Source organism: Clupea harengus, chromosome 4 (genome assembly GCF_900700415.2).
Source record: "Clupea harengus chromosome 4, Ch_v2.0.2, whole genome shotgun sequence".
Taxonomy (NCBI): Eukaryota; Metazoa; Chordata; class Actinopteri; order Clupeiformes; family Clupeidae; genus Clupea; species Clupea harengus.
This window is the reverse complement of record NC_045155.1, coordinates 26750265-26894443: the sequence shown is the minus strand read 5'-3', so window position 1 is coordinate 26894443 and position 144179 is coordinate 26750265. Positions and strand designations below refer to the sequence as shown.

Sequence of the window (144179 nt, the reverse complement as noted above, 5' to 3'; positions counted from 1 at the left end):
AGGCATATTGAACTAATGTTTACAGTTCAACTCACAGTACAGTATAGGTTACATTGCGAATAGCACCAACAGCATCTACAGCATCAGTAACCGCCTAAGCAGTGCACTGGTTTCAGCCACTTTATCTATAACTGTGTCGTTGCTTATAGACATGAGGATTTCCTTCTCTGTGCACATTAACATGAAAGCCTCCAAGTTGTCCTGACTCAATGAGCTTCGTAGCCTATTCTTCACAAATGTTAAGGTTGAGAAGCTTCTCTCACATGCAACCTGTGTGCTGGACAAAGTCAACAGAAACTTATATGCTAACCCAATGACATGATAAGCATCTGTGAGGAGGTTGTACTGTGAGAGTATTAAATGGACATAAATGGCACAGTTTTTGCAGGAGGAACAGGTCCTGCTTTCAAGCTCCATCTCTGGTAATATTTTGCTTGCGAAAAGGTTGACAACGCTACAACGATATTAACCAACGCTACAACGTTAGCCTAATAGTTACGTTGCTAATCATTAGGCCTATGTCTCTCTTTACCAGTTGCCACTTGTGTTTGTCCTCTTGAAAATAAATCGGTAAGCTTGGCACATTTGGCAGCATCCTCCTCCAATGCCTTTCTTTTTTTCAACCTGGCTTTTTCAGCCCCTCTTCCTCCCATCAATCCACTCTGACGCGTATCGTTGGGGTAGGGCCGGCCCAGCTATCTGTAGTCTGAGAAAACTTTTTGGAAAAGACGGGCTATGGACCCAACCAACTCTATTTGGGAGGGGAGAACTCCCTCGCATGGTACAACCCATGCAGAGGCTGCGGTGTCAGAATGCGGAACGTGTGTAGGCTACTTTAAGAGAAGATGGACTAACGTGACAAATGTCAAAAAAAAAGATTTTCTCGACCGGCCCAGAAGTGAAGCGGCCCACCGGGAACTCTCCCGATTCTCCCGATTACCCACCCCGGGCCTGATAACCACCATGCAACAGCCAATCAGAGCAGGAAACATCAATATATGTTAAAGATACAAATGATACAGAACAACAGTAGAATAGCTAATTTGCAGTTCCATCAGTCCCTTATATGAGCATTTATATGCTCACACAAGAACCACCATGCAACAACAAATCAGGCCAGGAAAACATCAATATGCGGTTCCATCAACAGTGAATGGAAAAATGTGCCAAAGCAATCTAGAAACACTGTAGGGTGAACTGGTGACATTGATCACTTTGGATCCTATACAAGACACCATCACCACACAAGCTTTAGCAATAAATCGCTTATCCCCCCCAAACGGCAGGCTCGAAGCACCAAGTTATTTTCATGTTATTCCTACATGCATTTATTATCTGCCATTTTGCAAGTTTGACCATTACCAGGAAAACTGTGAGGAAGCATTACACAACCTGCACATACACCTGCATGAAAACCCAAAATAATAGTTTCCAAGGGGACGCTGTTCCTCAATGATGGCCATGCTCAATTGTTGAGACATCAGAAAATGTGAGGCAAACACATTTTGAACTGGAGCCAGGAACATTGTTTTCACATTTTGTAATCTAGTGTATTAGAAATAATGCGAATGGCAAATGTTCTCGTGCAAAACATGTCATGTGAAATATTAAGAAGATGGGGTGAGAACAAAGTGTGCTGGAACAAAGAAAGGGCATAATCAAATTCTTGCTGAAGTGCTCTCAGTCACGTTATACCACCCTACCCGTAGGCTGTTCTCTTTATCTCAGTAACTCTGTATAAACAGACATGGCCTATGAGAGAATTAATCTGACTCTCACAGACTGCTTGCCATGCTGTATGATTCTGATCCATCTGCAGAATTATAATTTTTTTTGTATCTACTTTTCTCTGATGCATGTTCACACCTGTGCTAATATATGTCATTTAGGTAACATGGAACCGTGGAAACATCAAATTGTTGAAACATGTTTATTGTTATATTTTTACTGTGTGGTTACTGTTACTTTAGGGACGCTGTTCCCTAAAGATGGTCATGCTCAATCATTGAGACATCAGAAAATGGGAGGTAAACTATTAGGAGAGCTAAGACTATTAGGAGAGCTAAGACTATAGTTAAAAAAAACATAGTTAAAACATATAGACACAAACCTACATTCACACGGACATTCAGTGTCTGCCTCGGTCCCCACACAGGCCTTCGTTAGGCTGAGAATGTTAAGCAGCACTCTGGCATGCTGGTTGGAATAGCAGCCCATTACCGCCGGTGCTCACACTAGTTAATTGGCATGGCGGCTTGGCTCTCAGGCAGCCATGAAAAACTTTAAATCCCAACACCCCTGAGCTTGACAGCACACAGAGGGCCGCTGAGGAACAGGCCTTCGCCCAGTTCCGTGGGCACGGATCGAGGCCGCGTCGGCCTGGGATGAGGGAGCTGAAGGGCAGACATGTTCTACATATGGAACCTGCATTAGGTTTGTTTACAGAGACGAGGGAGGACTGCCAGCCTGAGAGGACTAGAGGAAGGACAGAGTGGGATGGTGCTCCAGAGGAGGCGAGGAGCAGGAGTGGCTCATGTCCACTGCAACACTAGACATGCTCAGACACTGGACCTCCAGTAAACTAGGACACTAAACATGTCCACTGCAACTCTAGACATGCTGGGATAGCAGAGTGACTATAAACTAGGATGTTAGACATATAAACTACAACACTTAAAATGTCGGGTGTACTGCACTAGGAAAAGCTGAAACACCACTACATCAGCAAACTAGGACACAAGACATGTCCAATATAACATTAGAAATGAGAGTAACATGGTAACACCAGAGCATTAGGACAGCGGATATATACTCCAGATCACTGGAAAAGGCTGTTCTTCCCTAGATGCAGATGCATTTAGGTCAAACACCAAGCAGAGCTGACAAGACCAGCAGTAGTATTCCTCCATTCATTCTGAGTCTCCCTATCTCTCTATCTCTACGACCTTGGTGTCTATCGTTTTTATCTGACTGTTTCTTGACTTCTGTCTCCTCAGCCTGCCATCCTCTCTCTCTCTGCAGTACTCGAAGGTTTTAATGCCCTTCTAAACTTCTAAAACTCCTCGCCCCATTGCAAATACCAAAGTTCAATCATTTTGTAGAGCTTTTAAAAGTCATAGTGGATCTTGAGCTATTTCTCTCTCTCTCTCTCTCGAACAGAGCATATGAGTCACATTCCTGGGAATAATAGGTCCTCTTTGGGTGATGGCATTGAGAGGAGCAGACTCCTGTTAAGAGACCTCATGGAGGAGAGAGGCAAGGGGGCCCTGGTGAGAGACAGGTTCTCCCAGTTTAATGACACAGATGCTCCAACTTCTCTTTTTTGTACTTGAGAAAAAGACATGAGTAAGAAACCACCTGTATCAGCTTAGACTGCCTCATGGCAGGGTCACAACTGACGGGCGGGGGGGGTGGGGGTACTATTGGTTTTGTCATTTCCTTTTATGAAAACTTGTACCGAACAGACCCATGTGATGGAGAGACTGCTACAACTATGTGAGAGGAACGGGCTACAACTGCGGAGACCTCTGACTTTTTTGGAGTTCAGGCTGTCCAAGAACAATTGACATATCTTAGCAAACTGCTGTACAGTGATGCTTACAGTAGGCCCAGGATTAACGGTTCCTTAACAAGATCGTTTACGGTCACTAGGGGTATACGGCAGGACTGCCCCTGCTACTGGACCCTGCTTGTTTTTATTAAGGAGGCGTCTGAATGGTGTAGCTGTGTCTGGATAACCAGACGTGGCCCCGGTGAAACTGACTGCATATGCTGATGACGTGACAGTGTTTGCGAGCAAAGCGAATGATATTGTCGATTTAACATCCTGTTTAAGCAGCTTTCAAAAGGCAACACCTGCTCGGATAAATTGGGGCAAATGTACTTCTTTCCTGCTGGAGGACTGGCGCGATACGGAACCACCACAGCTTCCTCGGCAGTGTGTCTGGGCGAGGGATGCTTTAACGTTCTTGGGGTTTATTTTGGGACTGATCTGTACTTGCAAAATAACTGTGACGGTCTGGCGTATAAAGTCATTGGATCTTGCTGCAGCTTTCATACTGAGGGGAAATGTTTGGTGATTAACAGTCTTGCTTTCTCCATGCTCTGGCACAGGGTCACAGTTTTAGACCCCCCAAAAGATTTAATGGTCCGGATCCAGAAAGCGTTGGTCAAGATTGAGATTAAGATTGGTCAAGGCATAATCCATGTGGACTCAAAAGTCATGGCCATGAGATTACAGACACTTCAAAGACTGCTGTATTATTCAGATAATGTGCCCTGGATTCATTTTGGCCTGTCTATTCCAGAGGGGGTCTATACAAGCCATTTGTCTTAACGTTAAGGTCTTGGGGTGAGGGCCATTTCTGTACTATTTTTATGCATCTGTTTTTAAAACATGGGGAATGTTTAGAGTGTCAAGGTTGAACAATGAACATCATGGCATTGCTGAACCCATTCTATATAGCTCACTGTTAAAGGTCCAGTTGCTGTCTTCAAACTCAGTGGCAGATACATTCTTAAAGGCAGGGGTCACTAAATGATATGGTCTGATTGATCCAACTGCAGGGCAGTGGCGGCCTCCACAGGTCTCAAGTTTCAGATCAGGTTGGTCTGATGTCAGTTAGGCTTATTGAGGGGTCTTAGAGATTACATGCCTCAAACTTGAAGAGACTCAGTTGATCATGCGTTGATGGTGAAGTGCTTGGTGCAGTGCTTCAGGGGTTTCCAGGGCTACAGGTAACACCTCAAAGTATGGGGATGGAGGACTACACAGGGTGCTTGTTGTGGCATAGTGGGCACAGTGTTCCACACAAGGAAGAAGACGTTGCTCTCTGTTTGTGTAAGAATTTGCACACCTTTCACAGATGAAAGGTCGGCCAGACATCAAGTGGAGGGTCCATCTGTAGGTACCCAATGGGGTGTCTCCATCATGGGGGCTGTTTAAGAAGTCCCCCCACTACCCCAAAGATCAGGTGATCTTCCGTGGAGGTTGCTCCATTGATTAATCACCACAAATAAGTTTGCGGACAGATTTAACAACATGGTTTTACCCAGTTGCCCTTTTTTGTAGTGTTCCTGATAATGTTTTCACCTGTTTTGTGAATGTGCGAAGCTACCTCCACTGTAACAATTTACTTTAGGGAACAAATGTTAGCCATTAACACATAACTAATTGGTGTCTGTATTAGTGCCCAATAAGATCTGCATCAAGCATCATTGATCAGTTATTAGGCTTGTATTTGCCAGTTTCTTATACTCACTGAATATGTCATTTATTCTTGGTACATCCTTAATAACTTCTGTGTGTGTGTGTGTGTGAGAGTGAGAGAGAGAGAGACTCAGAGTCAAAGACACACACACACACACACACACACACACTCACTCTCATCCCAGCTTTGGCAATGTATTTAATTGAATTTGGAGACTCATGACTTGTGCATTAACCTTTGGGGACTGAAACAGGAAGGCCAGTGTGTCGGCCTCCCACGTACAGCATGTCCGTCTGATGAGGCACACAGTGTTCCGGCTTACAGGAGAGAGAGACAGAATGGAGAGGAGGGGAGAGGAGAGAGAAGAATATTAAGAGAGGAAGAGACGGGAGGAGAGAAGTGAAGAGCGGAGGACAGGACACGACAGGAGAAGAGAGGAGAGGAGAGGGAAGGACAAGAGAGGAGACAGATGGAGTCTCTGTTGACAGTACAGGCTGGTTCTTCCATGTAATGCAGACACAACAGATTGCATAGATATCCCACACCTCAGGGCCTCACTGCATAGATATCCCACACCTCACTGCATAGATATCCCACACCTCAGGGCCTCACTGCATAGATATCCCACACCTCACTGCATAGATATCCCACACCTCAGGGCCTCACTGCATAGATATCCCACACCTCACTGCATAGATATCCCACACCTCAGGGCCTCACTGCATAGATATCCCACACCTCAGGGCCTCACTGCATAGATATCCCACACCTCAGGGCCTCACTGCATAGATATCCCACACCTCAGGGCCTCACTGCATAGATATCCCACACCTCAGGGCCTCACTGCATAGATATCCCACACCTCACTGCATAGATATCCCACACCTCACTGCATAGATATCCCACACCTCAGGGCCTCACTGCATAGATATCCCACACCTCAGGGCCTCACTGGAGCCTTTAGTCCTGAACACTACATCTCGTTTCTGTCTTGTGTTCTTCATCTCTCAGTTGCTCTGCCTGTCTGTCTTCCATCCTCTTCATCTCATTGGCCTGACAGCACACAGCTCAAGCCTAGGTTTTAAGTGCATCCAATTGTGTTACTTCAACTGATCTTATCGTTTTTCTAGACAATCTCTCTCTCTCTCTCCTCCTGCATGTCTGATACCTCCCACAAGCTTACATTTCTTTTCCACTCCATTTCCTTTCCAAGGTCAATCAATCTTCCAATATGGACCAAAAAGAACAGACTCAGTATTCTCTGTGTCTTCCATCATGCTGCGTCGTCTGCTCTCTCATAGCCTCATCAATATGGCTCAATAATAACAAACTGTCCTCCTAATGAACTGCTCAGTCAAAGAGTGAAGCAGTCCCCTGTGGCCCTCCCAGTGCAACCTTGTGCGTGGAGCAAAAGCAAAGGTCCAACTAACATGTGGATATATGACAGAACTAACATGTGGATATGTGACAGAAGTAACTCCGTCTTGGCAGATTTTGAGGTCGTGAAGGGGTGTATAACAACTAGAATTGAATTGGCCTTCAACGGATTACCAATTTAAAGGAACCAAATTGAGATCTCCAGATTCTCTTTCTGGTGAAGATGTTTTTTTTAGAGTGGTGCTTTTTCTCTGTGGTCTGTGTATGTGTTTGTGTGCGTGTGTGCGTGTGTGTCTTGAGAGCATGTCTGAGGTGTGAGCTGATAGAGGGCATGTGGGTGAGCTGGTGTGTGTGTGAGCAGGGCAGGGGATGGAGCCTGGAGGGGGTCCTGAGGGAGAGAGGGCAGAGGAGGTGATATAGATAGATAGATAGATGGATACTTTATTAATCCCGAGGGAAATTTAGGTCATCCAGTAGCTTATACACATACACAAATACACTTATACACCTCACCGACATACATACATAAATCACATATACATACACATAGGGAGAACATAGTGTGTTTCCAGGTACAGGAAAGGGTCTGACCCTATTGTACAGAGTGCAATGATTTTGACAGTGTCGGTGTCCAGGAGGAAAGTGAAAAGTGAAAAGTGATCTTGTGCTGCTGGTGTGGAGAGTGCAAAAAAATATATATAATGTTCTTGTGCTTGTGAGGATGGGTAGTGCAAGATAGTGGTCTTGTGCTTGTGTGTGTGTGTGTGTTTGGAAAGTGCAAGGAGCAAAGTGATAGTGCAAAATATGTAGGTGGTAAAGTCTGTGCATGGGGCTGAGATGAGATGAGATGAGCAGGGGAGGGCAGACTGAGGTAGACTCATGCAGAGAAGTCCATCTCCCTCCCCCTCCCCTTCTGCGCGGCGTTGAAAAGCTGAATGGCCCTAGGGACAAAGGACTTCCTCAGCCTGTCCGATGAGCATGACAGTGACAGGAGTCTGCCACTGAATATGCTCTTCTGTCTATTGACAGTACTGTGTAGTGGGTGGTGGACATTGTCCAAGATAGTCAGCAACCTACTCAGGGTCCTTCTCTCCGCCACCGTTGTGAGGCAGTCCAGTTCGGTGCCCACAACAGCTCCCGCCCTCCTCACCAGTCTGTCCAGTCGCCCCGCATCCCTCTTCTTAATGCTGCCTCCCCAGCACACCACAGCATAAAAGAGGACACTGGCAACCACCGACTGGTAAAACATGCGCAGGAGTTTGTTGCAGACATTGAAGGACCTCAATCTCCTCAGGAAGTAGAGACGGCTCTGACCCTTCTTGTAGATTGCATCAATGTTGGCTGACCAGTCCAGTTTATTGTCCAGATGCACTCCTAGGTATTTGTAAGTGTTGACCACCTCCACACTGACCCCCTCGATGGAGACTGGTAGCAGAGGAGGCTGTGACCTCCTAAAGTCCACCACCATCTCCTTGGTCTTAGAGGTGTTCAGCTGCAGGTGGTTGTGTCTGCACCACTGCACAAAGTTGTCCACCAGGCTCCTGTACTCACCCTCCTGTCCATCCCTGATACATCCCACAACAGCAGAGTCATCAGAGAACTATGTGCTGTCAAGGACTGTGTGGAGGGGCCTCAGATAGCAGATGGAGTGTGTGTGTATGTGTGTGTGTTTGTGCGTCTGAATGTTAGTGTGTGTTTGCACATGTGTGAGCAAGAGAGAGAGCCAGTGTGTGTGTGTGTGTGTGTGTATGTGTGTGTAAATGCTTAGTGAAGGATTGCCATACTGATCCAGTTCTACATGACATAGGATATGAGGCTGGAATTAATGTGATTAAGTGCAGGAGGACAGACTGTCTCATGTCTGGAGACACACACACACACACACACAGAGACACTCACACACAGACATCCACCGCATCTGTCTCCTCCCCTCCTCCCCCCTCTCTCTTTCTGAACATCAGCACTTAACCCAGTAAAGAAGCCTTTTTGTGTCTTAAAGAGGCAAATTAAGTGGATTATGGGGGAGGTCTCCAAAAGCGAGGCGAAGACAAAGGCCTTGTTCTCTCCCCTCACGGCCATCGCCTCAACTTGAGCCGCCGCCGCCACCGCCGCGCCTCATGTCCTTCTCGTGACAGTGGCTGTGTGGATCTGGGCCAGGAGTCTGTGAAGTGGAGAGAGAAAGAGAGAGAGAGAGAGACAGAGAGAGAGGGAGAGAGAGAGAGAGAGAGAGAGAGGGAGAGAGACAGAGAGAGAGAGGGAGAGAGAGAGAGAGAGGGAGAGAGAGAGCGATAGAGACATAGTGCGAGAAAGAGAGAAATGGAAAGAGAGAAACGGCGAGATGTAGAGAGGTGTTTTGTGTTCAGTCAAAATGAGAGAGAGATCTGTATGCAGCCAGAGGAAGACAAACATGCTCACAGACGATAGGGAAGACACACACATATACAGAAACAAAACGCATGCGCGCACACAGACATACCGCACGCATACACACACACACACACACACACACACAGAGATAATCACACACACTCAGAGACAGCCACTCAAACAAACATGAGATAGCAGACAGCTTCAGATGCACTCCAGCTCAAACTCAAACACAAACACACAGAACAGAAAGAGACACAAACAAACATGATTACAGATAAGATGCCACAGGGTTTCAGATATACCACAGATAAAATTGGCACATGCATACACACACACACACACACACACACACACACACACACACACACACACACACACACACACACACACACACATCTTATGCTGTTGATTCACGTCCACATGCAGACAGACACACTTCATGACCTATTGTGTGGATACACTTTGACATGAGACACGTGCACACACACTCATACAGACACACACACACTTTGTGACTAGAGAGTGTGTGCCCTGGAGCTGTGTGTGGTATGTGCCAGTGGGCTCTGGGCTCTGTGTGAGTGGAGGCTGAAGACATGCAGGAGAGCTGTTTAAAGGGGCCATATTATGAAAATTCCACTTTTTTAGTGCTTCTATGCGTTAATTTGGGTATCTGGCATGTCTCCCAACACAAAAACACTGGAAAAAAACAACTCACGCGGCTTGTTGTTGTGTGGTGTTGTGTTGTGGTGTCAGAAACGATATGCTTGAGTGCGTCAAATGGGATCACCACCAACGTCTACGTAGATTTTGAAGCATGCCCATGTAGGGAGTCTGGCTACATGGCCTTGGACCGCCCCCCACCACCACTCGACCCACCCAGTTTAAAGACGGTTCAGTGACCTAGCGCCATTTTATTCTTGCAAGCCTTGGAAACACTTGGATAACCTAGCTAGCAGCATGAATCAACGTCGACAACCAAGATGCTCAGTGGTCGGTTGCACAGATCAGCACAAATGCCTTCATGTGACTCCAGCTTCAGAAAACACAAGATTGAAATGGATTGATTTCATATATGAAGGCAATCTTCCTGCAAGAGTTGGCAAATATCTGTTAGTGTGCGCTAACCACTTTGAATTGGACTGTTTTATCAACCTGGGTAAATATAACGCTGGACTCGCTGGAAGGTTGATATTGAAAGGGGGGCCGGTGCCATCTATCCGTCGCAGGACTGAAGACGAGGGAAATGTAAGTATTTTTGTTTTTAAATAATTCTGGTATTTGCTTTTAGACATTTTGTGTGGAGGTTAGTAACGTTAGCATGTTGTGTCGTGTGTGTGTGAGGGGATGAGGGGCTAGCATGTAGTGGTTGGGGAAAAGTAGTCGTTGTATCTGTAATTTCGCGAACAATTACTTTTATGCGCTGAGTGGGTATGTACATTAGTGTATGAGGCCTGGCCTCGGAGCCGACTGGTGTATATAGCATTCGCGAATGTTTCTCTGTTGCCTGTATGAACCCTAGGCTAGCATATTGGATGTATGATTACTTGTACATTATTGCGTTTGGATGTAATTCGTGTCAGAACGTTTGCATAGTGCCTCCCGCAAACAACACGATGCCTACGTCTAAACTAAAGAATACCTTTGATTTTTTTCAGAAGTTATTGCTTGAGCTTGACCCAAAAAGGCTTCTGAACAAAGTGCGAACACTAAAAAACAAATTACTGGCATGATTAGGTTACTACTTGCATTTCATGGTGTTGCACAAGCACAAAGCTTTTTTTTATGAGTGCAATTGATGTCTCTGGATGTGGTTGTGTTGTGTTCAGTGAAGTTGAGTGTGTCTTCCATACTTGGTTAATAAAACCAGTTGTTATTTAAATTGTGTGGCGTCATATTATTACACTATTGAAATGTGTAATGTAAATTTACGTTTAAAAAATCAGTGCATTGTTAGGTTTGAGAACAGGAAAAGATTAGTAGATAAAACCTATTTTTTAAGGATTCATTTACATTCAGAAAGCTGGGAAAATGTATGTAGAAAATCTTCGTAAGCTTTACGTAATATATTATAGTGAAGGACATTTGGAAAATTAGGTAAAATGTACCTTAAAAAAAATAGGGGGAAATTGTTACCACAATATTTTTGTGTAAATAGGGTCAGTTATTTTTTACAGTGCAGCCTCTCACCCAGGTCGAGCTGCTGCATCAGAATGCTCCCCATTCTAACTCGGATCGGCTCACTGAATCGTGGTAGTCCCACCGCCTAGTGGTCCTGAAGCTCTGCAAAAAAGTAAGTACAATACTACAGACTTGACCTCTCACACTTGGCTGGAGGCTCTTTCGTTTAATACCTTCACCTATACCCAGTCTTCTGACTGAACCAGTCCTTATGCGTCCACCTGTGTATATATAATCTCAAAGATTAGAAACAATTTATACACATATTTTTCCACACGTCTTCTTGACATGCTTCAGAAGTGTGTAGTACGATATCCAGAACTTGCATTACTTCACTCCATACTTCCCACAAATTCCTTACTGTTGTTCCTGAAACCATTCCTGAAATGCCAAAAAACTAAAATTTCACATATAACATAGGAGAAGAGCACCTCAACTGTACAAGCAATGCACATATCGTAACTCTTCCAGTTGAAACCCATAATCAGATCCACCTACGTTTGGCTGGAGTCGAGGGACGCGTGTTTCAGTTATTTTGACTTTTCTAGATCTGATTGTCTATTGTATGAGTATGGTGCAACCATAAAGGATACATTAAGGATTAATTAGCAATGTTGTTTGTGTAGTGGGTGAGCAACTTGGATTCATTTTCAGTTAGAATAAACTATTCGCACCGAAAGCGAACGTGGAAATATTGCACTAAAAAAAGAATCTTCATTATGCAAAACAAAATCCCGTGGATGCGAGTTTATGTTATCAGTTTCAAGTAGTAAAGGTATAGACTTACCTAATAGATTTCCAAGTTCTTTACTTCCGGCGACAGTCGGCAACGGCACCTCAGTTTAAATCCGTGGAAATGACGATGAGAAGATTGAAAAACTGAATGAAAAAGTTAAGGCTATTAAACTGAGGTTACTTTGGAATGACAGTCAGAATTGACTATTTACCCCAAAAGCGAACGTGAAGTATTGCAGGGGAAGAAATACAAAAATAATGGACGTCAGAGACAAAATTTATGGGACGTCAGAGAGCGCTCGCCCGCAAGAAGTCGAGTCTACAGTTGTGCAAAAGTCTACAGTGACAGTTGATCCAGTTCGTAGACTGCTGTGGACTCTAGACCAGTGGTTCTGAGAGCACCTCCCTTCCTAACTTGCACTTCTACTAGTACTTAACTTGCACTTACAACAGTTACATTACCTGGACTTTTTTCTAATTCTTATGTAAAATAGTATTTATTGTTACACTAGGTCTCTATTTCTCATAGCTTTACGGTTCCCTCTGCCTAGTATGTCGCTTTGGACAAAAGCGTCTGCTAAATGACTAAAAGTAAATGTTCTCAAAGTGGGGGGCACGGATAGGCCTACTCTCCCAGGGTCGCGCGGTGTCACAAAAAAAAAAACGTCGCCGACCTGTCACTGCTTAGTGAAAGCTCCCTCCGTGGCGAAATGCAAGGGGCTGGACTGACACAAACAAATCAAATACAGTTTCGTTTCTGATCCACCAATTAAAACGGAGCGTTATCATTTGAACGCGAGTTGCACCTAGCTTCCGTGTATAGAAGTAACTGCATGAATGAGCGCTCGACCTTACTGAGACGACACCCTGCAGAGTTCGTCCGATCTCTCTCGTTTCCTCGATCATTCATATATTAATTGCTTTATAAACAGCCTTTTTAAAGACTCACTACTTCCTTACTAATAGATAACCTTCCTGCACTTGCAGTAGGCCTAATCTAAGTAGTAATTTGCTCCACAGTATTTTTAAAACATGAACTCCCGTTCATTCTCGTGAGTTTCGGGATCCATGTATCTGCTCAGCAGACGAGCTGTCAATAGACACCTCTTTCGTCATTCTGGGTAGCAGTGATGCCGGAATACCCTCACTTCTGCGACATAGACTTTAAGATTATCCTCCCTTTCGCGTCGACATATTTGTGTGAGGAAGAATTATCAAGACTGAAAAAATGTCAAGGTATCACGTTTCGATTCATCAACATTCATATCAACAGACAGTGATTCAAATCCACAGGTTCACAGCATACTCACAGTGATGTTAGAAACAGCGTTTAAAAGCGGTCAGCAAAGTAAGTCTTCCCCCATAACCTTTCCATTCATTCACCAAACACTAGCGAGCAGGTGTGAAGGTGGTCAAGCAGGGGACTGATAAACACTGCGATGGTTTTGTTCTTTTATTCCTGAACTGGATTATACACAAATACAAGATAGTTGGCATATAGGATCGCACAGGCATACCGCTTCTGTCTCCCTCTCTATACAACACGTTAATCACCAGTGCACGATTCGTTTAAATAACAATGCACATATAACACACACATTTTGGTGTTAGAGCAACATACCTGGATTATACACAAATGCAAGATAGTTGGCGTACGTAGGATCTGCACAGGCAAAATAAAATGACATAAAATACAGACGTTTCAGTATGACAGGACTGTTAGCTAGCTAGCGGCACGTGGGGAATGAATGGAATGTTATTCTAGAACGTGTTCATAGAATGAGTAGCCTAATTAGCATTCCGAATCAGATAACATTTACATCTACAATTTCCCTATCAGAATATTAGGCTACACATCAGCATTCTATACAGAGATATTCACAATAAAAGTTAAAATAATCGATAGATTCAAATAGCTGTCAAATCAAACAATACATTTAATGTATTGTAGGGATCTCAGTCACTAAGAGTTTGAGTACTTCAATGACTTTATTAGCCGTTATAACACCGGCCGAACACGTTATTTACTGTGGCTGCTTCTCACTGAACCGCGAGCGCAAAGAGGCTCAACAACAAGTTACAAGTTCTCTTAACCAGGTGTCCCCGCCCCCCGGCTACTCTGCCAGCCACCCGCAGCGCATGGCAACCCGCACGAGCTGCAGCGGCTGACAGAGAGCAAGGACACAGGCACACAGGTAACACAATGAACATGGACATGAACATGAACATGAACATGAACACATTAACACATACAGGTCGCTACATTATGAAGAGTTCCTAGCAAACTTTACAGCTAATCAGTGCGTCTATTTCCAGAACCTCGTGGTTGGGTGACAAATATAATTAAACTTTCTGCCCATTGATAAAACTGTACCACAACCAACCCAATACATACTAACATATAAAATACAAGCAATACGTCGAAGTTCTCAACATTCATTACATTTACTAATATGAAAGTTTATAAATTGTGAGGGTCATTTTGTACAGTGGACCTACCGCAGACAGGCATACCGCTTCTGTCTGGGTATGGCAACACCACATGAATATAACCTGAGCAGACCTGCAGTACACTACATCTCCACAGATGGCTCTAAAACACCAACACTAACTAAATCTGCCCAATTGTAGTGAAACTCATATTACTGTTAAACTGAATTATTAACTGTTACACAGGTGATATTGTGATTCCTATGGCCACCAACACCATGTGACCCAATTACCGTAAGCAGCCACATAGGTGCCCAACACAGGTACAAAACGTCGTTTGGCAAACACGATGAAGAATTTTAAAAAGTCATGAAAAAGAAAACTATTTACAATATGTACAGGGCAATATATATATACCGCTCACTCCTCCAAGCTGTCAACAACAGAGGTGACTTGTTCTTAGCTGTCGTACACTTGGTTGTCCAGGCCTTTTGATGGGGACATCATTTTTACTCTTTTTTTTTATTTTTTATGTCCCTGGGTTGACTGGCCATAGATTGTACAGGCCAGGAGATTTTGGACCAGCGACAGTTTGGTTCCTACATCTGAGGGGTGTTTCATCAGTGCACGCTTGTAGTGCGTAGCTCTTGCCCAGAACAAAGGACTGCCAGTGCTGTGTGATGTGCTAGAGGTAGCAGGCATTATGGGTACAGTTGGAGGGACAGACGTAGATGGATCAGCAATGACAGGGGTTGACTGACTGGCAGGCATCGTGGGCCGTGTGGACGGGCCAGCTATCTCAGGGGTAGCTGTTAACAGGGAGGGCACAGGTCTGGTGATGGTAGAGGTGGCGGAGGGTCTTCTCACCGGCAGCGGAGGCAGTAGCACCGGTGGCAATGGTGGTTGAGGCTGAGACAGCAGCGTTGTGCTGTTGCCTGTTGTGCTGAGCACTGATGTCTTGTTGTGATGGTGTGTAGCGCTTGGTCATCTTCACCCTCTGTACCACAGCAATCATCAACAAGATCATCTCTCTCTGTGCGGCAGTAGAGGGTGTTGCCCCAGTGTGTCCTGTACAGCTGTGTGGCAGTAGAGGGTGTTGACCCAGTGTGTCCTGTACAGCTGTGTGGCTGTAGAGGGTGTTGCCCCAGTGTGTCCTGTACAGCTGTGTGGCAGTAGAGGGTGTTGCCCCAGTGTGTCCTGTACAGCTGTGCGGCAGTAGAGGGTGTTGCCCCAGTGTGTCCTGTACAGCTGTGTGGCAGTAGAGGGTGTTGCCCCAGTGTGTCCTGTACAGCTGTGTGGCAGTAGAGGGTGTTGACCCAGTGTGTCCTGTACAGCTGGTTGGCAGTAGAGGGTGTTGCCCCAGTGTGTCCTGTACAGCTGGATGAACTGCTGTGGCTGCTTGTCCTGCTCCTCCACTGCATTCCAGACTTTAAGGACCCTGTTCCTCTGCTCAGTTATGAGTGACATCATGCCCTCTGTCAGGCCATCTCCACAGAGCAGAAAATGTCCAGCTTCTGAAAGCCTGGAAGAGGGTTTGGACTGCAGGCATTCTCCTGTTGACAGGGGGAAAGCCATATGAATGCGGTAAGCTTAAATGTGTACATTTGTTTATGTTGTTTGTTTCGTTCAGCAATCATTGCACTGTATTTCATTCTAGCAGACACACAGCTACTCACAAAGGCCAGCGGGTGAACAGTGGAGGTCTCCTCACTGTTGAGCGTGATGTGGGGCAGGGCGGCATCCAGCACATCATCATGTGCCTCCGTGTCGCTCTGGTACTCATCGGTACTCACCTCATCGGGCTGAATCGGGCATACTTCCAGTCCGTTGCTTCCACGCTGACATTTGTAAAAGGTGCCCTTTTACAAATGTCAGCGTCAAATGTCAGCGTCCTGTCCACGTTGTTGATGTTTGTGGTACGGGCCACCCTATACATATGCATGACCCTATAGCCTAACCCTATACACGTGCATGACCTTATACCCTAACCCTATACATATGCATGTTTAGTGGATCCTGGAAGCTCTGATCAATATGTAAATACACACACACACGCAGTGTTTTATTTTCACTTTGTATGTGTTAAGGCCTAGGGTTGCCGAAACAATAAGGGAGGCAGAGGCAAGCAAATTGTAATCAAACAAAGATATGTATTATTTAATTTGTCCTCCAAATGGACAGCGGAACAGTCAATGGTGTGGTTCGAGAGCCAGCCATAGGTCACGGAAGCAGCTCCTATAAAGGCCACGGCTACACCTGCACAACGGTGTAGCCCCTCAGCTGATCAGGGGAGGCCCTGCCCACTAGCACACCTGAACCCAAGCACTGGGGAGCAGACAAATCAGAAGCATAACAGAAAAGGCCTAGTGGCCGTCACAGTATGCTACACTATCTGTTTCGATGTTGTATACAAACTTTTTTTGAATGAGGTCTATCATTCCAGGTGTTTTGAAGAGGCTCACTCCACTCTCGTCCAGCCCAGCGGGACCTTTCAGCTCTTCAATGGCCTGGTGAATGAGGCAGAATGTGAGCCGTGAGCCAGAGTGTGAGCCTCCGCACGTGCACTCAAAAAAGTGAACTCTGTGAGTTGCTGAATCAAATAAATGTACTTATATTCAATTTAAATAACATTTCTGTGTTTGGTTTTAAAATCTAGTCCACTTTAGTAAGTCTAACTTAAAATGAAAACTTGTTAAAGCAAAAGAAGCCAGCTAAGTTAATTCAACATAACACTGTTAAGTGAATGGCACAATCACCTCTAAAATCTAGTCCACTTTAGTCAGTCTAACTTAAAATGAAAACTTGTTAAAGCAAAAGAAGCCAGCTAAGTTAATTCAACATAACACTGTTGAGTGAATAACACAATCATCTCTATACAAGAATGTCCTAGATGGGTTTCTGTAGGTCTTACATTGCACATGCTCAGAAGCTGACTCCACCTTGAGTGTGATGCTGTGTTCAAATGAATGTGCTCGAGGTCAAGGTCTTACCCAGCTGGTATATTTTATTCTGTGATGTTGAAACATTAGTGCATGGTTTAAGAGTGATATTGCTAGTCCTACTGTATTTGTCTTGCGAAAATCAAGCATATATGAGCACATGTTAGCTAGCTAACGAGCTAGCCAATTAACAAAATGCCACCTGACAGATATACATTAAAATAGCGATTTAATTCTCGAATTTTAGTTTTGGGGATCTCAGCAAATGCAACAATACATTGCCATATAATACATTTCAATATTTGATAACTAAATGTAGATGATTTTCCTGACAGTCCTTGAAGATGCATGTAAAAGCTGGGGTCCTGGAGGAAGGATGGGAAAATGCAGAAGTCAAATTCACGCCGACCTCCGCCTGCGTGTGTGTGTGTTTCCAGTGTCACCACCTAATATATGCACGTGTGCGTCATTGTACAAAAATAAACTGACTGAAGTCAGAGTTGTTTATTTGTATTGTGATTTGAATTTACTTTTTTTTGTTGAAATTGTTGACATAACTAGGTTTAGTATTATAGCATTATTATCACAATGAAAACCATTTAGGTACTGCTTATTCAAGTCAGTTAAGTTGGAACTACAAGGAGTTGTTCAGTTGGTGTTAATCCAGTTGAGTTAGAATTACATAAGTGAGTTAGGTCAGTGTAATGAAGGTCTGTTTAGTTAGATGAACACTGTCTGATCAATAAAGGCTAACTTGACCAAATAATATATTGAAATTACTTAATACAGTCATGTTGGTTTCACGTAAGTTAGTTATTTCCCTCTGTAATAATAGTATTAAATTAGTTTGAACACAACTCAGTTATGTGGAAATCATTGACATAACAATATTAAGCACTTTGAACAACTTATTTTTTTGAGTGTGGTGTCTCAGCTGCTCCCTGGAAATGCCAAGGCACATCACATCCTCATCGGAGAGAGAGAGCCCAGCGTTGCCGTGTCTCTGGCTCTGACGGCCTTGATTAGCAGCTCCAGGTCTCCGCAGTTGTAGGCCAGCACTGCCCCAGCTAGCGCAGACTTGAACGCACATACTTGGAATGGGAGTCTGTGCGGATGGCTGCGTGAAACCGGTGGATCCAGTGGAAGATGTCCAGACGCACAACCATCCCATGTCCACCCAAGGCTGGAACAAAGTCTCCACTGCTGTTGGGCCCTGTGCGCGGCAACACCCGTGGTTCATGGACAGAATTTTCAGGACTGGCAAAAAAACAAAAGCCCAAATATTTGTTTTCCTTTTGACTGTTTAAATGTATTTTTATTTTTATTAAGCAAGTCTTTGATTTGTATTTGAAGATAGAGGTGTTTACAACATTACAGCTACTGACCTGATGAGAACAACGCGTTGTCCTGTGTCTTTCTTTTATCTCCACTCCTGTAGGAGTGCAATATTTACATTCATCCTGTTCCCACACACTGATCACCTCGAGGACACTTCAGGAAGTACATCAACTCTCCAACTGGGCGCCACAAACAGGTGCGACTCCGAGTTGTGGGGTTGGCAGAGCACCGCTGATATAGCCGGGAGGTTCTGGTGGGTAAAACGTATTCAGATCGTTTAGTCTTCTCATCGTCATTTACACGGACTTAAACTCATAGACTGTTTCGGACTGCCGCCAGACATTACGACCTAGCAAATCATCTATGAGGTAAGTCTATACCTTTACTAGAAAACTATTAAAACCGGTCTCTGGTTGGTTAAAACTTGACATCTGACCGGAATGATCATACATGTCATTTGTCACCTGGATTATATCGTTTTTAGTTTGATCTTTGAAACAGATTTGGTTTAGAAAGTCATTTCTTGATTTGGACCTAATTATCGTGGTGCTAAGTGATTAGTCTCACCCTTACTGTGAAATGTTTTGCTGAAAAATAAGACCAACACCACCCCCTTCTACCGTGGCAGGAATTATTGTGAGGTACGCGCGTTGAGAAGTAATTCAGCGGGTGACGATGGCGGCTGCGGCGTAGTGTATAAGTATTTAAACTTTAAGCTTTGTGCGAAAGTGGTTATTTTAAGGATGAAGTTAGCTGATGATTGAGGGAGCAGAGAACACAACACAGGTGTAAAAAAGTTAGACATCAGTTAGTCTAGGTGTGGCCGCTCCTGCATCTCACACGGAATTGCTCCATGTTTACAGATAAAAACACTACAAGGTATAATACCAGCACCACCTTCACTGTAGTGTAATACCATCGCCGGGTGCGCACGTTAGCTGCAGAAGCGTCAACTGTGGTTGCCAAATTATTATAAAAATGCAGCTGTGTGGTAAACAACACCTTCAGTTTAAAGTAACTTACCCTAGGCAGATTTGACACCGGATTCCCTGGTACCTTGGTTTAACTTGGCTCCACTCTGCGGAATCACACTTGCTCTGTTAGTGGTGAAAATGCCCTCTAAACGGATCCCACAACTGATCCCAGCTGTTCATTAGAGGAGTGGGAAGGTGGAGTCAGAGTGAGACACCGGGGCAGACATGGATGGTAAACTGATATTTAAAAGCAGAGGCCATTTAGAATGGAATCTGTCTTGCAAAAATCTCCTGGTTACTAGTGCAGCGCCTTCACTTCTATTATCTCTATAATACATGATGCCATGTTAACAGGCTTAATAGGTAAATTATCATCATGATTTATAGTCCAGGCAAAATAGCGTTTTACGACAGACTAATTGTAAAATATTTTTTTTCAGCATAGATCATTTCTATGAGGTGTCCAGAACAACATACTAAAAGTCCTAAGAAATCCTAGTTGAGGAAATATGTTTAATTCTCATCAATCTGAGATAATAATAATGCATGGCAAAAATACACCTCAAAAATGTAATTTTTTTCCTTTACTCCTATCAAAATGAAACTTTACACAATGAAAGTACCCATGAAAAGTATTTTTTTTTTCTTTTGAAATTAATTTGAATATGCACATGAGCTCCACACTTATTGAATATGTCCATAGGCAGAAACACCATTCATATGTATGACAAATACATCGGCCCAATCTTCATCCAATCATCCTACTGCCAATGGGAGATGGCAGTGCTGCTTTTAGACTGGCCTCTAACCTGAAAACTGCTGCTCTGATCATCCTGCTGACCATTTCTGGGGTCTCTCTTGCCTGTGGTAGAGCTGAATATCTTACAGGCCAGGAATGCTGCCCTATGTGTGGTCCTGGTAAGTAGCAGTAGTAACTGTGTCATAGTACATGACATGCTCCTTCATTAGAGCTTTCCTAATGTTGCATCAATGAGATAAACCCATGTTTGATTAACTTATTAACTACTTATTTACTCATTAAAGGTTATTATGTATTGGAACACTGCACTGATACCATCACTACGATATGTGATCGATGCCCATCATCTACCTACAGTGATGCACCCAATGAACTGGGGTCCTGTAAATCCTGCACAGTTTGTGTCTCGAGTAAGTCTGAGCAGTTTTTTGTGAATTCTATGTATATTATTTATGTAAATTCTATGCACTGTTGATTGCAATTTAAATGTTTTCAATCAACTTTATAATCAATGTATTTCCTAATATAGGTGCAGGTCTTAGAGTTAAAAGGGCGTGCAGCTCCACTTCAGACACACTCTGTGAGCCTCTGGAAGGTCACTACTGTACTGACCCAATCAAAGATGGATGCCGAGGAGCTGCGGAACACACAAAGTGCTCACCAGGGCAGTACGTCAACCAGACAGGTTAGACAATCCTCTGTAATAACCCTGTAGAGACAGAATGACAAAGTTAGAAGAGGAGGTGAATACACACACACACACACACACACACACACACACACACACACACACACACACACACACACACACACACACACACACACACACACACACACACTGATGCAGGAAACAAGAAAGGCAACATGTTACAGTAATATGTTAGCCACTGAAAGAGTTTAGAATCAGAATCATTATTCCTCAATCATTATTCTTTACTATTTTCTATCATGATTCCAGGGCAGAACATCAACCAGACATGTTTGTTTTTGATTATATTAAAAGAGTAATGCTTCAGGAGAGGTGTTTGACAGAAGAGTATCTCAATGACATTGGCCATTTAGACTGGATACCAAATAAGGGTCTGCAAGGCAGTTCTACAAAGTGTAGGTGCTCTGTGAGGGGAAAGATCAAGTGATTTTACTAACCAGTGTTGACCATCTTTACCAGGTCTGGTAGTCAGTAGTCACAGTTACTTATTGTGGCCAAATGTCACTTCATTTGTATGGAACAGGTCTATAAGCTGACATGCTAAATGGCTGACCGCAGGCTGTAGTCTTTTTATGCAATACATATCATTTTGTGCCACTGTTTGGTTATGAGCACAAAAAACATCAAATGGCAAGACCTTCATTTGGTTGCATATGACTGGCAGTATTGATGGAACCAAATATTGCTGTTCTCTGTTGTCAGACATGAACTGAGTGCTTGCATTATTTTCTACCATCTGACTCTGTAACCCATACCCCTGGATATGTACTCTGTCTTTGTCTCAGTTAGATCATTTAAGATCAATAACTTCTCTCTCACAGGTACAGCATCCACAGATACTGTGTGTGGTGACTGTGTAGGCGACACATACTCAGATGGATCATTCACATCCTGCAGACCACACACACGGTAAGTGTGCACTATTGTGTTTTGTTTTCTTTGACGTTGTGTCTTTTGTTTGTTAAAGACTTTGTGTGTTTGGTGTAGTCTCTGCCTTGTTAATTCACAGTGTAACTTGTGTCAGTAATATTACTGCATCTTGTTTACATGTAAATGTAATTTGTAAGCCAACCTATAGAGGCATTAAAATGTGAGGGGGAAATTATGTGATTGCATTTCAGCAGAGAATTCAACTTGTGACCGTAAAACTGTGTTTTTAAACTTTAAAGGTGTGAATCTCTGGGACTCTTCTTGTGGAGGCCAGGAACACACACAGCCGACGCCGACTGTGAAATCCGTCGTCATCACTTTGTATTATGGGTACCCCTGACTGCAGTTTGTATTTTAGTTTTGCTGCTTTTGCTGTCAAGATGGAGGCAGTGAACATAGATATTCTATAACAGGCCAGTGATATTCCAAAGCAAAACTACCAGGGCAAGTATATTTTATTTTATTGTTTTTTTAGTAATTCCACTTAGACTTGGACATTTTGTAGGTCAAATGTTCTGATGAAGTTTATTTTTATCACTGTTCATTACCCAGTCAGAGGTATGAAGAAAACTCATGCTAAAAGTTGCAACTGTGAATCCCTCCCCCACAAGAATGTTTACATCTTTTATATCTAGGTAAACCCCATACTGTTCCCCTTTCTAACACGCCCCACCTTACACCTTGAACCGTTCCCCTAGGTTTTTACTGTTTTATATTTTTATACTAACCTGTTGTGTTCTTACTGTAGTGGAATGTCAGGCCACCAGGGTGCGCTTGACCATTGAGTAATGACTGATGTACGAGGCTGGATATAGTTGATAAAGTTACATGTGGCTGATGGGATCCTCCTGAAGGGAGAACGAATCCTCATCCCAGCGCCGATGCGCAGAGAGATGCTCGAGAGAATACACCATGGCCATCAGGGCATGACAAAATGCTTTGCCAGAGCACAGCAATCCATGTGGTGGCCAGGGTTATCAAGAGACATCAGAGAGCTGGTGGAAAGATGCGAGGTATGCTGCCAATACTCTGCTTACCACACAGAGCCACTGATCACAACACCGTTACCAGCTAGACCATGGCAGAGGTTAGCTGCAGACATCTTTCAGTGGGGGAAAGGACACTACCTGGTAGTGATTGACTATTTCTCCAGGTACATTGAAGTAGCCAATCTGCCGACACTCACAACTACAAACACAGTGGAGAGACTGAAAGTTATCTTCGCCAGATTTGGCATCCCTGAGGTATTAATGACGGACAATGGGCCGCAGTTCGCCTCATCTGAGTTCTTAGCATTTGCCCAAGAATATGATTTTGAACATGTCACTAGTAGCCCCAAATACCCGCAGAGCAATGGGGAGGCGGAGAGAGCGGTCAAAACCGTGAAGCAGATACTGAGTAAGAATCAAGATCATCAGAAAGCTCTATTAGCCTACAGAACAACCCCATTAGCTCACAGAGTCTCTCCTGCAGAACTTCTGATGGGACGAAAATTGAAATCTACAGTTCCAGTCCCGCCACAAACTCTCAAGCTAAAGTGGCCAGATCTCCAAGTTTTCAGAAGAAAAGACACCAAGCTGAAAGAGAATCAAAAGGAAGCGTATGGAGCAAGACACAGAGCAAAAGATTTGCCGATACTTGAACCAGGCCAGAGGGTATGGATCAGGACGGCAAAGACCACTGGAACAGTCCAAGAACCGGCATCATCTCCAAGATCATACAATGTGAAGACGGAGCTCGGAACGCTGAGAAGAAACCGGGCTCAGCTGACTGTTCTTCCAGAACCTGGCCAGCCGCAGGAAGACCAGCCCGACTCTAATGTGACTGTGACCAGATACGGGAGAGTCTCCCGCCCACCTGAAAGACTGGACTGGTAACACGCACACAACATTGTAGCTTAGTAGGCCTGCTATGAAAAAGGGCAGAATAAACCCCTGTAGCAGAGTCGGAAGGTTTTGGTAGTCTACCCTTCCCTTCAAGTTTAGGAGAAGAAAAACACTAAAGAATGTTATACACATGTTGTTCATGTGTGATGGAAATGCACTGTGCTAAATGTTTGGTTTGTTCTGTGGCCAGGTTATTGAGAGTTAAATAAAGTGTTAACAGTAATATGGTTAATGACTAAAAGGGGGGGATGTAGTGGAATGTCAGGCCACTAGGGTGCGCTTCACCATTGAGTAATGACTGATGTACGAGGCTGGATATAGTTAGTAAAGTACGTGTGCTGCTGAAGAATACACGCCGTCGTTGATGTCTGGTCTAACAGAGCTAGTTCACATCATACCATTGTACACTTACAAGACCAAATTTTTATTTCAATGTCATGGTAACGCAGATAGCCACATTATCCTGCTGCTGTTGTTTTTCACAAGACACGTCTGCGCCCTCCTTAAAGCTTAACTTGGGGATGATTTGAAGCTTACGGCCAAAGACAACATGTTGCCTCTTCAGGAGACTTGAGATTCTCCTGTCAGTAATGATAAGTGTAGTAGAATCAGAGCTGATGACTGAACAGGTTCCACCTGCTGCTCTAAGCCAAGTGTGGACTTTTCCTTTTTATGAGCCTCTGCAGAGTTGTCTGCAGCATGACGCTTCACAGCCTTTTTCTCCCAATGGGTACGCAGAGGTAGCGCTGCCTCATACCCAGCATCAAGTAAGGATTCACCGATCAAGCTGTGGCCAAATAACTTCCAAAAGCACAATAGCCAGGTAACTAAAAACCGTGAGGTAATGAAGAGGCTAATCAGTGGGGTGTTGTACATGGGAGAGCAAGAAGTGGCATTTCGTGGGCATGATAAATCTGCTTGTAAATGCTAAATAGTCATAGATCGCTTTGCCTCACTGAAAGAAAGGATAATGGAAGTAAGTTGGGCAGGAGCTGTATATATGTACGGTATATATTTTTAATACCAGTCAAATCTAGAGATTGTTTCTTCGACTACCACGTTATGAGGAGATAGCCTAGTTCCTGAATGTTCAGTTTGTGTTGTACACAGGCTTACTTACAGTGTCTGACAAGGCAGTCCAATTATTTTTGATAACCTCAATCCTACCCAGCATGCATTGTGAGACATTTGTTACCTGGATTCTATCTTTCTTGGTTTGATCTTTGAAACTGATTTTTTCTGTTTTTATAGTAAGTGATTACTTGATTTAAGAGAATTAAATATATCATAATAGTATGACATTAAACACCTAATCATCTTGGTGCTAAGTGATTAGACACACTGACTGTGAAATGTATCACCGTAGCCTAAGAGTTGCACAGTACCCAAATCATAACAGGAACATGACATTTCTGGCTGACTAATGTTTTGGAAACCACATGATTATACCACGAACTGTTGAGGTTGCGCCTCCCTCTAAAATGTGCTTTGATGGAGAGGAAGTAAGATAACTCATGTATTGTGATCGTGAATAGGTTCCTTCTTGCCCTTTCTTGACAGGTATGAGGAGGATGTCATGGTTCACTGTGTCAAAGGCTGCTGACAAGTGTAGTAGAATCAGAGCTGATGACTGAACAGGTTCCACCTGCTGCTCTAGGCCAAGTGTGGACTTTTCCTTTTTATGAGCCACTGCAGAGTTGTCTGCAGCATGACGCTTCACAGCCTTTTTCTCCCAATGGGTACGCAGAGGTAGCGCTGCCTCATACCCAGCATCAAGGCCAAGTAAGGATTCACTGATAAGTGTCCAAAAGCACAATAGCCAGGTAACTAAAAACCATGAGATAATGAAGAGGCCAATCAGTGTGTTGTACATGGGAGAGCAAGAAGTGGCATTTCGTTGGCATGATGAATCTGCTCTTGGTCTGAACAGGGGTAATTTCATTAAGCTTGTAAATGCTAGATAGTCATTGATCGTTTTTTTCTCACTGAAAGAGAGGATAATGCTACTGTTGCACAAGTAAGTTGGGCAGGAGCTGTATATATGTATATATTTTTAATACCAGTCATCAAGAGATTGTTACTTCGACTACCGCGTTATGCGGAGATAGCCTAGTTCCCGATGTTCAGTTTGTGTTGTACACGAAAGAGAAACTTCTGTAACCGACTCATTTTTGGAAACCATGTGATGTTACCACATACTGTTGTGGTCGCGCCTCTCTCTTAAATGAACTGGTGGAAAGGAAGTAAGATGATTCATGTGTGATCGTGAGTAGGTTTACCTCTTGGAATGAGAGTTGTATTGCTGTGCCACTGATCCACCATAGCCCTCCAGATATCACCTTCCCCTCTCCCCAATTTAACCATTACTTTGAGCTCAGGCTTCATGAATACTTCAAAAAAAGTTCCCCCAGCTCCTTAACCACCATAGAAGCGTCCTCTCTGTCCAAATGCAAATTCAACTAAAGTTATTTATTTATCCATAGCACTCTCAAACTCGGTTTGTTTCTCACTGCCATTCACTGCCTCATAAGTGCTTGTCTGTGCCATTCCCCCACCTCCCCAAAGTTAGCTGAGTTTTGGGCCTTTGCAGATGCAGTCTCCAACATCTCTGTTTTTCTGTCACAGAGCCGGCCACATGTTCTCCCTCCACTAGGACTGGAATTCTTCTCATTTTAAACCCCTCCATCATCTTCTTAATCACCCCCCATACCTCCTCCACCTGTATACCGTCACGTATGTGTGTGCAAAGCTCTACTCCAGCACTCACCTCACTGCAGCCTTAAGGGTCCTTCTTGCCCTTTCTCTCTAATACTCAAGCACCTTTTCTGAGGCGAGGGTCCTCCGTGGCGCTCTAAATGCCCTATTGCGTGTTTAAATATCTTCAGTGCAGTCCGGCGGTGACCACCATGGCACTACCCTTTTCATATTTTTCACAGAAGCTGCTAACACTGATAGGGCTTTTACATTCACTTTTAGTCATGTACATCTCCTAGTATTTGAATATGTTCTAAATGTACTTCACATATCTGACTGAACTTGGCCCCGTCTGCCTTTTCCCAGCACCATCTCCCTGGTGACCATCTCCCTGGTGACCAACTCTCCTCTCCTTTTGTCGACTTGATGAAACTGTTCTCTCCCTGCTGTAGAGCCCCCCCACATCTCCCACTGACACCCTCCAGGTAATGAGCCAGACACGCATGTAAGGTCCAGCATGGTCAGTGTCCCTGTGCGCACATTCAATCTTTTACCACGTCCATCATTCAAACAGACTGATGACTGACTGTCCATAAACTCCTCCATCACCACACTATTTCAGTTAGTGGATCCACTGCCCCACAGGGTGTTATGTGCATTAAAGGTTGTCCCTCTACATACTCTAGTGAAAGATCCTTACATGGAATACAAATATTCATTACAACAATACTATCCCTATAGCCTCAATCATACACAGCATGCATTGTAAGACATTTGTTACCTGGATTATATCGTTCTTAGTTTGATTTTTGGAACTGATTTTCTTTGTTTTTATAGTACGTTATTACTTGATATGGAAAATGAAATTGGACAATATTGTGTTAAACACCTAATTATCGTGGTGCGAAATGAGTAGACACAGTTACTGTGAAACCTATCACCGTTAGATAAGTACAGCACCACGTTATTAATCTTAGCGATTCAAATTCGTCAATGGAATATCCTACTTCCACTCCGTGCTTAGTCATATGGGGCGGAGACCAAGTGTACACGAGTGTAGGTAGCGTGCACGTCCTGCGTTACACATATACAATTTGGATGTGTAGCGTGCGAATGCAGGTAGCAATAACTAATAGAATCTGGAGCACTGTTCATTGTCATTAGCTACGTTCTTCTCTTCTGGGAAAGTGTGTTGCTAACTAATTAACAATTGCTAATTGCTAGCTAATCTGACTTTAATAGCCTACTAAAATATGGTTTACCTTTTTCATTCAGTGAGAGATCGTTTAATCGTCGTATTGTCATTTCCACGGATTTAAACTCAGAGGCTGTTGCCGACTGCCGCCAGACGTGACAAACTAGCAAGTTGCCTATTGGGTAAGTTGTCTATTAGGTAAGGTATCCCACATTACATATCGTAACGTTGTTAATTATCGGCATGCGTGTGTTATCAGCAAACGTTCGCGTTCGCGCTATAGTCTTAAATTAAAGCATTTGTCAAAGTAAGGGTTGACCGATCAAGCAGTTGCCATAAGCGTCCAAAAGCACAATAGCCAGGTAACTAAAAACCGTGAGATAATGAAGAAGCTAATCAGTGGGGTGTTGTGCATGGGACAACAACAAGTTGCATTTCGTGGGCATGATGAATCTGCTCGTAGTCTGAACAGGGTTCATTTCAATGAGCTTGTAAATGCCAGATAGTCTCGCCGCACTGAAAGAGAGGAGGATGCTACTGTTGTAAAAGTAAGTTGAGCAGGAGCTGTATATATGTATAGGCCTATACCAATCATGAAGAGCTTGTTACTTCGACTTCTGCATTATGAGGAGATAGCATAGTTCCCAATGTTCAGTTTGTGTTGTACACAGGCCTACTTACAGTGTATTTTCTTTGTTTTTATAGTTAGTGATAGATACAATTGACAATATTATACTGAACACCTAATTATCGTGGTGCTAAGTGATTAGACACACTGTGACTGAAATGTATCACCGCAGACTTGTGTAGCAAGCTCTAACCAGCCCGTTACAATAATTATAACTAAAATGTCTTTATATGGTCAGATGAATACGTAGACGAGGCGTGGACTTTATCTGTCAGCATTTATTCTGTAACACAGATATAATGGGGCGGTCACACACGAGGCCAGGGTAAGATAATGCTGACTTCCAAGCAATGGCAATTAACAAATAAAATGCACATAACATTTACATTTAGTCATTTAGCAGACGCTTTTGTCCAAAGCGACGTACAAGGGAGAGAACAGTCAAGCTAAGAGCAATAAAAAGCATGGTGTAACAATAAATACTACTTTACATGAGAATTAGAAAAACAACGATCTAGAAAAAAGGAAAAAGAAGTGCAGGAATGTAACTGCTGAAGTGCAAGTTAAGCGCTAGTCAGGTGCCAGTTAGGAAGGGAGGTGCTCTCTGAAGAGTTGGGTCTTCAAAAGCTTCTTGAAGGTAGAGAGGGACGCCCCTGCTCTGGTAGTACTAGGCAGTTCGTTCCACCAACGTGGAACTACAAATGAAAATAGTCTGGATTGCCGTGCTTGCACAGAAAGGCAGTGCCAAACGACGCTCACTAGACGAGCGCAGCGTCCTGGGTGTAACATTTGCCCTTACAAGAGCATTTAGGTAGGTGGGAGCCGAACCAACAAGCACTCTGTAGGCAAGCATAAGTGACTTGAACTTAATGCGAGCAGCTACTGGCAGCCACATAAGCTACTATATGCTACACACTGTTCAATACAGCCAACTAAAACACACGGGCTACTAACACTAGTAGCAAGACACTTTTATCGTATAGTGTAATAAATGGAAGGAATACAAATACACATAGACTTATGAATAAAGTACATGACAGATAAGTAACATGCCTGTAACACAGATATAATGGGGCGGTCACACACGAGGCCAGGGTAAAATAATGCTGGCATCCTACGACGATATAATTAGCCAGTTAGCACCTACTTAAGGGCTAGATAAACATTCGAAAACTCAAGTATCTTATGACGCTAATTTGCCTATTGAACACAATGCAAATAGCGGGAGTAATGAAAGACAATCTTACATCACAAAAAATACACATGTCATTGAAAACTTTGCAAAATATACAATACTAATTCATTTCGTTCACGGAGGATTACAAAAACCCAGCTAACCCCTGTCACAGACTTCCAAGTAATGGAAAGTCTTAAGGTGTGCAACATCGATTATCGCCCCATCAAGGACAATACTGAACCTAGTAGTGGGACCCAACAAATATTTACATATATACAGCAGAGATTTGGGGAAGTTCATTAAAGGCACTAAACTTCATTTTTTACATTGTTACACTTGCACACTGCAGACTTGCACAATACCCCTTTTAAACAAGAGAGTGAAACTATGACAACTGAATTGTCTTTTGGAAACCACATGGTGCTGCTAGACCAGGGGTGTCAAACTCAAATACACAGAGGGCCAAAATTAAAAACTTCGTCCAAGTCGATGGCCGGACATATTCAATATCTATTGAAAAAAAAGATGTATTATATTTTAGTTTAACATAGGCCTATTGAATCTGGGACAAGCAGCCTAAAGCTTAAGCCTATTCATCATTGCCTATAAACACAGAGATCAAATTTAAATAAATAAATAAATAAACATCAGTGGCATTCATTTCTAATGACTCTCTTTTCTGCATATCGCAGGCGCTCCATCTGTGGTCAGTCCCACAAGTTTGTCCCAAGGCAGCCCCATTTCATTTACACATTTGGATAAATCTTCAAAGATATATTTCCCCGTAGTTGTGCCATGCATTAATTTAAGTCCCAAAAGTTCCTCTATAACGCTCAGAGTCAAGTCCACTCCACGGATGAAGATTGACAGCGGGGCAGTATCAGATGTGTTGCTGCTCTCATCTAGCAAGGGAGTATGCGATTAAATCTTTTCCCTTTCCCATCAGCTGTTGTAGTAGATCAGTGGCAAGGTCGAATACACAATCAGCAACAGTGTTTCTGCTCAGGCTCACATTTAAAAATGCTGGCCTTTTTATCAGGGCACCCGATGTCGCAAACTTTCATCATGCAGTACTTGACAAATTCTCCCTCGGCAAAGGCTCGGGCTGCTTTAGCGATCTCCGCTACTACAATAAAGCTTGCCTTCACAGCAGCTTCACTTTGTGATTTGGCTTTTACGAACAGTCACCACCTGCTGTGACACCAGCCTTCTTTTCAACTCCTCTACCTTGTGGAGCTTCTGTTTAATGTCCAGATGTTTGTACTTGTCTTGGTGTTTCGTTTCATAGTGCCGTCTTAAAGTATATTCTTCCATTACAGCCACATCGGCTCTGCACACAAGACAAACAGGTTTGCCCTTTACATCGGTAAACATATAATCTGCCTCCGACCTCTCTTGAAACCCCCTGTTTTCAAAGTCCACCTTTCGTTTGGCCATTTTTTGAGGGGAGAGAGACAGGCCGCAAGCTAAACTTTGACTTCAGGTGATGAGGCTGCAGACAGTGGGGCAAGGGCTCGCACTTGCGGGCCTAAATTGAGACGTAGGCTGCCAGTATTAGTGGTGCGTGCAACATACCGACACCGACGGCCACGGCAGGCCAGCTCAGATAGACATTATATATTATCTGGCGGGCCAAATAAAATTACATCGTGGCCCATTAAAATCAATGGAACTTTTTGCAAAAAAAAAGAGGAGCTGGCGGGCCGGATGGAAGCGCTTGGCGGGCCGGATGGCACATGGCCGGATAGCGGGCACATGTGTGCTAGATTGTTAAAACCCCAGTCGGGGTGTTCCCCTACGGTGCTCCTGAACGGAGAACTAATGTAGTTTAACACCACAGTCATCTTATCAATCACAGACTGGTTTGAGCAGCCATTAAATAAGACAATATCAGACTGCAGACAGTGGACAGTAAGGTAAAGATCATTAGTGCCCCATGCCCACCCTACTGGACTTTTACACCTAAAAAAACAGGAACGGGCAAAATAAATCACCATAGACGCCTCACACCCTGAACACAACCTCTTCCAACTTCTTCCCTTCTGGCAGCCCCTCTGTATGCCACAGCCATCAAACATAAGAACAGTGATATCTACTGAGACGTACCTATTCTCCTTATTCTAGTCTTATTATCTAATTATAATATAATATAATATATCTATTATCTTACCACTAATACTGGGGCGACAGTCCTTGAGCAAGACACTGAACCCCTAATTGCTCCTGATGTGCAGTGTGCCATCAGTGTAAATGTAAAATGTGTATACATTGTATGTCGCACATATGTAAGTCGCTTTGGATAAAAGCGTCTGCTAAATGACTAAATGTAAATTAATATACTAAATTGTGTGGCATACAAACTGTACAGTACCCCCTTGCATGTATATCAAACAAATGCATCTTGTGTAAGCATAGAAATGCTCATAAGGGGGACTGATGGAACCGAATATTGCTAATCTCCTGTTGGGTTAGACATGAACTAAGTGTTTACATCATTTTGTATCATCTGACTCTGTAATACATACCCCTGGATGTGTACTTTGTCTTTGTCTGTCCACCCTTCTTGCCATTACCTATAGGGGGTGGTCTGACTACATCCTCCGGCCGTGTTTAAGGTTAGCGTGCTCATTAGATTCTATCAATACTATCTATTTTGGTATTTTGGAGTACTACTGTTTTATTTGGATACATTGCCAAATGTTTTTTACTGTTTGTAACTTTTGTATTTTTATTAGGGCTGTCAATAGATTTAAAAAAATTAACTAATTAATGTCACATTTTGAAATTAATGAATCTAGATGAATCGCGAATAAAAGTTTGTTTTTCTTCTAAAGACTAAATCGTATAAATTAACGAGTAATCACTTCAGACAGCCTGTATTTTAGAAACTGTTGTTTAATTGTATTTTTTTTTAACACAAAACTACAGACAGTCACCGGCATCCCAAACTGCTAAAGCGTTGGTAACCTTTTCACGGACTGGTCTAGTTATTTTCCTAGAGAAGTTCTGGAGTGTGGGTTGGCAACCATCTAACCTGGGACTGCTTTCTGTCAGGTGCTTTGCATTAAGGTGCTAACTTAAAGACAAGCTGCTTCTGTCATAGCTAAATTCAGCTTGACAAATGCTACATACAACTTTAGTTTTGTCGATTGTTACATTTTATTTATATAGCGCCAAAACAATAAAACTGTCTCAAGGCGCTTTACAGAGACCAGGGCCTGACTGTGAAAGAGCATGGTTTCTTTTTCAGAGATTTTAGTAGGATTGTGCCACACTTTTCTTTTTTACTATTTTTAAAGTTGAACGTGAATAGCCAAATAAACGTTTTACATTCATTGTCCTGAGTATCTCTAATGATGTTTTTCTAAACAAAGTTTGGAAGGAGACCATAGGGGCGATTAGGGACAGTGGTGGTCAGTGTTTGCTAGTACTGTTTTTAGTGACCACTGTTTGTTTCTCACCATGTTCTATCCCCCAAGTGTGAATAGATAAACTGGTTGCGTTCAACCAGGCAAGAGCAGTTTAGTGAATTAACAGTCCTGATTCAGATTGAGGTCATTGAAGAGTGCGGTTAGGTGTATCAACAGTCCTGATTCAGATTGAAGTCATTGAAGAGTGCGGTTAGGTGTATCAACAGTCCTGATTCAGATTGAGGTCATTGATGAGAGCTGTTAGGTGTATCAACAGTCCTGATTCAGATTGAGGTAATTGATGAGTGCAGTTATGTGTAGCAGATTAGGGAGGTGAAAAGTACAGCACTGATGTTTCACTGCCCCTAAAACCTTTTCTGGCTGTGGTTATCAAATTAAAATCTGTATCTGGCTGTGTGCAAGTTGCGGTGCTAATGTACTGTGCTGAATATGGCAGCAAGCTGAAATGTTTGCTCCTCAGTCTGTAGTTTTAATTAAAAGGGGATAAAGTAATTTGACAGACCAGCCCTTCCTTTATTCAGTGTGTGGAACTCTCACCTCCAAGGAACAGGAAATAGAAGCAAAACATGTAATATCACAGTTAGGCCTACATCAAAAACCATGTGTAACAAGATATTTTAAATGTCAGAAATATTTGATATTTCCACATGGCTCTGTAAGACGGGGTTGACTCAGGTTGACTAAGGGTTTTCATTTGACCAGCCGGAGGCGCCAACACACCAGATAAACCTTCCTTTCCTCACTGTATCCAACTTCCAAACATACATTTACAACCTCAGGTAGGCCCTCTTAACGTCGCTTTCTCCGCCCCCTAACTATCGCAACCCCAGTTAGGGTGAGACTGGAAACAGGCTGCCAAGGTATGGATGGATTCCCCAAAAGCCGTGGAACAGAGTCATCGTCAGTAGCCTACATTGGGTGCAGGTGACAAACCCCTCCACTAGTCCTCTCTGTGTGATCCCCATCAGTGTAAACCCCTCCACTCGTCCTCTCTGTGTGATCCCCATCAGTGTAAACCCCTAAACACATTATCATACACATTAATATAAAATTACATCATTACACATTATTATACGAACATATTATCAAAATGATATACATATCAAATCGGTTCAGTTTAAAGCGAACAAAGACCCTCGAGCTTGTCACCACATGTCAGCGTTTAGTTTTGTGTTTCACTATGTGAGCGTTTCATTCTGTCCTCTAAGTGAGACAGACATCAGGCCCAGTCTTGTCTGAGAAATAAACATTGACAAAACTCTACTTGCTTTCGATAAGGAATACAAAATAATTAAGATTATGGCTGGATTGAGACTGGAGAACCCCGGTGTGTATCATATAGATGGTGGAGCCCAGGAAGCTCACATACAGATTTAAACCCTGTACAGGAAATCATAAAAGTTTCTGCTAAATTAATAAATGTTAGTATTTACATACATCAAGCACTTAGATACAGATCATATCTACACAGTTGATTGTGGATGGTTGCTTTGTGACTGTTTATATAAGCATAGTACAAAGTACAGAAAGATTGGGGAAATTCTGGTACTGGGCCCGTGTAAGGAAAAAAACACTAACAAAAAAATATTATTCTGAGACATCAAACAGGTATCACATGTTCAGTTTACAGCAATCCATTCAATGGACCAAAAGCTGTAAGTGGTCACCCGCTTCCTCAAGGGAGTCTTTTCTGTTGTGCTTTCTGACAATGAGTGTTGTTAGTAGGTAACCCCAATGAAGAGAGAGATACAGCTACAAAGTGAATGATGTTTATTTGATGAATTCTCATCTGCCAAGAGCTAATTGTTAAACTATAAAGTGCTAAAAATAGAAAGTGCTGAAGTGCTGCAGATATTTTCAGAGTAAACATTTTAGGAACGGTTCCCCAGATTTTATTGACAATATATAGATACAAAAATAGTACGAGTTTTACATTTTAGATCAATAAAAAAAAACGTATACCTAACAGAAGCCAAACATACCCCCACCCCACCCCATGGCGACCCCCAAATTGACCTAATTCAGCAGAGGTCCAGCCAATTGGTGACATCCCCTGGAGTTCTGTTAAATCCATCATCAAGAAATGGAAAGAAAATGGCGCATGTGTAAATCTGGTTAGAGCAGGCTGTCCTCACAAACTGAGTGACCATGCAAAGAGGAGAGTAGTGAGAGAGGCCACCACGACACCTATGCCTACTCTGAAGGAGTTACAAGCTTCAACAGCTGAGATGGGAGAGACTGCATACAATAACTGTTGCCCGGGTTCTTCACCAATCAAAGCTTTATGGAAGAGAGCCCCTGTTGAAGAAAACTCATATCAAATATCGATTAGAGTTCGCCAAAAGGCATGTGGGAGACTCCATGGTCAAGTGGAAGAAAGTTCTGTGGAGCTTTTGGCCATCAGACAAGACGCTATGTTTGGTGCACACCAAACACTGCACATCACCACAAACGCACCATCCCCACTGTGATGCATGGTGGTGGCAGCATCATGCTGTGGGGATGCTTCTCGGCAGCCGGCCCTGGAAGGCTTGTAAAGATAAAGGGTCAAATGAATGTAGCAAAATATAGGGAAATCCTGGAGGACAATCTAATTCTGTCTGCAAGAGAACTACGGCTTGGGAGAAGATTTATTTTCCAGCAAGACAATGACCCGAAGCATACAGCGAAAGCTACATAGAAATGGTTTAAAGACAACAAGGTGAATGTGAGTGGCCGAGTCAAAGTCCAGACTTAAATCCAATAGAGAATTTGTGGCTGGACTTGAAAAGGGCTGTTCACGCCCGATCCCCGCGCAACCTGACACAGCTTGAGCAGTTTTGCAAAGAACAATGGAGTAAAATTGCAGTGTCCAGATGTGCAAGCCTGACTGAGACTTATCCACACAGACTCAGTGCTGTGATTGCAGCCAAATGTGCATCTACTAAAAACTGACTTGAAGGGGGTGAATACTTTTGCAATCACTTATTTTACATTACATATTTTTATTTAATTGACATTACTGTATAGAAATCGGTTTTCACTCTGACATTGAAGAGGGTTTTTTTGTATTTTTTTTGTCAACAAAGCCAACTTATATTGACCATGATTGATTTATAAAAGCAAAAAAAGGGGTAAAACATCCAAGGGGATGAATACTTATGCAAGGCACTGTATATGTCTCCAAAGGGCAAACACATTAGGGCATTCCCAAAACATATGTAAGAAAGTCCCTGAAGCATTAAGTGTACATAGATCACAAATAGGAGATGTGATGATTTTCATCGCACAACGTTTTATAGGGGTAAGATACATCCCGTGTATACATTTAAAATGTATTAATTGGTGATAGGGACAGCACAGTCTTGTGTGCCCTGGCCTCCCCATCCTCCAGCAGTCCAGTGTGGCTCCTTCAGAAAGAGCATAATCTTCTTCATGAGGAAAGTCAGGTGCTGAATTACCACAAACAATATGTGTTTTGATAAGACATGTCAAGTCAAAGTGTTTTATTTGTCACATTCACCTAATAGCTTAGTATCATCAGAGCAGTGACATTTTACACAGTACACGTGCATAAAAGATAAAACATTTAAATATATAAGATATACAACAATGTGTAGGAGTGAGGAATATTAAATTAAATAATATACATATATATATATATGTAGTAAGTACGGTAAGTGAGTTGTATGAGTGGGGGAGCAGAATGTACATGGTGATGACTGTCCATATTGATGACCAGATGACCAGACCACTATAGAAGATGTCCAGGGGATGACCATAGATGTCCACAAGTTCAGTAGGTCATTGTTGCTGGTTCAAAAGCCTTATGGCCTGGGGAGAAAAGCTGTTTGTAAGTCTAGTAGTCCGTGCCCTTATGCTCCAGTAACGTCTACCAGACGGCAGCAGTGTGAGAAGTCCATAGCCTGGGTAGTTGTGGTCCTTTATGATTTTCCGTGCTTTTCTAAGGCATCTCATGATCGAGTTATAACATCCTCATCCAGCAAGTGGTGTTCTTATCATGGTATGCAGGTCCCCACTCTGGCATCTCAGGGCAGCAGTCTCTGCAGTAGTGAGGTGGTGTAGCACAGCAGTAATAGAGAGGTGGCACTGTGGTCAGTGGTCCAGAAGGAGAACAGGTCATTTGGCAGTCCTGTCTGGTTCAGTCTGTTCCACAAGCACCTGGAAAGAAACAAACTGGATGAGATCATGTATTATTCTTTGAACTTGTCCACCAACTATTCATTTATACTCCATGTAAGACTGCCCGAAGTTGTGCTCTGGGGAACACTGAATTAATTACCTAATCTTGCAGGCCTTTTACAAAACATTAATCTCAAGATGGCTCAAACTATTAAATAAAAGAAAAGAAAGTTGGTGAGATTAAAAAACAGTTTGAGTATATTGGTTAAGAGGGAGAAAGGGATTATTCTTGCCATGTTCCCGAAGAAAACACAACATGAAAAGGTGTTTGTATATCTATCTCACATTTCACGCCTTTATTGTCTTAGATAAAATTCCAAACGACAAACACAATTAAACACTATTACATGAACACAATTAGAATTGCAATAGTGTTTCTTGATTTCTTTCTTGTAGAAAAATTGTGTGTTACAGAAAGCATGAGATTCAGGCAGAAATATAGTTAAAATCAAATTCAGTCAGAAACTGAGTGGTAAAAAAGTAGGCTACTCACCATCACCATTATTAATAAAATCATGAGAGCCATTCAGACCGTTCTGATCACGTGACTGCTGCCATCCTAAAACATAGTTCACTTTGTTCCTATAGAAATACAAACATTATGATCAGAAAGGCAATAAAACCTGACACAGATAGGACAGTATTGGACATGAGCTTTAGTGAATAACTGTACCTCTGTTGTTGTAGTATGGCCTGACTTCTCTTGTGTGTCGCTTTCCACACGTGTGTCTGCTGAACAAATAAATACAAACAAATTTGAAGAATTGAAATAAATAGCGAAACAGAAATGTAAGTTTGCATTTAATATGCATTGTCATAAATTACATTTTCTGGACTGATAATTACAATACACCAGTAAGAACGCTACAATTAACACACATTTAAAAAAGATGTGTGTGTAAACAAAACAAAGTTGAGAGAAGAAAAAAACAAGACAATCATATGTTTATGTCTTTATCAATATTCTTGACAGTTGCAATCATGATAACAGTAGGCATTCATAAAAACAATAATTTAATCATAAGAAACATGAACATTCTTACCTTGTTGATCTTTTCTTTTCCTCTTCCTTCTATTATATATAAATATCACACCCCCACATGTAGCAGCTAGGACTGCAACACCAGCTATGATACCAGCTACAATGGCACCAGTGTTTTGTCTTTGATCACGATCAGTGTCATAAGAAGATGATCCTTCTTTTAGGACAACAAGTCCATTCAACTTAGACCTACAGAGATCACATAAATAGTTACATTTTAGATACACAAGTAAATAACTGTGTATAGTGTATAATCCTTGCTGAACTTGGAACATTCCAAGTGAGTTAACGTACCGTGTGTGTGGTCTGCAGGATGTGAATGATCCATCTGAGTATGTGTCGCCTACACAGTCACCACACACAGTATCTGTGGATGCTGTACCTGCATGGACAGACAGAAATAAAGGAAAACACACATCATCCACTATGGACACATGTTGATGGTGATGGTCATTTTTAATACCACAGATGAGTGGAAACTCCGTCAGAGAATGGTGTTCAATCAGGAACAACCTTTTATTCTTTACAATGATGCACATCAAGGGAGACAAGAAGGTTTAACATGAAGATAACAGTTTTGCTCTGATTTTGTAGGCGTCTGTAACTTTAGGAAAACAAATTCCACTACCCCTGTCAGCTAAAACACAAAGTTTGACATGGAGGACACAGACTTGACCAGAAACCTTTCTGTTTTACGTTCATTCTAATCAGAAGACACAAATGAATATGAATAGAAATTATAGATAATAGTGAAGAATAATGATTGAGAAATAATAATTTTGATTCACAACTCTTTCAGTGGCTAACTTATTACTGTAACATATTGCCTTTCTTGTTTTATGCATTAGCGTGTGTGTGTGTGTATATTCACCTCTTCTAACTTTGTCATCCTGTCTCTATAGGGTAATTACAGAGGATTGTCTAACCTGTCTGGTTGACGTACTGCCCTGGTGAGCACTTTGTGTGTTCCACAGCTCCTCGGCAGCCATCTTTGATTGGGTCAGTACAGTAGTGACCTTCCAGAGGCTCACAGAGTGAGTCTGAAGTGGAGCTGCACGCCCTCTTCACTCTTAGACCTGCACCTTTATTAGGATATACAGGGATTATAATTGACTTAAATAATATACATAGAATGCATAAAAACTAAACTGATAAGGAAGGCAAACCAAAACTGTAATGCTGAAATGTTTGACTTACTCGAGTCACAAACTGTGCAGGATGTACAGGACGGCAGTCCATTGGGTGCATCAGTGTAGGTAGATGACGGGCACGGAGCACATGACGTACTCGTGAAATCAGTGCAGTGTCTCCGTACATAATAACCTTTAATGAGTAAATAAGTAGTTAAAACGTAAATCAAACATGGGTTAATCTCGTTGATGCAACATGAAGAATGCTCTAACGAAAGAGCATGTCATGTACTATGACACAGTTACTACTGCTACTTACCAGGACCACACATAGGGCAGCATTCCTGGCCTGTAAGATATTCAGCTCGACCACAGGCAGGAGAGACCCCAGACACGGTCAGCAGGATCATCAGAACTATAATCACCAACTTCACCATGATTTCCTCATCAAGTTCGGGTCCAACTGACGTAGAGATGGCGTATGAAAAGCTGTGCAACAACTTTATGTCCTACAGTTTCACCGATGCATCTGTCGAACCAATGAAGAGACAATTTATTTCATTGCCCTCTTCATTTTCTTATTTCTCATTTCATTTGTGCTTTTCTATTTTCAGAGCCCTATTTCAGTTGGTAATTGTAATAACAGTGTCAGATAGGTGCAAGTTAGAATGTGTCATATGGAACCGTCATCAAAATAAGCTTTATTGGCCAGGTATGTTGACACCTACATACATGTGGCTCTGGTCGTTGGTGGCCCTTAAAACAATATACAGACACTATACGATATACAGGTTAGGTACATATTACATAGAGATTAGGTATAAAAAGAAACAGGCAATATCCTGTACATAAAGTGAAAGTGTAAACAGTAAGCAATAGGATGCATTTGTATGATATAGAGGCAAGGGGGTACTGTACAGTTTGCATGTCTGGGTAAGGTAAGTCACACGGTGTCACATGTCTGCTTCAGAGAGATCCCCAGTCCTGATAATATACTCCTGTTACTCATTAGAGAAGAACTGTGACCAACATGTGTGTTGCATTTATAAGAACTCAGGGACAAAAAGGAAGAGCAGATCCTTTCAAACCCACTCAGTGAAAAGGAAACTTTCCTTTGTAAACCACATAAGTCATCCCACTCTGCTCACATTCAGTGCTTGTGTTTGTTTTTCTCATTCTGTCACCTAATGACTTCATATTCCCTTTGAGTATATTATGGGATACAGTGACTCGCCAATTTGGGGAGAGATTATTTATGATTTTAAGAAAAGTCAGTTTGTGACTTCTAAAAGCGGACATGACACTCCTTTTGGTTTTGAAATCCCAAGACAGAGGATTCATTTTTCATATCCTTATTTGTTGCGTATTTGACCTCTCTACTTCCACTCCATACTTTAAAGGATATTCTTGTTCATAGTCATTTCTTATGTGATTCAAAACTCACTCATTGAAGACCTGTTAACTTCAAAATGCACCAGTGTGTGAACCAAGACATACAACAACTATCAGGAATACCGAGTCCAGCCAAGACACAAGACTCCTCCATGACACAGAATAAAATCTTTATTAATCTTAATTTTACCAAGTCATGATCATTACTGACCTGGTAAGCCTGTTAACAGGGCAACATGCATAACAGACATAACAAACGCCAAGGCGCTGAATCAAGTGTAAAAATAGAAGAACTTTTGTCAGCCAATCAAATCGTATAAATACGCCAGTGCAGACGCTAGCCAATCAAATTGCGTTTATGCTCATATTAAAAAAGCGCGGAGCTGAAAACAAAAGTTGGCCAATCAAATGCTCGTATATTATCAACACAACCCCGTGCGCCAGAAAATATGGAGGACCAAACCTGCCATATTTACAAATGAATGAATGAATAAATAAATGTCCACATCCATGCATTTAGACAGAAATAAATGAATAAATGTATTAATGAATGCACAATTGTCAATCAATAGTTACTTATAATTTACATTTATGTATGTATTTATTTCTGTATTCATTTATTTATTTATTCATTCATTCATTCATTAATTCATTCATTTATTTATTTATTTATTTATTTCTGTATTTATTTATTTATTTATTTATTCATTCATTCATTCATTCATTCATTTATTTATTTATTCATCTCAATATGTTAATGAGATGTGTCAATCAAAAATATGTAGGCGGTATTTGACACACCATTGGCTAATCGTTTTCAACGCTTTGTATTCGATTATGTTAGCCTTGCTATGTTACCTTGCTGTCATGGAAGACATAAAAAGGGCAATTGCCAGAGACTTGGCCAGGCTGGCCGATCTCGTTGAAAACGAAAATGTATGTCCCGACTTCCTACTGTTCCGTGTAGAGGCTATAATGGCAAATATAGGACTTGTAGCTGCTGAAATGGACACAGAGTTAGACCCACTTGTTCTTCAAAACTTGGAACGCGTTGCACACCAAATAGGAGTCTCAAGTGACAGCACTAGCAGGATCGCGGGACGACCTTTACATCCTTTGCCCATCAGTGCCATTGAGTCATACCTACTATCGGGGTTAACAGCTGTCGACATTGCCCGATTGTTTGGAGTTAGCGAAAGAACAATTCGGCGGAGGATGGCCCACAACGGAATAAGGTATGTTGAATTAACCACTTACTATGTTAGCTGGTTGATCGAGTAGGCCTTCAGGCAGATAGTCAACCCACCCGCCAGTGCAATAAAACTCGCAAGAAGTTAATCTCAGCCTAATTTACGTTCCCTAACCACTAAATCTAGTGCAAGATTGTCATTGTTGAGAAAATCTGAAGTGAATATGCCACTGTAACATTGGATTCACAACCAACTCATGAACATTAACTCCAAACTCTATGGAATATTCAGAGTCTCTGACTTGAACACTAAAATGGATGATCAGCAGTTGGATGCCATGGTGACAGAGATCCTACAACATCACCCCAATACAGGGTACAAAATGATGATTGGCTATCTCAACTCTCGGGGCATAAAGATTCAGAGTAAGTTCATTATTGTTTATTTATAATCCTACAGATAGACTCTAGTTTTCCTTAAATTTAAAGTCCACAAAGTACCACTATAAATAATAGCCTTTTGTTTATTAATTGTTTTTGTCTTGTTTTAAAGAACAACGTGTACAAGAGTCCATGCGCCGTATTGATCCAGAGGGTGTTGTGGTGCGCACTCTCATGTTGCAGACAGTGAGGCGCAGACGGTACTCTGTACCAGCTCCAAACAGTTTATGGCACATAGATGGAAACCATAAACTAATAAGGTACATAAAGCTTTTCTATGCCCAGCCCCTGTGTGGCTGTTTTGTGTTGTCTTTCTTGTGAAGTGCTTTGTCCAATGCAAGAGTTTATAATTGTGTCGTTTATAGTTCATCCTATTGCACTTCCATTATACATCACTGTTGCTGCTACCCTTTTCTATTAATTGAATGCATGTTTGAGGTAATTTATAGTTTACACATTGTTCTTAAAGTGATCTTATTAGCATTTAGCTTTGCTCAGCTTGTAAGATAACATATTTTGTTTCAGATGGCGCATTGTTGTGCATGGTGGTATTGACGGATTCAGTCGCCTCATTGTTTACCTAAATGCTGCCACTAATAACCGTGCCTCAACCGTGCTGGATAGCTTCAGACAAGCAGTCCATCTCTATGGCGTGCCATCTCGTGTCAGATCAGACAAAGGAGGAGAAAACATTGATGTGGCACACTACATGTTGACCAGCAGAGGGCTAAACAGAAATTCACACATTTCTGGAAGAAGCGTACACAACCAAAGGTATTGAAAACTCTGTTATATTATGCATCTAAAGCTGCAACAGTCTTCTTCCTAACCTATTACAATTATAATACATCTAAATGTTAACTGGTAATTATTTAGCTGTTATTTTTTACAGAATTGAGCGGTTGTGGAGAGATGTTTTTGGAGGGGTACTTGATCTTTTCTACACCTACTTCTACAACCTGGAGCATGAGGGCCTACTTTATCCAGATGATGAAGTTCAACTCTATGCACTGCACTGGAGCTTTCTTCCACATATACAGAGGCACCTTCAGTTCTTCAAAGATGGCTGGAACCACCACCGACTCCGGACCGAGGGCAATCAGTCACCTCACCAACTCTGGACTCGTCATCAACTGGAGGCAGACCCCTTACAGGTTTGCATGTGTTATGCATGTTTAATCCTTGCAGATAGGAATGATTTGTATTACTCTATAGCACTTGCATTAAACTGATTAAGTAGATTCTCATTTTTCTTGTTAGATGACATATCCCCACTTAATTTTGTACTCACTAACTTGAGGAATTTGCATCCTCTAACCAATATCTTTCTATCTTTCTCAAACTATTTAAAGCCATATAGTGTATTGTCAATTTATATTAAGTGATTAAAATCTTTCTATTAGGTCGATGTAGAGTATGGCATCGACTGGGCATGTCCATTCAGGCCTCGTTGTCAAGGTGTCATTATACCTGAAGTGGAACTTCGGCGCCCACTGACTGAACAGGAAGTTGGGGAGGCTGCCAAACCCAGAAGGTTCTTTCTCCAATGTGTTGGATGTATACACACAATCTGTGGCCATATTGTCTGAAATTCTTAACTAGGCAACATAGGTATATACCTTGTCTGTAAAAATATCTGGAATCCAGAAATGCAGAATACAAAACTTGACATTGAATTCCAGACTTTAATAAGTGTCAGATACAGTAACAGTTATTGCAATTTTTTCAAACACGCTGTCAATATTGACATTACATATCAGAACTATTGAAATGTATGATCCTTTTTATAATACTTGACTGATCTACTAGTGCTGTAAAGTTGCAACAATTAGAACACTGCTTATACATTAAAGCATCCATCAACTTACAGAGAATAAAGGCAACTGTATAGCCAAAATGCACTTATTAATAAAACAGATGTAAAACAAACTTTTTATGTGAAAGGTTTGTTCTCTTAGAAACAGCTGTAATGTTTTTTCTAATTAAGCCCAAAGCCAACATCTGTCACACTAGTTACCATGGTCATGTCTGCTTCAAATGTTTCATATTCCAAATAATGGTTGGGCAACTTCAGGAGACAGAAGCATGTTGATGATTTAGGAAAGGCCAGCTTGACTCACAACTTCAAGATCTAGGGATTTTGGAGGTACTTCCCACCCGGTCCAAAACTTGAGGAGCTGTTCTAGGGATTTTGGAGAGGCTAAAAATAATGACATGAAATCAATACATTACAAATGATTGCTCCTTTCATGAATTATTTATAGTAATAAAGCATACCATTCTCTATGTAGTCACGGAGGAAGCTGGTGATCCGGCAGAGATCTTCCAGAGAGACATCCTCGTCACCATCTTCGGTGTCATTCAGTGAGGGCCAGGTTATTTTTTCTAGTATCATCTTGAAAAAGATGTCCATGTCTATATTACTACACTAGACAAGGCCAGACTATGACCATAAATACTCAACACAAAATCTAATACTAGAGCTGTGATGAAAGACAAATAAAAATAATCCACACTTAGTATATTTAGACAAAAGTCCTAAAATGAAGGGAGGCAACATACCATTGGAGTGCACAGTGTAACGGAGCTTCTGGGGAAAAGCAGGGGAATGGTGTCTCTCCTCTCGGTTAGCAGAGGCCAAACAAGAGTTTCTTTTAAACCAGACCGCAGTTGCTTTAACTGTTTGACAGTTCTTCCAAAGACCTGTCAAATACATATAAACTAGGGATTAACTATGGTTCGAACGAATAGTTCTAGTGAATAGGAAATTGTAGTTTTGGTATAAATGTCAATCTCTAATAAGAACTTTTACTTCATTACAATGAATGAAGATTAGACTCACAGCATGGAGAAGCATCTTTTCCATGAGCCATTTCCTATTTTCTTGGGTCACTCCTGGCAGATCCCAGGACACAGCCAATTTCGAAATAGTGGTTTTCTCCTGTTCTGTCAGGAAAGCAGTGCCTTCCAACTTAAGGTCCACAATGAAGAAAAATAACTTAGTCAACAGAACTCTAGCACATGTACTAGCAAATGTAGCAATACATATTTTCAAAACACCCTAGGGTATGGCTTAAGAATTCACCAGTTGAATGGCCTCTCGGACATCAGTGTCAGCACAGTCCTTGATGTCTATTGTGGATGTTTCTGGTGATCCTCCAAACAACACATGCACAATTGCAGGACTCAATCCAGTGAGACATGGTCCACCGTGGAGGAACGAGTGGCCTATCATGCGTCCCGCCACCACAAAGAGGTCACTCTCTAAAAGGAACGAAGATGATGATGGGACTAGATGATCTTCTTCACCCTCAAACAGCAGTATACCTCCAGGAACTTAGAGAAAAAGTATAGTTGAGAAAAAGTTATGTAGAAGGAAAAGTTATGTAGAAGGGAAAGTGTGTGAGGACTGTAATTCAAACATTCACCAAGATTCAGTTGAAATCCATGTTGAAGTTTGGACATTATAGTTGTGAGGAAATGTCTTGTCACTCCTTCGCCCACAGCAGGATCACCTATCAACATTGCACGAACAATTCAAACCCCATTGTTTATTTATCAAACAGGCGCATTTTATTCAGAGAATCAAAACTGTAGACTTTACCATCAAGTGAGCACTGGAGTGGACAAGCCCATTCTGTGTTACGGTTCTTGTAAAAAGTCAAGATGGACCTTTCCCTGTCCTCTTCTGTGTCTCTCACATCCATGCGAAGTCTCAGAGGCTTTCCTGTTTCGTGGGTACCGATTATGTGCTCTCTGAAACTTGTTGCAGCTTTTAGTGTATCCGATTCCATTTTCCACCCTGTAAATGCAAAAATAGCAATTCAATATTGCGATTAGCTAATCATCCCCTTTAGAAATCTGTTTTACTTAATCAAATGTATGATACAACTATTTAAAATACCTGACTCCTTAACAGCATCTACATCAATGATCTCAGTCCCCGCTTCAGTTTCCCTGGATGACACATGGTTTCCTGTGCCAAATCCTGGATTATACCTGACTGCCTGTCTGGGTAGTCTACTATTTGAAGCACTCGCTGACGCCTCAGACCTCCTATCTGAAGCACTCGCTGACGCCTCAGACCTCCTATTTGAAGCACTCGCTGATGCCTCAGACCTCCTATCTGAAGCACTCGCTGACGCCTCAGACCTCCTATCTGAAGCACTCGCTGACGCCTCAGACCTCCTATCTGAAGCACTCGCTGATGCCTCAGACCTCCTATCTGAAGCACTCGCTGATGCCTCAGAAGCCCTAACAAACAACTTGAGTTAGATATTCCTATTAATATATATGTTTTTTTTTAAATCCCACCCCAAAAGTCACAGAATTCTAAATCCTTTCAAATTTTTTCAAAACTAAGCCATGTACTGTAAGAATAGACAAATGACAGACCAGTACCTTATGCATGATTCACTGTGTATTTTTATCTCTACAAAAGGAAATTCCTGTCCACAGCTGAGAAGGTCCAGCCAGTCCAGTTTCTCTGCCAAGCTCAGCCTCATTTCTGGACTCCTATTAATTTGGATCATTACATTCAAACAAAAGAAGACCCAGGATTAATGTTACATTAAAACCAATGCTTCCTATATAATTAGCAGACCATACCTACAAACTTCACTGCACTATATGTGATGGTAGCAAACTAAGTAGGCAAATACCTAGATGCATAATAGCTCATACAGTAATAAAAACAATATACATTTTAATGCTGATTTATACAGCAGAAAGGTTAGTGAATGCTTACAGGGTCTAGATTCAAGTTTCTTTGAAGTGGGCGGATAAAAATGATGGCATTGCCAATCTGGGTCCGTGGGTCTTTGAGGAATTTAATATCGTAGCCTTTATTTGGACACGGTATTATCAGAAGCTGCCGGCTTCGTGTCATTCCAGAAATTCGGAGCAATTCAAATCCTCCAGCACTTCTCAATTTAGGAAATGAGCTTAGAAGAAATTCCATGAACTCATCTGTGCTGGTGTGATTACCTACAAGGAATAAGTATAAAAACAGTAACATTACCAGTTATCCACTAACACTTCTGCATTACAAGAATTGATTCACAGCTTAAAAGGTTCAGTGGTGCGGGAAGTTTATGTGAAAGTAAATAGTGTAGTGTAATAATGACTAAATCTATAATATTCACACTTCCCAATTCTCACTACCATTTTCAAAGGCTTTGACGTCTGGCATAGTTATGATCTAACAACCTAAATATGGTTGAACACAATATACCTTGAAAGGTAAGACGTTTCTCGCCCAGCCCTGCCCTGGAAAGGTCATCTTTTTCTGCTTTGCTTGGAACCAAGCATGTGTTCTTTTCACCAAGGCAGCAAAAGTTGTGTGTGTATGTTCTTAAACTTAAAGTTTGGCGTCGTGTATTTTGGCCTCGGTAGGGGCTAAACAGCCGTGCCACTTCAGCTTAATGGGGGGGGGGGAAACACAAGGTTGGACCTATTGTGCATTGTCTTATCAATTACTTTAGGGTTAAAGAATCCCTCCAGTAAGTATTCACTTACCATCAACTGGGTGTCTAGCTGCAGCAAAAGATGAAGATGGTATGCTTGAACTTGCTGTTGTGACACGATAGAAATCATACGAATAAATAATGGGACGAATTGTATGCCACTTGCAAAACGTAATAGTTGATGCTAAACTTCAAAGGAAAGATTTATTGTTGGCTATTTCCGTGCAGTTACTTGGCTAATGTTCGTATCACTAATGTAGACAGCCAAAGGTTATGGTAATGTTACCACATGAACGTACATTTATGCAGAAGTAACCCCAAACAAACTGACAAGCTAGGCTAGTGAATTTACCATCATGTGGGCGCACAGAGTGAGACGGCGGTACGATTTCGGCAGTACCTGCTACACAAACAGAAATAATTTAAATTTGCAACGTAAGTATACCTTCGCGTGTTAACTATCGATCTATTGAATACAGTATGGTTGTGTACATACATTTCTCCAAACGGTCTGCAGCCTCACGGAGCAACTCTGCTATGGACCGTCTTTCTTCCATCTCATCTCAGAATGTCACTCACTAGCCGTTAAGCAGAAGATTCCAATGCACGTGATCGTTGAATTCAGGTTGAAAACTGTGGAAGTGCTTGCACTAGTTAGCTAGATTGAATCTAAGGCTCTGGATTGATTGCAATGTCTGAACGTCAGTTTCCACGCCTACTGGCCTCCTCTCATTATCATATTGGGAACAATGAATGAATGAATAAATAAATAAATAAATGAATAAATAAATAAATAAATGAATGAATGAATGAATAAATGAATAAATAAATACATACATAAATAAATGAATAAATAAATGAATGAATGAATGAATGAATAAATAAATACATACATAAATGAATACAGAAATAAATACATACATAAATGTAAATTATAAGTAACTATTGATTGACAATTGTGCATTAATTAATACATTTATTCATTTATTTCTGTCTAAATGCATGGATGTGGACATTTATTTATTCATTCATTCATTTGTAAATATGGCAGGTTTGGTCCTCCATAAGAAAAAGCCTACTGTCCTACAGCAATGCATGCCGCCTGAATGTTCCGTGTCGTTATCGTGGTGCGAAGTGATTAGAAACACCCTTGCTGTGTAATGTATCACCGTTTATTACTCTACTACTATATAGAAAGTACACCTCAACTGCAACAAGCAATACACATACCTAGTCAAAACTCTTCCATTTGAAACCCATAATCAGATCAACATACGTGGACTTTATAATCTACTATTGTTTGGCAGGAGTTGAGGGACGCGTGTTAATTATTTGGACTCTTCTGCATCTGATTAATTGTATGAGTATAGTGCAACCATAAAGGATTAATTAGCCATGTTGTGTAGTGGGTTAGCAACTTGGATTCACTTTCGGTTAGAATTCACTATTGGCACCGAAAGCGAACGTTGAAATATTGCAAGGGAAGAACTAAAAAAAAGAAGAATCCCCCAGAATGCAGACTAAATACCGTGGATTCGAGTTTATGTTAGATATCAGTTTTAAGTAGTAAAGGTATAGACTTACCTAATATACTTCCAAGTTCTTTACGTCGGGCTGCAGTCGGCAACGGCGCCTCAGTTTAAATCCGTGGAAATTACGATGTGCAGTTCTCAACAGATTGTTTGTATAATTTAAACTACAATAAAGAGATGGATTTCGAAATAGATCAAAAGAGCTAAACCCGCGCCACATATTTTAAAAGGTTGCATAACGCCTCCCATTGTGCCCTGTTTGGTTGGTGGGAGCCAACTGAATATGACCTCCCATCTGAGCCCAGTCAAATAAGAAGGCTGTACCTAATACCCCACCCATTATGTCCCTTGGGTCACACCCTCTTATTTAAAATTTCAACCGTCAACAATTCTAGTAGCCTAATTAGCATTCCGAATCAGATAACATTTACATCTGCAATTTTCCTATCAGCATATTAGGCTACACATCAGAATTCTATACAGATGTATTCATAATAAAAGTTAAAATAATCAATAGATTTAAATAGGTGTCAAATTAAACAATACATTTAATGCATGAACAGTTCGTAGCGAACTTAACAGCTAATCAGTGCATCTATTTCCAGAACCTCATGGTTGGGTGACAAATATAATTAAACTTTCTGCCCATTGATAAAACTGTATCACAACCAACACAATACATACTAACATATAAAATACATGCAATACGTCAAAGTTTTCAACATTCATTACATTTACTAATATGAAAGTTTATAAATTGTGAGGGCCATTTTGTACAGTGAACCTACCGCAGACAGGCATACCGCTTCTGTCTGGGTATGGCAACACCACATGACTATAAACTGACCAGCCCTGCAGTACACCACATCTCCAAAGGTGGCTCTAAAACACCAACACTAACTAAATCTGCCCAATTATGGTGAAATTCATATTACTGTTAAACTGATTTTTCAACTCCGTTACACAGGTAATATTGTGATTCCTACGGCCACCAACACCATGTGACCCAATTACCGTAAGCAGCCACATAGGTGCCCAACACAGGTACAAAACGTCGTTTGACAAACACGATAAAGAATTAAAAAAATGAAAATGAAAAAGAAAACTATTTACAATACGTACAGGGCAATACATATACAGCACACTCCTCCAAGCTGTCAACAACAGAGGTGAATTGTTCGTAGCTGTCGTACACTCTGTTGTCCAGGCCTTGTGATGGGGACATCCTTTTTACAGGGCAGAAACTCTTTTTTTGTGTTTTTTATGTCCCTGGGTTGGCTGGCCATAGATTGTACAGGCCGGGAGATTTCGGACACCCGTGACAGTTTGGTTCCTACATCTGAGGGGTGCTCCTTCAGTGCACGCTTGTAGTGCGTAGCTCTTGCCCAGAACAAAGGACTGCCAGTGCTGTGTGATGTGCTAGAGGTAGCAGGCATTATGGGTACAGTTGGAGGGACAGATGTAGATGGATCAGCAATGGCAGGGGTTGCCTGACTGGCAGGCATCGTGGGCCGTGTGGAGGGGCCCGCTATCTCAGGGCTAGCTGAAGATGCAGACAGGGAGGGCACAGGTCTGATGATGGTGGAGGAGGAGGCGGGGGTTCTTCTCACCGGCAGCGGAGGCAGTAGCACCAGTGGCAGTGGTGGTTGAGGCTGAGAGAGCAGCGTTGTGCGGTTGCCTGTTGTGCTGAGCACTGGTGTCTTGTTGTGATGGTGTGTAGCGCTTGGCCATCTTCACCCTCTGTACCACAGCAGCATCAACAAGATCATCTCTCTCTGTGTGGCAGTAGAGGGTGTTGCCCCAGTGTGTCCTGTACAGCTGTGTGGCAGTAGAGGGAGTTGACCCAGTGTGTCCTGTACAGCTGGATGAACTGCTGTGGCTGCTTGTCCTGCTCCTCCACTGCATTCCAGACTTTAAGGACCCTGTTCCTCTGCTCAGTTATGAGTGACATCATGCCCTCTGTCAGGCCATCTCCACAGAGCAGAAAATATCCAGCTTCTGAAAGCCTGGAAGAGGGTTTGGAATGCATGCATTCTCCTGTTGACAGGGGAATGTACTGTATTTCACTGTATTTCATTCTAGCAGACACACAGCTACTCACAAAGGTCTCCTCACTGTTGAGCGTGATGTGGGGCAGGGCGGCATCCAGCACATCATCATGTGCCTCCGTGTCGCTCTGGTACTCATCGGTACTCACCTCATCGGGCTGAATCGGGCATACTTCCAGTCCGTTGCTTCCACGCTGACATTTGTAAAAGGTGCCCTTTTACAAATGTCAGCGTCAAATGTCAGCGTCCTGTCCACGTTGTTGATGTTTGTGGTACGGGCCACCCTATACATATGCATGACCCTATAGCCTAACCCTATACACGTGCATGACCTTATACCCTAACCCTATACATATGCATGTTTAGTGGATCCTGGATGCTCTGATCAATATGTAAATACACACACACACACACGCAGTGTTTTATTTTCACTTTGTATGTGTTAAGGCCTAGGGTTGCCGAAACAATAAGGGAGGCAGAGGCAAGCAAATTGTAATCAAACAAAGATATGTATTATTTAATTTGTCCTCCAAATGGACAGCGGAACAGTCAATGGTGTGGTTCGAGAGCCAGCCATAGGTCACGGAAGCAGCTCCTATAAAGGCCGCGGCTACACCTGCACGCCGGTGTAGCCCCTCAGCTGATCAGGGGAGGCCCCGCCCACAAGCACACCTGAACCCAAGCGCTGGGGAGCAGACAAATCAGAAGCATAACAGAAAAGGCCTAGTGGCCGTCAAAGTATGCTACACTATCTGTTTCGATGTTGTATACAAACTTTTTTTGAATGAGGTCTATCATTCCAGGTGTTTTGAAGAGGCTCACTCCACTCTCGTCCAGCCCAGCGGGACCTTTCAGCTCTTCAATGGCCTGGTGAATGAGGCAGAATGTGAGCCGTGAGCCAGAGTGTGAGCCTCCGCACGTGCACTCAAAAAAGTGAACTCTGTGAGTTACTGAATCAAATAAATGTACTTATATTCAATTTAAATAACATTTCTGTGTTTGGTTTTAAAATCTAGTCCACTTTATTAAGTCTAACTTAAAATGAAAACTTGTTAAAGCAAAAGAAGCCAGCTAAGTTAATTCAACATAACACTGTTGAGTGAATGGCACAATCATCTCTATACAAGAATGTCCTAGATGGGTTTCTGTAGGTCTTACATTGCACATGCTCAGAAGCTGACTCCACCTTGAGTGTGATGCTGTGTTCAAATGAATGTGCTCGAGGTCAAGGTCTTACCCAGCTGGTATATTTTATTCTGTGATGTTGAAACATTAGTGCATGGTTTAAGAGTGATATTGCTAGTCCTACTGTATTTGTCTTGCGAAAATCAAGCATATATGAGCACATGTTAGTTAGCTAACGAGCTAGCCAATTAACAAAATGCCACCTGACAGATATACATTAAAATAGCGATTTAATTCTAGAATTTTAGTTTTGGGGATCTCAGCAAATGCAACAATACATTGCCATATAATACATTTCAATATTTGATAACTAAATGTAGATGATTTTCCTGACAGTCCTTGAAGATGCATGTAAAAGCTGGGGTCCTGGAGGAAGGACAGTCAGGGATGGGAAAATGCAGAAGTCAAATTCACGCCGACCTCCGCCTGCGTGTGTGTGTGTGTCCAGTGTCACCACCTAATATATGCACGTGTGCGTCACTGTACAAAAATAAACTGACTGAAGTCAGCCTTGTTTATTTGTATTTGATTTGATTTGAATTTACTTTTTTTGTTGAAATTGTTGACATAACTAGGTTTAGTATTATAGCATTATTATAACAATGAAAACCATTTAGGTACTGCTTATTCAAGTCAGTTAAGTTGGAACTACAATGAGTTGTTCAGTTGGTGTTAATCCAGTTGAGTTAGAATTACATAAGTGAGTTAGGTCAGTGTAATGAAGGTCTGTTTAGTTAGATGAACACTGTCTGATCAATAAAGGCTAACTTGACCAAATAATATATTGAAATTACTTAATACAGTCTTGTTGGTTTCACGTAAGTTAGTTATTTCCCTCTGTAATAATAGTATTAAATTAGTTTGAACACAACTCAGTTATGTGGAAATCATTGACATAACAATATTAAGTACTTTGAACAACTTATTTTTTTGAGTGTGTTGTCTCAGCTGCTCCCTAGAAATGTCAAGGCACATCACATCCTCATCGGAGAGAGAGAGCCCAGCGTTGCCGTGTCTCTGGCTCTGACGGCCTTGATTAGCAGCTCCAGGTCTCCGCAGTTGTAGGCCAGCACTGCCCCAGCTAGCGCAGACTTGAACGCAGCGTACTTGGAATGGGAGTCTGTGCGGATGGCTGCGTCAAACCGGTGGATCCAGTGGAAGATGTCCAGACACACAACCATCCCATGTCCACCCAAGGCTGGAACAAAGTCTCCACTGCTGTTGGACCCTGTGCACGGCAACACCCGCGGTTCATGGACAGAATTTTCAGGACTGGCAAAATAACAAAAGCCCAAATATTTGTTTTCCTTTTGACTGTTTAAATTTATTTTTATTAAGCAAGTCTTTGATTTGTATTTGAAGATTGAGGTGTTAACAACATTACAGCTACTGACCTGATGAGAACAACACGTTGTCCTGTTTCTTTCTTTTATCTCCACTCCTATAGGAGTGCAATATTTACATTCATCCTGTTCCCACACACTGATCACCTCGAGGACACTTCAGGAAGTACATCAACTCTCCAACTGGGCGCCACAAACAGGTGCGACTCCGAGTTGTGGGGTTAGCAGAGCACCGCTGATATAGCCGGGAGGTTCTGGTGGGTAAAACGTATTCAGATCGTTTAGTCTTCTCATCTTCATTTACACGGACTTAAACTAATAGACTGTTTCGGACTGCCGCCAGACATTACGACCTAGCAAATCGTCTATTAGGTAAGTCTATACCTTTACTAGAAAACTATTAAAACCGGTCTCTGGTTGGTTAAAACTTGACATCTGACCGGAATGATCATACATGTCATTTGTCACCTGGATTATATCGTTTTTAGTTTGATCTTTGAAACAGATTTGGTTTAGAAAGTAATTTCTTGATTTGGACCTAATTATCGTGGTGCTAAGTGATTAGTCTCACCCTTACTGTGAAATGTTTTGCTGAAGAATAAGACCAACACCACCCCCTTCTACCGTGGCAGGAATTATTGTGAGGTACGCGCGTTGAGAAGTAATTCAGCGGGTGACGATGGCGGCTGCGGCGTAGTGTATACGTATTTAAACTTTAAGCTTTGTGCGAAAGTGGTTCGTTTAAGGATTAAGTTAGCTGATGATTGAGGGAGCAGAGAACACAACACAGGTGTAAAAAAGTTAAACATCAGTTAGTCTAGGTGTGGCCGCTCCTGCATCTCTCACGGAATTGCTCCATGTTTACAGATAAAAACACTACAAGGTATAATACCAGCACCACCTTCACTGTAGTGTAATACCATCGCACGTTAGCTGCAGAAGCGTCAACTGTGGTTGCCAAATTATTATGAAAATGCAGCTGTGTGGTAAACAACACCCTCAGTTTAAAGTAATTTACCGTAGGCAGATTTGACACCGGATTCCCTGGTACCTTGGTTTAACTTGGCTCCACTCTGCAGAATCACACTTGCTATGTTAGTGGTGAAAATGCCCTTTAGACTGATCCCAGCTGTCTATTAGAGGAGTGGGAAGGTGGAGTCAGAGTGAGACACTGGGGCAGAAATGGATGGTAAACTGATATTTAAAAGCAAAGGCCATTTAGAATGGAATCTGTCTCATAAACATCTCCTGGTTACTAGTGCAGCGCCTTCACTTCTATTATCTCTATAATACATGATGCCATGTTACCAGGCTTAATAGGTAAATTATCATCATGACATCATGGTTTACAGATTTAAGTTGAGAAGAGTTCTTATAAATGCTACACACATGTTGGTCACAGTTCCTCTCTAATGTGTACAGGAGTATATCATCAGGACTATGGGGATCTCTCTGAGGCAGACATGTGCCACCATGAGACATACCTTACCCATACACCTGCAGAAATGGTTGCGGACACAAATAATTGACACCACAGGATCTAGAGAAGGAAAATGGCCGAGGTCTGGAGGATACATATGGTTAATTGTTTTGTGAAGTACAACCCAAGTCCAAACCCACCATTGAATAGATAGTTTCTGCTTAGAAAAGGTATGTTGAACTGTGTGTTTAGTAGTGTGAGCCAACTATACTTGGGATTGCTCTGACGATTCCCCGGTCGAAAACGCCACCCTCAGCCGTGAATAAAGATGGAACCTCCGCTCACTGCTGCGTTCAGACGCACATAGGAAGAGGATGTTGCCTGTAGCGCACAAATGCTGAACACAACAAAGTTGCCCAATCATAAAACCTGAGCTGCAGGATACAACAACAAAGTTGCCTTTTTGAGCATTTCTTTGGGGTTTTTAAGCAGGCCCCTTCCTTCATCAGTCTGGCCCACGACAAAAGGCTCAACCGAAAAAGTGAGGGTTCCCAGACTGAGCCCTGAAAATAGAAAAGCACAAATAAAACAAGAAATAAGATAATTAAGAGGGCAATTAAATAAATTGTCTCTTCATTGCTTTGACAGATACATCGGTGAAACTGTAGGACATGAGGGTGTTGTACACCTTTGTGAACGCCATCTTTGATGATTATAGTTCTGATGATCCTGCTGACCCTGTCTGGGGTCTCTCCTGCCTGTGGTCGAGCTGAATATCTTACAGGGCAGGAATGCTGTCCTATGTGTGGTCCTGGTAAGTAGCAGTAGTAACTGTGTCATAGTACATGACATGCTCCTTCGTTAGAGTTTTCTTCATGTTGCATCAGTGAGATAAACCCATGTTTGATTAACTTATTAACTACTTATTTACTCATTAAAGGTTATTATGTATTGGAACACTGCACTGATACCATCACTACGATATGTGATCGATGCCCATCATCTACCTACAGTGATGCACCCAATGAACTGGGGTCCTGTAGATCCTGCACAGTTTGTGTCTCGAGTAAGTATGAGCAGTATTTTGTGCATTGTATGTATATTTTTTATGTAAATTCTTTGCACTGTTGATTGCATTTAAAATGTTTTTCAATCAACTTTATAATCACTGTATATCCTAATATAGGTGCAGGTTTAAGAGTGAAGAGGGCGTGCAGCTCCACTTCAGACACACTCTGTGAGCCTCTGGAAGGTCACTACTGTACTGACCCAATCAAAGATGACTGCCGAGGAGCTGTGGAACACATAAAGTGCTCACCAGGGCAGTACGTCAACCAGACAGGTTAGACAATCCTCTGTAATTACCCTGTAGAGACAGAATGACAAAGTTAGAAGAGGAGGTGGATACACACACACACACACACACACACACACACACACTGATGCAGGAACACAAGAAAGGTTAGACACATGAAGTGCTCACTTTGCAGTTTTGTTTTTTTATTATATTAAAAGAGTAATGTTTCGGGAGATGTCTTTGACAGAGCAGTATCTGCATGACATAGGCCATTTTGACTGGAGACCAAATAAGGGTCTGCAGGGCAATTCTACAAAGTGTAGGTGCTCTGTGAGGGGGGGGGGGGGAGATCAAGTGATTTTACAAACCAGTGTTGACCATCTTTACCAGGTCTGGTAGTCAGTAGTCACAGTTACTTATTGTGGCAAAATGTCACTTCAATTTCATGGAAAAATTCTATAAGCTGACATGCAAAATGGCCGACCACAGGCTGTAACTGTGATTGTCTTTGCATGCAATAAATATCAGTCTGTGCCACTGTTTGAATATGAACACAAAAGCTGTGACTGTAACTACACTGTTTGGTTATGAGTACAAAAGCTGTAACCGTAACTACGATGGGTCTTCTGCATGTGGAGGCTTAAAAAACGTATGTCAAGACCTTCATTTAGTTACATATGACTGACCGCATTGAGAGGAGGTATCAATGCAATGTCATGCAGTCTATAAAGGTCACAATTGAGATGTTTCTGATTGTTTTGACATGGCTGTTAAGTAATAACTTCTCTTTCACAGGTACAGCATCCATAGATACTGTGTGTGGTGACTGATCCATTTGAGTATGTGTCACCTACACACTCACATCCTGCAGACCACACACACAGTAAGTGGGCACTATTGTGTTTTGTTTTGTTTTCTTTGACTTTGTGTCTTTTGTTTGTTTTAGACTTTGTGTGTTTGGTGTAGTCTCTGCCTTTTTTTCACAGTGTAACTTGTGTCAGTAATATTACTGCATCTTGTTAACATGTAAATGTAATTTGTAAGCCAACCTGTTGAGGCATAAAAAGGTGAGGGGGAAATTATGTGATTACATTTCAGCAGCTGTACTGTAGACTGCCTGATAACTGGAGTCTTAACTAACACATAGTTTCTGTGTGGTTTTGAGAACTAAACTTGAGACTGTAAAACTGTGTTTTTAAACTTTAAAGGTGTGAATCTCTGAGGAGGCCAGGAACACACACAGCCGACGCCGACTGTGAAATCTGTCGCCATCACTTTGTATTATGGGTGCACCTGACTGCAGTTTGTATAGTTTTATGTATAGTTTTGCTACTTTTGCTGTCAGGATGGAGGAAGAGAACATAGAGATTGTGTGATAGGCCAGTGATATTCCAAAGCAAAACTACAAGGTCAGCTATGCCACCAAGGGCAGCTATATTTTACCCTACTTTGTTGTTTTTTTAGTAATTCCACTTACACTAGGTTTTCTGATTAAGATAGAGGTATGAAGAATAGACCCCATACTGTTCCCCTTCCTAACCTTACACCTTGAACCGGACCCCTAGGTTTTTACTGTTTTATATTTTTGTACTAACATGTTCTTATAAGACCAAATTGAAATTTCAATGTCATGGTAACACGGATAGCCACATTATCCTGCTGCTGTTGTTTTTCACAAGGTATGTCTGTGCCCTCCTGAAAGCTTAACCTGGGGATGATTTGAAGCTTACTGCCAAAGACAACATGTCTGACAGTGATGGTACTTTGTTCAGGTTTATCTGTAGTCTGTAATGATACAGACCATACTGATGGAACTGAATATTGATGTTCTTGTTGTAATTGGTTGTTTACGTAGTCATTCTTGTGTGAGCATAGAAATGCTCATTTGGGAGACTGATGGAACCAAACACATCAGCTGTCACCACTACACCGCGACCAGCACCTCCTGTTTCTGTGTGTCCTGGGGCTTTCTGGGCCTCCTGGAGCTGTGGACTCATGCTAAGGTGATGGACTGTCCACCCTCCCCCAGAGATACACATGCTCACACTAAAGTGAAGGACTATTGACAGTCCTATGGCCACAATGGATACACAGCCCCGCCACACCTGTACACTTCAACCTACCATCCACGTGCTTGGAAGACCACTCTGGAAACTGGTCCTGATTCAGCCCGTTTTGCCATGGCAGAGACTGCCCTCCCAGAAGACACTTAACATACATTACAAAAGGAATATCCATATGGGTGGTGATTGTTTGCATAGTAATTATTGCGTGAGCATAGAAATGCTCATATGGGGGACTGATGGAACCGAATATTGCTAATCTCCTGTTGGGTTAGACATGAACTAAGTGTTTACATCATTTTGTATCATCTGACCTCTATAATCTGTACCCCTGGATGTGTACTTTGTCTTTGTCTCTCCACCCTTCTTGCCATTACCTATAGGGGGTGGTCTGACTACATCCTCCGGCCGTGTTTAAGGCTGGCGTGTTCATTCGATTCTATCAATACTATCTATTTTGTATTTTGGAGTGCTACTGTTTTATTTGGATACATTGCTGTTTTTTTACTGTTTAACTTTTGTATTTTTATATGTACTTTTACATGCCTCTGTGACGTTAAGCTGTTGTTGTTTTTTACAAACCACGTCTGGACTTGCTAAAACTCTTTAGTGCTGCTTTGAATTCAATTCAGTTAAATTGTATTTTTATAGTGCCAAAACAATTAAATTGTGTCTCAAGGCGCTTTACAGAGACCAGGGCTTGACTGTGAAAGAACAGGGTTTCCATTTAGAGATTTTAGTAGGATTGTGCCACACTTAAGGATGAGTAGAATTACACACTATCTTTATTCAAATGGATTTTGTGCTTTTAATGCTTTTCTTTTTTACTATTTGTAAAGGTGAATAATCAAATAAACGTTTTACATTCGTTGCCCTGAGTGCTCTAATGTTTGGGAGGAGCCCATAGGGGCGACATTAAACCCTCCTTATCTGTCCACCATCTTCTGCACTCCAGCATAGCAACGTACACGATCTCCGCTATAGGCATTATCAGTGCTCTAAATCAACCATTCCTAAGGGTGAACTAGTGAAACGGTTTATTGTCTTCGGTGGTCAGTGTTTGCTAGTACTGTTCTTAGTGACCACCATTTGTTTCTCACCATGTTCTATCCCCCAAGTGCGAATAGATAAACTGCTTGCGTTCAGCCAGTCAAGAGCAGTTTAGTGAATTAACAGTCCTGATTCAGATTGAGGTCATTGATGAGTGCAGTTAGGTGTATCAACAGTCCTGATTCAGATTGAGGTCATTGATGAGTGCAGTTTGGTGTATCAACAGTCCTGATTCAGATTGAGGTCATTGATGAGTGCAGTTAGGTGTATTAACAGTAGGGTTGGGTACCGAGAACCGGTACCAATATGGAACCGGTTCCAATACAACCGGTACCTACCCGGACCGAAATGCAACGCAGATTTCGGTGCTTCATTTCGGTGCTTGAGCCAATTGAAAACGGTTGCTAGGCAGATTCCGCGGGGCACATGTAAAACTGCCCCAGCTCCCAATGTAAACTTTGTCCTGTGTCACTCACGCTCATTGGTGTTTTCATAGCTACAGTCTTATGACGGTGAAGAGCAGGCAGCATTTCACAGAGCAAGCACAAACAGAACTAGCCATCAACCTTTTAACAGAGAAAATACCGAAAGGTAAACGGTCAAAAGTGTGGCTGTATTTCGCACAAAAATATTCAAACATCGCGACGTGCAGCAAATGCAACAAAACAATTGCGTGAAAAGAGGGGAGAGAAGGCAAGAGTCGACGGCAGATCAGCAACCGAAGACTGAAAAATATGATGACAGCTACACTTAGCCTACGGTAGTCTCTTAAAGGGGCAGTACACATTTTCTCGTACTCAGTGTGTTCAAGTAACAAGATTAACTATAAACAAGATAGAAAAGATAGGTATAAACAAATCATAAAATGGTGAAATTTCATGAAATAAATGCAAACAAAATAATACATTTTTGACTCCAAAGGCAAATATGCTCATATTTTTGCAAAATAAGTTTGAAGCTGTTTTTTGTATTTATTTATATTTATTTATTTAAGTATACTATAAACTGTTGTTTACAGTTAATATAATGTTTATAGTTTGAAGTTAAAAAGTTGGAAGCTGTAGTTTGAAGCCAAGTGTTTTGTATGTATTTATATTTATAATATACTTTAAACAGTTAATATATTGTTCAATTTGAAGAAAAAAAATGTATTGAACAAAAGAATTGCTGAAGTTTTGAAGCTGTAGTGTGTGTACAGAGTGTGTGTGTGTGTTTTGTATTTATTTGTATTTATTTAAGTATAGTCTAAACTTTTGTTAACAGTTCATATATTATTTAAGTTTTAAGTTAAAAAGTGTTTTGTATTTATTTATATATAATCTACTTTAAACAGTTCATATATTTGGCAATAAAGCCTTTCTTAAATGTCGTCTTAAATTTTTTTTTTTTTTATAAAAGTATCGGTTCCGGCACCGTTTAGGCACCGGTATCGTTTTAAAAGTATCGGTTATGTACCGGTATCGGATAAAAACCAAACGATACCCATCCCTAATTAACAGTCCTGATTCAGATTGAGGTCATTGATGAGTGCAGTTAGGTGTATTAACAGTCCTGATTCAGATTGAGGTCATTGATGAGTGCAGTTTGGTGTATCAACAGTCCTGATTCAGACTAAGGTCATTGATGAGTGCAGTTAGGTGGATTGTTAGCACTGATGTTTCACTGCCCCTGAAACCTTTTCTGGCTTTGGTTATGTAATTGAAATCTGTATCTGGCTGTGTGCAAGTTGTGGTGCTGATGTCCTTATCAGAGTCCACAAGGGTGAAGCAAACTATGTAGGCTGGCAACAAGGCTTCGCTTTTAGACGCACGCCTCGATGGCACACTTTACCACCACTGAATCAGCTGTGCCATGTTTGCCTCATGTTGGCCAGGGACATTTAAAGGTAAGGTCTGCCATCCTAATACAGGGACATTTAAAGGTGAGGTTTGCCATTCTAATACAGGGACATTTAAAGGTGAGGTTTGCCATTCTAATCCAGGGACATTTAAAGGTGAGTTCTGCTATCCTAATACAGGGACATTTAAAGGTGAGGTCTGCCATTCTAATACAGGGACATTTAAAGGTGAGGTTTGCCATTCTAATCCAATACACTTTCAGTCCATTCAAATAACCCCCAGCTATCTGCGCATTACAAACAATAAAGTTACATTTTAAGGATCAGGAAATATGAATACCGATTATGGCAGCAAGCTGAAACGTTTGCCCCTCAGTCTGTAGTTAAATAAAAGAGGATAAAATAATTTGACAGACCAGCCCTTCCTTTATTCAGTGTGTGGAACTCTCACCTCCAAGGACCAGGAAATAGAAGCAAAACACGTAATATCACAGTTAGGCCTACATCAAAAACCATGTGTTACTAGTTTTTTTAATTGTCAGATATATTTGATATTTCCACATGGCTCTGTAAGACGGGGTTGACTCAGGTTGACTAAGGGTTTTCATTTGCCCAGCAGGAGGCGCCAACATACCAACTAAACCTTCCTTTCCTCACTGTATCCAACTTCCAAACATACATTTACAACCTCAGGTAGGCCCTCTTAACGTCGCTTTCTCCGCCCCCTAACTATCGCAACCCCAGTTAGGGTGAGACTGGAAACAGGCTGCCAAGGTATGGATGGATTCCCCAAAAGCCGTGGAACAGAGTCAGTGTCAGTAGCCTACATTGGGAATTCTAACCCCCCTCTGCAGGTGACAACCCCCTCCATTAGTCCTCTCTGTGTAATCCCCATCAGTGTAAACCCCTCCATTAGTCATCTGTGTGATCCCCATCAGTGTAAACACCAAACCCCTCCACTCGTCCTCTCTGTGTGATCCCCATCAGTGTAAACACCAAACCCCTCCACTCGTCCTCTCTGTGTGATCCCCCTTTAGTGTTAACACCAAACACTAACCCTAAACACATTATCATACACATTAATATAAAATGACATCATTACACATTATTAATATACAAACATATTATCAAAATCATATACATATCAAACCGGTTCAGTTTAAAGCGAACAAAGACCCTCAAGCTTGTCACCACATGTCAGCGTTTAGTTTTGTGTTTCACTATGCAAGCGTTTCATTCTGTCCACTAAGTGAGACAGACATCAGGCCCAGTCTTGTCTGAGAAATAAACATTGACAAAACTCTATAAGGTTTCAATTTCAATAAGGTTTTCGATAAGGAATATAAAATAAATAAGATTATGGCTGGATTGAGACTGGAGAACCCCGGTGTGTATCATATAGATGGTGGAGCCCAGGAAGCTCACATACAGATTTAAACCCTATACAGGAAGTCACTTTGAATAAAAGTTTCTGCCAAATAAATAAATGTTAGTATTTACATACATCAAGCACTTAGATACAGATCATATCTACACAGCTGATTGTGGATGGTTGCTTTGTGACTGTTTATATAAACATGTGTAAAGTACAGAAAGATTGGGGAAATTCTGGTACTGGGCCCGTGTAAGGAAAAAAACACTAACAAAAAAATATTATTCTGAGACATCAAACAGGTATCACATGTTCAGTTTACAGCAATCCATTCAATGGACCAAAAGCTGTAAGTGGTCACCCGCTTCCTCAAGGGAGTCTTTTCTGTTGTGCTTTCTGACAATGAGTGTTGTTAGTAGGTAACCCCAATGAAGAGAGAGATACAGCTACAAAGTGAATGATGTTTATTTGATGAATTCTCATCTGCCAAGAGCTAATTGCTAAACTATAAAGTGCTAAAAATAGAAAGTGCTGAAGTGCTGCAGATATTTTCAGAGTAAACATTTTAGGAACGGTTCCCCAGATTTTATTGACATTATATAGATACAAAAATAGTACGAGTTTTACATTTTAGATAAATAAAAAAAAACGTATACCTAACAGAACCGATCCCCGCGCAACCTGACACAGCTTGAGCAGTTTTGCAAAGAACAATGGAGTAAAATTGCAGTGTCCAGATGTGCAAGCCTGACTGAGACTTATCCACACAGACTCAGTGCTGTGATTGCAGCCAAATGTGCATCTACTAAAAACTGACTTGAAGGGGGTGAATACTTTTGCAATCACTTATTTTACATTACATATTTTTATTTAATTGACATTACTGTATAGAAATCAGTTTTCACTTTGACATTGAAGAGGTTTTTTTTTGTATTTGTTTTGTCAACAAAGCCAACTTATACTGACCATGAAAAAGCAAAAAAAGGGGTAAAACATCCAAGGGGATGAATACTTGCAAGGCACTGTATATGTCTCCAAAGGGCAAACACATTAGGGCATTCCCAAAACATATGTAAGAAAGTCCCTGAAGCATTAAGTGTACATAGATCACAAACAGGAGATATGATGATTTTCATCGCACAACGTTTTATAGGGGTAAGATACATCCCGTGTATACATTTAAAATGTATTAATTGGTGATAGGGACAGCACAGTCTTGTGTGCCCTGGCCTCCCCATCCTCCAGCAGTCCAGTGTGGCTCCTTCAGAAAGAGCATAATCCTCTTCATGAGGAAAGTCAGGTGCTGAATTACCACAAACAATATGTGTTTTGATGTCTAGTCAAAGTGTTTTATTTGTCTCATTCACCAAACAGCTTAGTATCATCAGAGCAGTGACATTTTACACAGTACACGTGCATAAAAGATAAAAAATTTAAATATATAAGATATACAACAATGTAAATGTAAATGAAAGGCTAGCAGCAGTTAACAGAGTGTAGGAGTGAGGAATATTAAATTAAATAATATACATATATATATATGTAGTAAGTACGGTAAGTGAGTTGTATGAGTGGGGGAGCAGAATGTACATGGTGATGACTGTCCATATTGATGACCAGATGACCAGACCACTATAGAAGATGTCCAGGGGATGACCATAGAATGTCCACAAGTTCAGTAGGTCATTGTTGCTGGTTCAAAAGCCTTATGGCCTGGGGAGAAAAGCTGTTTGTAAGTCTAGTAGTCCGTGTCCTGATGCTCCGGTAACGTCTACCAGACGGCAGCAGTGTGAGAAGTCCATAGCCTGGGTAGCTGTGGTCCTTTATGATTTCCCGTGCTTTTCTAAGGCATCTCATGATCGAGTTATAACATCCTCATCCGGCAAGTGGTGTTCTGAACATGGTATGCAGGTCCCCACTCTGGCATCTCAGGGCAGCAGTCTCTGCAGTAGTGAGGTGGTGTAGCACAGCAGTAATAGAGAGGTGGCACTGTGGTCAGTTGGTCCAGAAGGAGAACAGCTCATTTGGCAGTCCTGCCTGGTTCAGTCTGTTCCATAAGCACCTGGAAAGAAACAAACAGAATGAGATCATGTATTACTCTTTGAACTTGTCCACCAACTATTCATTAATACTCAATGTAAGACAGACAGAATTTGTGGTCTGGGGAACACTGAATTAATTACCTAATCTTGCAGGCCTTTTACAAAACATTAATCTCAAGATGGCTCGAACTATTAAATGAAAGAAAATAAAGTTGGTGAGATATAGGTATATTGGTTAAGAGGGAGAAAGGGATTATTCTTGCCATGTTCATGCAGAAAACACAACATGAAAAGGTGTTTGTATATCTATCTCATATTTCACGCCTTTATTGTCTTAGATACAATTCCGAACGACAAACACAATTAAACACTATTACATAAACACAATTGGAATCGCAAGGGTGTTTCTTGATTACTTTCTTGTAGGAAAATAGTGTGTTACAGAAAGCATGAGATTCAGGCAGACATATGGTCAAAATTCAGTCGGAAACTGAGTGGTAAAAAAGTAGGCTACTCACCATCACCATTATTATTACGGTCATGAAAGACATTCAGGCCGTTCTGATCACGTGACTGCTGCCATCCTAACACATAGTTCACTTTGTTCCTATAGAAATACAAACATTATGATCAGAAAGGCAATAAAACCTGACACAGATAGGACAGTATTGGACATGAGCTTTAGTGAATAACTGTACCTCTGTTGTTGTAGTAGGGCCTGACTTCTCTTGTGTGTCGCTTTCCACACGTGTGTCTGCTGAACAAATAAATACAAACTAATTTGAAGAATTGAAATAAACAGCGAAACAGAAATGTAAGTTTGCATTTAATATGCATTGTCATAAATTACATTTTCTGGACTGATATTTACAATACACCAGTAAGAACGCTACAATTAACACAAATTTCAAAAAGATGTGTGTGTAAACAAAACAAAGTTGAGAGAAGAAAAAAACAAGACAATCATATGTTTATGTCTTTATCAATATTCTTGACAGTTGCAATCATGATAACAGTAGGCATTCATAAAAACAATAATTTAATCATAAGAAACATGAACATTCTTACCTTGTTGATCTTTTCTTTTCCTCTTCCTTCTATTATATATAAATATCACACCCCCACATGTAGCAGCTAGGACTGCAACACCAGCTATGATACCAGCTACAATGGCAACAGTGTTTTGTCTTTGACCACAATCAGTGTCATAAGAAGATGATCCTTCTCTTAGTACAACATGTCCAATCAACTCACACCTACAGAGATCACATAAATAGTTACATTTTAGATACACCAGTAAATAACTTGGAACATTCCAAGTGAATGAACGTACCGTGTGTGTGGTCTGCAGTATGTGAATGATCCATTTGAGTATGTGTCGCCTACACAGTCACCACACACAGTATCTGTGGATACTGTACCTGTGAGAGAGAAGTTATTACATTGCCTTGTTATGATTCTCAATACTGTCAGTCATACGCAACTAAATGAAGGTCTTAACATCCTCCACAAGCAGAAGACCCATCATAGTTACAGTCACAGCTTTTGTGCTCATAACCAAACAGTGGCACAGACTGATATTTATTGCATGCAAAGACACAGCTACAGCTTGTAGTCAGCCATTTTACATGTCAGCTTACAGACCTTTTCCATGAAAATGAGGTAACATTTGACCACAATAAGTAACAGTGACTACTGACTACCAGAACTGGTAAAGATGGTCAACACTGGTTTGTAAAATCACTTGATTTCCCAGCCCCCACCTCTTCTGTCAAAGACATCTCCTGAAGCATTACTCTTTTAATATAATCAAAAAAACAAACAAACATGTCTGGTTTATGTTCTGCCCTAGAATCATGATAGAAAAATAGTTATTCTGATTCTAAACTCTTTCAGTGTGTAGTGAGGTGGATTCACCTATGGTCTCACGTCACCGCACTCATTTACCCCACCCAATTAACAAACATGTTATTAGTGGCCACGATGGGGTGTGGCTATAAAAGCTTGGAAGTTTTCGGTGTCTGGGTTTGTGAACCGCTACCTCCCATGCAGTGTGGCTTTTATGTTTCTCCCGCGCCTGGGGTTGTGATCCTCTCCTCCTTCGCTGACCTCGAGAACTCTCGTTCACACTAATTCCAATGACGTTCCCGCGGCAGCCAGTGTCTCTGAGTACCACATGACCCGGGCCTGGTGGAGAGCTGGAGTCACCACACACGCTGCTGTCTTGTCTTGTTTTGGTTTTCACAAGTTGTTTTGGTTCTCCGTCGGTGTTTTCCTTATTTTGCGGCTTGTCCTTGTCCATTTTAACGTGTTCCTTAGTTACCTATTCCTTTTGCTTGCTATTGTCTGTCGTCTCAACTAGTTTACTTGCTTTGGTTTGTCTTGCTTAACTTGGTGTTGTTGCTTTCTTTTCGTTATTGTGGTCTGTGTTTTATTTCAGTACATGGGCATAGTTGTGCACAGCACGCATTTGTTCCTGTGCTTTGTTTGTATTGGTTGCATGTGTATGGTTTATGTGTAGTTCCTTTAATAGAGGGGAAAGGGTAACGTGCCTGTAGTTTCTGTGTGTATGTGTGTTTACCCTATAGCTGGGGTCGACTGGTATTTCATATTTTCTTTATCCCCTTTTAGTTTGTATAAGAAGGCATTGAGCTATCCTGGAGGGGGGCTAGTCACCTGGTGGTGGAGTCCCTTCAGTGCATGCTCACGTTTGATCATTGATACCGCATAGTTGTTGTGTCACTCTGGTCACTTTTCGTGTGGTGTGCGTATGTTGATCTTCACAAGGGTGGTGTGAACCCTGAAGCACACTTCCCAGTTAGCCTGCCGCCCCTCTAAGGTAAGTCCCTGCCTGCTATAGTTTGTTTCCATTAATTCTCTACCCTAGCATGTTTGCCAGCCGTAAACCTCACGATGCTGACTGTCTGAGCCCTTTATTAAATATGAAATATGTTATAAATATTATATGAAATAAATACAACCTTTTCTACTTTGACTAACCTCTCAGTCTGTTTAGGTCCATCTCTTTATCGGCAAGCATATACAGTACATCATAATTACATATCTTTCTAATAAATAACATCTTGTGGAATTCACGACTCTTGTGTGGTGTGTGTTTCGAACCTGTTCTCAAGGGCTGGTGTGCCTAATAGAACATATAGTTTAAACATTCTCTGGGTGCAACCCAGGGTAGCGTAGTTGGCTACTTAGACAGGGCTATGGGGTTCCCCCTTAAAGCTCGTTACAATCGGCTAACATACTACTGTAACATGTTCCCTTTCTTGTTTCCTGCATTAGTGTGTGTGTGTATTCACCTCCTCTTCTAACTTTGTCATTCTGTCTCTATAGGGTAATTACAGAGGATTGTCTAACCTGTCTGGTTGATGTACTGCCCTGGTGAGCACTTTGTGTGTTCCACAGCTCCTCGGCAGCCATCTTTAATTGGGTCAGTACAGTAGTGACCTTCCAGAGGCTCACAGAGTGTGTCTGAAGTGGAGCTGCACGCCCTCTTCACTCTTAGACCTTCACCTATATTAGGATATACAGTGATTATGAAGTTGATTGAAAAACATTTCAACTCTCAACCCTGCACCTGAGTAAAATACACACAAATATTACCCCGACATAATGGTAGGAATGATTGAGTGAATAAATGAGTGACAGGATGAGATTTTGGCGATTAATGGTAAACAGGACTTACTTGAATCACAAACTGAACATGATAAACATTTGAGGAGTCCGTTAGGTTTATCAGTGAAGGAGGAGGGTGGGCAAGGCAGGCACGTGGTACTTCTATCCTCAGTGCAGTGACGCTTTACATAATGACCTTAAACACAGACCACACGGTTCAAGCTCTGGATTCAATTTTAATTGTTAACAATACATGTAACATTAAATTGTAACACACAGTGCAGTTTATAGTCTGGAAAAAACGGCACTGTACCACTTTGCTTCAGATGTGTAACTTACCAGGACTACACATTGGGCAGCACTCCTGTCCAGTGTCATATTCCGCTCGACCACATGCACTTGTCATGACGACACTGACAGCAAACATCAAAAGGCAACACCAGGGCACTGAGTTCAGAATCCTGACACCAGAAGACAAAGTGGGGACGCAATGTTTTGGGTTTGAACTGTGTTTCAGAAAACTGTTCAAATGAATTTTACACCTAAATTGAATTCTGTGACAAAGGATCACACCGCTGCAATGTAAATCAGCTTGGTCAAGGTGAGGCGTGCAAACGATTCTCTCAGAACATATGTCATGAAAGCCTTTCACAAACGTTTTGCATCTGTGTAGCCTACGTGGCTCGCTCAGTTATCAGCTAACTTTATCCTTAACGTAGGCTACTGCCCAAAGGACCGTGATAAGATCACATTAAACACATTTAACCCTTAACACGTCACGAGACCCAACTTAAGTGCAAAATTCACACTTCAAATTCAACACATAGCATTTGTATTCAGATAAGATGGTGTCATCATGACTGCCACAGTAGCCGCCATCATAGTGGGAAATCTGTATGGATACTTTCCTGTAGTGCCTTAACAATTGTGCAAGAGAGAACAAAAAAAAGCAACAACGACAGAAGAAATTCACTAGAGGAGAAAGAACAACGCAAGTGTGGAAACATATTTTCAAAATCCACTCACCGTGGCACCATTGGTTCTAGGGTCGAATAGAATATTCAAATTTTCTTTTTCTTTGTTTTTTTTTATTGGTGGTTTACGCCTGTACAGCACATAACACCTCCATGAAGAACTCACGCCAAGCTCCTTAACCACCATAAGAGCTCCTGTCTGTGCAGTCTCTGGGTCCTAAGATCCGTCTGTATGTATCTGTAAAAATTAATAAAACCTTCCATTAACATCAAGACAAACCCAATCAGCCAAAGCTTCCAGCCCTGATTCCTGACGACATACTCCAATACACCCATGCCCACTACTGCTTGTGGGAGATGCCATGGTGGCACTGGGGAAATGGCCACTGTCAGGCCAACTTCTCTTCTTCCAAGCCCATCTCCTCTACCCAGGTCTTTACTCTCGATCTAAACCCCCAACATTGCCTGTGTAGTGTCCCCTTATATGACCTCCTAAGTTTACCCAGTCAGCTAAAGCCAATTTCCTTCTGCTTCATGCCAAATGCATTTCCCCAAGTTCCACCTGTAAATTCACCACTGGCGAAGACAAGCGCCCCACTGCACATCCTTAGCGCCCGTGCCCAAAGTGCATTTTCATCAGGTCCGATCATTTGCTCCCCAGCCAAGCCCACTTAAACACCTCATTACATTACAAACTCTTTTGAACTTAGTTTCTAATCTCCCAATATGTACTCTCCATTACAGCTTACTATCAAACCATATATTCTGCCACCCCTATGCACAAGTCGGCAGATAGATAACTCCTCCTCTAATCACCACACTGAAGAGGGTGCTTAGTTCAACTCAGTTTAATGACTGGAAGTAGGGCAAAACTACAAGAAATATAACATATACTCGAACCTCAATACAAACATAAATATGAAATGATATTTCAGTATTAAGTGCGTCAACGCAATGCAATTTCTAGCGCACACTTTATTAACTGACAACAGATTATCACCTTTAATTTAAAGCCCGTTTTGTTATATGTTAATACCAGCACATGTATTATCAACTTGAACATTCAAAGTTAAATCTCGTGTTAAACCAACCAGTATGACCAACAAATCTGTTTTAAGACTAACGATCTCAAACTACGTGCCGGCAGTGCATCCAAAGGCATGTAACAAATGAGTAACCTTTTCATGACCAGAAGTCCAATTGGCTTTTCTATCAACAACTACATCTATTTTGTACATTTGTATTGTTCAGTAAACAAACACAGTCCATACTGCCATCTTGCTTCAGATAGGGGTGTGACACGGTCAGGTCGCAACAGTCGAATCAACTACTACGTCTTCAACAGTAGATAGCGTATTGAGGACATCATTGATAAACAAAATGTTCTTAATGGAAACGTATTAACAATACATTAACATTTCTTACAACACCCATAGCCCCAGATATCTAACATCATCCGGTGGTTCCCCATAGAAATATAATTTCACATTAGTAGCGATTGTTTAACTTGTAAACAAAAACATTAATTTCATACAGAAAATGTAGATTTTCCGATCTATAAATGTTTATAACTGTTTGTCACTTTTGTAATAGCTGGGGCGAAAGTAGGGAAGGCTACGATAATAATTTAGAAGATGTCTATTCACCTGGTAGCGACCATAATTTACGATTTGTAGCCTAGTAAACCTACCATAATCTATTATGGCTATAACTTGTCTTGAAATGTATATCTATCACAATAGCCGTAGGTTACCTTCTGCATGGTTGCTGACACCACTGCAAAACTGATGGGGGTCGTCCGTGTGCTGGCGACTGTTTTTAAAAGACCCAAAATAATCAAATTTAGGAAGCTTTACCACCTTCTCCTCCTGTTCTTTTCTCTCTGGCCTTTTCCTACTCGCTAAATTCAAGTGGCTACAGACCTTGCGCGTTGCAATTCGTTCAAAGGATGACAGAGGGCGTGTCAGTGAGATTGACAGGTCAATAAACCAATCACGCCGCTAGTTTCGATTTTCTTTTCTGGTCGTTGGCATCTGATATTCTCAATATATACAAAGTGATGATTCAAATAAAACGAATGTCTGTGTTGTATTTACTTCCACCTTTCACCCTTTTTAAGCTAATTGGCTCAGACTATTTAAGCAGTCTTCATTTGACTGCTGTTGTGCTGTACAACGTACCGTACGTAGGCTACTCCTCAAAATGTAACTGGGGACAGACAGTGTGATCCTCCACCTCATATTTTTAGTGCATAGTGACACCATCTCTCTCGTTTTTAAGTAAACGGCCATGTATCGGTAAAACTGGCTGTGTTTGCTGTCTTCCATTATTGAAACTGGCAATCTTACATGATCTGTCGTTGTGACGCATGCGCTGCTTCGCTGTCCACAGTGTCGCAAAGTGACGCATGCGCGACTAGGATCGGGTAGTGACAGTGACACAGCTACTTCCCTTACAGATTAAGGCGCGACATTTGAATTCTGACAGACGTAGAACGCACCTGTAAACTGGACGATGCCTTTCAAAGATAAAAGTGGCAGTAGGAAAAAGCCAGACAGAAGAGAACAGGAGGACCTAAAGGTGGCAAAGCTTATTTGGATTAAAAAAAAAACCAGTCGCCAGCCCCCGGACGACCCGCATCAGCATCGCAGCCACCAGTGTTGTGTCAGCAATCATGCATCAGGTAACCTACGGCTGTTGTGAAATATATAAATTTCAAGATAAGTTATAGCTTACATTACAAGTTGGGTAAATTATGGTCGCTACCAGGTGGATGGACAGCCTATACATTAGTATGGTAAGATAGCCTATGCTTGGGAGGCTATTCCTTTTATTAGATAACCCATTCGGTCAAACGGGTGTCAAGTACGGTTTACGTTAGCTTGCTGTTCAAAATGATCAAATGATAATGATAACTAGAGATGCATTTCCGCAAGAAAATGCAAAGTGTGATTGCTCAGGGTGAAGCAAAATGCCACAAAACGGCTGTCGGGTGGGGACACGGTCCCGGGCTCGGTTTAGTTCGAAGCGGGCCGCCTGTTTCATTGTGTATGTTTTTTCAGATGTGGGTAAAGCTGCTGTGTGTGCCGCCGTGCAAAATAATGCCTTCCATGAGTGTTTTTAAGAACGCTTCAGCACTTTGACTGTCTGTTCACGTTACCGCGTAACTCTGGGGTTCACTCTGGTGGTTTCAACATTTGTGTCGTAGGCGGTGGTTTGCAGAAAGCTATACACACTGGTCAATTCCTAACAGTATTTTTAATTAGTATAAATTAAGCGTAATGCTCCAACATCTGTATACACATATACCAGTCTTATTTCCTTGTAATTGACCAACATGCTCTACCTTGTAAGGCCACTATCGTAACGGCGCCTATTAACGCCCCAGCTATTAAAAAAGTGACAAACCGTTAAAAACATTTATAGATCGAAAAATCTTGAAACAATCAATCTTACATATTTCAGTAGCGGTGGGTGTCTAGATTAGGACTGGTAACTTGTTTGGATTTCAACTGAAACGTGTTTTCAGTTTTTTTCCGTTGTGTAGACCGACACGCAAAATGAGCTGATACAGGAGGTGGAACCCATTAACAGCCTTTCTGTATATATGTCTATGGAAAGCTGTATGACCCTCACAAATTCTCTTCGCGAAATCGAATTCGTTCAGTTCGTCCCATGAGGGTTTGTACACATAGAAATACATCGCTGTCTAGTACACTAAATAACGCTGTACAACTGCAATTTTCTGCACACATACAAGTTAAATACCCCTTTTGGGTAGGAGCGTATGGTGTTTAAAATCCGTTATCCTGGTTGATACAGAAATCAATATTAAGTAACATGTACCTGCGTGAGGCTGTTAATAGGTTTCGGACGTTAATAGGCGCCGTTACTATAGATTACTGGGCTGTGTTGATGAGCATTTTAAAGTTCACTTTATCTTTGGCACCTCGACTTATACTCAGTGTGTTTACATGATGGTATAATTCGAATATTTGCTTAGTCGGACTATGCTTTCTTTCGAGGGTAGGTGCTATTATCCCAATGTACATGGCAGTGAATAAATCGAATCATTGGCCGAAAGCATGTCATATCCGATACGATAGGTGGCGCTGTTTTTATTACAACTAGTGGTGATACAGCCCTTTCCGCTTGACCTCTTCACCACTACCAATAACAACAACAGTTGATTGAGCATGAATCGCGTCTGTTCATCGGTCCAGAAATGCGTGTTGCCTCTTGGGTTGTTTGTTTGTTTGTTTCTGCCAGGCCGATGTGTTTATAAGTTACATTATTCAAAGGTGAAAGATAAAAGGCGAGAGAAACGCATGCACATTCACACACACACACGCGCGCAAATAATGGGTTACAGCCAAAACGCATTGCCCTTCTGCCAGTTGCATCAAATTGTTTAAGTACTTCTTCGCTGTCGATTTCCAAATCTGTGTGAATATTCATAAGAGCAAGTCCAGTCAGTCTTTTGTCAGTCATCGTACTTCGTAAGATATGTCTTAAGACGCCCCATTGTACTGAATGACCGCTCAGCAGACGCTGTGGAAACGGGCAAATGTGCCGAACTTTCCAGGGCTTGATAAAGCTCACTGCATTTGGGCTGTAGCTCATTTAGCTGTTTCCAGCTCTATATCTGCATCGTCAACGCTGGGCATTAGTTGTCCGTACTCCGATTTTATAGTTTCCCCATCGTAATAAATATGCATTCATGATATTTTTCTATGACCGAGTTTGACAGGTATTGGTCAGGTAATAGTCGAGTGACAGCTGATTTCACAAGCATTAACTTTAAACCAGAATATTATAACGTGTCGGCATAGTCGCCCCGTAATGCCGTGCAGCGGGCGCATACTGTTATACTTTATGTTATGCATGACGTTCCCTAGGCTATATGTTCCTTACCGTTCTAATTACATGTCGTTGTTCTGTGTTGGGACAGAGCTTATACAGGTGGGTGACGGTAGCACAGTCTGTTCGTGGGCATAAAGCCCGTGCCATTGTGACAGTGTGTTGTGTTTAATAAAAAGCCATAACAAATATACCACGCTTCCGTGATTTGTTACAATATAATGGTCTTGCTTCTATAATGTATAAACACGTAGGTTACAGGGTGGGTGTGGCAGAGAGAGAGAGGGAGAGCGATGATGCACACGGATATATCAGATTTAGCGACCGGAGCAAAGTTATGTTGCTGTAACGTTGAACTCTTTGCAATCAATAAATACAGTACTTAATAGGCTAATTGATACAATATCTCCTCGTTTGAGTGTGGTTGTTTGAGTGCAATGGGAGTGTATGATCGTTATTGTCTATAAAGCAGTGTTTCTCAAACTTTTTCAGACCAAGGACCACTTAGCCAATAAAAATTCGCGGACCATTTAACTAAATATCCCCGGAACAACATGCCTCCTACCCAAGACCTGGCGCCAGACAATTGTTAGCGCACACATGATTTTCGCGGGCTCTCCTTTTGTACGTACCAGTAGGCTAGTTATAGATATGACAATGCGCAAGGCAAAGCATCTGGAACCCTGCTCCATGCGTGACTGCTATCGTTGATTATACAGTAAATACGTTGTGAAATGAAACAAAAACACATCACAGTTAAAGATGTATTAGTATTGATTGATTCACATCGATATGAATGGATGACATGACTAACAAGTGGTGGGAAATTAATATGAAAGTATTTGTTCGGTGAATTAGCGCGCTCTGTCCAAACAGTCGCAGTCAACGTTTTTGTCAACACTGGCACCACATAAGTATCGTAATTTGAACGTCCTTATACGTTTTTAAGGAGGGGTTGTAAAGGTACTCATATCTTCGGACCTCTTCTGTTATGTTTGTTCATAGTCAACAAGAATAAGCTTGTGAGACAGTCTGCAGGATATTCATAAATAAACGTGTCATTAGTATGAACAGCTGAGACAACGTATCGTCTCTTTCGTCTTCCGGGTCACGACCTGGCAGGGAGGGAGGGAGGATGGCGGCGGGATCTCAAGCATGCGCAAAGACGCAAAGTCCAGTTCCTTATCCAATTCACCGTTACATGCCGCAATAGTCGAACTATCAACTGGATCGGATCGAGTTATCCAGGGGTGTTAGTCCGACTATGTGCGGTCCGACTACGATCCGACTAAGGTGCTTACATGAAACGGATAATGCGATTTCAGTCCGACTAAGGCAGTTATTCGAATCCATGTAACCACGGTCACTGTTACGGAGGAGGTAAGGAATGTTGATTTTGTTGTCATTTAAATTCAGCAGGCCATCTGGGAAGTTGAAAAACTGGGGGGTTAGATTTGCTGTATCAAAAACATGTTTTTTTTGTGTTGGTTTTATAAATTAAACAATCGCTACTAATGTGAAATCAAATTTGTACGGGGAATCTCTGTAGAGGGTGGATGTTGTAGGACATCTGCGACTGGCTTGATGGAAAGCTGACATGGAGAGTAGGCTACATATTGGAAGATTAGAAACTAAGTGCAAAAGAGTTTTAAATTGAATGAGGCCTGGAGGCAAATAGATCGTCTCTGATGATGATGTACTATGCTCTTGTGTGCTCAGTAGTAGATTATGGATGTAGGACGCAGAGAGAGACAAGATGAGGGAGGACGTTTTTTTTAAGGATGGAGGATAAAGCTAGCCGATAACTGAGCGAGCCACGTAGGTTACATAGGTGTCAAAGTTAGTGAAAGGCTTCCATGACGTATGCTTTGAGAGAAACGCGAGAAACGAAATGCCGATTTGTATTGCTTGCCTGGCTGAAAATACAACCAAAAATACATACCACGTGGAGCAGTCAAGTATGACGGGTATGGCTCAGTATACACTGTGTGTACTGCACACTACTCCCCACCTTAGTATGCAGTGTAGTATGCGAACTACCATGTAGTGTACTACAGTCACATGACCAAAACATTCCATGAGCTTCACCTCAGTGTTATCAGAAGGATGGCATCATTGGTGTTTACAGACAGTATTTTCATAACTGTACAAAGAAATTATCTTTGTAAAGAAAAGATTAACTGAACCCATTCATCAACATAATCTTACATTTATTGATGACAACATCGCTGTTATAGCATGATATTCTGGTGTCATTGTTATTATTCTTTTATTACAGTCCTATGAGGACCAAGAATAATTATCATACCAAACATTTGAGAAGTTACCCAAGAAAAAACAATAGAACATATGTTGCATACACAAAGCGGGTTGCCCCCTTTGAAAAATAACTAAATGGCTCAAACTACCAGGAAACATTCAGACACGTTTATTGGCCAAGTAAGTTTGCACAAACAAGGAACTTGACCCTGGGTTAAGTGGCTCTCATTGTACTTACACAAAATATACAACACAGCACAGCACAAAACAATACAACACAACAGCACAACGGTCTGAGAAATATAAGAAATATATACAAGGAGGCATTGCTATATACAGGAGCTGTAAACACAACAAGTAGTGCAAAGAGTGGAGAGTGCAAGAAGTGCAGGGATAAATATTAAGTGGTAAGAGAATGACGTAAGAAGTACAGTATACGGCCTGTATACACAGTAAAGGGTGGAATGTATTGCACAAATCTCGAGATTTGAGATAAAATAAATAAATAGGATAAATATAATTTGTAGTTCTAATTAGTAAAGTGGTTGTTTTGGTGATCCAGGGCTATTGCACAGTGCCACAGTGAATTAGCTGTTCATTTGTGAGACGGCTAGGGGGAAGAAACTGTTTCTGTGTCTGGAGGTTTTGGCGAACAGTGTTTTGTAGCGCCTACCAGAGGGGAGAAGTTGAAATAGGCAGAGAAACAAGAATGTTAGTTTGTATTTATTATCATGAAGTAAATATTCTGGGCTTAATTTCAATGCACCAGTAAGAATCAATTAATTAATTAATTAATTAATTAATTAAAGAAAAGTTAAGAGAAGAAAAAACAACACATTCATATGCTTGTGTCTTTATCAATATTCTCAACAACTGCAATCATGATAACAGTAGGCCTTAAGAATAACAACAATTTAATAATAAGAAACATGAACATTCTTACCTGGTTGATCTTTTATTTTCCTCCTCCTTCTATTATATATAAATACCACACATGTAGCAGCTAGGACTGCAACACCAGCTATGATACCAGCTACAATGGCACCAGTGTGTTGTCTTTGACCACAATCAGTGTCATAAGAAGATGATCCTTCTCTTAGGACAACATGTCCAATCAACTCACACCTACAGATATCACATGAATAGTTTTTAGATACATGAGTAAACTTGGTGTATAATCCTTGCTAACATTCCAAGTGAATGAACGTACTGTGTGTGTGGTCTGCAGGATGTGAATGATCCATTTGAGTATGTGTCACCTACACAGTCACCACACACAGTATCTGTGGATGCTGTACCTGCATGGACAGACAGAAATAAAGGAAAACACACATCATCCACTATGGACACATGTTGATGTTGAGTCATTTTTTTTTAAAGATTTAGTTTTTGGGCTTTTATGCCTTTAATTGATAGACTAGTGAAGAGTGGACCAGGAAACAGGTTTAATCTTGTACAGTGGTGCGCACCAGGGGAGAGACACAGAAGTTCACTCAACAGAGCTTAACCTAAGAATCTTCTGTAACCGGGTCATATTTTGAGGTTGTTGTATGTTTTCTAAGTGGTAATGGGACATGTCTCCTTTAAATGCCAGAAAACTACATTGCATCATGTTGTAGTTCCTGGGTTCGTATGTGGTGAATTCTGGGTATTATGACTGGAGCGAGAACGCAGTGCATCAGAGAAGGTGGCTGGCGTGAGGGATATTTGGTGATACTTGGTTAATATTGCTGGTAAGTGGGACATTTGTCTTAAAATACTTTAATAACCATGCAATTGTATATATCATTGATTTATATGAATGGATGAGTTCGTTTGGGAAGGAATGTTTGTGGATTCTGGCAGCATGTGGATTAGCCCAGTCGCTCTGTCATTTGGGGATGTAGCTAAATTTAAGTTTACATTTGTGAAATACAATTCCGTTTTGGCTATAGAGTGAAGAGTATGAGGTGATGTAGTTAGTGTAGATGTATTTTGTAGGAAATTAAGTTGCATACAGGCTGTATTAAAGTGAATTGTCATGTTTCACCTAGCAGACATATAGCCATACTGGTATCCTGGGAGCACACGTGTGTGGAGGATAGAGATGTGTGCGTGTTAGGAACATGTAAGTGTTGGTATCATTTCATTCGGACATACTGGTGTATATTTTGGTTTTATGTATATTTTAGCTTTATGTATTTGATGTTAGTGGTATACTAATGATGTTTTTGTATTTGTCTACTCTCAGTATCACCACTACCGTTTTGTATTGCTGAACCTTACTTTCATTTATTTTCTTATACGGCTAGTTCAGCTACAGAGTTGGGATAGGCTTAGCTTGTGTACAGGTTAGTTTATCATATAAGATTTCTATTTGATGTCATTTTATTTTTGTACTTTTCTATACAAATCTTTTGTTTTATATATCTATCAGATAAAGAACCCTTACTCTTAATTTTGTTGGACTTTGTGTGTTTTATTCCCCGCCAACAAATTTTGGTACCAGGAGTGGGGTCACATTGTCTGGTAGTTAATTAAATAATAGCATAGTTTATTGTGGCATTAAACGGTAGTGGTGGTACGAAGCTGCAGTGACAGGTTGGACAGACTGAGCCTGGTGTGGTGCAGACTGAGGAAGTGGCAGTGGTGACCCGTGGACTTCAGGCCAGCTGAGAGGGATTTCAGCACAGAGACTGATCAGCTGAGAGGGATTTCAGCACAGAGACTGCATCGACTGCGACATCATCGGGCCAGCTCGTCACGTCAACCGCTCAAGAACTTTATCCTTTGAAAAAAAAACTTAAAGGACGCTATTTATCATGGAGGGAGAGGTTCCTGCAGCTGAAAACGCAGCTGACAACATTAACATTTTAGAACAAATTGCTGAACTGAATAGGATACAGCAGCAAGCAGCGGCATCTATTGCTGCCTTGAGTCAAGATACACCGAGGTCTTATGTTTATGTACCTAGAGAACGACATATTACACCTTTTAGTGGGGAATATGACAAAGATGGCCGTGCAGTTGATGATTTCATTGAAGAGGTTGAGCGTGTATTGTGTGCTAGAAATCAGTCAGCGAATGATAAATATGACTTTGTCATGTCACTTTTGAGAGGGGCTGCTTTAGAAGAAGTGAGATTTCGTAGCGCCATTGGACCTAAGCAAGTCAGTGATTTGTTCAAATATCTCAGAGAAGCCTTTAGAGATAAGAGAGGCACAGCCCAGCTGCTGCATGACTTCTACCATCGCAAGCAGAAAGATTTTGAGGATGTTCTTGAGTATTCGCATGGTTTATGTCAGATATTGAGAACGGTGTTGAAGCAAGATCCAAATGCTTTACCTAATGAGAGACAGGTTCTTAGGGATCAGTTTATCGAAGGCCTTAGAGATCCAGTACTCAAGAGGGAACTGAGGAAGTTTGCTAGAGTGAACCCAGACTCTACTATGATTGAGGTACGAGAAGAAGCATCTTTGTGGTCAATAGAGGAGCTCCCTAGTCACTCAAAGATGTGTAAGACTAAAAGCAAAGGGGATAGTGTGGATACAGAAGCCAAGTGCAATGTAGTCAAGGCCCCTGAACAGCAACCGGTGACTTTAAATGATCTCCTTAGAGTAGTAGCAGAGCAAGGAAAACAGATCGGTGAGTTGACTGCAGCTGTAAAGGATCTGACTATGCAGAAAACAAACTCTAGTGGTCAAACCAGCACCAGACCCCGGGCTCAAATGAGATTTACTGATGATGGCAAGCCAATCTGTCTCAAATGTCAAGGAGAAGGACACATAGCCAGAAACTGCCCAAAGAAATGGGATGCGAACGGTCAGCAAACCAGCAGAGTACAGGGAAACGAGACTCCTCGGTCGCTGTGAGTCAAGCGATCAGGGGGAGTACTTTAGACTCAGTCAAAGCTTCACCAACCCATGATCAATTCCTTGCCCGGGCTGTTGGAACATGCCCTGTTGTAGAGATGAAAATTGGCGGTGTCTCCACCCGCTGCTTGTTAGACACTGGCAGCCAAGTAAGCACAGTTACCGAACAGTTTTTCCGCCAGCACTTATGTGGTGAAGAAGATGATATGCTGTCCACAGCTGGTTGGCTCCGATTAACTGCTGCCAATGGTCTTGAGATTCCGTATCTGGGCTATCTTGAGTTAGAAGTAGAGACCATGGGCCTAAAAATCCCTGACTGTGGTTTTCTAGTTGTTAAAGACCCATCAAGCCTTGAAACATCCGTACCTGGTATTGTTGGAATGAATATCATCAGTCAGTGTCGTCAGCTTGTCCATGCTGAGTTTGAGACTACTTTGAAGGGAAACCTAGAGTCAGACTGGAGAGGTGCATTTCAGCAGGTGCAAAAATGTGCTGTCCGAAGGCAAACAATAGCTCGAATTGCGGGTAAAGAGAAAATACACATCCCCTCTGCATCAGTAGTTACAGTCATGGCAAAAGGAGTACCCCAGAGGTCAGAATGTGAACGACAGATGCTACTAGAGCCGGCGAACATGCCTGTTTCAGGTGGTCTTGTGGTTCTGCCCACCTTAGTTGATGCTAGCAGCAACACAGTTCCCGTGCAAGTAGTGAATCTCACTCAAGAAGATGTATGGCTTAACCCTCGGACGCGTCTTGGTGTCTTGTCTCCTGTAGAGTGCATAAGTGATGAACCACAGGTCAAAGTAAAGTTTCACCGGATCTCAGCAAGTGCTGAGCATGTCTCAGTCGAGCAGAGCAGTCCCATCAGTTCTGGCACACAGGCTATACTGGATAAACTCGACATTGGGGGTAGTGAAGTACAACAAGAAAAGTTACGAGCATTACTGGCCAGATATATTGATGTTTTTGCTAGTGATGAGGATGACTTGGGGTATACTGACAGAGTCAAGCATGAGATTCAGCTAGTAGATGATGTACCAGTGAATTTACCATATCGTCGCATTCCCCCAAATCAGTACACTGAGGTCAAGGAGCATATCTCCAAGTTATTAAAGAAGGGCGTAATTCAAGAGAGCTCTAGCTCATATGCATCTCCGGTGGTAGTTGTGAGGAAATCTGATGGTAGCATACGACTGTGTGTTGATTTCCGTAAACTTAACCAGAAGACGAAGAAAGATGCTTTTCCGTTACCACGGATTGATGAAAGTTTTGATGCTCTGCAAGGTGCTGAGTTTTTCTCATCTATTGACTTAGCAAGTGGTTATCACCAGGTGGCAGTTGAAGAGTGTGACCGATATAAGACTGCATTTACAACCCCTTTTGGGCTTTATGAGTACTTGCGTATGCCCATGGGAGTCTGTAATGGACCTGCGACGTTTCAGAGATTAATGCAATCCACAATGAATGACTTGACCTTCCAAATAATGCTAGTGTATTTAGATGACATCCTACTGTTTTCTAGGAACTTTAGTGATCACTTGGATAGGCTTGATATTGTTTTGAAACGGCTGCAGGACACAGGGCTCAAAGTAAAGATTGAAAAATGTCATTTCCTGCAACAGAAGGTGAAATTTCTAGGCCATCAGATTTCATCTGAGGGCATTGAAACTGATCCTGACAAAATCGTAGCTGTGAAGCAGTGGCCTGTGCCTACGACATTGAAGGAATTAAGATCTTTCCTAGGCTTCTGTGGTTACTATAGGCGATTTGTTGAACATTTTTCCCGTATAGCAGGCCCACTCCATGACTTGGTTAATCTTTGCCTTAATTCAGGACCCCCATCAAAAGTAAACCAGTTGATGTGTAGTTTGTGGACCTCTGAATGTCAGACCTCTTTTGATGTTTTAAAGCAGCGACTCACTAGTGCACCCATATTAGGATTTGCTGATTTCACACATCCTTTTATTGTTGAGACAGATGCCAGCAACCAGGGTTTAGGCGCGGTTTTATATCAGCAGCAAGGAGGGAAAAGGAGAGTAATAGCATACGCGAGCCGTAGGCTAAGAAATGCAGAGAGAAACGACAGAAATTACAGCAGTATGAAGTTAGAACTTCTTGCTATGAAATGGGCAGTAACTGACAAATTCAGAGGTTACTTGCTTGGTTCTAAATTCACTGTTTTGACTGACAATAATCCACTTTGCCATCTCGGTACTGCCAGATTAGGAGCGTTAGAACAAAGATGGATGGCACAGCTGGCAGTGTTTGATTTTGAAGTCCAGTACAGGCCAGGGCGGTCCAACAAGGCTGCTGATGCTCTATCTAGGCACCCTTTAGCAGGGGAGCATGTGCCTGTCACGGATGATGTGGAGTATGATGGTTGTATAGCTATCTGCAATGTGATAGGAAAGGGGACCACACTTGGGACAGAATTGACAACAGCAGGACTGGATAGCTACAAAATCAGGCAGGTCAGGGCTTTAGAGAATGGAGACCCTATTGTCCACTCTATAGCTCAGGGTAATACCCCTACCTTACCTGGCTACTCCAAACAAGAACTCAGCTCGTTCCAGAGTCAGGACCCGGTCCTGAGTGTGTTTCGGACTTTTTGGGAGGAAAAGCGAAAGCCTAATTTTAAAGAAAGAAATGACTTGTCAAAACCTGTGAGGTCTTTACTGAAACATTGGTCACACATTAGAGAGAGAGATGGACTTCTTTATAGGGTAATTGAGGACAGGAGACATGGGGAGTGCTATCAATTACTGGTACCTGGTTGTCTGAAGACACAAGTGTTGGAAGGTGTGCATGATTCTATGGGCCATCAAGGTAGTGAACGTACGTTGGAGCTTCTTAGACAGAGATGTTTCTGGGTGGGAGTTCATGAAGATGTCAAGCAGTGGATTAAGAAATGTGAGCGCTGTGTGTTGACTAAAATGCCTAATCCTAAGATTCATCCTCCTATGAAAGCATTTTTAGCTAGCAGGCCTTTAGAAGTAGTGGCTGTTGATTTTACCATACTGGAACCGGCTCGTGATGGGAGAGAAAATGTCTTAGTTATCACGGATGTGTTCACAAAGTTCACTCAAGCTTTCCCTACACGGGATCAAAAAGCGGATACCACAGCAAAAGTTTTGTTGCGGGAGTGGTTCATGAAGTATGGAGTACCTGAGCGCTTGCATTCAGATCAGGGGAGAAATTTTGAAAGTGAAGTGATAGCAGAACTCTGTAAGCTTTATGGTGTGAAAAAGAGCCGTACCACTCCGCATCACCCCACGGGAAACGCTCAGTGTGAGCGCTTCAATAGAACACTACACGAACTGTTACGCACCCTCCCGCCTGAAAAGAAGCGTAGATGGCCAGAACACCTGCCAGAGCTGGTTTATGCATATAATGTGACCCCCCACTCTACGACAGGGTACTCGCCCTATTATCTGCTTTTTGGCGTTGACCCTCACCTTCCCGTTGATGCTCTTTTAGGGCAGGAGTCTACTGTTGAGCCCCGTCACGACTGGCTAGCTATACATCAGAGGCGTCTGAAAGACGCCCATGCCAGGGCCAAAGAGTATTGTGAGCAGAAAGCGGCTGAACGAATCTCCAGGCGTAATGAGAACGTGTACTGCCCCCCTATTGAAATAGGCCAGACAGTTTATCTGAGGAACAGACCCCCAGGCCGAAATAAAATCCAAGATGCCTGGAAACCCGCCCGTCACCGAGTGGTGAACATACAAGGGACCACGTATACAGTCGAACCGGTTGAAGGAGGACCTATAAAGAGAGTAAACAGAGTTGACATTAGACCTTGTGTGCCCATGCCTGTTTTCATGCCGCAGCAGAGAAGCAGATCCCGGAACACACCTCCAGCTGCCATGCAAGAGACCAGTCCACACCCAGGCGAAGCTGCTGATGTTGATGATGGTGTCGTGGTGGAACAGGTGACCGTCCCTAGCTTTGGCCCCGGTCTGAGTGGGACGCAGCAATCAGTCCTCCTGGATGAACCCGAAGAGACCAGGCCATATAACACTGTGAGCAGTCCAGACCCCGAGCTCGCTGAGGAACATGCAGAGCCTGGACGTGATGGAGAATGGCTGGAACCAGACCCTGAGCCTGAGGAGGAGCATCAGAGGCCGGAGCATGATGGTGAAGGGCAGGAGCTTGAACCAGTGCTTGATGAAGACCCTCCCACACCTGAACTGGAATCCGAGTCAGAATTGGAATCCGAGCCTGAATCTGACCCAGGGTCAGCCCCCACCCCCCGTAGAAGCCAGAGGTCAAATGCAGGCCAACATCCCAATCTGCATCATGAGCCAAAGTCAGTGCTAGACTCTAGTCCAGCTGCAGTCTCTCAGATGATCGCTACTTTAGGCACAGCATTCATTAAGGAGGTTGCAAGAGAAGTTATAAAACTATTAGTAGTCACCGAGGCCGTTGACTATTAAGCAGGGGAGAATGTAACCGGGTCATATTTTGAGGTTGTATGTTTTCTAAGTGGTAATGGGACATGTCTCCTTTAAATGCCAGAAAACTACATTGCATCATGTTGTAGTTCCTGGGTTCGTATGTGGTGAATTCTGGGTATTAAGACTGGAGCGAGAACGCAGTGCATCAGAGAAGGTGGCTGGCGTGAGGGATATTTGGTGATACTTGGTTAATATTGCTGGTAAGTGGGACATTTGTCTTAAAATACTTTAATAACCATGCAATTGTATATATCATTGATTTATATGAATGGATGAGTTCGTTTGGGAAGGAATGTTTGTGGATTCTGGCAGCATGTGGATTAGCCCAGTCGCTCTGTCATTTGGGGATGTAGCTAAATTTAAGTTTACATTTGTGAAATACAATTCCGTTTTGGCTATAGAGTGAAGAGTATGAGGTGATGTAGTTAGTGTAGATGTATTTTGTAGGAAATTAAGTTGCATACAGGCTGTATTAAAGTGAATTGTCATGTTTCACCTAGCAGACATATAGCCATACTGGTATCCTGGGAGCACACGTGTGTGGAGGATAGAGATGTGTGCGTGTTAGGAACATGTAAGTGTTGGTATCATTTCATTCGGACATACTGGTGTATATTTTGGTTTTATGTATATTTTAGCTTTATGTATTTGATGTTAGTGGTATACTAATGATGTTTTTGTATTTGTCTACTCTCAGTATCACCACTACCGTTTTGTATTGCTGAACCTTACTTTCATTTATTTTCTTATACGGCTAGTTCAGCTACAGAGTTGGGATAGGCTTAGCTTGTGTACAGGTTAGTTTATCATATAAGATTTCTATTTGATGTCATTTTATTTTTGTACTTTTCTATACAAATCTTTTGTTTTATATATCTATCAGATAAAGAACCCTTACTCTTAATTTTGTTGGACTTTGTGTGTTTTATTCCCCGCCAACACTTCTAATCAGCCATTGTAACATTTCAGTTTATATGCCCTCATAAGGGGTGTCACCCTGTATTCATGACGCCCAGGGCCATCAAGGCACTTTGACTTGACCAAGAGGAGGGTGAGTGACACCATTTATTTATCGCACCTCACTCAGGTCAAACCATCATAAGTATATTCAACCAGAAAGGCTTACATTCTAGCCTAAGTCCAAATAACAGCAACAATTATAACTAGATATAAAAGGCATTGAATTATTGACTATGGTGTATCATTATTAACTCTGAACCTTAAATTATGATTCCTTCACCTGTCTGTTTGACATACTGCCCTGGTGAGCACTTTGTGTGTTCCACAGCTCCTCGGCAGCCATCTTTGATTGGGTCAGTACAGTAGTGACCTTCCAAAGGCTCACAGAGTGTGTCTGAAGTGGAGCTGCACGCCCTCTTCACTCTTAGACCTGCACCTATATTAGGATATACAGTGATTACAAAATTGATTGAAAAACATTTCTATTTCAATCAACAGTGCAAAGAATTGACGTAAATAATATACATAAAATGCACAAAAAATAAACTAATAACAAAGGCTAAACAAAACTGCTGAAATATTTGACTTACTTGAGTCACAAACTGTGCAGGATCTACAGGACCCCAGTTCATTAGGTGCATCAGTGTAGGTAGATGACGGGCATCGATCACATGTCGTAGTGATGAACTCAGTACAGTGTTCCAATACATAATAACCTTTAATGAGTAAATAAGTAGTTAATACATAAATCAAACATGGGTTTATCTCATTGATGCAACATGAAGAAAGCTATAATGAAGGAGCATGTCATGTACTATTACACAGTTACTACTGCTACTTACCAGGACCACACTTAGGGCAGCATTCCTGCCCTGTAAGATATTCAGCTCGACCACAGGCAGGAGAGACACCAGACACGGTCAGCAGGATGATCAGAACTATAATCACCAACTTCACCATGATTTCCTCATCAAGTTCGGGTCCAACTGACGTAGAGATGGCGTATGGAAAGCTGTGCAACAACTTTATGTCCTACAGTTTCACCGATGCACCTGTCAAACAAATGAAGAGACAATTTATTGAATCGCCCTCTTAATTTTCTTATTTCTCATTTCATTTGTGCTTTTCTATTTTTAGGGCCCTATTTCAGTTGATAATTGTAATAACAGTGTCAGATAGGTGCAAGTTAGAATGTGTCATATGGAACGGTCATCAAAATCAGCTTATTGGCCAGGTATGTTGACACCTACATACATGTGGCTCTGGTCGTTGGTGGCCCTTAAAACAATATACAGACACTATACGATATACAGGTTAGGTACATATTACATAGAGATTAGGTATAAAAAGAAACAGGCAATATCCTGTACATAAAGTTAAAAAGTGTAAACAGTAAACAATAGGATGCATTTGTGTGATAGAGGTAAGGGGTTACTGTACAGTTTGCATGTCTGGGTAAGGTAAGTCACACGGTGTCACATGTCTGCTTCAGAGAGATCCCCAGTCCTGATAATATACTCCTGTTACTCATTAGAGAGAATAACTGTGACCAACATGTGTGTTGCATTTATAAGAACTCAGGGACAAAAGAGAAGAGCACATGCTTCCAAACCCACTCAGTGAAAAGGAAACTTTCATTTGTAAACCACATAAGTCATCCCACTCTGCTCACATTCAGTGCTTGTGTTTGTTTTTCTCATTCTGTCACTTAATGACTTCATATTCCCTTTGAGTATATTATGGGAAACAGCGACTCACCGATTTGGGGAGAGATTATTTATGATTTTAAGAAAAGTCAGTTTGTGACTTCTAAAAGCGGACATGACACTCCTTTTGGTTTTGAAATCTCAAGACAGAGGATTAATTTATCATATCCTTATTTGTTGCGTATTTGACCTCTCTCCTTCCACTCATACTTTAAAGACTACAGGGAACAGTTATGAAGGATATTCGAGTTCATAGCCATTCCTTATGTGATTCAAAACTCAAACTCATTGAAGACCTGTTAACTTCAAAATGCACCAGTGTGTGAACCTGAACCAAGACACATGACAACTATCAGGAATAATACGAGTCCAGCCAAGACACAAGGCTCTTCCATGACATAGAATGAAATCTTTATTTATCTCAATTTCACCAAAGTCATGATAATTACTGACCTGGTAAGCCTGTTAACAGGGCAACATGTATGATAGAGAGTCACCTTCGCACGAAGTCTCCTTTAAGGAATGGGCGTGGGCGTGTCTGGCGCGTGGGATTGTGTAGATAACGGAGACGTTTATAACGAGATTGACAGGTCAACAACCAATCACGCCGTTGCGAGAAAAGCTGAAATCGCATTCATACAAATACGTCAGTGCAGACGCTAGCCAATCAAAGCTCATATTCAAAGAGCGCTAAACTGAAAATAGTTTGTGACTATGCCGTCTGAATGTTCCGTGTCATTATCGTGGTGCGAAGTGATTAGAAACACCCTTGCTGTGAAATGTATCGCCGTTTATTACTCTACTAGTGTTTCCCAAACGTTTTACCCCTTCAAATATTCAATCTCCGGCTACGTAGTAGTAGCGGTTGGTGTCTCTCTTGACTAGGGATAAACTCTTTTTAATCATGTATCAATTTTCGTGCAGCAGCCGAAAGTTTTCCAGTTTTGGAAAAGGTGCTCTACTATGTAGAAAGACGCGTGTTTCAGTTATTTTGACTCTTCTGCATCTGATTTATTGTATGAGTATGGTGCAACCATACATTATTAATTAAGGATTAATTTGCCATGTTGTTGATGTAGTGGCGGGGCAACTTGCATTAACTTTGAGTTAGAATTCACTATTTGCACCGAAAGCGAACGTGGAAATATTGCAAGAGAAGAACTAAAAAAAAATAATCCCCATTATGCAAAACGAAATCCCGTGGATGCACGTTTATTGTATCGGTTTTAAGTAGTAAAGGTATAGACTTACCTAGTAGACGTCCTAGTTCTCGTCTGCTCGTCTCGCCGACCTGTCTGTCGCTGTCTCGTGAAAGCTCCCTCCGTGGCGAAATGCAAGGGGCTGGACTGACACAAACCAATCAAATACACAGTTTCGTTTCTGATCAACCAATTAAAAAGGTTGAACCATTTGAACGCGAGCTGCACCTCTGTGTATGATCGCAGGCATGGGAAGCGCTCACCCTCACTTACCGACACCCTGCAGAGTTTGTGCGATCTCTCTCGTTTCCTCGATCATTCATATATTAATTGCTTTATAAAAAGGCTTTTTAAAGACTCACTCCTTCCTTACTAATATATTACCTTCCTGCACTTGCAGTAGGCATATTCGTAGCCTAAGTAAACGACTAATTTGCTAGTAATGTGAGGAAGGACTGACTGCGCTCAAAATTAAACTTTGCAACCACGAACAGATCGAGGATGACCTGAGACCAGGGGCGGACTGGGGGAAAAAAGTGGCCCGGGAGTTACTGTCAGACCGGCCCACTCAATACACGGCGCGTGGCCCACTCAGTACACGGCGCGCTGCCCACTCAATACACTCCGCGTTGCCCATTCAATGCATCGCACGTATAGACCAGTCAGTGGCCTACTTGGAAAAATACCCATACACTTAACATTATTTTGGATGATTACAAAGAAATTACATCATATATGGTTTTTTTTAATAACATTTGGATCCACCAATTTGCCTGGGTGGACACATGGAATAAAATGATACTGGCTATTGTAACACTCCAAGGTAGGTATAGGTTGCTAGATGAATAGGCTTAACTCTGGGCTAGTATCAGATGGTTATACGTATAACTACAGAACATTAAGGAATGAATATCCACACAATAAAGAAACTGGAATCAGAGGGTAGAATTAGTATGAACTATATTGTAGAAATGAACAGAATAGAACATACGATGGGGTATGAACATCAGTGGTATTAGTAGTATTGCATGCTGGGTGTGTGATTGTGTGTGTGTGTAGGGGTGTTGAAGGTGCATAACAAAACAATAAGTTAAGTAACAGAACCTAAACTAACTCTGCTGGCCCGGGCGCATTATAGTCACATGATAATAAAAAACAATATCATTATACTCATGTGTTAGTATGACCTCACTATCTAATCTAGATAACATATTAACATTGTTTATGTTAGTGTTGTGTGTAACACAGTGATTTTAGCATAACAAGCTAGCTGGTTAGAAATTATAAGATTGCCCTCTTTACAACTTCCACCATGGATAGCTTGCTCATCGATTGTAAACAAGTGACAACGGCTAACATGTTAAAGTAGATCATCTCGATGATGACAATAGCGCCAGCTTGCTTATTTTACCAGATCATAACGGTCTCAATTTTGGACATGTATCTACCTAACGTTAGCTAGGCTAGTTGGTAGTGAACGTTACCTCATCTGTGAAAAGCAAGCTAACATTGGCCAAGTCAACGACACAATTTACCTTGTATCACTGTCACTGTCACGCGAAATAACAGTCGTAAATGGCCCAGAGTTTTCCTAAATGCAATTCCTCAAAACTACCAGATGCCCCACGGGCCGCTCCGTGTTAAGAAGGGCTGACGGCACACGTCACTACGGTTGCGTGCCCTGGCGGGTCGTATATGCAAATCCAGGTGCGTTTAATTTAAGAATCCTCATCCTCAATCCGCACAGCTGAGAACACTTCGGCTGTGTAAGAACCCATTTTCAGGTGTTCATTAATAAGGTGGAGATCGTTTCTTACGTTGAATTTCTGAAGTCCGTAGGAACACATTTCAGAAGACACTTCAGAACATTTTCGAAAAATAGGCACCATGAGTGTGAATACAGATCGCCAGGAGGAGTATAAAAATCAGTCAGTGAATTTAATGTTATAGTTATTAGAGGAACTTATATGTGTTCTGAGACGTATGGAAAATAGTTGAAAGTGCCGACGGTGTGCGTGGGACGGCCGGTTGATTATAGACATGGGCCGGTATTTTGGACCATCCCAACCTCGTCGGCCCACCGGGGATTCCCCCGGTATCCCCGATGGCCAGTCCGCCCCTGCCTGAGACTATGTTTATCAAACATTGCACCAAGAATTGAGGACCTTTGCAAGTCAAAGATCACCAGAGGCCCACAAAAATAATAGAAGCCTAATTATAGCAATATTAACACTATTTATTATTTTGATAATAATAATAATAATACTTGGTCGATTATCATTACTTATAATTGTACAAAAGGCTCTGGACTTATTGACCGTTTATTATGTTATTTCTCCTTTTCATGCTGAAGGACTCTTAATTTGTTATTAGCAGCACCAACGTCCTGCCAGAGAGAGAACGCACATTATAAAACAATTGGGTTCTATTGAATTATTTAGCTGTTTCTGATTGGACGAGAGACGTTCCATGAGTTGGAATATCCCAGGACATCCCAACTCGGACTTTTCACAGCTAATAATAAATCACTCCGCGATAGCACATTGATACAATTAAGCGATAACCGTTAATTCAAAGTTCTTATAATTCCAAAAGACGTTGACAATGGAACTATTTTTTTGTTGCGGAGAAACAATGGCGAAATAAACATTTTTGAATCAATAACTTCGTGTTTAAATGTTAATTGGTTGACTATAAAATTGTTTTATAAAAGCAATATAGTACTCGTGCAAGTGGGGTAGGCAAGGGATATTCCCACGGGTGTTGTTGCCTGCGCCACTCGGCCTCCGGCCTCGTGGCTACAGCCGAACACCACCCGTGGGAATATCCCTTACCTACCCCACTCGCACTCGTACTATATTGCTTAATTGTTTTACTTTACTCTGTCGCCCTATTGAAGCAGCAATTCCGTGCCTTTCATGTTGTTTGTTTTGTTTTTGCAGCAATCATTGCACTGTATTTCATTCTAGCAGACACACAGCTACTCACAAACGCCAGCGGGTGAACAGTGGAGGTCTCCTCACTGTTGAGCGTGATGTGGGGCAGGGCGGCATCCAGCACATCATTATGTGCCTCTGTGTCGCTCTGGTACTCATCGGTACTCACCTCATCGGTACTTCCAGTCTGTTGCTTCCACGCTGTCTTTGTAAAAGGGCACGTCCACGTTGTTGATGTTTGTGGTATGGGCCACCCTATACACGTGCATGACCCTATATCCTAACCCTATACATGTGCATGACCCTATGACCTAACCCTATACATGTGCATGACCCTATAGTGGATCCTGGATGCTCTGATCATCATCATCATCATCATTATCATTGTTTATTCAGGGAGAAATTGACTGAGCACAGGGCTCTTTTGCAGCAATGCCCTGATTGAGGGCACATAGTACAGAAGAACAATACACAAACAAACCACAACAAAACAAAACAGACAAAATAAATAAAAAAAAATTTTTTTTAAAAACACCAAACAACTCAGAAATTAAGCATAAAAAATAAATAAATAAAATAACATAAAGTAAAAAAAATTAAATCAGAGAATCATTCAAAACAACAGCATTGAGGCACATCCTTATTATCTAAAAGGCTCTTAAATTGGTTGACAGACAAATACTTGGTTAATTTCAACTCCACTTGAATAGTGTTCCATTTATGGGAAGCAAAGAACTTAAAAGCCAATATGTAAATACACACACACACACACGCAGTGTTTTATTTTCACTTTGTATGTGTTAAGGCCTAGGGTTGCCGAAACAATACGGGAGGGAGAGGCAAGCGAATTGTAATCAAACAAAGATATTTATTAATTAATTTGTCCTCCAAATGGTGTGGTTCGAGAGCCAGCCATAGGTCACGGAAGCAGCTCCTATAAAGGCCGCGGCTACACCTGCACGCCGGTGTAGCCCCTCAGCTGATCAGGGGAGGCCCCGCCCACAAGCACACCTGAACCCAAGCGCTGGGGAGCAGACAAATCAGAAGCATAACAGAAAAGGCCTAGTGGCCGTCACAGTATGCTACACTATCTGTTTCGATGTTGTATACAAACTTTTTTTGAATGAGGTCTATCATACCAGGTGTTTTGAAGAGGCTCACTCCACTCTCTTCCAGCCCAGCGGGACCTTTCAGCTCTTCAATGGCCTGGTGAATGAGGCAGAATGTGAGCCGTGAGCCAGAGTGTGAGCCTCTCAAAAAAGAACTCAAAAAAGTGAACTCTGTGAGTTGCTGAATCAAATAAATGTACTTATATTCAATTTAAATAACATTTCTGTGTTTGGTTTTAAAATCTAGTCCACTTTAGTAAGTCTAACTTAAAATGAAAACTTGTTAAAGCAAAAGAAGCCAGCTAAGTTCATTCAACATAACACTGTTGAGTGAATGGCACAATAATCTCTATACAAGAATGTCCTAGATGGGTTTCTGTAGGTCTTCCATTGCACATGCTCAGAAGCTGACTCCACTTTGAGTGTGATGCTGTGTTCAAATGAATGTGCTCGAGGTCAAGGTCTTACCCAGCTGGTATATTTCATTCTGTGATGTTGAAACATTAGTGCATGGTTTAAGAGTGATATTGCTAGTCCTACTGTATTTGTCTTGCGAAAATCAAGCATATATGAGCACATGTTAGCTAGCTAACGAGCTAGCCAATTAACAAAATGCCACCTGACAGATATACATTAAAATAGCGATTTGATTCTGGAAATTTTAGTTTTGGGGATGATTTTCCTGACAGTCCTTGAAGATGCATGTAAAAGCTGGGGTCCTGGAGGAAGGACAGTCAGGGATGGGAAAATGCAGAAGTCAAATTCACGGCGACCTCCGTGTGTGTGTGTCCAGTGTCGCCACCTAATATATTCACGTGTGCGTCATTGTACAAAAATAAACTGACTGAAGTCAGCCTTGTTTATTTGTATTGTGATTTGAATTTACTTTTTTGTTGAAATTGTTGACATAACTAGGTTTAGCATTATAGGTCAGTGTAATGAAGGTCTGTTTAGTTAGATGAACACTGTCTGATCAATAAAGGCTAACTTGACCAAATAATATTGAAATTACTTAAGTCTTGTTGGTTTCACGTAAGTTAGTTATTTCCCTCTGTAATAATAGTATTAAATTAGTTTGAACACAACTCAGTTATGTGGAAATCATTGACATAACAATATTAAGTACTTTGAACAACTTATTTTTTTGAGTGTGGTGTCTCAGCTGCTCCCTAGAAATGTGAAGGCACATCACATCCTCATCGGAGAGAGAGAGCCCAGCGTTGCCGTGTCTCTGGCTCTGACGGCCTTGATTAGCAGCTCCAGGTCTCCGCAGTTGAAGGCCAGCACTGCCCCAGCTAGCGCAGACCTGAACACAGCGTACTTGGAATGGGAGTCTGTGCGGATGGCTGCGTCAAACCGGTGGATTCAGTGGAAGATGTCCAGACGCACAACCATCCCATGTCCACCCAAAGCTGGAACAAAGTCTCCACTGCTGTTGGGCCCTGTGCACGGCAACACCCGTGGTTCATGGACAGAATTTTCAGGACTGGCAAAAAAACAAAAGCCCAAATATTTGTTTTCCTTTTGACTGTTTAAATGTATTTTTATTTTTATTAAGCACGTCTTTGATTTGTATTTGAAGATAGAGGTGTTAACAACATTACAGCTACTGACCTGATGAGAACAACACGTTGTCCTGTGTCTTTCTTTTATCTCCACTCCTGTAGGAGTGCAATATTTACATTCATCCTTTTCCCACACACTGATCACCTCGAGGACACTTCAGGAAGTACATCATCAACTCTCCAACTAGGCACCACAAACAGGTGCGACTCCGAGTTGTGGGGTTGACATACCTTTATATGTCTATGGTTGGCAGAGCACCGCTGACATAGCCGGGAGGTTCTGGTGGGTAAACACGTATTCAGATCGTTTAGTCTTCTCATCGTCATTTACACGGACTTAAACTCATAGACTGTTTCGGACTGCCGCCAGACATAACGACCTAGCAAATCATCTATTAGGTAAGTCTATACCTTTACTAGAAAACTATTAAAACTGGAGGAGAGAACGTAATGCCGGCCTCTGGTTGGTTAAAACTTGACATCTGACATGTCTTGAGAAAAGCCTGAGAGTTTAGGGGTGATGTGCTCTGAGTGCAAAAACAGCATGCAGACTATCAAATTAATTTCTACACATTAAACGGAATTAAGTACGTTCACTTCCAGTTTTAATACGGATCCTTGACCGACAGAAACCAACAACATAAACCCGCATCCAAGGAAGTTTCTCTGCATTGCAAGACATTTGTCACCTGGATTATATCGTTCTTAGTTTGATCTTTGAAACAGATTTGGTTTAGAAAGTAATTTCTTGATTTGGACAATGAAACTGACAGTATTATATTAAACACCTAATTATCGTGGTGCTAAGTGATTAGTTTCACCCTTACTGTGAAATGTTTTGCTGAAGCATAAGACCAACACCACCCCCTTCTACCGTGGCTGGAACCATTATGGAGTACGCACTTTGAGAAGTAATTCAGCGGGTGACGATGGCGGCTGCAGCGTAGTGTATAAGTATTTAAACTTTCAAATTTGTGCGAAAGTGGTTCTTTTAAGGATGAAGTTAGCTGATGATTGAGGGAGCAGAGAACACAACACAGGTGTGAAAAAGTTAGACATCAGTTAGTCTAGGTGTGGCCGCTCCTGCATCTCACACGGAATTGCTCCATGTTTACAGATAAAAACACTACAAGGTATAATACCAGCACCACCTTCACTGTAGTGTAATACCATCGCCGGGTGCGCACGTTAGCTGCAGAAGCGTCAACTGTGGTTGCCAAATTATTATAAAAATGCAGCTGTGTGGTAAACACCTTTAGTTTAAAGTAACTTACCCTAGGCAGATTTGACACCGGATTCCCTGGTACCTTGGTTTAACTTGGCTCCACTCTGCGGAATCACACTTGCTCTGTTAGTGGTGAAAATGCCATCTAAACGGATCCCACAACTGATCCCAGCTGTTTATTAGTGGAGTGGGAAGGTGGAATCAGAGTGAGACACCGGGGCAGAAATAGATGGTAAACTGATATTTAAAAGCAAAGGCCATTTAGAATGGAATCTGTCTCATAAACATCTCCTGCTTACTAGTGCAGCGCCTTCACTTCTATTCTCTATGTAGCGCCCCCTAGTGTACAGCTGACTACGCCACCCCTTGATCTCAATTTGTCTGTGCTAAGGCCAGAGCAAGGGGAACTCTGTCTCAATAATCCGTACAGACACAGGTTCTTTAGAAAAGTATAAAAATAGTCTTTATTAATACATGGTATTAAAAGTGTTGGTTTGGGTTGGTCAACAGTAAAATAAATAACAAGGGAATACAGTGGGGGATCGCCAAGCTAACGGCACAGGAGCCAGAGAAGACAATGAGAACCACAACTAGAAGGGTTAGGGTCCCAATCACACGTGATCACTGTCTATAGACACACTGCAACTAAATGTCACTCTGATAAACTTAATTTAAGGACTCAAGACTTCATGCTTCACAGCAACTTCCTGTCACACGTCTAAGCTACACATTAAGTGCAAGAGGGGGAACTAGGGAGATTGCCTTCTCAAAAGGGCCCTGTATGTTACCCTGGCTCCACCACCACCGAGGCTGGCTACACGAGAGGGAAGGGGGGACAAAACAAAGGAATAAAAGAAGAAACCACTCTAGCCTGTGATGTACAATAACTGCACTCTCACTACAATACTCGTTACAATCAACAGGCTAGAGGAAAAACAAACCAAAATCTAGTTAAGCACTAATCACCACCACAATCATACGTGTAGAGAACAGCAACTAACAATTCCCATTGCCGTTAAACACGTCTGCCGCTCACGTTAGTCAGTGAGGAACACTGCGTTTGTAGCAGGTACCCCACGGCAGCCACAATACCCAGCGGGTGCTGGTGGAAAACAAACACACATGTTACAGTCCGTCAGTTAAAAACAATGTATGACAACAGTTATGCTGGGCGTTACATCATCGTACCTTGCATAAGGAAATGGTCCCGCAAACACTGGTAAAACACGGTTGGGTCAGCGTCTGCTCCCACACACACACGCTATTAAAACAAACATTCCTTAGATTGCTAACCGCAGTGAAATTAGCATCAAGAACGAAACGCGTCAACAGACCTACTCACAGCAAGACCGCACCCACAGCATGGCTTCCTCACACCGGTGCCGGCAGCAGAGTGACAACATACCGTGTAAGGACCCCCAGGTGTCTATATATACGCCTGCCTCCCAAGCATTTAGATGGCCTACCAGATGCCCACTCCACCCCCCAATTAGTGACGTGATTGGCACTAGGAAGAGGGCGCTCAGGGCAGAGAGAGACTAAGGGACCTAGTCCTAGCCTGGTGCACAGGCTACATCTATAATACATGATGCCATGTTAACAGGCTTAATAGGTCAATTATCATCATGACTTATCATGGTTTACAGATTTAAGTTGAGAAGAGTTCTTATAAATGCTACACACATGTTGGTGCACAGTTCCTCTCTAATGAGTAACAGGAGTATATCATCAGGACTATGGGGATCTCTCTGAGGCAGACATGTGACACCATGAGACATACCTTACCCATACATCTGCAGAAATGGTTGCGGACACAAATAATTGACACCACGGGATCTAGAGAAGGACAATGGCCGAGGTCTGGAGTATACATGTGGTTAATTGTTTTGTGAAGTGCAACCCAAGTCCAAACCCACCATGGAATAGATAGTTTCTGCTTAGAAAAGGTATGTTGAACTGTGTGTTTAGTAGTGTGGGCCAACTATACTTGGGATTGCTCTGAGGACGATTCCCCGGTCAAAAACGCCATTTTACGCAGCCCTGAATAAAGATGGAACCTCCGCTCACTGCTGCGTTCAGACGCACATAGGAAGAGGATGTTGCCTGTAGCCCACAACTGCTGAACACAACAACATGACTGCCCAACCATAAAACCTGAGCAGCAGCATACAACAACAAAGTTGCCTTTGTGAGCATTGCTTTGGGGTTTTCAAGCAGGCACCCTCCTTCATCAGTGTGGCCCACAACAAAAGGCTCAACAGAGGAGTGTGGTGTCCCAGACCCCCCTAGACTCATGATGCGTTAGACAAACACAGATACAGTACAGCAGCAGCAGTTTCTTCATCAACTAACAGCAAAGTTAGTGCTGTTACCCAAAAGGAGGCATATCATAAGTGAAAGTTTCACTTAACCTGCCACTGAAGCTGCTAATCCAGTTTAATACCACAGTCAAGTCTCATCAATCACAGTCTGGTTTGGAGCAGCCATCAAACAGGACAATAACAGACTGCAGTGGACAGTAAGGACTGTGGAAAAGGTCATTAGTGCCCCCTGCCCACCCTACAGGACTTTTACACCTAAAAAAACAGGAACAGGCTAAATCAATCACAACAGGCGCCTCACACCCTGAACACAACCTCTTCTAATGAAATTAAATGAACGGTCTCTTCATTGGTTTAACAGATGCATCTGTGAAACTGTTGGACATGAGTTTGTTGCACAGCTTTGCGAACGCCATGTTTACGTCAGCTGGACCCAAAGTTGATGAGGAAATCAAGGTGAAGTTGGTGATTATGGTTCTGATCATCCAGCTGACCGTGTCTGGGGTCTCTCCTGCCTGTGGTCGAGCTGAATATCTTACAGGGCAGGAATGCTGCCCTATGTGTGGTCCTGGTAAGTAGCAGTAGTAACTGTATCATAGTACATGACATGCTCCTTCGTTAGAGCTTTCTTCATGTTGCATCAATGAGATTAACCCTTGTTTGATTGATGTATTAACTACTTACTTACTCATTAAAGGCTATTATGTAGGGGAACACTGTACTGAGTTCACCAGTACGACATGTGTTCCATGCCCGTCATCTACTTACACTGATGCACCCAATGGACTGGCGAACTGTAGATCCTGCACAGTTTGTGACTCGAGTAAGTCAAATATTGCAGCAGTTTTGTTTTGTCTTCCTTGTTAGTTTAGTTTTTGTGCATTCTTTGTATATTATTTATTTCAATTCTTTGCACTGTTGATTGCAATTGTATATGTATATCCTAATATAGGTGGAGGTCTAAGAGTGAAAAGGGCATGTAGCTCCACTTCAGACACACTCTGTGAGCCTCTGGAAGGTCACTACTGTACTGACCCAATCAAAGATGGCTGCCGAGGAGCTGTGGAACACACAAAGTGCTCACCAGGGCAGTACGTCAACCAGACAGGTTAGACAATCCTCTGTAATTGCCCTGTAGAAACAGAATGACAAAGTTAGATGAGGAGGTGAATACACACACACACACACACACACACACACAGACAGAGACACAGGAAACAAGAAAGGCAATATGTTACAGTAGTATGTTAGCCACTGAAAGAGTTGTGAATCGGAATCATTATTTCTCAATCATTGTTCTTCACAATTTTCTATCATGATTCTACTTTCATTATTCTTCACTATATTCATGTGTATTCTAATTATAATTAAGTTCAAACAGAAAGGTTTCTGGTCAAGTCTGTGTACTCCAGGTCAAACTCTCAAACAAAGATGGTTTGTCAGGAAAGTCACAACAATGAGTTGGCAGTGCAGGATTCAGCTGTGATGTTTTTTTAGTTACCTGGCTGAAATACACATGGGTTTATGTTTCAGTCACTGTCTTGGTCATAGATGTCCCTCAATATTTCACAATACAATTATCAACCGCAGCAGCAGCAGTTTCTTCATCGACTAACAGAAATGTTAGTGCTGTTACCCAAAAGGCGGCATATCATAAGTGAAAGTTTAATTTAACCTGCCATTGAAGCTGCTAATGCAGTTTAACACCACAGTAATCAAAGTCTCATCAATCACAGTCTGGTTTGGAGCAGCCATTAAACAGGACAATATCAGACTGCAGTGGACAGTAAGGACTGTGGAAAAGATCATTAGTGCCCCCTGCCCACCCTACAGGACTTTTACACCTAAAAAAAACAGGAACAGGCTAAATAAATCACCACAGGCGCCTCACACCCTGAACACAACCTCTTCTAACTTCTTCCCTTCTGGCAGCCCCTCTGTATGCCACAGCCATCAAACATGAGAACAGTAATACGTACTGAGACGAACCTGTACTCCTTATTCTAGTTTTATTATCTATTACATTAATATACTAAATTGTGTGGCATACATACTGTACAATCCCCTCTTGCCTCTATATCATACAAATGCATCCTATTGTCTACTGTTCACACTTACACTTTCTGACTCTGATGTACAGGATATTGCCTGTTTCTTTTTAGAATATCTGTATGTAATATGTACCTAATCTGTATATGGTATAGTGTCTGTATATTGTTTTAAGGGCCAACCACAACCACAGCCAATTTTTTTTGTAGGTGTCAACATACCTGGCCAATAAAGCTTATTTTGATGACCGTTCCATATGACACCTTCTAACCATAGAAAAGCACAAATGAATCAAGAAATAAGATAATTAATTCATAAATGGTCTCTTCATTGGTTTGACAGATATATCGGTGAAACTGTTGGACATGAAGTGGTTGGACAGCTTTGTGAACGCCATCTTTATGTTAATTAGACCCATAGTTGATGAGGAAATCACTAAAGTGGGGATTATAGTTCTGATTATCCTGCTGATTGTGCCGGGGGTCTCTCTTGCCTGTGTTGGAGCTGAATATCTTATAGGACAGGAATGCTGCCCTATGTGTGGTCCTGGTAAGTAGCAGTAGTAACTGTGTCATAGTACATGACATGCTCCTTCATTAGAGCTTTCTTCATGTTGCATCAATGAGATAAACCCATGTTTGATTTATGTATTAACTACTTATTTACTCGTTAAAGGTTATTATGTGCTGGGACACTGCACTGAGTTCATCACTACGATATGTGATCGATGCCCATCATTTACCTACAGTGATGCACCCAATGAACTGGGGTCCTGTAGATCCTGCACAGTTTGTGTCTCGAGTAAGTATGAGCAGTTTTTTGTGAATTCTATGTATATTATTTATGTAAATTCAATGCACTGTTGATTGCAATTGAAATGTTTTTCAATCAACTTTATAATCAATGTATTTCCTAATATAGGTGCAGGTCTAAGAGTGAAGAGGGCGTGCAGATCCACTTCAGACACACTCTGTGAGCCTCTGGAAGGTCACTACTGTACTGACCCAATCAAAGATGGCTGCCGAGGAGCTGTGGAACACACAAAGTGCTCACCAGGGCAGTACGTCAACCAGACAGGTTAGACAATCCTCTGTAATTACCCTACAGAGACAGAACACACACACACACACACACACACACACACACACACACAATGATGCAGGAACTCAAGAAAGATTAGACACATGAAGTGCTCACTTTGCAGTTTGTGTTATTGATTATATTAAAAGAGTAATGCTTCAGGAGATGTCTTTGTCAGAAGAGTACCTCCATGACATTGGCCATTTTGACTGGAGACCAAATAAGGGTCTGCAGGGCAATTCTACAAAGTGTATGTGCTCTGTGAGGGGGGGGGGATCAAGTGATTTTACAAACCAGTGTTGACCATCTTTACCAGGTCTGGTAGTTAGTAGTCACAGTTACTTATTGTGGCCAAATGTCACTTAATTTTCATGGAACAGGTCTATAAGCTGACATGCAAAATGGCCGACCACAGGCTGTAGCTGTGATTGTCTTTGCATGCAATAAATATCAGTCTGTGCCACTGTTTGGTTATGAGCACAAAAGCTGTGACCGTAACTACAATGGGTCTTCTGCTTGTGGAGGCTTAAAAAAAACGTATGTGAAGACCTTCATTTAGTTGCATATGACTGACAGTATTGAATATCGTATCAATGCAATGTCAGGTCAATGCAGTCTATAAAGGTCACAAATGAGATGTTTCTGATTGTTTTGACATGGCTGTTAAGTAATAACTTCTCTTTCACAGGTACAGCATCCATAGATACTGTGTGTGGTGACTGTGTAGGAGACACATACTCAAATGGATCTCTCACATCCTGCAGACCACACACACAGTAAGTGTGCACAATTGTGTTTTGTTTTCTTTGACGTTGTGTCTTTTGTTTGTTACAGACTATGCGTGTTTGGTGTAGTCTTTGTCTTCTTTATTCACAGTGTAACTTGTGTCAGTAATATTACTGCATCTTGTTAACATGTAAATGTAATTTGTTAGCCAACCTATAGAGGCATTAAAAGGTGAGGGGGAAATGATGTGATTGCATTTCAGCAGCTGTACTGTAGACTGCCTGATAACTGGAGTCTTAACTAACGCATAGTTTCTGTGTCGTTTTGAGAACTAAACTTGTGACTGTAAAACTGTGTTTTTAAACTTTAAAGGTGTGAATCTCTGGGGCTATTTCTGAGGAGGCCAGGAACACACACAGCCGACGCCGACTGTGAAATCCGTCGTCATCACTTTGTATTATGTGTACCTCTGACTGCAGTCTGTATTTTAGTTTTGCTACTTTTGCTCTCAGGATGGAGGCAGAGAACATAGAGATTGTATGATAGGCCAGTGATGGTCCAAATAGTGGGGCAGCTTAGCTTGATAGTTCACAAGAATTGTACACATATAGCCAAAGACAGTCCAAAAATTATTAGATATCGGGCCATCATGAATTTTCAATATGGCGGCCGTGCAAGCCATTTTTCAAGCCATTTACAACCACCCTAAGTTGAATTTTCTATCATATGTTAATTAATATGTAAGATTGTTGATCTAGTTAGTTATTTTTGCCATATATTGGGAGTTACTACATGTATGACACAAATAAGTCATTCAAATTTTAAGATGGTTGTTATTTTTCAAAACGGCAGCCATGAGTTAGTAATTGCATAGATATATGATATAGAGCAGTCCTTCCCAAACTTTTTACAGTCCCGTACCCCTTCAGATATTCAATCTCCAGCTACGTACCCCCCCCCCCCCCCCCAAACACATCACATGTTAATGAGTATGGTGTGCTTCAGAGGATGCACATAACTCTGCAATGTCTGGCTGAATTTTAGAAAGTCTTAAATCGTTTTCCACAGTCTGTGCCTGTATTTTGTTTTCACTGAACACTGTTCACAGGTGCGTTGTTATGTCACGTTTGACAATGTCTGTCACACAAAAAAGCTAGTAGCTTGGCTAGCAACAACTTTACTGCTACTGCTGCTAACATCCTGATCCGAGGTAGACTTGGAAAAGCAACCTGGGTTGCTGCCGCAGGCAGGTGCATCCTCGATTGTAGGGCTTCTACTAGTAGCAGCGGTTGGTGTCTTTCTTGACCGGGGATTAACTCTTTTTAACCATTTATCCATTTTCGTGCAGCAACCGGAATGAGCTCCCACTTCTCTACACAGGGCATCAGCAAGTGGAATTCTGACGAGGGGAGCTAACTGTTGTGCCTATGTTTTGACTAACCTACCTGTAGCTATTTTTGGCATTGTAATTATTTCGCTGAACACTACAATGTATACATTAGTGTATTTTTGGCATTGCGACTGGGATATTCAGACTATTTAAGATGTCATGTCTATTTATAGGTCAGTTTGAAAATGTAATGGGCTGTTTTACTTTGAAAATGCAAATCACATTTTTTGCCCCGCGTACCCCCTACGTCCCTTTGCGTACCCCTGGGGGTACGCGTACCCCAGTTTGGGAAACATTACGCCGTCTAGTTCTGTTCCGCGCCTCTGCGCGTTAGTCTTCGCGAGCAGTGACTCATTTCTGTCTGTTCCGTGCCCTCGTGCTAGATAACCAGAGTTAGACTCTGAAGTTAGTTTATTCCTGTGTGTGTTTGTTGGGTTGCATCCTTAGTTAAGTTTGATAGTTATATTTCCCGTGTGTGTTTAATCTAAGTTTAGTTAGTTTTCCTTAGTGTGTGTTTCCCAGCGTTTTACGCTGAGTTCCTGAGTTTCTGTTCTGCTATTATCGTTCATTGTATAGTCTTGTTTTTGTGTTCCAGAGTGTGACTCTGTGTTGTTTGGTTTAGTCTTGTTTCTAGTTTAGTCGTTAATTTAGACTTCTGAGTGTTTTCCCATTTGTTTATTAGTCCTCCCTGTTTTGTGTCCTGTTCCCCTGTTTCCTGGCTGAATTCATATTAATACCCTGTTTTGATCCTAAAACCTCCCTCTGAGTCCAGACGTCCTGTGACAATCCGGGCCTTACCAGGCACTATCTGGGCTCTATAGTGAGCTCTATCGGGCATTTGGTCCAATGCAGGCTGTGTTGCATTAAGACATTTGCTCTATTCGGGTTACCTGCCACACAGATAATAGGAAGTGCTTGTTGTCACAATGGGTGTTTGAAAGAGGGTCTTTGGCTTTTCTGAATTTAGAAATTGTTTAAGTAAAATTGTGGTGACCAGTCATTTGCAATGGCCAGTCAGGATTCAAGTAATAGGGTTCCTTTGAGCGTCCAGATTGCTATTAATTAAAAGGTGGTTTTCAACTAGTGTGGGGAGTCAGGAAAGCTAGTGAATGGGTTCTGAAAGTTAAATCTGAGAAGAAGAGAAAGCGAAATTCCCGCTATCTCATTAGTAGATGGACACAGCGTTCACAAGGCTTCTTGGTGGAGTCAGATGGTCAGCCTGCTCCACTTCCTAGACTACGAGAGAACATGAAGCATACTACTGACAAGCTTCAGTCAATAGTTAAGGATTTACTGGGAAAAGTCCCACCTAGTGACCCCAAAGGTATAGATGAGAGATATCAACAGATGTGGACCTTAGGTCTGCCCATGGTAAAAGACTGGGGGCAATTTGTGACAGCCCCAGTGGCGAAGAGACCATCAGAGCCACGTGACGGGGCACATACTTTGATGACTGATTAGTGGTTGACCACCCATCAGATACAGTGTTTAGCTTCTAAGTTTATGTTTGAGAAAACACACCAAGTATCATCACTTTCTCATGCTCCAGTCAAGGTACAGGCAAAACCGAAATGGACTGATTTCAACCACTGCACACAAGGCATACCTCCAGAGCAACCATATCTGGAGGAGCCTAAGGAAAAAACATATGACTTCGGCTAAACTCAAGTCCTGTTCCTTTATGATAATCATGTAATTACTTTTAGCAATGATATGATGATTGGATGGGAATTAAGTAACAATCTTTTGTTATGGTCGTGACTATGAGAAATATATAATGATAGAAGTCAGAACCCTAATGTTTAGGAAGTTTTAATGTTCAATGTTATGTCTTGAAGTTAGTTTGTTCTGGTCCTATAGATGAAATGCTACATTCCATGGATTTTGTGATACTGCCGCAGTTTTTTTCTGTTTGGTTTTCAGAGCCAACACCCCAGGATCAGCATGAGAGGATCTGGATGAAGGAACCAATGGTGCCTCTGCTGCAATGACCAAGCCATCACCGTGGTCCATGATCCACCTCACCTGTTGGATAGCAGTGACAACACTACATAAACTGGACCTTCATGTTTCCACCACACAACATTCAAGGACTTGACTGAACTACCTGAACATCGGATGATCAGAGATGCTAAGTTGCCACTCACAGCTCACGGAAGGTGAGTGTCGCTGTACAAAAGCAGGACAGTAAAAGAATTTTCCCCAAAATTAGAGGATATTAAAGGGTTTTTCGCTTTTACCTGTGAGCTCAGGAACTTTGCCATCTTGGTTGCAAGAAACAACCGATTAAAACATTGCAATGTTTACCACTACACTATAGGAACATGTGTTTGTACCAAATGTAAACAAAAGGTTTAAACAATGTTGGATTGTTTGATCATGATTATGTCCGATTTTGTTTTATTATGGTTTTATTAGGTTTTGTTATGATCATTATGCAGTTTCATTTATGATACTTTTGGTGGATTTCAAATACCAGACCATAGTAATAGGTCCATACGTTGTCTCAGGCGGATTTGTGGCCAGAGCCATTAGACTTGATGGTTGGAGCCAGGCATATTTAGCATTTAGATGGCCATGGTTAAGCTAAACCCCCTCTGCCTACCATTCTCACCTTTATCTAGCATAAACTAGATAGACCTCATCCTGACACCTTAGCAGAAAATATGGAAAAACAAAATGCTCTCAGATCTCTCTCTCCTCCAAGGCCAGCCCACAGTGACAGAAAGCCCAGAAACAAAGGGGGGTGGAAAGCAATAGGCTCCACTCGTCTCAACCCTGGTGAAGAAAACAACACTGTCCAGAGGGGTAGAGGAGCAGAGGGGTAGAGGGGCAGAGGGGTAGAGGAGCTCAGGGGTAGAGGAGCTGAGGGGTAGAGGGGCAGAGGGGTAGAGGAGCTGAGGGGTAGAGGGGCAGAGGGGTAGAGGAGCTGAGGGGTAGAGGAGCTGAGGGGTAGAGGAGCTGAGGGGTAGAGGAGCTGAGGGGTAGAGGAGCTGAGGGGTAGAGGAGCTGAGGGGTAGAGGAGCTGAGGGGTAGAGGAGCAGAGGGGAGGCTGAGGAGCTGAGGGGAGGCCGAGGGGTTAGGCGGTCCTATCTCTGTAAATCATGTCAGGTTACAAGAAAATCAAATGATGTGTGGGACTTTGAATAATAATTGCAGTGCTCTGCAGTGCATATTTGTGGATATTACGACAGGTACCGGTCCTGGTCCAATACCCGCTTGGCTAAAGACAACCCGTGGTGGACGTGAGTGAAATAGAGACTGTCTGGTCTGTGCAGGGCCAAGAGTTCCAATCAAACCACTTCTGACGACGGAGAGCTTAGGAAGACTGGAGCCTGGCAGAAATATGACGGTTGCTGGATGATTCCAACTGCACCTGTGAGATTGGTTTGGTGCACTTTCTGGAATGTTTTCTTCTTCCTAATGTCTTGTGTAGGAAAGGTGCTACTTGTCCCGTGTTTATTGGCAAACTGTGCATGTTGTGTGATACCCTGCATTCGAAAAATATCAACCTTGTGTGATGTGTTTAGCTTTGCTTCTCTCTCGTCTGCTGCAGTCTGAGCGCTCACTCTCTCTCTCTCTCTCACACACACACTCTTTCTCTCTATCTCTGACACACACACTCTTTCTCTCTCTCTCTCTCACACACACACACTCTTTCTCTCACACACACTCTTTCTCTCTCACACACACACACTCTTTCTCTCACACACACTCTTTCTCTCTCTCACACACACACTTTTTCTTTCTCTCTCACACGCACACACTCTTTCTTTCTCTCTCACACACACTCTTTCTTTCTCTAACACACACACTCTTTCTTTCTCTCTCTCTCACACACACACACACTCTCTCTCACACACACTCTTTCTTTCTCTCACACACACACACTCTTTCTCTCTCTCTCACACACACACTCTTTCTCTCGCTCACACACACACTCTTTCTCTCTCTCACACACACTCTTTATCCCTCTCTCTCTCACACACACTCTTTCTTTCTCTCTCACACACACTCTTTCTTTCTCTCACACACACACACTCTTTCTCTCGCTCACACACACTCTTTCTCTCTCTCTCACACACACTTTCTCCCTCTCTCTCACACACACTCTTTCTCTCACACACACTCTTTCTCTCTCACACACACACACTCTTTCTCTCACACACACTCTTTCTCTCTCTCACATACACACTCTTTCTTTCTCTCTCACACGCACACACTCTTTCTTTCTCTCTCACACACACTCTTTCTTTCTCTAACACACACACTCTTTCTTTCTCTCTCTCTCACACACACACACACTCTCTCTCACACACACTCTTTCTTTCTCTCACACACACACACTCTTTCTCTCTCTCTCACACACACACACTCTTTCTCTCGCTCACACACACACTCTTTCTCTCTCTCACACACACTCTTTATCCCTCTCTCTCTCACACACACTCTTTCTTTCTCTCTCACACACACTCTTTCTTTCTCTCACACACACACACTCTTTCTCTCGCTCACACACACTCTTTCTCTCTCTCTCACACACACTTTCTCCCTCTCTCTCACACACACTCTTTCTCTCACACACACTCTTTCTCTCTCTCTCACACACACACTCTTTCTTTCCCTCTCACACACACACACACTCTTTCTCTCGCTCACACACACACTCTTTCTCTCTCACACACACTCTTTATCCCTCTCTCTCTCACACACACTCTTTCTCTCTCTCACACACACACTCTTTCTTTCTCTCACACACACACACTCTTTCTCTTGCTCACACACACACTCTTTCTCTCTCTCTCACACACACTCTTTCTCCCTCTCTCTCACACACACTCTTTCTCTCACACACACTCTTTCTCCCTCTCTTTCACACACACTCTTTCTCTCACACACACTCTTTCTCTCTCTCTCACACACACACACACACTCTTTCTTTCTCTCTCACATGCACACTCTTTCTTTCTCTCACACACACTCTTTCTTTCTCTAACACACACTCTTTCTTTCCCTCACACACACACAAACACTCTTTCTCTCGCTCACACACACACTCTTTTTCTCTCTCTCACACACACACTCTCTCTCTCACACACGCACACACTCTTTCTTTCGCTCTCACACACTCTTTCTTTCTCTCTCTCTCACACACACTCTTTCTTTCTCTCACACACACACTCTTTCTTTCTCTCTCATACACACACACACACTCTTTCTTTCTCTCTCTCTCGCCAGGATGTGAGTGAGCCCGACAAGTTTGTTGTTGTTGAATAAATAAACTTATAAGCAGCTCTGGAGTCCTGAGGTAACTTGAGTGCATTTTCACCTAACAGATCTGTTATTTCTGTTCATTACCCAACATAAGGTATGAAGAATATTGATGTTGGTGTTCTAGGCAGTTGCAAAGTATCCCAGACACAAGTTGAATTAATGACTAGTCACTACACTTATTAAAATATGGCCAAACACTTACAGAAGCATCCGTTTCCTTTTTTGAGAAAACCGTTAAGATTAATCGTCATCAGGAAACGGGGCCCTGGACATAAACAAAAGTAAACTACAAGAATAAATAGATAGGGTCAAGTGTCATGTTGGTCTTGCTCAGAATTTTAGTAAAGTAGTTTACAGCTCAGTGACGTCGCCTGTCAAACCTGATCTGAGGGAGAGTAGACCACGACAATAGTTTCACTTTTCCAACCCTGTATGCGCCCAATAACCAATGATGACGACAGTCTGTAATACATAATGATAAATCTGTGGGTTCAAAGCAAACACTACACAGTGCAAGTAGGCTAGTGACTAGTGACATCACATGGACATCTGCATATACTTTGAGTAAACATGTAAGGAACGGGTCCCCAGATAGAGCGTAATAATAATTACTGATGTTCACAGTGCGGCCTTGAGGACAATAGATTGATAAATGATCAGGGTTTCTCTCCATTCATTTGGCTGTTTGTTTTGTGTTTTTGTCCATTTCCTTCTTTCTTACATTTACATTTAGTCATTTAGCAGACACTTTTGTCCAAAGCGACGTACAAGTCTTTGTACATGTCCATACATATCCCTTGCTCTATTAAAAAGTCTTGAGTCACCTAATCGCAGACTCAAGAGCGTGTTGTGTGCCCTGGCCTCCCCATCCTCCAGTAGTCCAGTGTGGCTCCTTCAGAAAGAGAATAATCCTCTTCATGAGGAAAGTCAGGTGCTGAATTACCACAAACAATATGTGTTTTGATAAGACATCATCTAGTTATAACATCGGCGTCTATAAAAACATAATGTACATTTTCAGTGTGCGGGCAAGGGACTTCAACCTGCCTTTGTCCTCTCACTGGTCAGAAGCAAAAATAGTGGCTGTCTAAAATGAGTAGCTAATAAACTGAATTTCACCCACAGAGTGATTAGTCTGTCAGATCATTGTCGTAGTAGGCTAATCAATGGGTTTCAACTTAGATTTCCGTTGCAAAACGATTTTGTTAGGTTGCCATTTGAGTAACAGCTAAATATTAAAGAGAAAGGGATGCCCTACACCAGGTATGGTTGCTTTAGTTCAAACCAAAGTACCCAAAGCTAGAAGTGAATGGTTAACTGCTGCTAGCAATCCAGGGTTCGCAGATTTATCGAATTTGGTTAGAGCAGTGTTACCCAAACTTTGTACAGTCCCATACCCCATCAGACATTCAATGTCCAGCTACGTACCCCCCCCCCCCCCCAAACACACACACAGTAACCGCAGGTTAATGAGAAGAGTGTGCTTGAGAGGATGCACATAACTCTGCAATGTCTGGCTGAATTGGAGAAAGTCTTAAATCGTTTTCCACACAGACCCCAATGAAATCAGAAGGCTTATACTGTACTTAATACCCCACCCATTTTCCCTTGGGTCAACTGGGGTCACACCCTCTTATTTGAAATCTCAACTGTCACCTTGTAAACTATGTCTGAATCTAACCCACATTTAAACCTTAAACTAATTAAATCGGTTTTCTGGTAAATCCCTTCTTACTCATATAAAAATATCCCCACTCTTTATGTCTATATGGACACATTAAACCATTACTTATAACTATAGAAAATGCACATTATTAATATACTATACAGTATTATAAACTCTATGAAATTCCCATTCAACAAACCTAAATTCTAACCTTATCTTAAACATCCAATGCACTTCATCTAACTAAATACTACTAACCCCACACAAAAAAACAGTCTCACTAGGGCAATCCTAGAAGAGCACACAATAATGTTTACAGAAACATACAGAATACGATACAATGAAGATCCTGTCATGTACAGTATGCAGTGTTGTGCGTTTGATGGAGTCTCAATGTATATGAATGTCCTTGTGTATAGCAGTATTACAGTTTTTCTCGATTGCTTACACACATTTAGCGAATCATGGGTCAACCTAATCTGATGCTCACACCTTCTTTGCACAGCAAGAGTCTTCTCTGGCGAATTGGTTACCTATTTCTCATTGCTTTCACACAAATTTCTTTGAGTTTTAACACACTTTTCAAAACAGTTAACACACTTCTCAGAGAAAGACACGAAACCTAATTGAATAACCATGTCAACACATTGCAGACACTTAGTAGCAGCCTACTGAAACTGCTCTCTATATTCTAAATATCGTCAGCACCTGTGTGAACTCTCTGTGCACAACTAATCAAGTAGTTCTCAACCTCTAGAAGAGGTCAATAGATTGAAGTTGATGCCAAGCATGGATCGAGGAGGCCGCCACCAACAACCTCAACAAGGACTAGGACGAGGACGTGTTAGAGGTAGAGGGGCCCCTGTCAGGGGATGTGGCATTCGTGTAAGATGCTCTAACGAACTTAGGGCAACAGTCATTGATCACGTCATGACCTCTCGATGAGAGAGGCTGGCCAAATTGTTCAGCCAAACCAGGGCCGTCATACTGTGGCATCAATTGTTTGTTCGTTCCGCAATGACAACGAAACTTTGCCTTTACAGTCAATTTACTGTACTGTGTTTCAATGTATTTGTACTCTTGGCAACAACCATTTCTATACTTTTGTAAATTGTGTTGCCACAATACAATGTAGTACTGTAGTTTCACTAAAGTAATTTACAACATATACGGTAGAATTCTGATTACTATATATTTACAGTATTTACAGCCTATTGTACTATTTTTACAGAAACTGGTGGCAGGGGGAGAATCTTCACTGCAGAACAGATTTGACCTTTTTACTGTATATTGAAACCTGTCATTTTGACTTCTTACAGTATATGTAATGTGGAAAAATGACTGCAATAAAACATTTTGTGTCAGTCTTTGCTATTTTGTACACAGTAGAACAAATAAAAATCAATGGTGTTGACAGGTCCTTGTTTAAAATATCTTGTACAGTATTTACCATACAAAAACAGAACCACAATATTTTACTGTATACAAATTTTCAGATTTCAACTACTTTCTGACAGCATATTCCATAAGTTAGAGTGCTCAGTACAAAACCCAAATTGTAGTATGTTGTCAGTGGTAAAACAGTCAATACTGTGAGGGTGCTGCACAAAAGTTGAAGTGATGGTTGCAGAGGTTGATATTGATAGCTGTAGTTTGAATTTTGTTATCCATTGTTAAATAAATGAGAAAACATACATTTTCAATTGAGCAGAAATTGTAGGTTTTGATGGAAATGTTTGGTTTTGATGGGTGTGTGATTTGTTTTGAGAAGGTGGTGTCATTCTGCAAACTTCACATAGTGTTTTGGTCATTTCGTCTTCTTTAAAGGGCTGTGTGTGAGCTGTTTTGAAAAAGTAAACGATGTGACGCCCCGGCTTTGCCGTGCCGTTCGGGGTTACGCTTCTTCCTCCCACTGCCTATTGACACTAGGCTCAGTGGTTCTATTTGTTTATGCCTCCTGTTCTCCGTTCAACCTGTAGGAGGAGCTGAGTTACAGGCTGTTGCTAATGAGGGGCGGGGCTCCAGGTGATGGCCATCACTATATAGCCGGTGTCCCGGAACCTCAGAGGGAGACTCTTTTCTGCTCTGGCTGACGTTGGAAGGCTGGCTGCAGCATTCCCATTGCCTTACTTTATGCACTACACATAGTCTACATTACTGACGCGCATGACACTTTGTTTTACCGTTCCTCTCACTTACTGACTTGTGTACATATTTTGTAAATAAATGTAATCATTGTTAAAACGTTACCCGACGGTGTCTTGTCTTCCCTATGTCATGGCTACTGTGAGCTAGGTAGTCGTGACAACAGTGAATGGAAAAATGTGCCAAAGCAATCGAGAAAAACTGTAATGTCCAAGGTCTGGTGTTCCTGACACCCGAGATGCCATGTCCCTGAACTCACAGGTAAGAGCGAAAATCCCTTTTCTCTTATCCAGGGTAAAATTCTCTTACTGCCCTGCCTCGTGCAGCACTTGCCTTCCGCGAGCTGCGAGTGGCAACCATCCATCTCTGATCACCAGTTTCTGATATACCAAGTCTCTGAATGTAGTGTTGTGTAAAACATGAAAATTATGTGGGATATTTTTTATGTTAAGATGAACATGGATTAACTCTTCAGTTTGAAAGTCTCACTTTAGGAAGGGCAGACTAGGCCGAAACAGTAACTCAGCCATAGACATGATTCACTGATCTTAAAGTCAGCACTAAAAGCACGACACAGACACATTCCAAGTAACCCCCGGTGAGGAGGGGGTCTCAAAGGATGTCAGGGAGTCTCAGGAGATTCACACACACACACACACACACACACGAGTACTCAGGGGAGTTAGAGGAGAGCGAATAGTTAATTCTGATTGGTTTTGGCAAACAGCCAGATAGAACACACCCCACGATGTACAGGCCTTAAAATGACATGCAAAACGTTCATACAATGAGATCGAGCTAATCCATGGACCATCTCCTTATTGTAGCTTATTGATTACAATAAAACCTCCAGATTTCTACATCCAGTCTCCGGGCTTCTGATTGAAAGAAAAGGTGTAGTGAGATCCCATTCTCGTCACAACAGTCCCAAAAAACATCTTCTCATATCTGCATGAATATGCCGGAAAGCCATGGTTGCGTCCACGATCTCCTGCACGGTAATGCTAATTCATTTTATACCATATATTGGAGACCCCGTCTTGGATTTGGTCAGTCATGAAACAGGTTTTAATCTTGAACAACGGTGGCCACCATTGTGAGACAGAGCCTGAGTTCCACTCACTCACAGAGCTTCACCTAAGATATATATATGATTATCCATTGAAGGATTGCTGTTAAATGCTCTCTGAGAACCAGGGGTGTCACCCTCTATATTCATGAGGCCTTGGAGCCATCAGCCACTCTCAATACACTCCCTCAGGATAATCTCTCTTCTCTAACCAGAAAGGATTACATTCGAACTTAAGTCCAAATAAAAGTAACAATTACAACTAGGTATAAGACACATTGAATTATTAACTATAAATCTTAAATTCTGGTTCCTTCAGTCCCCCCTTCCAAGACTTTCTGTCTTGCACATAAGATCAGAGTAACTATTAGGGCTGAACGATTAATTGCATTTGCGATTTAATCGCGATATGATAGAACGCGATTTTCTAACCGCAACGTTCGCGATTAAAAACGTGGTCTAAAAAGATGGTACATTTTGCACAGTGTTTAAAAAGTGCATGCCTTGTGTTTATTCTTACAATGACTTTGTTTAAATTACTTAAATGCACAGTAGCAAAGCCACCGATTTGTTGTTCTTGATTCTGTAATGAGCAGTTAAATAAAAATGTAAAATGTGGGAAATAATATTTTACACTAAATGTATCTAATATTGTGTTGGTCATATTTAAATCATACATTACGATTTGTTGGGATTTTTCTTTTTTTTAAATCGCATATTAAATCGCAATCGCAATATTTTGAGAAAAAAATCGCAATTAGATTATTTTCCCAAATCGTTCAGCCCTAGTAACTATTTGCTTGAGTGAGTGGTTTTGTTCAGTCTGTCTCCTGAAAGTGGCATAATACTCTCACGAGGAAAGGCGAAACCCTTGTTTTCTCAGAGGAAACCACCGCTAAGCCAATTTGGTGGGAAAAACTTCTGAGAATATTTGGGACCAAATTCCTTACCGATGTCATTTTAAAATGACCATCCTGTTCTCAGCCGTGAGATCATCCAGGTATAAACAGCAGTAAAAAGTACATGTGCATTGTAGCCATCAGGGAAATTAAATTAAATCAGTGACAACATAGAACAAACTTAAGGACTCACATGATAACTCTAAGATGAACTAAACAAAATGAAAATGTTAAGATTAAACAATAGTCTTATCTAGTCAGAAGATAACAGATCATCAGAGATACATAACAGCGTTAGAACATCTTAAAACATTTCCTTTCTGGTTAATGAGGTGTACCATGAACTTTTTAGTAATGTGGGTTGACTGTTGATACAGTTAAGTGTGTGTGTGTGTGTGTGTCTGTGTGTTTAAAGGTCAGGGTGGACTGTCTGTGTAAGGATCCTTGGGAGGGGGTAGGCAATTGTTCTAGATGTTTCCGTGGTCCCTAGGAGTTGAGAGGTGTTGATCGTCTATGATGGTGATGCTTGTCCTCCTTTCGACATCTTGGCGAGATGCTGCATGGTGTTTTTTCAAAGTTCAAACGGTCCTGCTGTTCCCCATGTTGACATTGGTGGCCACCATTGTGAGACAGAGCCTGAGTTCCACTCACTCACAGAGCTTCACCTAAGATATATATATGATTATCCATTGAAGGATTGCTGTTAAATGCTCTCTGAGAACCAGGGGTGTCACCCTCTATATTCATGAGGCCTTGGAGCCATCAGACGCTCTCAATACACTCCCTCAGGATAATCTCTCTTCTCTAACCAGAAATTATTACATTCTAATTTAAATCCAAATAAAAGTAACAATTACAACTAGGTATAAGATACATTGAATTATTGACTATGGCATATCCTTATTAACTATAAATCCGTCTCCTGACCCTTCTTCTCTACTCACCTCTGCTTTGACCACGTCATGGTCCATCAGTTCCCTTCCCCAATGGAGGAAACATCCGTCCACTGCAGCATTTCCATGACCTTACCACACTGTAAAATATGACTTTGAGGTGTTGTAAATGCAACATAGTTAAATGTGTATATTATACATAAAATGACTACATTCTGTCAATTACACTATAATATTAGATAAATCATTTTATTATGTAAAAAATACTTGGGACGACACATGTTATTTACAAGTAAATGACAGAGTGATGCCATATGAGATTATAGACTCTATGGCAGCATGATAAAATGCTAAAAGCAAGTCTTTGTGCAAACTGGAAGTAAAGGAGTAAAGCCTCTTGAGTAGCTTTTTGGTGGTTGTTATAGTGTTGGCAATCCAAGTGAGGTCGTCGGAGATGAGTATGCCCAAATACCTGAATGAGTGCACTCTCTCCACACGGTTGCCGTTTATGTATGGTGGTGGATCTGCTTCCTTCTTCCTCCTGAAGTCCAGTATGAGCTCCTTTGTTTTGGTGGTGTTTAACACGAGATTGTTCATTTTGCACCACTCAGTCAGTCATCACCCCCTGTTATGAGTCCCAACACAGTGGTGTCGTCTGCCAACTTAAAAATGTTGTGCCATGGAAAGTGGAGTATCTCCTTTGTTAAAGTAACACTATGCAACAATTTGACACTTTTTGAGATATGGTTTTATAGGCAACTAGTTTTGGTACCATCCTCAAATTAATTTTGATAGCATATGGTCATGTGAAGGACAGAGAAACACCTTTTGTTTTTCCCACTAGCCATCCAAGATATGCCCTATGTAGTTCTGTGTAACGAGCTGGAACCCCCTGCAAAAATGGAAGAAAAGCGTTCACACGCAAGACATTGCCAGCCATAGGGCCAAAAGACACCAGTTAGTGTGTTGGCAAGCTTCTATCAGTGTCAGCTGGGCTGTTGGTGGTGTTTGCAAGGTTTTTGCATGTCTTTTGGGTAGTTAGCTTACTAGTTTTGGAACAGAACTCCGTATTGCTGCTTTAATGTAATGTTGTTGTGTTTTTCTTTTATCAAGGAGAATGACCAAAGCTGCCAGTCTCAAACCATGAAGATCCTTCTGGTCTACTCCCAAGATGATCCAGTGGATCCAGTGGATGTTGCACTTGTAATCGATGGCGCTGAAGTGCTCACCAAATGTGAAAACAAAACAAAGGCATGTGTACTGCTGATGGGACTCATATGTGCCTTGAATCTTCAGTAGCCATCTAAACTAAAGAATACCTTTGATTTTTTTCAGAAGGTATTGCTTGAGCTTGACCCAAAGAGGCTTCTGAACAAAGTGCAAACACTAAAAAACAAATTACTGGCATGATTAGGTTACTACTTGCATTTCATGGTGTTGCACAAGCACAACGCTTTTTTTATGAGTGCAATTGATGTCTCTGGATGTGGTTGTGTTGTGTTCAGTGAAGTTGAGTCTGTGTCTTCCATACTTGGTTAATAAAACCAGTTGTTATTTAAATTGTGTGGCGTCATATTATTACACTATTGAAATGTGTAATGTAAATTCACGTTTAAAAAAACAGAAGCATGTTAGGTTTGAGAACAGGAAAAGATTAGTAGATAAAACCAATTTTTTAAGGATTCATTTACATTCAGAAAGCTAGGAAAATGTATGTAGAAAATCTTCGTAAGCTTTACGTAATATATTATAGTAGACATTTGGAAAATCTGTGTAATCATGCTCCCCATTCTAACTCTGATCGGCTCACTGAATCGTGGTAGTCCCACCGCCTAGTGGTCCTGAAGCTCTGCAAAAAAGTAAGTACAATACTACAGACTTGACCTCTCACACTTGGCTGGAGGCTCTTTCGTTTAATACCTTCACCTATACCCAGTCTTCTGACTGAACCAGTCCTTATGCGTCCACCTGTGTATATATAATCTCAAAGATTAGAAACAATTTATACACATAATTTCCACACGTCTTCTTGACATGCTTCAGAAGTGTGTAGTACGATATCCAGAACTTGCATTACTTCACTCCATACTTCCCACAAATTCCTTACTGTTGTTCCTGAAACCATTCCTGAAATGCCAAAAAACTAAAATTTCACATGGGGAAAATAAGTATTTGAACCCCTGCCGATTTCGCAAGTTTGGCCACTTGCAAAGAAATGTGTGATCTATAATTGTAATGGTAGGTGTATTCTAACAGTGAGAAATAGAATATCAACAAAAAATCCAGAAAACTGCATTTTATAACATTTATGACTTTATTTGTATTTGATGCAGAAAATAAGTATTTGAACCCCCAAGCAAACAGCAAGAATTTTGGCTCCCAATGACCAGTTATGTGCCCAAGAAGCACACAGATTAGTCCTCATTAGGCCTAACAAGGTACACCTGATCTCAACTGTTGACGTGTATAAAAGAAACCTGTCCAAAGAATCATACTTCACACCTTCAACCTCACCACCATGGGCAAGACCAAAGAGTTGACCAAGGACGTCAGAGATAAGATTGTAGACCTGCACAAGGCTGGAATCGGTTACAAAACCATCGGCAAGCAGCTTGGTGAGAAGCAGACAACTATTGGTGCGATTATTCGTAAATGGAAGCAACACCAAACAACTGTCCATCGCTCTAGGTCTGGGGCTCCATGCAAGATATCCCCTCGTGCGGTATCGGTGATCATCCGAAAGGTGCAGAATAACCCCAGAACTACACAGGGGGAGCTTGTGAATGATCTCAAGGCAGCTGGGACCACAGTCACCAAGAAAACCATTGGCAACACACTACGCCGTAATGGTTTGAAGTACTGCAGAACTCGCAAGGTCCCCCTGCTCAATGAAGCACATGTACAGGGCCGTCTGAAGTTTGCCAATGAACACTTGAATGATTTTAAGGAGGATTGGGAGACAGGATGTGGTCAGATGAGACCAAAATCAAGCTCTTTGGCATCAACTCCATTTGCCGCGTTTGGAGGGGGAAGAATGCTGAATATGACACCATCCCCACCGTCAAGCATGGAGGTGGAAACATTATGCTTTGGGGCTGTTTCTCTGCCAAGGGTACAGGACGACTCCACTGCATCGAGGGGACTATGGATGGGGCCATGTAACGTGGAATATTGGGCTTGAACCTCATTCCCTCATTCCCTCCCATTGAAAACGCAACCTTAAGGATTTGGAGAGGATCTGCAAAGAGGAGTGGACCAAAATCCCTCCTGAGATGTGTGTAAACCTGGTGACCAACTACAAGAAAAGTCTGATGTCTGTGCTTGCCAACAAGGGTTATTCCACCAAGTACTAAGTCATGTTTTGCTAGGGGTTCAAATACTTATTTTCTGCATCAAATGCAAATTAAGTCATAAATGTTATAAAATGCAGTTTTCTGGATTTTTTTGTTGATATTCTGTTTCTCACTGTTAAAATACACCTACTATTACAATTATAGATCACACATTTCTTTGCAAGTGGCCAAACTTGCGAAATCGGCTGGGGTTCAAATACTTATTTTCCCCACTGTACTTACCGTCACGTTTGTGCTGAACCCGGCTTCCACTCATCTGTATACCTAGGAAACATTCCATATTCTACCCATCTTTCTCCATCTCTTTAACTTTTCCATTTCCCTTCTCTTTCTTACCTTCCATTTCCCATCTGTGGCTGAGCATCTCCCTGTTCCCCCACATTCGGTCTTTGAGGGCAATCTCTGCAAATATGCCCTTGTTGGCCACAGAGGCAGCAGACCAACGGCCCCTCTATTATTCTGTACTCTCCCAGCACCCCCTCTGCCTCTGCCTCTTCCCTGCATAGGTCCTCACTGTGGGACTTGAGGCGGTAGTTTCTGATGAGGTAACTGTCCCCATGGTTGTCTGTATATTAGTGGTGGGGGACCATATGCTAATTGTGGAGGGGGTAATGACTGTAACGGCTGTTGTGACGCTAGATCCTGAACTTAACATACAATTTGGCCCTTTATTATTCAACTGAGTCTGAATTAATGTCCACTGTCTCTCAGCATATTGCTTCGTCAAACTGTCCTCTATCCTCCTCTGCATAATAACAAATTTAATGACAGTATCTCTAAATTCAGTTTTCGGCATAGATCCAATCCCATGATAATTCTCCAGTTCTTTCCTCACTACCTGGAAGAGCATTAATAATAGCTTTCCTCATCACATGCTTCATCATAACATTATTTTCTGGATCCATCTCCATTTGCATACGCCAGTCCGCCTCAACCCTATCCACAAAAGCAGCAGGATTTGTATCTGATTTCAACCTATCAACTGCCATATTAACCAAAGTAAATGTATAATGATACGATTTTCTTAAGGCTCTCCATACTTCCATCCTGCCAGCATCGCATGTCCCCCCTTCACCAAATGGGTCCCCCATACGTCTGTCCATCCCCATTCTGCTAAAAACTTCTGTACTAATCTCTTCAATGAACACCTGATTTAATAATGTTTGTGAAACGGGATATCTTGAGCCTACCACATCCGTGTGTCCCCAAGCCTGGTCATGAGTCACGTCACCTTCTGAAATTAAAGGCACAATTACATCCACCATCCTAACTGGAGCCTGTATCCCATCGCTCTCGTTCTTCCTCCCACCTTTTCTTACAACTTCACACATCCCTGTGTGGCCCTTGTGCCTCCTGTTTCCGCTTATCAGCCATCACCTTTGATTCATCAATTCCTCCCAACACTCTCTCCTCAACCCCCATGTCCTCTCAGTCTCCTGTTTTTCCACTTGCTCCAATTTAATTCTTCTCTTGACCCTTTCCTGACATTCTGTTGCTAATTGACCATATTTCTCACCTTCTTCCACCATCTCTGACCACAAGGAGGTTTTCCCCAATCTTGCCACCACTCTTGAATCAACATTCTCTACTTCAGCTTTGATGCATGGATCAGATAACAACTGGCCAGGCACCGGGTTCTTGTGTTTTCTGCCTCCATCCTGACAGCAAAAGTAGCAAAACTAAAATACAACCTGCAGTCAGGGGAATATACGGATTTCACAGTCAGTGTCGGCTGTGTGTGTTCCTGGCCATCTCGAGAAGGGTCCCAGAGATTCAGACCTTTAAAGTTTAAAAATACAGTTTTACAGTCACAAGTTTAATTCTCAAAACCACACAGAAACGATGTGTTAGTTGAGACTTCAGTTATCAGGCAGTCTACAGCTGATGAAATGCAATCGCATAATTTCCCCCTCACCTTTTTATGCCTCAATAGGTTGGCTTACAAATGACATTTAAATGTAAACAAGATGCAGTCATATAACTGATACAAGTTACACTGAATAAACAAGACAGAGACTACACCAAACACACAAACAACACACAACGTCAAACGAAACAAAATACAACAGTGTACACTTACTGAGTGTGTGTGTGGTCTGCAGGCTGTGAGTGATCCATTTGAGTAAGAGGGAAGATGATATGAGCAAGAAGATGATATGAGATATGAGTTAAGAGAGAAGAACAAAAAAACATTCATAAGCTTGTGTCTTTATCAATATTCTCGACAATGGCAATCATACTACCAGAAGGCCTTAATAACAACAATAATTTAATAATAAGAAACATGAACATTCCTACCTTGTTGAGCTTATATTGTCCTCTTCCTTTTATTATATATAAATGCCCCACATGTAGCAGCAAGGACTGCAACACCAGCTATGATACCAGCTACAATGGCAGCAATGTGTTGTCTTTGACCACGATCAGTGCCATAAGATGATCTTAGTACAACAAGTCCATTCGACTTAGACCTACAGAGATCACATAAATAGTTACATTTTAGATACACAAGTAAATAACTTAGTCTATAATCCTTGCTAAACTTGGAACATTCTAAGTGAATGAACGTACTGTGTGTGTGGTCTGCAGGATGTGAATGATCCATCTGAGTATGTGTCGCCTACACAGTCACCACACACAGTATCTGTGGATGCTGTACCTGCATGGACAGACAGAAACAAGGAAATCTGAATCAGGAACAAGCTTTTATTCTTTACAATGATGCGCATCAAGGGAGAGAAGAAGGTTTAACATGAACAGTTTCGCTTTGACCTTGCAGACGTCTGGAACTTTAGGAAAACAAATTCCACTACCCCTGTCAGGGGCTAGAACACAAAGTTTGACATGGAGGACACAGACTTGAACTTAATTCTTAATCAAAAGACATAAATGAATATGAATAGAAATGATAGAAAATAGTGAAGAATAATGATTGAGAAATAATGATTTTGATTCACAACTCTTTCAGTGGCTAACATATTACTGTAACATATTGCCTTTCTTGTTTCATGCATTAGTGTGTGTGTGTGTGTGTGTACATTCACCTCTTATAACTTTGTCATTCTGTCTCTACAGGGTAATTACAGAGAATTGTCTAACCTGTCTGGTTGACGTACTGCCCTGGTGAGCACTTTGTGTGTTCCACAGCTCCTCGGCAGCCATCTTTGATTGGGTCAGTACAGTAGTGACCTTCCAGAGGCTCACAGAGTGAGTCTGAAGTGGAGCTGCACGCCCTCTTCACTCTTAGACCTGCACCTATATTAGGATATACAGTGATTATAATTGACATAAATAATATACATAGAATGCATACAAACTAAACTAATAAGGAAGACAAACCAAAACTATTTTGACTAACTATTTTAAATATTTGACTTACTCGAGTCACAAACTGTGCAGGAGCTACAGGATGCCAATCCATTGGGTGCATCAGTGTAGGTAGATGACGGGCATGGAACACATGTTGTACTTTTGAACTCAGTGCAGTGTCTCCGTACATTATAACCTTTAATGAGTAAATAAGTAGTTAATATGTCAAACATGGGTTTATCTCATTGATGCAACATGAAGAAAGCTCTAACGAAGGAGCATGTCATGTACTATGACACAGTTACTACTGCTACTTACCAGGACCACACATAGGGCAGCATTCCTGCCCTGTAAGATATTCAGCTCGACCACAGGCAGGAGAGACCCCAGACACGGTCAGCAGGATCATCAGAACTATAATCACCAACTTCACCATGATTTCACCATCAACTTCAGGTCCAGCTGACGTAAAGATGGTGTTCGGAAAGCTGTGCAACAACTTTATATCCTACAGTTTCACCAATGTCAAACAAGTGAAGAGACAATTTATTTAATTGCCCTCTTAATTTTATTATTTCTCGTTTCATTTGTGCTTTTGTAACAATGTGAAAAAATGAAGTTTGGTGCTTTGATGAACTTCCCCAAATCCTTGTCTATATGTAGATATTTATTTGGTTCCACTACTGGGTTAAGTGGTGTTCCTGATGGGGCGATAATTGGTGTGACACACCTCAAGACTTTCCCTTACTTGGAAGTCTGTAAAAGGGGTAAACTGGGTTTCTTTAATCATCTGTTAATGAGATTAATTGGGGTTGTGTATTTTGCAAAGTTTTCCATCACGTGTATTTTTTTTGTGATATAAGATTGTTGTCTATCACCTCCGCTATTTGTATTGTGTAAAATATGCAAATTAGTGGCGTTAAATGCGTGTGAGTTGCAAATATTTGTCTAGCCATTAAGTAAGTCCTAACTGGCTAATTCATTGTTGTAGATACCAGCATTGTGTTACCCTCGTGTGTGATTACTGCTGTGTTGCAGGTTAATAAACTGATGACAGATAGCGTCCACGACTCCGCTGCATGTTCCTTTGACCATACAGAGATATTTTATTTATAATTATTGTAGCGGGCTGGTTAGAGTCTGTTACACTTTTCTATTTTCAGAGCCCTATTTCAGTTGGTAATTGTAATACCAGTGTCAGATTGGTACAAGTTAGATCGAGTCATATCCTTCATATCCTACTTAATTTCCTCATTCTGTCACTTAATGGCTTGATGCTCCCTTTGGGTATATTATGGGAAACAGACGTCACCAATTTGGGGAGAGATTATAAGAAAAGTCAGTTTGTGACTTATAAAAGCAGACATGACACTCCTCTTGGGTTTGAAATCCCAAGACAGAGGATTTATTTTTTATATCCTTTTTTGTTAAAAAAAAATCGTAGATTTGCCTATTTAACCTCTATACATCCACTCTATACTTTAAAGACTACAGGGAACAGTTATGAAGGATATTCTAAACTCCTTAAAAAAAAATTCGGAAACGTTATTTCGGTCGATTATTCCTCCCCTTTAATATTACACGGTGGCTCAGGTGCTTGCACTGCCGCCTCACAGCAAGATGGTCATGGGTTCGATTCCCGCATGGGGCGTTGTTGCCTCTGGGGGGCAGGTCCTCCCCAGGCCTTCAGTGCTCAGGTGGGCTATCTCCCGGGCCTTTCTGTGTGGAGTTTGCATGTTCTCCCTGTGTTCACAAGTAGTCCAGGCAAAATAGCGTTTTACGACAGACTAATTATAAAATAATTTTTTTCAGCATAGATCATTTCTATGAGGTGTCCAGAACAACATACTAAAAGTCCTAAGAAATCCTAGTTGAGGAAATATGTTTAATTCTCATCAATCTGAGATGTGTGCTAATAATGCATGGCAAAAATACACCTTAAAAATTTAATTTTTAACTTTACACAATGAATGTACCAATGAAAAGTAAAATGTTTTGTATTACAAGTTTCTTTGAAAATTAATTTTAATATGCAAATGAGCTATACACTAATCGAATATGCCCAAAATATTAAATTAGTGTGGAGCTCATGTGCATATTCAAATTCATTTCAAAAGAAACTACTGTGTGTGTAGTGTGTCCTGGTCGCCTCCATATATAACACGTGTGTGTTGCAGTGAGTCGTTCGTGCAATAAAAAACTGACTGCAGTCAGCCTTGTTTGTTGTTCTATTGTATTTTATATCGTTGGAAAGCCTGATTAGTCACCTTTACAACGAGGTACAACTTGTAAGGATCGTGCATTCATGTAATGAGCAACACAGCTAACCGTGTTAGTCTAGGTCCTGGGGAAGATTTGTATGCATATTGCATATTTTAATATTATTTTTTAGACAAAGTGTAATACAAAAAGTATTTCTCTTAATATGAACATTAATCTGGTAGAAATGTATGAGGATATATATAAAGGGGGAAAAGAGTCCTATTCACCTGTAGTGTGATAATAGTGTCACCTGTTGTGGTCATTTTCAGGACTTTCGTCCCGGATAGAGATTTTGGCACACATCCCACGTTGTTCAATGGGGTAATATTAGTCTATAACAGTTGAGATATTCTCCGCTAAATGAAACGCATACAAATCTTCCCCAGGACCTGTACTATGTGGGTAGCGGCCCAAAAAAATGTGCCAAAATCCCCTGCAATATTCTTCTGTTGGTATTCACTCTCGTTTTGAGCTTCAAGTGCTGGCAGGTGTATGCCAGTCACAGGTGTGGCACCTGATTGACACCTAATTAACAGCACTTGTGTGCATGGGTCCTGCAACTTTGTTGAGTTTGTGTGTGCTCCAAGCATAAACATGCCACGTGCAATAGGGCAACTGGAAGCTGGTGTTCCGGTACGCAGAGTGGCAGCATTATTTGGTGTCAGCCCTGGTACCACTTCCAAACTTAGGACCAAGTTCCGTGAGACTGGTGAAGTCAAAGACAGACCGCGAAGTGGCCGTCCCAGAAAGACAACACCCCAAGAAGACCGGTTCCTCACCCTTGCTTCACTGAGGAACAGTAGGCTTTCTTACAGAGATTTACAGGCAAGATTTGCACAACGGTACCACAGACAGATCTCTGAGGAATGGGATGCCATCCCACAGCAGTGTGTGACCAGGCTGGTGACCAGCATGAGGAGGAGGTGCCAAGCTGTTGTGGGTGCGTATGGATCTTCCACGCTACTGAGGTCCCTAACAGTGTAAAATGAATAAAGTGTAAAAATGGCCAATATGTGTTGTTTTTTCCTTATTACTGTGGGAGAGTGCAATCATCCAGTTCACCAAGCAACTCAAAACGAGAGTGAATACCAACAGAAGAATATTGCAGGGGATTTTGGCAAAATAAATTGGGCCGCTACCCACACGGTTAGCTGTGTTGCTCATTCCACGAATGCACGATCCTTACAAATTGTACCTTGTTGTAAAGGTGACTAATCAGGCTTTCCAACGATATAAAATACAATACCAATTGGTATTATTAAAAGGGAGGAATAATCGACCAAAATAACGTTTCCGAACTTTTTTTGAGGAGTTTAGTTCATAGCCATTTCTTATGTGATTCAAAACTCAAACTCATTGAAGACCTATTAACTTCAAAATGCACCAGTGTGTGAACCAAGACATACAACAACTATCAGGAATAACAAGGGTCCAGCCAAGACACAAGACTCCTCCATGACATAGTTTCTTTATTAATCTTAATTTTACCAACGTCATGATAATTACTGACCTGGTAAACCTGTTAACAGGGCAACATGCATAACAGACACAACAAACGTGAAGGCGCTGCATCAAGTGTGAAAAAAAGAACTTTGGACACTTTTGTCAGCCAATCAAATCGTAGAAATACGTCAGTGCAGACACTAGCCAATCAAATTTCGTTTATGCTCATATTCAAAAAGCGCGGAGCTGAAAACAAAAGTTGGCCAATCAAATGCTCGTATATTATCAACACAACCCCGTGCGCCAGAAAAAGCCTACTGTCCTACAGCAATGCATGCCGCCTGAATGTTCCGTGTCGTTATCGTGGTGCGAAGTGATTAGAAACACCCTTGCTGTGTAATGTATCACCGTTTATTACTCTACTACTATATAGAAAGTGCACCTCAACTGCAACAAGCAATGCACATACCTAGTCAAAACTCTTCCATTTGTAACCCATAATCAGATCAACATACGTGGACTTTATAATCTACTATTGTTTGGCAGGAGTTGAGGGACGCGTGTTAATTATTTGGACTCTTCTGCATCTGATTAATTGTATGAGTATAGTGCAAACGTAAAGGATTAATTAGCCATGTTGTGTAGTGGGTTAGCAACTTGGATTCACTTTCGGTTAGAATTCACTATTGGCACCGAAAGCGAACGTTGAAATATTGCAAGGGAAGAACTAAAAAAAAAAGAATCCCCCAGAATGCAGACTAAATACCGTGGATTCGAGTTTATGTTAGATATCAGTTTTAAGTAGTAAAGGTATAGACTTACCTAATAGACTTCCAAGTTCTTTACGTCGGGCTGCAGTCGGCAACGGCGCCTCAGTTTAAATCCGTGGAAATTACGATGTGCAGTTCTCAACAGATTGTTTGTATAATTTAAACTACAATAAAGAGATGGATTTCGAAATAGATCAAAAGAGCTAAACCCGCGCCACATATTTTAAAAGGTTGCATAACGCCTCCCATTGTGCCCTGTTTGGTTGGTGGGAGCCAACTGAATATGACCTCCCATCTGAGCCCAGTCAAATAAGAAGGCTGTACCTAATACCCCACCCATTATGTCCCTTGGGTCACACCCTCTTATTTAAAATTTCAACCGTCAACAATTCTAGTAGCCTAATTAGCATTCCGAATCAGATAACATTTACATCTGCAATTTTCCTATCAGCATATTAGGCTACACATCAGAATTCTATACAGATGTATTCATAATAAAAGTTAAAATAATCAATAGATTTAAATAGGTGTCAAATTAAACAATACATTTAATGCATGAACAGTTCGTAGCGAACTTAACAGCTAATCAGTGCATCTATTTCCAGAACCTCATGGTTGGGTGACAAATATAATTAAACTTTCTGCCCATTGATAAAACTGTATCACAACCAACACAATACATACTAACATATAAAATACATGCAATACGTCAAAGTTTTCAACATTCATTACATTTACTAATATGAAAGTTTATAAATTGTGAGGGCCATTTTGTACAGTGGACCTACCGCAGACAGGCATAACGCTTCTGTCTGGGTATGGCAACACCACATGACTATAAACTGACCAGCCCTGCAGTACACCACATCTCCAAAGGTGGCTCTAAAACACCAACACTAACTAAATCTGCCCAATTATGGTGAAATTCATATTACTGTTAAACTGATTTTTCAACTCCGTTACACAGGTAATATTGTGATTCCTACGGCCACCAACACCATGTGACCCAATTACCGTAAGCAGCCACATAGGTGCCCAACACAGGTACAAAACGTCGTTTGACAAACACGATAAAGAATTAAAAAAATGAAAATGAAAAAGAAAACTATTTACAATACGTACAGGGCAATACATATACAGCACACTCCTCCAAGCTGTCAACAACAGAGGTGAATTGTTCGTAGCTGTCGTACACTCTGTTGTCCAGGCCTTGTGATGGGGACATCCTTTTTACAGGGCAGAAACTCTTTTTTTGTGTTTTTTATGTCCCTGGGTTGGCTGGCCATAGATTGTACAGGCCGGGAGATTTCGGACACCCGTGACAGTTTGGTTCCTACATCTGAGGGGTGCTCCTTCAGTGCACGCTTGTAGTGCGTAGCTCTTGCCCAGAACAAAGGACTGCCAGTGCTGTGTGATGTGCTAGAGGTAGCAGGCATTATGGGTACAGTTGGAGGGACAGATGTAGATGGATCAGCAATGGCAGGGGTTGCCTGACTGGCAGGCATCGTGGGCCGTGTGGAGGGGCCCGCTATCTCAGGGGTAGCTGAAGATGCAGACAGAGAGGGCACAGGTCTGGTGATGGTGGAGGAGGAGGCGGGGGTTCTTCTCACCGGCAGCGGAGGCAGTAGCACCAGTGGCAGTGGTGGTTGAGGCTGAGAGAGCAGCGTTGTGCGGTTGCCTGTTGTGCTGAGCACTGGTGTCTTGTTGTGATGGTGTGTAGCGCTTGGCCATCTTCACCCTCTGTACCACAGCAGCATCAACAAGATCATCTCTCTCTGTGTGGCAGTAGAGGGTGTTGCCCCAGTGTGTCCTGTACAGCTGGATGAACTGCTGTGGCTGCTTGTCCTGCTCCTCCACTGCATTCCAGACTTTAAGGACCCTGTTCCTCTGCTCAGTTATGAGTGACATCATGCCCTCTGTCAGGCCATCTCCACAGAGCAGAAAATATCCAGCTTCTGAAAGCCTGGAAGAGGGTTTGGACTGCAGGCATTCTCCTGTTGACAGGGGAATGTACTGTATTTCATTGTATTTCATTCTAGCAGACACACGACTACTCACAAAGGTCTCCTCACTGTTGAGCGTGATGTGGGGCAGGGCGGCATCCAGCACATCATCATGTGCCTTCGTGTCGCTCTGGTACTCATCGGTACTCACCTCATCGGGCTGAATCGGGCATACTTCCAGTCCGTTGCTTCCACGCTGACATTTGTAAAAGGTGCCCTTTTACAAATGTCAGCGTCAAATGTCAGCGTCCTGTCCACGTTGTTGATGTTTGTGGTACAGGCCACCCTATACATATGCATGACCCTATAGCCTAACCCTATACACGTGCATGACCTTATACCCTAACCCTATACATATGCATGTTTAGTGGATCCTGGATGCTCTGATCAATATGTAAATACACACACACACACACGCAGTGTTTTATTTTCACTTTGTATGTGTTAAGGCCTAGGGTTGCCGAAACAATAAGGGAGGCAGAGGCAAGCGAATTGTAATCAAACAAAGATATGTATTATTTAATTTGTCCTCCAAATGGACAGCGGAACAGTCAATGGTGTGGTTCGAGAGCCAGCCATAGGTCACGGAAGCAGCTCCTATAAAGGCCGCGGCTACACCTGCACGCCGGTGTAGCCCCTCAGCTGATCAGGGGAGGCCCCGCCCACAAGCACACCTGAACCCAAGCGCTGGGGAGCAGACAAATCAGAAGCATAACAGAAAAGGCCTAGTGGCCGTCACAGTATGCTACACTATCTGTTTCGATGTTGTATACAAACTTTTTTTGAATGAGGTCTATCATACCAGGTGTTTTGAAGAGGCTCACTCCACTCTCGTCCAGCCCAGCGGGACCTTTCAGCTCTTCAATGGCCTGGTGAATGAGGCAGAATGTGAGCCGTGAGCCAGAGTGTGAGCCTCCGCACGTGCACTCAAAAAAGTGAACTCTGTGAGTTGCTGAATCAAATAAATGTACTTATATTCAATTTAAATAACATTTCTGTGTTTGGTTTTAAAATCTAGTCCACTTTAGTAAGTCTAACTTAAAATGAAAACTTGTTAAAGCAAAAGAAGCCAGCTAAGTTAATTCAACATAACACTGTTGAGTGAATAACACAATCATACAAGAATGTCCTAGATGGGTTTCTGTAGGTCTTACATTGCACATGCTCAGAAGCTGACTCCACCTTGAGTGTGATGCTGTGTTCAAATGAATGTGCTCGAGGTCAAGGTCTTACCCAGCTGGTATATTTTATTCTGTGATGTTGAAACATTAGTGCATGGTTTAAGAGTGATATTGCTAGTCCTACTGTATTTGTCTTGCGAAAATCAAGCATATATGAGCACATGTTAGCTAGCTAACAAGCTAGCCAATTAACAAAATGCCACCTGACAGATATACATTAAAATAGCGATTTAATTCTAGAATTTTAGTTTTGGGGATCTCAGCAAATGCAACAATACATTGCCATATAATACATTTCAATATTTGATAACTAAATGTAGATGATTTTCCTGACAGTCCTTGAAGATGCATGTAAAAGCTGGGGTCCTGGAGGAAGGATGGGAAAATGCAGAAGTCAAATTCACGCCGACCTCCGCCTGCGTGTGTGTGTGTTATATATGCACGTGTGCGTCATTGTACAAAAATAAACTGACTGAAGTCAGACTTGTTTATTTGTATTGTGATTTGAATTTACTTTTTTTGTTGAAATTGTTGACATAACTAGGTTTAGTATTATAGCATTATTATAACAATGAAAACCATTTAGGTACTGCTTATTCAAGTCAGTTAAGTTGGAACTACAAGGAGTTGTTCAGTTGGTGTTAATCCAGTTGAGTTAGAATTACATAAGTGAGTTAGGTCAGTGTAATGAAGGTCTGTTTAGTTAGATGAACACTGTCTGATCAATAAAGGCTAACTTGACCAAATAATATATTGAAATTACTTAATACAGTCATGTTGGTTTCACGTAAGTTAGTTATTTCCCTCTGTAATAATAGTATTAAATTAGTTTGAACACAACTCAGTTATGTGGAAATCATTGACATAACAATATTAAGCACTTTGAACAACTTATTTTTTTGAGTGTGGTGTCTCAGCTGCTCCCTGGAAATGCCAAGGCACATCACATCCTCATCGGAGAGAGAGAGCCCAGCGTTGCCGTGTCTCTGGCTCTGACGGCCTTGATTAGCAGCTCCAGGTCTCCGCAGTTGTAGGCCAGCACTGCCCCAGCTAGCGCAGACTTGAACGCAGCGTACTTGGAATGGGAGTCTGTGCGGATGGCTGCGTGAAACCGGTGGATCCAGTGGAAGATGTCCAGACGCACAACCATCCCATGTCCACCCAAGGCTGGAACAAAGTCTCCACTGCTGTTGGGCCCTGTGCACGGCAACACCCGTGGTTCATGGACAGAATTTTCAGGACTGGCAAAAAAGCCCAAATATTTGTTTTCCTTTTGACTGTTTAAATGTATTTTTATTTTTATTAAGCAAGTCTTTGATTTGTATTTGAAGATAGAGGTGTTAACAACATTACAGCTACTGACCTGATGAGAACAACACGTTGTCCTGTGTCTTTCTTTTATCTCCACTCCTGTAGAAGTGCAATATTTACATTCATCCTGTTCCCACACACTGATCACCTCGAGGACACTTCAGGAAGTAGGCTACATCAACTCTCCAACTGGGCGCCACAAACAGGTGCGACTCCGAGTTGTGGAGTTGGCAGAGCACCGCTGATATAGCCGGGAGGTTCTGGTGGGTAAAACGTATTCAGATCGTTTAGTCTTCTCATCGTCATTTACACGGACTTAAACTCATAGACTGTTTCGGACTGCCGCCAGACATTACGACCAAGCAAATCATCTATTAGGTAAGTCTATACCTTTACTAGAAAACTATTAAAACCGGTCTCTGGTTGGTTAAAACTTGACATCTGACCGGAATGATCATACATGTAATTTGTCACCTGGATTATATCGTTCTTAGTTTGATCTTTGAAACGGATTTGGTTTAGAAAACACTTCTTGATTTGGACAATGAAACTGAAAGTATTATATTAAACACATAATTATCGTGGTGCTAAGTGATTAGTCTCACCCTTACTGTGAAATGTTTTGCTGAAGAATAAGACCAACACCACCCCCCTCTACCGTGGCAGGAACCAATGTGAGGTACGCGCGTTGAGAAGTAATTCAGCGGGTGACGATGGCGGCTGCAGCGTAGTGTACAGTGATGGGCAGTAGCGTCGCTACTTGTAGCGACGCTACTAGCTTAACTACATTTGCCAGTAGCTTGACTGTAACGTCGCTATTTACAAAACCAAGTAACTTTTCAGTAGCTAAGCTCTTTTATTGATCAAGTAGCGCAGTAGCGTCCTCGAAAGCTAATTTCTCCTGGACATTTCTGATGTTTTTTGTCATTTGGTGGATTATTGTGTTGACAAAGCACTGAAAAAGCATCTCACATATCCCTTTCTGCAGTTCACGTTACAACCGATCTCACGAGAGCTGAGTACAGCGAGGGCTGTCATCGTCTCATCTCCACTCACACTTCGCGGCCAGTCTGACTAGATAACAGCAAAATATTAAAACTTTGTATTTGCGGGCAAAATATCAGAACTTTGTATTCGCGCACAAATGTTACCTCTCTCAGAATTGCATATTGTGCGTCATGCGTCATCTAACGACTTCTGGCGATTTTTGGGAGAGCTAGTTTCCTCACAGAGGAGTTGGCAACACGGACACACACACACACACACATAAGGCTGTATGATGGTAGTGGTAGTCACGATTGTTTTCCTAAACAGAGGTCGGAGACAGTTCTTAGCAAAGTTTAATTTGTAAACTCATGTGATGTTAATTTGTAAACTCATGCATTTGTTTTTTGTGTATTGGGCTATTGTTCAATACATAAATCTAAACATATTTTAGCCTTTATCTGACTGACAGTTGTGTTGATCACTAAAATTGCATTGACTTGGCATGCAGTTTGTTTAACTGAAAGTAGCTACTAATGTATCAAGCTACTTTTGACAGGTTTTTGTAACTTAGCTTGCTACATTTTTATGAGTGGTAGCTTCTGTGTAGTGAAGCTGAATTTATTGTAGAGTAGCTTGTAGCTTAGCTCACTACACATATCAAGTAGCTTGCCCATCACTACTAGTGTATAAGTATTTAAACTTTCAGCTTTGCGCGAAAGTGCTTCTTTTAAGGAGGAAGTTAGCTGATGATTGAGGGAGCAGAGAACACAACACAGGTGTAAAAAAGTTAGACATCAGTTTGTCTAGGTGTGGCCGCTCCTGCATCTCACACGGAATTGCTCCGTGTTTACAGATAAAAACATTACAAGGTATAATACCAGCACCACCTTCACTGTAGTGTAATACCATCGCCGGGTGCGCACGTTAGCTGCAGAAGCGTCAACTGTGGTTGCCAAATTATTATAAAAATGCAGCTGTGTGGTAAACAACACCTTCAGTTTAAAGTAACTTACCCTAGGCAGATTTGACACCGAATTCCCTGGTACCTTGGTTTAACTTGGCTCCACTCTGCGGAATCACACTTGCTCTGTTAGTGGTGAAAATGCCATCTAAACGGATCCCACAACTGATCCCAGCGGTTTATTAGTGGAGTGGGAAGGTGGAATCAGAGTGAGACACCGGGGCAGAAATGGATGGTAAACTGATATTTAAAAGCAAAGGCCATTTAGAATGGAATCTGTCTCATAAACATCTCCTGGTTACTAGTGCAGCGCCTTCACTTCTATTCTCTATAATACATGATGCCATGTTAACAGGCTTAATAGATAAATTATCATCATGACTTATCATGGTTTACAGATTTAAGTTGAGAAGAGTTCTTATAAATGCTACACACATGTCGGTGCACAGTTCCTCTCTAATGGGTAACAGGAGTATATCATCAGGACTATGGGGATCTCTCTGAGGCAGACATGTGACACTATGAGACATACCTTACCCATACATCTGCAGAAATGGTTGCTGACACAAATAATTGACACCACGGGATCTAGAGAAGGACAATGGCCGAGGTCTGGAGTATACATGTGGTTAATTGTTTTGTGAAGTCCAAACCCACCATGGAATAGATGGTTTCTGCTTAGAAAAGGTATGTTGAACTGTGTGTTTAGTAGTGTGGGCCAACTATACTTGGGATTGCTCTGAGGACGATTCCCCGGTCAAAAACGCCATTTTACGCAGCCCTGAATAAAGATGGAACCTCCGCTCACTGCTGCGTTCAGACGCACATAGGAAGAGGATGTTGCCTGTAGCGCACAACTGCTGAACACAACAACATGACTGCCCAACCATAAAACCTGAGCAGCAGCATACAACAACAAAGTTGCTTTTGTGAGCATTGCTTTGGGGTTTTCAAGCAGGCACCCTCCTTCATCAGTGTGGCCCACAACAAAAGGCTCAACAGAGGAGTGTGGTGTCCCAGACCCCCCTAGACTCATGATGCGTTAGACAAACACAGATACAGTACAGCAGCAGCAGTTTCTTCATCAACTAACAGCAAAGTTAGTGCTGTTACCCAAAAGGAGGCATATCATAAGTGAAAGTTTCATTTAACCTGCCACTGAAGCTGCTAATCCAGTTTAACACCACAGTCATCAAGTCTCATCAATCACAGTCTGGTTTGGAGCAGCCATTAAACAGGACAATAACAGACTGCAGTGGACAGTAAGGACTGTGGAAAAGATCATTAGTGCCCCCTGCCCACCCTACAGGACTTTTACACCTAAAAAAAACAGGAGCAGGCAAAATAAATCACCACATATGCCTTACACCCTGAACAAAACCTCTTCTAATTAAATGAAATGAACGGTCTCTTCATTGGTTTAACAGATGCATCTGTGAAACTGTTGGACATGAGTTTGTTGCACAGCTGTGCGAACGCCATGTTTACGTCAGCTGGACCCAAAGTTGATGAGGAAATCAAGGTGAAGTTGGTGATTATGGTTCTGATGATCCTGCTGACCGTGTCTGGGGTCTCTCCTGCCTGTATTCGAGCTGAATATCTTACAGGGCAGGAATGCTGCCCTATGTGTGGTCCTGGTAAGTAGCAGTAGTAACTGTGTCATAGTACATGACATGCTCCTTCGTTAGAGCTTTCTTCATGTTGCATCAATGAGATTAACCCTTGTTTGATTGATGTATTAACTACTTACTTACTCATTAAAGATGTCTATGTAGGGGAACACTGTACTGAGTTCACCAGTACGACATGTGTTCCATGCCCGTCATCTACTTACACTGATGCACCCAATGGACTGGCGAACTGTAAATCCTGCACAGTTTGTGACTCGAGTAAGTCAAATATTGCAGCAGTTTTGTTTTGTCTTCCTTGTTAGTTTAGTTTTTGTGCATTCTTTGTATATTATTTATTTCAATTCTTTGCACTGTTGATTGCAATTGTATATGTATATCCTAATATAGGTGGAGGTCTAAGAGTGAAGAGGGTGTACAGCTCCACTTCAGACACACTCTGTGAGCCTCTGGAAGGTCACTACTGTACTGACCCAATCAAAGATGGCTGCCGAGGAGCTGTGGAACACACAAAGTGCTCACCAGGGCAGTACGTCAACCAGACAGGTTAGACAATCCTCTGTAATTGCCCTGTAGAAACAGAATGACAAAGTTAGATGAGGAGGTGAATACACACACACACACACACACACACACACACACACACACACACACACACACACACACACACACACACACACACACACATAGACAGAGACACAGGAAACAAGAAAGGCAATATGTTACAGTAGTATGTTAGCCACTGAAAGAGTTGTGAATCGGAATCATTATTTCTCAATCATTGTTCTTCACAATTTTCTATCATGATTCTACTTTCATTATTCTTCACTATATTCATATGTGTACTCTAATTCTAATTAAGTTCAAACAGAAAGGTTTCTGGTCAAGTCTGTGTACTCCATGTCAAACTCTCAAACAAAGATGGTTTGTCAGGAAAGTCACAACAATGAGTTGGCAGTGCAGGATTGAGCTGTGATGTTTTTTTAGTTACCTGGCTGAAATACACATGGGTTTATGTTTCAGTCACTGTCTTGGCCATAGAGGTCCCTCAATATTTCACAATACAATTATCAACCGCAGCAGCAGCAGTTTCTTCATCGACTAAGAGAAATGTTAGTGCTGTTACCCAAAAGGCAGCATATCATAAGTGAAAGTTTAATTTAACCTGCCACTGAAGCTGCTAATCCAGTTTAACACCAAAGTCATCAAGTCTCATCAATCACAGTCTGGTTTGGAGCAGCCATTAAACAGGACAATAACAGACTGCAGTGGACAGTAAGGACTGCAGAAAAGATCATTAGTGCCCCCTGCCCACCCTACAGGACTTTTACACCTAAAAAAACAGGATCAGGCTAAATCAATCACCACAGGCGCCTCACACCCTGAACACAACCTTTTCCAACTTCTTCCCTTCTGGCAGCCCCTCCGTATGCCACAGCCATCAAACATGAGAACAGTAATACCTACTGAGACGAACCTGTACTCCTTATTCTAGTTTTATTATCTATTACATTTATATCATACTAAATTGTGTGGCATACAAACTGTACAGTACCCCCTTGCCTCTATATCATACAAATGCACCCTTTTGTCTACTGTTCACACTTACACTTTCTGACTCCGATGTACAGGATATTGCCTGTTTCTTTTTAGAATATCTGTATGTAATATGTACCTAATCTGTATATGGTATAGTGTCTGTATATTGTTTTAAGGGCCAACCACAGCCAATTTTTTGTGTAGGTGTCAACATACCTGGCCAATAAAGCTTATTTTGATGACCGTTCCATATGACACATTCTAACTTGTATAAATCTGACATGCATTTGTAGGAGTTGGTATTACAGTTATGTAAAGAGCCCTGAAAATAGAAAAGCACAAATGAATCAAGAAATAAGATAATTAATTCATAAATTGTCTCTTCATTGGTTTGACAGATACATCGGTGAAACTGTTGGACATGAAGTGGTTGGACAGCTTTGTGAACGCCATCTTTATGTTAATTAGACCCATAGTTGATGAAGAAATCACTAAAGTGGTGAAGTTGGTGATTATAGTTCTGATCATCCTGCTGATTGTGCCGGGGGTCTCTCCTGCCTGTGTTGGAGCTGAATATCTTATAGGCCAGGAATGCTGCCCTATGTGTGGTCCTGGTAAGTAGCAGTAGTAACTGTCTCATAGTACATGACATGCTCCTTCATTAGAGCTTTCTTCATGTTGCATCAATGAGATAAACCCATGTTTATGTATTAACTACTTATTTACTCGTTAAAGGTTATTATGTGCTGGGACACTGCACTGAGTTCATCACTACGATATGTGATCGATGCCCATCATCTACCTACAGTGATGCACCCAATGAACTGGGGTCCTGTAGATCCTGCACAGTTTGTGTCTCGAGTAAGTATGAGCAGTTTTTTGTGAATTCTATGTATATTATTTATGTAAATTCAATGCACTGTTGATTGCAATTGAAATGTTTTTCAATCAACTTTATAATCAAAGTATTTCCTAATATAGGTGCAGGTCTTAGAGTTAAAAGGGCGTGCAGATCCACTTCAGACACACTCTGTGAGCCTCTGGAAGGTCACTACTGTACTGACCCAATCAAAGATGGCTGCCGAGGAGCTGTGGAACACACAAAGTGCTCACCAGGGCAGTACGTCAACCAGACAGGTTAGACAATCCTCTGTAATTACCCTACAGAGACAGAACACACACACACACACACACACACACACACAATGATGCAGGAACTCAAGAAAGATTAGACACATGAAGTGCTCACTTTGCAGTTTGTGTTATTGATTATATTAAAAGAGTAATGCTTCAGGAGATGTCTTTGTCAGAAGAGTACCTCCATGCCATTGGCCATTTTGACTGGAGACCAAATAAGGGTCTGCAGGGCAATTCTACAAAGTGTATGTGCTCTATGAGGGAGGAAGATCAAGTGATTTTACAAACCAGTGTTGACCATCTTTACCAGGTCTGGTAGTCAGTAGTCACAGTTACTTATTGTGGCCAAATGTCACTTCATTTTCATGGAACAGGTCTGTAAGCTGACATGCAAAATGGCCGACCACAGGCTGTAGTTGTGACTGTCTTTGCATGCAATAAATATCAGTCTGTGCCACTGTTTGGTTATGAGCACAAAAGCTGTGACCGTAACTACAATGGGTCTTCTGCTTGTGGAGGCTTAAAAAAAACGTATGTGAAGACCTTCATTTAGTTACATATGACTGACAGTATTGAATATCGTATCAATGCAATGTCAGGCAGTTTATAAAGGTCACAAATGAGATGTTTCTGATTGTTTTGACATGGCTGTTAAGTAATAACTTCTCTTTCACAGGTACAGCATCCATAGATACTGTGTGTGGTGACTGTGTAGGAGACACATACTCAAATGGATCACTCACATCCTGCAGACCACACACACAGTAAGTGTGCACAATTGTGTTTTGTTTTCTTTGACGTTGTGTCTTTTGTTTGTTACAGACTTTGTGTGTTTGGTGTAGTCTTTGTCTTCTTTATTCACAGTGTAACTTGTATCAGTAATATTACTGCATCTTGTTAACATGTAAATATAATTTGTAAGCCAACCTATAGAGGCATAAAAAGGTGAGGGGGAAATGATGTGATTGCAGCTGTACTGTTGACTGCCTGATAGTTTCAACTAACACATAATTTCTGTGTGGTTGTGAGAACTAAACTTGTGACTGTAAAACTGTGTTTTTAAACTTTAAAGGTGTGAATCTCTGGGACTATTTCTGAGGAGGCCAGGAACACACACAGCCGACGCCGACTGTGAAATCCGTCGTCATCACTCTGTATTATGGGTACCCCTGACTGCAGTTTGTATTTTAGTTTTGCTACTTTTGCTGTCAGGATGGAGAAAGAGGCCATAGAGATTGTATGATAGACCAGAGATATTCCAAATCTGCTTTGATATACAGTAGAGGGAGAGGGAGAGGCGGCCTGGAAAGGTGAATTGGAATGTTGTTTATGTTTAGTCATGATGAGTTATGTTTAGTTATGGTGGGCTGACATGGTGCTTGCAGATTTTAGAGTGAACATAGAGATTGTATGGTAAGGTGACCAGATTTCTGAGACAAAATCCGGGGACATTTTCAGTTCAGACACATTAACACCTCCAAAACATGTCATGTTTTTGTCTATGTAATCGAAAAACGGGGACACTGACTGGTCCGACTTTTGCTTCCACAGAACTATCAAAGTTCAAAGTACTTTATTGTCATTGTCACACAAACAACGAGACAGACGTAAGCGGGAAGCGCAACTGGATGTACGGAAAGCGAGTTCAAGGAGTATTTTCATGCTTTCAAGTGGTTTATTTTATTGACAAGTTGCGAACTACCTCTTAATAATAACCTAGACTAATGAAACTGAAATGTCATAGTACTGTAGTTAGTATCAGAGGAGGCTCTTCCATTGAGGAAACGGAGGAAGGACCTCCCCAAACTTTTTGAGAATTTTTTTTTTTAAGTTGAACTGACTAAACTCCTTTAAAAATGCAGTTTGATATCAGTATTTAATACTATGCATATTACAATTAGTTTCCCTGAGTTAAAATAACATTAGCACCCCCTATCGTAACCAGAAATGATTGCACGGAGAGCCGACCTCCCTTTTGCCCATATTGAGATCAATGTATTCGGTCTCTGATACTGGCGGCTCGTGGGGCTCATTCACTTACATTGCCCAGGGGAGGAAAGACCTCCCTAGCGTCTGAGTCTGCGCCAAGACTCCAGGGGCACCAAGCAACCGATGTATCTTTTATAAAAAAAAAATATATAATTTAAAAAAAAAAATTATAATTTTAATGAAGATTGAAATTATATATTTTTTATATATATATATATATATATATATATATATAATAATAATAATAAAAATGTATTGCAATAATACAGTACATACATTTGGGACAACAGTGACCAAAAAAATCACTCACGTTAACATCCCACAATGTGTCTGCCTGTGGTGCCTCCTGCGTTGTGTCTGTGCAAGCAGGGCACCCAAGTATGCCCCCCTCCCCCCACCTGTCCTAATGCTTGCCGCTCTCAATGGTTCTGAAATGATAGTTCGTTAGTAGACTCGCTGCGCTTGCAAAGGTTTGAACAGTGTAAATCTGTGTTTTTCAGAAGGCAAAGTGTGTGTGTGCTGTCTGCTCCCAATGGTACTGAAATGATAGTTCGTTAGTAGACTCACTGCGCTTGCAAAGGTTTGAACAGTGTACGTGTGTGTCACTAAATGCATAACCTCGCCGATGTTTTTGATAGCCGTCATCACTTCTTGGTAGCTATTTAAGTTTTGGAAAGCTTTGTGAACTGCAATGCTTATTTGCGGTGCTGTGAGTTGGTTTAATGATAACTGAATCCAACTAACGTTGAATTGCTTTTTGTAATGTCAGATTTCATTGTTTGGTGTGCTATAATTGCAATGAAGATTGATAACTATACTATGCATTGTTAACGTTGGATTGCTTTTTGTAATGTCAGATTTCATTGTTTGGTGTGCTATAATTGCAAGGAAGATTGATAACTATACTATGCATTGTTAGGAAGAAAGTGCTATTAAGGTCGCCATCTACTGGTTGAAAGACGTAGGCTACTTGGCAGGCTTCTGACTTGTTTTTGGGCGAGTTCGATTAAATAAATAAAGCTTGATTTGTTTTGTACATGTGCTCATGTTCTCCTTTTCTGTGTAGATTATAGCAGATTTAAGTCTGTATATCCTACTTAAGTACCAAAAGTAAAAGTATAAACTTTCTTATGATTTAGACGAATAATATACCTGTTGAGATTAGTAATGATATTTCATTAAGGTCAACAAAAGATAAAACAATAGTTCTGCACTGTACTAAGTTATGATTTCTAATAACATAAGTTCACATTAAATATAATTTACAGCGTATGCATTAACTACTTTGGTAAGTTAGCTGTGATATAAGCGGTATAATACACTGGGAGCAAGTGAGTTATGGGAAATAACCGCACTTCAGGGAGGTAAACAGTAGCATCCCCCTGTCGTACGGTTATTTTCTCATAACTGACTTGCTCCCAGTGCATTATTCCTGACATAGGTTACATCAATGTATGGAAAATGTAGTGGAGCAGTATTAAGCAAAAAGTATGTATAAAAAAACAATCAAGTAAAGTACAGATACTCAGAAATAATACTTGAGTACAGTAAGAAAGTATTTCTACTCAAGGACCAATACACCCCTGTGGATAGGTATGGTTTGTGCAGGGTGGGGGTAGGTGGGCACCAGAGAGTCACTGTTGCCCAGGGCCACCATGAAGTCTTAATACGGGCATGAGAGAAGGTTAGTATCAAAACAACAGGGAGACCACTTCCAAAAATCCAAGTCACTAAACCCAATTGTAATAACGCTGCCGTTAATGCTAACTGGTATGCAAAATACTCATGGCCCACTGGTACCATTACAAACAATCAGCTATACTGCTGGCCCTTCTTGTTCATGTTGATGTTTTGTTTAAATTGTTCATAGGCCTATTGTTAGTATGACTGTTCTTGTTCAGCTGACATTCTGAATGGAAATTGTTAATGAATGTTTCAGAACGCGATGTGTTTCGTATCTATTCTAATTAGCCTACGTTGTCACTTGGGCATTGGCCTCATATTAGGCTACTTTGAGAGATAGCTGTAATAATCTGGCATAATCTGAGCAGCAATTATAGAACGTTTTTGTTTTTGTTTTTGCAATTTTAGAGAACAAAGGTAATTTACTCAGGGTTTGTACTTTTTCCATAGGCCTATTTGTTTTATATAGGCTTAAAACATCTGCTAAGACAGACACATAGCCGAAACAAAAATATATTTCTGTTTACTATTAAACTTAGTCAAAGTCAGTCCACCCCTAAGTGATCAATGCACATTGACCAACATTCTGAAACATCCATTAACATCCACATTTGCCACAAACAATTAGGCTTACAGCCCATGTTAATAGTTGCGAACTAATGTTCTTTTACTTGTTGCCTTTGTTACTTGTTGTTTAATATTGTGGAAAGGATGTTAGTGAATGATTCAGAGCATGATGCATTTTAAATGGCATCACTTTTGGTCTTGTGTCTTAATTTTTCTTAAAACAATTGCAGCTGAAAATAAAATTTGTCAAATAATAACCAATAGCTTCAGTAATTGAGGGGGGGAAATAGGCCCAATGATAGGCCCATAATTTTGTATTTAGTTTTTCAAATCAAGAGTAGGCCTGATTTGACTAATTGGCTTTGCATCCTTTCCTTCTGGCCTTGTCTAGTCTAAAGACATGCTGCCCACCAGCTTTCAAAGTACAATGGTGCCACACTGGTGGCTTTGTATCAATTGTATCCCTGCCTGCTATTTTGTACTGTAGTTCACAAAAACACCCTGAAACAACTTGTATCTCACATACTTACAGTGGGGAAAATAAGTATTTGAACCCCTGCCGATTTCGCAAGTTTGGCCACTTGCAAAGAAATGTGTGATCTATAATTGTAATAGTAGGTGTATTTTAACAGTGAGAAACAGAATATCAACAAAAAAATCCAGAAAACTGCATTTTATAACATTTATGACTTAATTTGCATTTGATGCAGAAAATAAGTATTTGAACCCCCAAGCAAACAGCAAGAATTCTGGCTCCCAATGACCAGTTATGTGCCCAAGCAGCACACAGATTAGTCCCCATTAGGCCTAACAAGGTACACCTGATCTCAACTGGTGACGTGTATAAAAGAAACCTGTCCAAGGAATCATACTTCACACCTTCAACCTCACCACCATGGGCAAGACCAAAGAGTTGACCAAGGACGTCAGAGATAAGATTGTAGACCTGCACAAGGCTGGAATGGGTTACAAAACCATCGGCAAGCAGCTTGGTGAGAAGCAGACAACTATTGGTACGATTATTCGTAAATGGAAGCAACACCAAACAACTGTCAATCGCTCTAAGTCTGGGGCTCCATGCAAGATATCCCCTCGTGCGGTATCGGTGATCATCCAAAAGGTGCAGAATAACCCCAAAACTACACAGGGGGAGCTTGTGAATGATCTCAAGGCAGCTGGGACCACAGTCACCAAGAAAATCATTGGCAACACACTACGCCGTAATGGTTTGAAGTACTGCAGCACTCGCAAGGTCCCCCTGCTCAAGGAAGCACATGTACAGGGCCGTCTGAAGTTTGCCAATGAACACTTGAATGATTCTAAGGAGGATTGCGAGACAGGATGTGGTCAGATGAGACCAAAATCAAACTCTTTGGCATCAACTTGACTTGCCGCGTTTGGAGGGGGAAGAATGCTGAATATGACCCCAAGAACACCATCCCCACCGTCAAGCATGGAGGTGGAAACATTATGCTTTGGGGCTGTTTCTCTGCCAAGGGTACAGGACGACTCCACTGCATCGAGGGGACTATGGATGCGGCCATGTAACGTGGAATATTGGGCTTGAACCTCATTCCCTCATTCCCTCCTATTGAAAACGCAACCTTAGGGATTTGGAGAGGATCTGCAAAGAGGAGTGGACCAAAATCCCTCCTGAGATGTGTGTAAACCTGGTGACCAACTACAAGAAAAGTCTGACGTCTGTGCTTGCCAACAAGTTTTATTCCACCAAGTACTAAGTCATGTTTTGCTAGGGGTTCAAATACTTATTTTCTGCATCAAATGCAAATTAAGTCATAAATGTTATAAAATGCAGTTTTCTGGATTTTTTTGTTGATATTCTGTTTCTCACTGTTAAAATACACCTACTATTACAATTATAGATCACACATTTCTTTACAAGTGGCCAAACTTGCAAAATCGGCAGGGGTTCAAATACTTATTTTCCCCACTGTATGCAGCCAACAGAATAAGCAGGCCAATGGCAACCAAGCGCACAGTCCTTCCTCTCTCACTTTAAAAACCACCAACCGCCACTGGTTAGTATCACTGCTAATGTTAAAAAGTTTACAAAGTTACTCGATTTGCCAGAGCTAGCTGGCTGAATGAATGAATGAATGGACGCAATCTCTCACTGAATAAAAAAAGTAGAAGCTAAGGGCAAAGATTCTACCGCTCTGCATATTTCACCAATCAAAATACTACAAAGACGAGCATTCTAGAACATCTTTGAGATCTGAGCTAGAGCTTGTCCCCCTGGCTGCTGGCTGGCTTGCTTTTTCATTTGGTCATTGTTTTCTTTCCTTCTTTTTTTAATTTGTATCCCGGGTCTGTTGTTGGTCACAGTGAAAACCGGTTTGTATGTACTGTGCACTTACCACATGTATTTTAGCCTGCTCATCCTAATACGTGTACGAATAACACACTGCCTCTACACAAAGCTTTTCTTTTTTTACTATTTGTAAAGTTGTTGGTGCTATTTTAATGATGTTGAAGCAAATCTTTAATAAAATATTACAGTACTTATACATATAAAAGATACAAATGCAAATATGGTTTTAAATGGTGGTAAAATAACGGTTTTACCTAACAGATATAGCAGAATTACATCTTTCCCGCCATCTTGGATTAGCGCGCGCACAGGCACAAGTCTTTTTGTCTGTTTTGCTACTTAAAGGGACATTTGTTTAAACTAGTGGATATCAAAAACAAACAAGAACACAAACATGCATAAATAACTGCTTTAACACTTATTTGGTAAGCATTTCTAGGCAAAATAACCGTTTTGAAAATCGCATATCTTGATTCAGGTCAAAACTTAA

The 144179-nt window shown here is 41.6% G+C and overlaps 1 protein-coding gene and 3 long non-coding RNA genes across 4 annotated transcripts; 2 read left to right on the top strand and 2 right to left on the bottom strand.

Moving 5' to 3' along the window:
- The first annotated feature begins 20866 nt into the window (after positions 1 to 20866).
- LOC105903343 lies at positions 20867 to 21930 on the top strand. The gene is made up of 2 exons (XR_004163603.2): positions 20867 to 20996; positions 21842 to 21930. It is a non-coding gene; the product is annotated as an uncharacterized LOC105903343 (long non-coding RNA).
- An 8755-nt stretch (positions 21931 to 30685) lies between these two features.
- On the bottom strand, positions 30686 to 69085 carry LOC105903341 (tumor necrosis factor receptor superfamily member 14-like). The gene is made up of 5 exons (XM_042707539.1): positions 68961 to 69085; positions 68692 to 68817; positions 39112 to 39267; positions 38480 to 38567; positions 30686 to 30860 (listed from the first exon to the last, which is right to left on the bottom strand). Exons 1-5 carry the CDS (start codon positions 69046 to 69048, stop codon positions 30686 to 30688), a joined length of 633 nt encoding a protein of 210 aa, XP_042563473.1. The 5' UTR covers positions 69049 to 69085.
- Positions 69086 to 78379: 9294 nt separating this feature from the next.
- LOC122132875 lies at positions 78380 to 79151 on the top strand. Its single transcript, XR_006152393.1, has 2 exons — positions 78380 to 78821; positions 78945 to 79151. It is a non-coding gene; the product is annotated as an uncharacterized LOC122132875 (long non-coding RNA).
- Positions 79152 to 96159: 17008 nt separating this feature from the next.
- Positions 96160 to 97182, bottom strand: LOC116220359. Its single transcript, XR_004163604.2, has 3 exons — positions 97065 to 97182; positions 96911 to 96983; positions 96160 to 96824 (listed from the first exon to the last, which is right to left on the bottom strand). It is a non-coding gene; the product is annotated as an uncharacterized LOC116220359 (long non-coding RNA).
- Between the last annotated feature and the right edge of the window lie 46997 nt (positions 97183 to 144179).

Coding starts and splice junctions, on each gene's coding strand:
- LOC105903341 (XM_042707539.1), bottom strand. CDS start 69,048: ATGTTTGCTGTCAGTGTCGTCATGACAAGTGCATGTGGTCGAGCGGAA. Junction 68,818..68,960: donor CTGCCCAATGTGTAGTCCTG/GTAAGTTACACA, acceptor TCTGTGTTTAAG/GTCATTATGTAAAGCGTCAC. Junction 30,861..38,479: donor TCCTGCAGACCACACACACG/GTACGTTAACTC, acceptor TCTTGTGTGCAG/AGCCGATGTGGCTGTAATGG.